General features: G+C 37.2%; 1 protein-coding gene across 15 annotated transcripts; it reads left to right on the plus strand.

Moving 5' to 3' along the window:
* The first annotated feature begins 3,865 nt into the window (after positions 1 to 3,865).
* Positions 3,866 to 118,454, plus strand: LOC131832697 (butyrophilin subfamily 1 member A1-like). 15 transcript variants are annotated; one of them, XM_059176044.1, is made up of 16 exons: positions 3,866 to 4,083; positions 49,597 to 49,944; positions 54,523 to 54,804; positions 58,974 to 59,087; positions 78,536 to 78,556; positions 89,035 to 89,055; positions 92,906 to 92,926; positions 94,292 to 94,312; positions 103,422 to 103,442; positions 104,809 to 104,829; positions 107,329 to 107,349; positions 108,730 to 108,750; positions 111,239 to 111,259; positions 112,629 to 112,649; positions 116,665 to 116,684; positions 118,086 to 118,454. In XM_059176044.1, coding segments are annotated over exons 1-15 (1,071 nt in total). In that variant the 5' UTR covers positions 3,866 to 3,968; the 3' UTR covers positions 116,667 to 116,684; positions 118,086 to 118,454. The 15 variants fall into 15 exon arrangements, with proteins under 15 accessions (XP_059032027.1, XP_059032029.1, XP_059032028.1 ...); XM_059176046.1 differs by lacking the exon at positions 78,536 to 78,556; XM_059176045.1 differs by lacking the exons at positions 116,665 to 116,684; positions 118,086 to 118,454 and adding an exon at positions 113,359 to 116,654.
* The last annotated feature ends 25,725 nt before the right edge of the window (positions 118,455 to 144,179 follow it).

A 144,179-nucleotide genomic window follows, 5' to 3' on the forward strand; every position in this document is an offset into this window, starting at 1 on the left:
GCCAGAACAGCTCCACCCCAGCTGAACTGCCATTTTGTTGTAAAACTTAAATTGACTTTGCCCCCACCACCAGGGGAACTTAAAAAACAAGTCATGGAAACCAGTCCCACATAACAAAGTCCAAATACAAGGGTGGGTCAGGCCAGGTGGAGGTATTCAATCAGTGGGTGTGCATACTGTCTCCTAGCTACCAAGGTGATGGGCTAGTTTCCATGGCTACTGTGGGATGAATTTTAATTCAATAAGCCACCTGTGTGTGGCCAGGGCCACCCACATGGCCTTTGCTCTATAACAGTTAGTATGGAAAGCAGTTAGTATGGAAAGTCCGCTCTGTAAGGGGTGGCCCCAACCGATCTGTTTAATGGTTGGTTTGATTCTTGATGCTTGGTGCGAAATAAAGTTTTGCTTGACTTTCGCTTTGTATCAGTCTCATTCCTTTAATCACTGACCCATTATTGGGGTACCCATTTTTGGGGGGACCCAACAATATTTTCTTTATTTATGTAAATTCATTAGATAATACATCATTGGTTTCAGAAATAGTGTTCAGTGATTCACCATTTGCATATAAAACCCAGTGCTTAAAACATCACTTGCCCTCCTTAATGTTCATTACTCAGTTATGCAATTCTCCCACCCACCTTCCATTGTGCTACACTGTTTGTTTTCCAGAGTCAATAGGCTCTCATGGTTTATCCCCCTCTCTGATTTCTTTCCATTTAGTTTCACTCCCTTCCCCTATGATTCTTGCACTATTTCCTTTACTCCACATATGAGTGAAATCATATGATAACTGACCTTCTTTGCTTGATTATTTCACTTAGCATTGTACCCTACTGTTGCATCCAGGTTGATGCAAGTGTTAGGTATACATGCTTTCTGATGGCAGAGTAATACAGCATTGCATGTATAAAAACATCTTCTTTATCTATTCATCTGTTGAAAGCCATCTCAGCTCCTTCCAGAGTGAGGCTACTGTGGATATTACTGCTATGAATATTGGGGAGCAGGTGTCCTTTTTTTTTTTCACTGCATCCATATCTTGGGGGTAAATACCCAGAAGGCAATTTCTGGGTCATAGGGTACCTCTATTTTTAACTTCTTGAGGAACATCCATACTGTTTTCCTGAATGGCTGTATAAGCTTGCAATTCCACCAACAGGTTAAGAGGGTTCCCTCTTCTCCAAATCCTTGCCAACATTTGTTTCTCGTCTTGTTAATTTTGGCCATTCTAACTGGTGTAAAGTGGTATCTCATTATAGTTTTGAGTTTTATTTCTCTGATGACAGGTGATATGGAGCATTTTTAAATATTCTTTGGCCATTGTATATTTTCCTATTTTATTGATAACTTTTATTTTGCTTTTCATGTATTAAATAATTCAATTAAAAAAAATAATGCAGTGACAAACCATAAGTGACTCTTAATCTCACAAAACAAACTGAGGGTTGCTGGGGGGAGGGGGTTAGGGAGAAGGGGTTGGGATTATGGACATTGGGGAGGGTATGTGCTTTGGTGAGTGCTGTGAAGTGTGTAAACCTGGTGATTCACAGACCTGTACCCCTGGGGATAAAAATATATGTTTATAAAAAATAAAAAAAAAAAAGAATCAGTTTTATCATGGACAAAAGTCAAAAAAAATAATGCAGTGTTTCACACCATATATTACACTGTATCAAATTCTGGAACAATTATTTCCATATATAAATTTAACATATTATCACTATATAATTAACATATTATTAATTAAGTATATTGATTAATACATAACAACATATTATCATTTGATATCACTGATTTTCCTATGACCTTGACTTTCTTAATTTTACATTCTTTTAAAGATTTGATTTATTTGCTTGAGGGAGTTACTGAAGAATAGCTTCTGCAAAGGGAGAGGGGGAGAAGGAGAGGACGAAGTAAACTCCCTGCTGAGCAGGGAGCAAGACAAAGGCCTCAATCCCAGGATCACAAGATCATGATTTGAGCTGAAGGCAGACACTTAACTGATTGAGCTAACCAGGTTTCTCTATTTTACATTTTAAATAAATAAATAAGTGTATTTATATATATAGAGAGAGGGTATAGAATATATATATATATATATATATATATATATATATATATATATATAGTTTGAGATGATTATAGATTTGTGAATAGTAGCAGATTTGGTACAGTGAAGTCCTTTCCCCAGTTTCTTTCAGTGGTGATATTTTGTATAAATTTTGTATAACCCAATATAATGCCACAACCAGGAAACTGAATTGACTACAATCCACAGAACTTGTTCAGAAGTTGCTACTTTGCTCATTTAGTGTGTGTATTTGTGTGTAGAGGAGTAGTTTATGTAATTCTATGCCATGGTAAATGTGGGTAACAAGGTCAACAAAAAATAGAAAAATAAAATCACCATAAAGATCGTTTATGTTATCCCTTTTTAGTCACATTTGCATCCATATTTCATTTTGACTCCATTGCCAGTCCCTAACTTCTGTTAAACCAATTTATCTATTGAAATTTTGTACTTTAAAGAACATTTTAGGAACAGACTCAGGTAACATATAATCTTTGTCATTGCTTTATTCACACTTTATTCACATTGCTTAATTCAACTGAGATCCATAGAAGTTGATTTGTGTACCAACATTATCTTTTTTATTCATTAAGAGTATACTATATTATGGATGTGCCACAATTTAATTACTCACCCACTGGAGGACATTTGGATTACTCCAAAATTTTGACTATTGCAACTTAAGGCATTATGAACATTTATGTATATTATGAATACACACTCTGAATATTGCCAACAATTGCAATTTTAGTGTCATGTGGCATTTAGATATTTACTTTTATTAGAAAATACAAATTTTTATGAATGTCTGTGGCATTTTACATTTTTAATAGCAATGTATGGTTGATCCAGTTTACCTGTGTCTTTCCCAGCATTGGTATTTTCACTTAGAAAAAAGAATATTTATTGTTTACAGCAGATGTTTATTGATATTTCATAATGTTTTCATTTCATATCTTCTTTATGGCTAAAGGTGTTGTGTATATTTCATATAAGTATTTTAATAACTATGCATACTCTATAGCTACCACAGAGTAACATAAACAATGCCTATTATGTTGTTTGGCCCATTTTTATAGTTAGTGTATTTCTTTTCATTTTTACTATTGATTTGCAATATTTCCTTATATATTATAGCTAAATTATTCAGCACGGCTGATTACCTGCTTGCTCCCAAAATGTGGGATTAGGGAAGGAAATGACTCCTTCTATTAAAACAATTCATTTTTTCACACCATACATTGAATTATTTGGTGAATTATCTTTTTAAATTGAATTATTTTATATAGTAAGAACAAAATAGAAGTTATCAATAAAATAAGAAAACATACACATGGTCAACAGACTCATGAAAAAATGGTCTACATCACTTGCTGACGAAGAAATACAAATCAAAACCTCTATTAAATTGTTCTAATTGTAATCGAGATCTTTACTAAAATTGGAGGACTAGGCAATCTTTCCAACCTCTGTACTTCTGCACAGGAAATTCCATCTACATTGCATAACACAATTTGTGTTTGCTTTGTGCCAAATAAGAAAACTTAATTTTCACTCATTTCATTTTCAAAAGAGTGGTTTTGAATTTTAATTCACAAAACCGATCTTGATGCTAAACTGATGATAGAATCAAAATTCTTTTTTTTCTTTTCATTATGAAAAGTTTTTATTTCATCCTGTGATCACTAACTCTGCTTTAACAATCTTCCTTATTGGGCCCTTTAATATATAACGGCATGAGTCAGTTTGTTCAGAGTCCAACTTGTGCTTTCACTTTCCCATATGTGAGTTTCCTAACAAGCCAGTTTTCTGTTTGAGAATCATGTTCACAGTGTTTAAGAAACTATGTGAATATAAGTGAACCAGATTTCAGGACTGGGACCTATGACAGCTTATGGGAGAGCAGAGGTCTGATATTCCACCCTTGGGACCACCAGCTGGGATGCAGCCTCTATGTGTCAACTTCAGGACCCTTCTTCTCTTGGCTCTGCTTCCCTGGCCAGGTGCAGGTGAGTAAGATGAAAGGACAGCTGGGTTTTTCTTTACCCTGGAATTTAACTCAAAAATAATTTTGCTATACAGTACATTGTCAGGTCTCTGCTCTTCCTAATACCTGGACTTCCGAATTGTTCTCCTTTCAGTATTTTCCCAACACTGTCTTTATGTTTCCCTTTCCTTTTCTATAATTTTTAGTATAATATAATATAACTATGCAAAGTTATTTTGTAAACTGTAAATAATAAAAGAAGAATATCTCAAAACATTCTCATTTATTCAGTCTAGTTGATGAAAACACATTTTCTAACCTGAACCAGAAAAGAAAAGTCAATGTGCGTCCTTGGGGAATGCTTTCTGCACACTGCTGTCAGATCCTCAAGTCAGAAACTTTGGGATCTCATGGCCATGTTGCACTTAACAAGTTGCATGACCCTTGGCAGGGTATTGTATATTCTTGGCTTTAATAAGTTCCCTTTTGTTCATATGAGTGCAGTTGAACTTAGATTGAATATCACTTCAAGTATGGAAATGTTACATGTCCACAGGGATGTAATGAAATTGGTCAAAGGAAAAGACATGCAGATTAATTGAAAGAAGTATGATATATTCTATTTCATTGCAAAAATTAAAACTGAAATTTCAATACATTTTAAAATTTATTTTTATTTGTTTTCAGTGTAACAGTATTCATTATTTTTGCACCACACCCAGTGCTCCATGCAATCCGTGCCCTCTCTAATACCCACCACCTGGTACCCCAACCTCCCACCCCCCGCCCATTCAAAACCCTCAGATTGTTTTTCAGAGTCCATAGACTTTCATAGTTCACTTCCCCTTCCAATTTCCCCGAATTCCCATCCCCTTCCTATCTCCCCATGTCGTCCATGCTATTTGTTATGCTCCACAATTAAGTGAAACCATATGATACATGACTCTCTCAGCTTGACTTATTTCATTTAGCATCTCTTCCAGTCCCATCCATGTTGCTACAAAAGTTGGGTATTCATCCTTTCTGATGGAGGCATAATACTCCATAGTGTATATGGACCACATCTTCCTTATCTATTTGTCCATTGAAGGGCATCTCGCTTCTCTCCACAGTTTGGCAACCGTGGCCATTGCTGCTATAAACATTGGGGTACAGATGGCCCTTCTTTTCACTACATCTTTGGGGTAAATACCAAGGAGTGCAATTGCAGGGTCATAGGGAAGCTCTATTTTTAATTTCTTGAGGAATCTCCACGCTGTTCTCCAAAGTGGCTGCACCAACTTGCATTCCCACCAACAGTGGAAGAGGGTTCTCCTTTCTCCACATCCCCTCCAACACAGGTTGTTTCCTGTCTTGTTAATTTTGGACATTCTAACTGGTGTGGTTTTAATTTGAATCTTCCTGAGGGCTAGTGATGATGAACATTTTTTCATGTGTCTGATAGCCATTTGTATGTCTTCATTGGAGAAGTGTCTGTTCATATCTTCTGCCCATTTTTTGATATGACTGTCTGTTTTGTGTGTGTTGAGTTTGAGGAGTTCTTTATAGATCCTGGATATCAACCTTTTGTCTGTGCTGTCCTTTGCAAATATCTTCTCCCATTCTGTGGATTGCCTCTTTGTTTTGTTGGCTGTTTCCTTGGATATGCAGAAGCTTTTGATTTTGATGAAGTCCCAAAAGTTCAACTTCATTTTTGTTTCCTTTGCCTTTGGAGACATATCTTGAAAGAAGTTGCTGTGGCTGATATCGAAGAGATTACTGCCTATGTTCTCCTCTAGGATTCGGATGGATTCTGGCCTCACATTGAGGTCTTTTATACATTTTGAGTTGATTTTTGTGTGCTGTGTAAGAGAATGGTCGAGTTTCATTCTTCTACATGTAGCTGCCCATTTTTCCCAACACCATTTATTGAAGAGACTGTCTTTTTTCCACTGTAAATTTTTTTCCTGTTTCGTTGAAGATTATTTGACCATAGAGTTGAGGGTCGATATCTGGGCTCTCTTCTCTGTTCCACTGGTCTGTGTGTCTGTTCTTATGTCTTGGTGATCACAGCTTTGTAGCAAAGCTTGAAATTAGGTAACATGACGCCCCCATTTTATTTTTGCTTTTCAACATTTCCTTAGTGATTTGGGGTCTCTTCTGATTCCATACAAATTTTAGGATTATTTGCTACAGCTCCTTGAGAAATACCAGTGGAATTTTAATCGGAATGACATTAAAAGTACAGATTGCTCTAGGCAGTAGAGACATCTTAGCAATGTTTATTATTCTAATCCAAGAGCATGGAATCATCTTCCATCTTTTTGTGTCTTTTTCAATTTCTTTCATGAGTGTTCTGTAGTTCCTCGTGTACAGATCCTTTACCTCTTTTGTTAGGTTTGTTCCCAGGTATTTTATGTTTCTTGATGTGCTAGTGAATGGAATTGATATTCTAATTTCCCTTTTTGTTTTTTCATTGTTAGTGTATAAGAAAGCCACTGATTTCTGTACATTGACTTTGTATCCTGCCTTGTTTCTGAATTGCTGTATGAGTTCTAGTAGTTTCGGGGTGGAGTCTTTTGGATTTTCCATATAAAGAATCATGTCATCTTTGAAGAGAGAGAGTTTAACATATTCATTGCCAATGTGGATACATTTTATTTCTCTTTGTTATCTGATTGCTGTTGCTAGGACTTCTAATACTATGTCGAACAAGAATGGTGAAAGTGGGCATCCTTGTCTTGTTCCTGATCTCAATGGGAAGACTACAAGCTTTTTCCCATTGAGGATGATATTTGCTGTGGGTCTTTCCTAGATAGATTTGATAAAGATCAGGAATGTTCCCTGTATCCCTATACTTTGAAGTGTCTTAATCAGGAAGGGATGCTGGATTTTGTCAAATGCATTTTCTGCATCAATTGAGCATGTGGTTCTTCTCTCTTCTCTTATTGATTTGTTCTATCACATTGATTGATTTGAGAATGTTGAACCATCCTTGTAGCCCAGGCATGAATCCCACCTGATCATGGTGGATAATCTTTTTAATGTGCTGTTGGATACTATTGGCTAGGATCTTGTTGAGAATCTTAGCATCCATATTCATCAGTCATATTGGTCTGAAGTTCTCCTTTTTGTTCGGGTCTTTGCCTGGTTTGGGAATGAGGTTAATGCTGGCTTCATAGAAAGAGTCTGGAAGTTTTCCTTCTGCTTCAATTTTTTGAAACAGCTTCACGAGAATAGGTGTTATTTCTGCTTTTAAAGTTTGGTAGAATTCCCCAGAGAATCCGACAGGTCCTGGGCTCTTGTTTTTTGTGAGGTTTTAGATCACTGTTTCAATTTTGTTACTAGATATCAGTCTCTTCAGGTTGTTGATTTCTTCCTGGTTCAATTTTGGGAGTTTATAGTTTTCCAGGAATGCATCCATTTCATCTAGGTTGCTAAGCTTATTCGCATATAACTGTTGATAATAACTTTTGATGATTTTTTCTACTTCCTTGGTGTTGTTGTGATCACTCCCTTTTCATTCATACTTTTATTAATTTGGGCTTTCTCTCTTTTCTTTTGGATTAGTGTGGCCAATGCTTCATCGATCTTATTTATTCTTTCAAAAACCAGCTTCTAGTTTCATTGATATGTTCTTCTGTATCTCTGGTTTCTACCTCATTGATCTCAGTCTATTCTTGATGATTTCCCTTCTTATGTGTGGAGTTGGTTTGATTTGTTGTTGATTCTCCAGTTCTTTAAGGTGTAGAGACAGCTGGTGTGTTCTGGATTTTCCATTTTTTTGAGCGAGGCTTGGATGGCTATGTATTTCCCCCTTAGGACTGCCTTTGCTGTATCCCATAAGTTTTTCACCGAAATGTCTTCATTCTCATTGGTTTCCATGAATTGTTTAATTTCTTCTTTGATCTCCTGGTTGATCCAAGCATTCTTAGCAAGGTGATTTTTAGCTTCCAGGTGTTTGAGTTCCTTCTGAACTTTTCCTTGTGACTGAGCTCCTGTTTCAAAGCATTGTTATCTGAGATTATGCAATGAATCATCTCAGTCTTTAGGTATCGGTTGAGTCCTGATTTGTGACCCAGGATGTGGTCTATCCTGGAGAAGGTTCCGTGTGCACTTGAGAAGAATGAGTATTCTGTTGTTTTAGGGTGGAATGTTCTGTATATATCTATGAGGTCCATCTGGTCCAATGTGTCATTCAATGCTCTTGTTTCTTTATTGATTTTCTGCTTTGATGATCTGTCTATTTCTGAGAGAGGCATGTTAAGATCTCCTACTATTAGGGTATTCATATTAATATGACTCTTTATCTTGATTAACCACTTTCTTATGTAATTGCCTGCTCTCATTTGGGGCATAGATATTTACAAGTATTAGATCATCTTGGTGGATAGTACTTTTAAGAATGATGTAGTGTCCTTCTGTATCTCTGAATACAGTCTTTAGTTTAAAATATAATTTGTCTGATATGAGAATCGCATCCCCGGACATTTTTTGAGGCCCATTGGCATGAAAGATGCTTCTACATCCCTTCACTTTCAGTCTGGGTGTATCTTTAGTTACAAAATGGGTCTCTTATAGACAACATATGGATGGGTCCTGTTGTTTTATCCAATCTGCAACCCTGTGCCGTTTTATGGGCGCATTTAGGTCATTCACATTGAGAGTGGTTATTAATAGATACGTTTTTATTGACATCATGTTATCTTTGAAGTCTCTCTTTCTGTAAATTGTCTCTGTATTTCTCTTCAATGCTATTCTTAGGATTTTTCCTCTTTTATAGAACCCCCCTTAATATTTCCTGCAGTGTTGACTTGGTGGTTGCATAGTCTTAAGCCTTGCAAGTCTTGGAAACTCTTTATCTCTCCATCCAATTTGAATGTCAGTATTGCTGGATAAAGTATTCTTGGCTGCATATTCTTCTCATTTAGTGCCCTGAGTATATCTTGCCAGCCCTTTCTGGCTTGCCTCGTCTCTGTGGATATCAGTCCGGCCATTCCCACATTGCTTTACCTGCCCACTGGCGTCTTCTGCCCCTGTAGAGATCCAGACGTGAATAATTCTGATCTCAGGCTGATTTCATGCGTGATAAGAGTTCTTTGGTAGGTAATCAGCTCACTTTGGGGTACAGGTTGAAAAGGCGCCTCCTCCTACTTCCCCACCATCTGGTCCTCCCTGTTGAAGGGCATTTTTGTATTTTTCCACACTTTGGCTATTGAGGACATGGCTACTATGAGTATTGGGTGTATGTGCCCCTTTTTTCCCAATACATTTGGATCTTTGGGGTAAATACCAAGTAGAGAAATTGCAGGGACATAAGACAGCTCTATTTTTAATGTCTTGAGGAACCTCCATAATGTTTTTCAGTGTTTATATATCAGATTGCATTTCCACCAACAGTGTAAGAAAGTTACACTTTCTCCAAATCCTTGCCTACCCTTGTCCTTCCCTGTATCGTTATTTTTGTTAACTTTGGCTGATCTAAAAACTAGTGTAAAATGGTATCTCATTGTGACTTTGATTTGTATTTCCCTGATAGCTAATGATGTTGAACATTTTTTCCTATGTTAATTGGCCCCTGTATGTCTTCCGTCTAGAAGTTTCTTTTCATGTGTTCTGCCCATTTCTTGACTGTTTTGTATGTTTTTTTTTTTTTATTTTTGGGGAGTGTTGAGTTTGATCACTTCCTTATAGATCTTGGATACCAGGGCTTTAAATGAAGTATCATTTGCAAATATATTCTTCCATTCTATGAATTACCTTTCAGTTTTGTTGACTGATTTTTCTTTTTGCTGTGAAAAAGACTTTTATCTTGATGAAATCCCAAAAGTTCATTTTTATTTTGTTTCCCTTGTTTCTCTGTAGAAAGCTTATATTGATTAAGTTTAAATGCAGCTTTCCCATTAGTTTTGGAGATTCTTACCCATGTTTGTTTTATTAATATGTACCTTGCTTTTGCCAAACATCCTTTCTATGAATCTCCTTGAATTCAAAACACATTTTGCAAAAGAATAAAAAAAAATAAGAATAAATGACAAAAATATTTCATAAATGGTTATGGTTAAATATCAATACGTGAGTCTCTTATGATATAATTGAAGAGGAAATGTGACTATTTCTGTGGCACACAATATTCTAATAATTCAAATAATTACCTTTGACCAGGACATATTATAACTACAGAAAATTCAGATTTTTTTTAAAGAGTTACAGTATTTTCCCATAAAATGCAACCAAAGTTTATCACTATTGTTCTGATAATGCTGTCCAAAAAATTCAGATACAAAATAAACAAATATAATTAGTAAAAAACACTTTACCTGGGGATACCAGGGTGGTTCAGTTGGTTAAGTGTCTGCCTTAAGCTCAGGTCATGATCCTGGGGTCCTAAAATTGAGTCCCACATTCTCCCTCTCCACCTCACTCATGTGCTCTCTCTCATTATCTCTGTCATTCTCTCAAATAAATATATAAAAATATTAAAAAAAAAAAAACTTCACCTACCATGTAATTTTGTAAAGTTTGTTAAAAATCTCAGAATGTTTAAAGCACATGCTTAGGGGTGCCTGGGTAGCTCAGTGGGTTAAAGCTGCTGCCTATGGCTCAGGTCATGACACCAGGGTTCTGGGATCGAGCCCCACATTGGGCTCTCCGCTCCACAGGGAGCCTGCTTCCTCCCCTCTCTCTCTCTGCCTGCCTCTCTGCCTACTTGTGATTTCTCTCTCTGTTAAATAAATAAAATCTTTTAAAAAAATTTTAAAGCACATGTTTAAAAACTATTACATTATTATAAATCTAATATTTATACTTAACGAATGTGACAATAAGAGATTATATAGGAAAACATATAATTGTTAACAGCACTTACCTCCTTCGACATAGCAGTTTGTATTTATTTATTTATTTGTTTATTAATTTATTATGTAGGCTTTATACCCAATATGGGATTTGAATTCACAACCCGGAGATCAAGAATTGTATGTTTTACAACTGACCCAGCTTGGTGCTCTGAGGAGTTTTATTTCTCTTTAGTAATAAAAGACCTGATAAAGAGGAGACATAGAAGCCTTCCCCCACCCTGGTATAGATAAAGAAAGAAAAAAGAAACCACAAAGGAACAAGAAAAAACAAAACAAAACAAAACAAAAAAAGATGTTTTACTGGGTAGAAAAAGAAAAATTAAAACTTTCTTTACATTTTCTTATCTAGAGCAGACTAGTGATTGAAAGAAACATTTTTTTTTTTTTGTAAACGGTGAAAAGCAGAATGTTAGTCTTATACCAATGTGCATTAAAATTCATCCATTGAAACCAAACTCTTAAGCACAGATAACAATGTTTTCTAAAGTTTTACTTTACAAAACTTATACAACCTTCCTTTTTTTTTTCTTTTTGTTTTTCAGAGTGATATTGTAGGACGTTTTATTGAAAGTTATTCAGTTAAGATTGAGCAGTTTGCATGTGTCTGTGTGGTGCTCTACAATTAATATATTGCACATAGTTCTCTTTTTCACTCAAAATTTATCTGAAGTATTTTGTCACCAAAGAAACAGTCTCATTTGAGGGCAAGATTACTTTTTTTAAATATCACCCTTCAACAATGTATTCTTATTTGAAAAAGACTTTATTATCTAATGAATTCAATCTAATTGATCATTTAACTTAGCAAAACTTCAAAGATTCAGAATACCAAATATTTGGAAATCTATTAAGTTATATATATATATATATATATATATATATATATATATATATATTTCATTTATTTAACCTACTTGTTTTTTTATCTATTATCCATGAAAATTTTGAGACAGACAAAATTAACCATTATTCTCATTTATCGTCATAATGAAAAATTGCAATATAGTCCCATGAGCTTGTTTGATCTTTAGCAAAGTTTGGCAGAATATAAGTTTTGTATTTAATGTTTATAACTCTAAAGATATGTCTACCTTAATTAAGCTAACAATCTTAAATTAATTAAAGTACAATCATGTTGCACCTGGGTCCACTTAAATGTTAATCAATTTGTTCCCAAGTATTGGTTTTTACCTGGCATACCTATCAGTTTTTACATGGAAGTTTATGTCTAAAGGAACCCTTGGGATACAACAACTTGATTAAGTATGTCCTCCAGGTGAACATCATAAAGAGGTGGCCCAATTACTTTGGGTGCTCTTTATTCCTTGATAAAAAGCATATTAGGAGCAGCCAATGACATTGGAGACATGGAATATGGTATAGGGGATAGTTATGCAAGCTTCACACATAATGATGCAGAAACAGGAAGGGAAGATGGAGGCAAAAGTTGTGAGGTGCCACCAGTAAGCCTGTAGGAGGATGAAAGTCCCTGAGGGTTAAGGAGGTGGACTGTGTGTCTTAAAGCTGGTCAGCTCAAACAAAGGAACAGACACACATTTTATCTCAACAGCAACAACAACAACAACAACAACAAAACTGAATATTGGCAGCCCATATTGGGCTGAGAAGATAGGAAACCTCCCTGGAACAAAAGGAGTTTCAGCAGCTGCTTGGAAATATTTCTTAAGGTCCCTGTCTTGAGGTAGATTAACCAGATATTTGACTCTATTTAACATGGCCATTAAATCTAGAAATGAACAAGGGAGAAAACCCCAAATACAACAAGAGTCAGGTAACATTCACTCACTTCTCTCAAAACATATTCAATACCTGGCACATAAAAGGAGAAGCAAACAAAGAGGAGATAAGTGATTCAGGAAGATAGAGGGAGGCAGGTACAGTATCTTGGCAGCAACCACTTTACAAGAAATACAAGGTGGGGACACATAGAAAACATAACAAATCACAGGTGACATGGTGGATAAACAGAACTAGAAGTGTTGATGCACCTGAACTGATGGTGGCTTGAGAGGTAGATTGTAAGGAGAGCAGTCTCTTTAGGCCACCTCAACTAGGATGGGCAGATCAGCATTTTGGTACTGGACCAATTGTTCCTGACCATATGGGATTTTGGTCGATTTCCCCTGCCATCTACAAAAATAGTCTACCTTATAAGCAGTATTGAAATTTAAAAACCCTCTAATTGGTCACGTTTAATCATCCTAGTAAAGCTAGGCATTGTTCTTTAAATCCTGCTGTCCAAATTGACTCCAGTGTGTTAGGAGACAGCCCCAAAGGGATTCGTTTGGGACAGAGTGAATTGATCCTATAGTCAATCCCTGCAAAATAAGGACATTACACTAAAAACCTAGGAGTCATTTACCAAAATACTCCTCAGCTTCCAAAGGGCATCACATCAAGAATATTGATGAAGAGTCCTGTGGTTTAGAGAGCTGGTATGCACCCCTCTTGAGCACTGTGACACCTTTGCTTTTGCTGAGAAGGAATATCAATTTCCCTTCACTTCCCTATTGCATCCTAGGCTCCAACATTTGCTGGTGAATGGAATGACTTCCCAAATATTGGAGCATTCTTTTTATTTTGAGGGAGTCAATATATTTGCTAACTAATAATGATACTATTTATGAGCCTCAGTGGGTAATGGTCCTGTTTTTTTAATTATATTTAAATTATTTTAAGCATAACAGTATTCCTTATTTTTGCACCACACCCAGGGCTCCATGCAATCCATGCCCTCTATAATAACCACCACCTGGTAACCCCAACCACCCACCACCGCCCCTTCAAAACCCTCAGATTGTTTTTCTGAGTCCATAGTCTCTCATGGTTCACCTCCCCTTCCAATTTCCCCCACCTCCCTTCTCCTCTCTAACTCCCCATGTCCTCCATGCTATTTCTTATGCTCCACAAATAAGTGAAACCATATCATAATTGACTCTCTCTGCTTGACTGATTTCACTCAGCATAATCTCTTCCAGTCCTGTCCATGTTGCTACAAATGTTGGATATTCATCCTTTCTGATGGAGGCATAATATTCCATAGTGTATATGGACCACATCTTCCTTATCCATTCGTCCGTTGAAGGGCTTCTTGGTTCTTTCTACAGTTTGGTGACGATGGCCATTGCTGCTATAAACATTGGGGTACAGATGGCCCTTCTTTTCACAACATCTGTATCTTTAGGGTAAATACCCAGGAGTGCAATAGCAGGGTTGTTGGGAAGCTCTATTTTTAATTTCTTGAGGAATCTCCACACTGTTCTCCAAAGAGGCTGCACCAACTTGCATTCCCACCAAGAGTGGAAGAGGGTTCCCCTTTCTCCACATCCTCTCCAACACATGTTGTTTCCTGTCTTGCTAATTTTGGCCTTTCTAACTTGTTTAAGGTGATATCTCAATGTAGTTTTAATTTGAATCTCCCTGATGGCTAGTGATGATGAACATTTTTCCATGTGTCTGATAGCCATTTGTATGTCTTGATTGGAGAAGTGTCTGTTCATATCTTCTGCCCATTTTTTGATATGATTGTCTGTTTTGTGTATGTTGAGTTTGAGGAGTTCATTATAGATCCTGGATATCAACCTTTTGTCTGTACTGTCCTTTGCAAATATCTTCTCCCATTCCGTGGGTTGCCTCTTTGTTTTCTTGACTGTGTCCTTTGCTGTGCAGAAGTTTTTTCATGCCTTTTGTTATGCTCCACAAATAAGTGAAACCATAAGATAATTGACTCTCTCTGCTTGATGTATTTCACTCAGCATAATCTCTTCCAGTCCCATCCATGTTGATACAAAAGTTGGCTGTTCATCATTTCTGGTGGAGGCAAAATATCCCATTATTCTTTTTGATGTAATTGCAAATGCAATTGTTTTTTGTTTGCTCTTTGTTTATTTTTCATCTGAGGTCTCAGTACCATTATGTATAAACACACCAGGTTTTTTTTACAGAAAACTTTGTATCCTAAAAATTTATCATCTATGCATTAGTTCTAATAGTTTCTTGGTGCCGTCTTGAAGGTTTTGCAAATATAATATTTTGTCATCTGCAAATAGTGACAGTTTTGCATTATCTTTTATAATATGGATGCCTTTTTTCTTTCTTCTTCATGCTCAGTTCCTCAACTAAAATCTCTAATAAAATGTTGAATAAAAGTGGCAACACTGGGGAATATGATCGTGTTCTTGTCTCAGGAAATGCTTGTAGATTCCATGTTAAGTACAATGTATTGGGGGGCTTCCATAAATGGACTTTATGGTGTTGAGGTACATTACATATATGTCTGCTTTTTTGAGATTTTTTATCATGAATGAATGTTGAATTTTGCCAAATGTGCTTTTTTTATATCCAATAAATTTTCACATGATTTTTTTTAACTTTTAATTTTTTATTTTTTATAAACATATATTTTTTCCCCAGGGGTACAGGTCTGTGAATCACCAGGTTTACACACTTCACAGCACTCACCAAAGCACATAACCTCCCCAATGTCCATAATCCCACCCCCTTCTCCCAAACCCTCTCCCCCCAGCAACGCTCAGTTTGTTTTGTGAGATTAAGAGTCACTTATGGTTTGTCTCCCTCCCAATCCCATCTTGTTTCATTGATTCTTCTCATACCCACTTAAGCCCCCATGTTGCATCACCACTTCCTCATATCTGGGAGATCATATGATAGTTGTCTTTATCTGCTTGACTTATTTTGCTAAGCATGATACGCTCTAGTTCCATCCATGTTGTCGCGAATGGCAAGATTTCATTTCTTTTGCTGGCTGCATAGTATTCCATTGTGTATATATACCACTTCTTCTTGATCCATTCATCTGTTGATGGGCATCTAGGTTCTTTCCATAGTTTGGCTATTGTGGACATTGCTGCTATAAACATTCGGGTGCATGTGCCCCTTTGGATCACTCCGTTTGTATCTTTAGGGTAAATACCCAATAGTGCAATTGCTGGGTCATAGGGCAGTTCTATTTTCAACATTTTGAGGAACCTCCATGCTGTTTTCCAGAGTGGCTGCACCAGCTTGCATTCCCACCAACAGTGTAGGAGGGTTCCCCTTTCTCCGCATCCTCGCCAGCATCTGTCATTTCCTGACTTGTTCATCTTAGCCATTCTGACTGGTGTGAGATGATATCGCATTGTGGTTTTGATTTGTATTTCCCTGATGCCGAGTGATATGGAGCACTTTTTCATGTGTCTGTTGGCCATCTGGATGTCTTCCTTGCAGAAATGTCTGTTCATGTCCTCTGCCCATTTCTTGATTGGATTCTTCAATAAATGGTGCTGGGAAAATTGGACAGCCACATGCAGAAAAATGAAATTGGACCATTTCCTTACACCACACACAAAAATAGACTCAAAATGGATGAAAGACCTCAATGTGAGAAAGGAATCCATCAAAATCCTTGAGTAGAACACAGGCAGCAACCTCTTCGACCTCAGCTGCAGCAACATCTTTCTAGGAACAACGCCAAAGGCAAGGGAAGCAAGGGCAAAAATGAACTATTGGGATTTCATCAAGATCAAAAGCTTTTGCACAGCAAAGGAAACAGTTAACATAATCAAAAGACAACTGACAGAATGGGAGAAGATATTTGCAAACGACATATCAGATAAAGGACTAGTGTCCAGAATCTATAAAGAACTTATCAAACTCAACACGCAAAGAACAAATAATCACATGATTTTTTATCATCAATTTATTAACATGTTAACAATTTATTAACATGTATTACCTTGTTTGATTTGTTGACGTTATTATCATTGAGTCATTGAAATAAAACCAACTTGATTATGATGTATAATCCTTTTTAGATATTGTTCAATTTATTTTGATAATTTTCAGGGATTTTTACATTTATGTGTTTATTAGAGATATTGGCCTCTAATTTTATTTTCTTTCTTGAGATCCATGTCTGGTATTGCTATAATGGGAATGCTGTTCTCATGAAATGAATTTACAAGCATTTTGACCTTTCCTGCTCTTTGTAAGGCTTTGAGAAATATTATTGTAAATTCTTCTTTCATTTTTAGAAGAATTCACCAATGAAGCGATCTGGTCCTACAATTTTGTTTGTTGAAAGTTTCATTTCTTGCTGATTTAATTTCTTTGCTGTTAAACACTGCATTCAGATTTTCTATTTGTGTGTGTGTGTGTGTGTGTGTGTGTGTCTTTTGTTTTGTTTTGTTTTAATTAATTAATTAATTAATTTTTTCAGCATAACAGTATTCATGGTTTTTGCACCACACCCAGTGCTCCACGCAATCTGTACCCTCCCCAATAGCCACCATCTGGTTCCCCCAACATACCACATCCCGCATCTTCAAAACCCTCAGATTGTTTTTCAGAGTCTAGAGTTTCTCATGGTTCACCTCCCCTTCCAATTTCCATCAACTCCCTTCTCCTCTCCATTTCCCCTTGTACTCCATGCTATTTGTTATGCTCCACAAATAAGTGAAACCATATGATAATTGGCTCTCTCTGCTTGACTGATTTCACTCACCATAATCTCTTCCAGTCCTGTCCATACTGCTACAAACGTTGGGTATTCGTCCTTTCTGATGGAGGCACAATACTCCATAGTGTATATGGACCACATCTTCCTTATCCATTCATCCGTTGAAGGGCATCTTGGTTCTTTCCACAGTTTGGTAACCATGGCCATTACTGCTATAAACATTGGGGTACAGATGGCCCTCCTTTTCACTACAACTGTATCTTCGGGGTATATACCCTAGACTGCAATGGCAGGGTCATAGGGAATCTTTATTTTTAATTTCTTGAGGAATTTCCACACTGTTCTCCAAAGTGGCTGCACCAACTTGCATTCCCACCAACAGTGGAAGAGTGTTCCCCTTTCTCCACATCTTCTCCAACACACGTAGTTTTCTTTCTAATTTTGGCCATTCTAACTGGTGTAAGGTGGTATCTCAATGTGGTTTTAATTTGCAACTCGCTGATGGCTAGTGATGATGAACATTTTTCATGTGTCTGACAGTCATTTTATGTCTTTATTGGAGAAGTGTCTGTTCATATCTTAACCCCCCCCTTTTTTTTTTATAAGATTGTCGTTTTGTGTGTGTTGAGTTTGAGAGTTCTTTATAGATCCTGGATATCATCCTTTTGTCTGTGCTGTCATTAGCAAATATCTTCTACCATTCTGTGGGTTGTCTCATTGTTTTGTTGACTGTTTCCTTTGCTGTGAGAAAGCTTTTAATCCTGATGAAATCCCAAAAGCTCATCTTCAATTTTGTTTTCTTTGCCTTTGGAGACATATCTTGAAAGAAGTTGCTGTGGATGATATTGAAGATGTTACTGCCTATGTTCTCCTCTAGGATTCTGATGGATTCCTGTTTCACATTGAGGTTTTTTTTTATCCATTTTGACTTTATCTCTGTGTATGGTGTAAGAGAATGGTCAAGTTTCATTCTTCTGCATAGAGCTGTACAGTTTTCCCAGCACCATATATTGAAGAGACTGTCTTTTTTCCACTGTATATTTTTTTCATGTTTTGTCGAAGATTATTTGACCATAGAGTTGAGGGTTTATACCTGGGCTCTCTACTGTGTTCCACTAGTCTATGTATCTGTTTTTATACCAGTACCATGCTGTCTTGGTGATCACAGCTTTGTAGTAAAGCTTGAAATCTGGTAATGTGATGCACCCAGTTTTATTTTTGTTTTCAACATTTCTTTAGCGATTCGGGGTCTCTTCTGATTCCATACAAATTTTTCGATTATTTGCTCCAAGTCTTTGAAAAATACTGGTGTAATTTTGATCAGAATGGTATTAAAAGTATAGATTGCTCTAGGCAGTAAAGACATTTTAAAAATGTTTATTCTTCTGATCCAAGAGCATGGAATGGTCTTCCATCTTTTTGTGTCTTCTTCAATTTCCTTGATGAGTGTTATGTAGTTCCTCAAGTGCAGTTCCTGTAACTCTTTGGTTAGGTTGCTCCAAAGTACCTTATGGTTCTTGGTGCTATAATAAATCAAATCGATTCTCTAATTTCTCTTTCTGTATTTTCATTGTTAGTGTATAAGAAAGCCACTGATTTCTGTACATTGACTTTGTATCCTGCGACATTGCTGAATTGCTGTATGAGTTCTAGGAGGTTGGGGGTGTAGTCTTTTGGGTTTTCCATATAAAGAATCATGTCATCTGCAAAGAGAGAGAGTTTGACATCTTCATTGCCAATTTGGATACCTTTTATTTCTCTTTGTTTTCTTATTGCTATTGCTAGGACTTCTAATCCTATGTTGAAAAAGAGTGGTGAGAGTGGACATCTTTGTCATGTTCCTGAATTCAATGGGAAGGCTCTGAGCTTTTTCCCATTGAGGATATTTGCTGTGGGTCTGTTATAGACAGATTTGATGAAGTTGTGGAATGTTCTTTCTATCCCTATACTTTGAAGCGTTTTAATCAGGAACGGATGCTGGATTTTGTCAAATGTTTTTTCTGCATCAATTGAGAGGACCATGTGGTTCTTCTATCTTCTCTTATTGATTTGTTGTATCACATTGATTGATTTGCGAATGTTGAACCATCCTTGCAGTCATGGTGGATAATCTTTTTAATGTGCTGTTGGATCCTGTTGCTTGGATCTCGTTGATAATCTTAGCATCCATATTCATTAGAGATACTGGTCTGAAATTCTCCTTTTGTGTAGGGTCTTTGCCTGGTTTGCGGATCAGGGTAATGCTGGCTTCATAGAAAGAGTCTGGACGTTTTCCTTCTGTTTCAATTTTTTAAACAGCTTCAGGAGTAGAAGTATTATTTCTTCTTTGAAAGTTTGGTAGAATTCCCCAGGGAATCTGTCAGGTCTTGGGCTCTTGGGAGGTTTTTGATCACTGCTTCAATCTCATTACTAGATATTGGTCTCTTCAGGTTATCAGTTTCTTCCTGGTTCAATTTAGGGAGTTTATAGTTTTCCAGAAATGCATTCATTTAATCTAGGTTGCTAAGCTTATTGGCATATAACTGTTGATAATAACTTCTAATGATCGTTTCTACTTCCTTGATGCTGGTTGTGATATCTCCTTTTTCATTAATAATTTTATGAATTTGGGCTTTCTCTCTTTTCTTTGGGTTAGTTTTAACAATGGTTTATTGATCTTATTGATTTTTTCAAAAAACCAACTTCTAGTTTCATTTTTACGTTATAATGTATTTCTAGTTTCTACCTCATTGATATCTGCTCTAATCTTGATTATTTACCTTCTTATGTGTGGAGTTGGTTTGATTTTTCAATTTTTTTTTTTTTTTGAGGGAGGCTTGGATGGCTATGTATTTTCCCCTTAGTACCGCCTAGGCTGTATCCCATTGTTTGGAACCTGTTTTCATTCTCATTGGTTTCCATGTATTGTTTCAGCTCTTCTTTGACCTCCTGGTTGATCCAAGCATTCCTAAGCCAGGGGGTCTTTATCTTCTAGGTGTTTGAGTTCCTTGGGAACTTTTCCTTGTGATTGAGCTCCAGTTTCAAAGCATTGTGATCTGAAAATATGCAGGGAGTCATCTCAGTATTTTGCTATCAGTTGAGTCCTGTTTTGTGACTCAATATGTGGTCTAATCTGGAGAAGGTTCCATGTGCACTTGAGAGGAATGAGTATTCTGCTGTTTTAGGGTGGAATGATCTGCATATATCTATGAGGTCCATCTGGTCCAATGTGTCCTTCAATGCTCTTGTTTCTTTATTGATTTTCTGCTTCAATGATCTATTTCTGAGAGAGGCATGTTAATATCTTTTACTATTAATGTATTCATATCAATATGACTCTTTATCTTGATTAACAGTCTTCTTATGTAATTGGATGCTCCCATATAGGGGGCATAGATAATTACAATTGTTAGATCATCTTGGTGGATGATCATCTTTAAGAATGATGTAGTGTCCTTCTGTATCTCTGACTACAGTCTTTAGTTTAAAATGTAAATTTATCTGATATGAGAGTAGCTACCTCGGTTTTCTTTTGAGGCCCATTGGCATGGAAGATGCTTCTCCATCTCTTCACTTTCAGTCTGGGTGTATCTTTAGGTTCAAAGTTGGTCTCTTATAGACAACATATGGATGGGTCCTGTCGTTTTATCCAATATGCAATCCTTGGCCATTTTATGGTGCATTTAGGCCATTCACATTGAGAGTGATTATTGATTGATACATTTTTATTGACATCATGTTACCTTTGAAGTCTTTCTTTCTGTACACTGTCTCTATATTTTTGTTCAATTCTATTCTTGGGATTTTTCACCTTTTATAGTACCCCCCTTAATATCTCCTGCAGTGTTGACGTGGTGATTCCATAGTCTCTTAAGCCTTGCCGTTCTTGGAAACTCTTTATGTCTCCATCGATATTGAATGTCAGTCTTGTTGGATAAATTATTCTTGGCTGTATGTTCTTCTTATTTAGTGCCCTGAATATATCTTGCCAGCCCTTTCTGGCATGCCAGGTCTCTGTGGATAGGTCTGACGTTATTCTGATGGGGTTTCCTCTGTAAGTAAGGAGCCTCTTTGTCCTACAGGCTTTCAAGAATTTATAGATACATTTATGATTCCTCAATTTGACTATGAGGTGCCTTGATGTTTTTCTGGAATATATAATCTTGGGTGGAGACCGTTCAGCCTTTAGTACATGAAAACTGGTTCCATTTGCAAGATTAGGAAAATTTTCATGAAGAACTTGTTCCACTGTATCTTATAGACTTCTTTTTTTCTCCTCCCCTTCAGGGATTCCAATAATTCTGATGTTGGAACATTTCGTGGCTTCATTTATTTCTCTTATTTTGTTTTTGTGGCTTCTAAGCTGTTTGTTCCAGGTTTCTTCCTGATCCTTTCTGTTTGTCCATCAGATCACTAATTCTTTCTTCTGTGTGAGTTACCCTAGCTTTGAGAGATTTTAGATTAGATTGGAACTCATTGAGAGCATTGTGAACATCATCCCTGGTAGCTTTCAGCTGTGCCCTAACATTGGGAACATCATGTCTGGTCGCTTTCAGTTTGGCCCTAATCAACTATGTTTGGTCATCCATGGCTTTCTCCAACCTAGCTATTGCCTGGATAAATGTTACCCTGAATTCTCTTTCCGACATATTGTCTATGTTGATAGCTGTTAGCTCTGTTGTAGAAGGCCCAACCTCTGTATTTTTCTTCTGTTGGGCATTCCTCCTCCTAGTCACTTTGGTGAGAGATGACTGAACAAATGTAGCTGGATATATCGACCATCGTGCAGTCAAGGTGCAACCTGGAATGCTTCTGAGCAATCAGGGTTCCCCACTCAAACGAGAAAAAAAAAAATAGAAAAAGAAAAAAAAGAGAGAGAGAGAGAGGAAGACAGGAATAAAAGGGAAGATAAAAGAAAAGGTTCAGCCCAAATGGGCCCCAAGGTAAGATTGATGAGGTATACAAACAGAAACAGACAAACAAAAAGACTGATAAAAGTATATGACAGAGAAAATATATATATATGCAAAGAAAGGAAGAAACTCATCAAAAAGAACCCTGAGTATAAGATTTCTATACTATCAGGACAAAAACAAAAATACAGAAACACTGGGGGAAGAAAAAGATGGGAGAGTGGTTATAAATTCTCAGTGTCAGTGAGAAAAATGGTTTTAATTCTTCTTGGATGTATCTTGATATTTTTGTAAAAGGACTCAACTTTCCTAAGATAAAGGTGGATTAAAAATTGGTTTTCCAATAGGGGTAGCATTGATTGAGGACAGGGGATTACCTTGAAGTTTAACTCTATATGAATTTTGGAAAATACAATAAAGAAGGAATAAACTAGACTGAACTAAACTAAATTTAGAAAAAAAATTAAAAAAAATAAAAATGCAAAAGAAAAACACAGGTATATGTATCAAAAATTTCAGGTTAGAAGTTTATTATGTAATTTGATGTACTGGACATCTCACTGTAATGGTAAATAGGTTAAAAATTATCTGTATTAAAAAAATACGAGTCTGAATAGTGGGAACGAGTTAAAAATAAACGTTGTCCTATGAAATAGTGGTGGTTGTTCTCTTGTCGTCTTTTTTTTTTTCCTGGTTGGTTTTCTGGAGAAGGGGCCTGCCACGTGGGTTTTCAGTCAATGATGTTCCCTGAGTTAAGTCCTCCCGCCCCCCTTAAGGGGTTGGGCTCTGAGGAAACCTGTTTCATCAGGCTTTTGTTCTCTGGAGGTTTTTATATTTGTTCACTTTTTTTTTTTCTTTTGCCTTGACCGCCGAGCAGAGAGCCCGATGTGGGGATCAATCCCAGGACCCTGAGATCATGACCTGAGCCGAAGCCAGCGGCTCAACCCACTGAGCCACCCAGGCGCCCCATCCTTGACCACTTTTGATGGTTTTTGTAGGTTTTGTAGGTTTTGTAGGTTTTTGTAGGTTTAGAGGAAAGCAAACTGCACCCTGACCTCCCTCTCAGAGAGAAGCCTCAGTCTGGGACCCTGTGGGTGTTACAGAGTGCATATAAATTCCCCCTTGGCTGCTGGCAGAGCAGGTTCTGAGTCGCAGTCACAGGGGGCAAAGGGTCTTCTGCTTGTACCCAAAACCATGGCAGCGGTGGCTGTCTCAGCAGCTCCAGACTCCCACAGTGGTTCCAAGGAGCAATTGCACACTGAGATTTTCCCACTGGTCCGGGCTAGGAATGCCTGGTCTTTCTGGGTCTAAGAGCACCTAGCTTGCATGCACATCTCTCAGGGGAGGCTGTGGGTGGTGCAAGCGTCTCAGGCTCTGAAAGCCTGGCGTGGTCCAAAAGCACCAGGCTGGGCCTTCATGCACCTGTCTCAGAGGAGGGTGAGGGGCGTGCGCATCTCAGGCTCTGTAGCAGGGCTTGGCATTTTGCAGGCTGGTGAAGCTCCCAGCCTCTCTTAGGAGCCAGAACCCAGGCATTCTCTGGCATGCTGGTGGCTCAGGGAGCAAGACCTGGTTTCTCTGTCGCACTCTCTCTGGCTCAGCAACAGTGGAGGCTTTCCTGGGACCTGGGACTTAAGGCCCTGTCTCTAGCTGTCCCGATTCCCACAATTTCCTCCCATACACACACCCTGCTATCCTTTGCTCTTTCGCACTGCTTTCAACCAGTCTCCAATTAATGCTGGTCCCCTGATGCAGGGCACTCTCGTATTAGGGGTATTACTTTCCAATCAGCCACTCTGGTGGCTCCCTCCCGCTTTTGTTTATCTTCTGATATCAGTCTGGCGTTCCCATTCCACTTTAACTGCTCATTGGCGTCTTCTGCCCCTGTAGTGATCCAGACATGTAAAATTCTGATCTCAGGCTGATTTCATGGGTGATCGGAGTTCTTTGGTAGGTAATCAGCTCACTTTAGAGTACAGGTTTAAAAGGCGCCTCCTCCTACTTCCCCGCCATCTTATCTCCCCATATTTTCTATTTATTTAATTATTTAGTCTCAATGTTTTTCTAACATTGTCCCTTTCTTCTAAATTTTCCAATGTGTTGACGTATAATTGATTACAGTGGATATTGTTATCCTTTGTGTCTCTGTGGTAAGAGATGTAACATCTAGCTCTTTATTTCTTGTTTTATTCATTTGAATTCACTTTTTTTTAAGTGAGATGAGCTAAAGATTTGTCAACTTCAATTGCTTTTTCAAAGAATCAAATCTTTACTGATCTTTTCTATTGTCTTTTTAGTTTCTATTATATTTAATTCTGGTTTGATCTTTGCCGTTTCCTTCTTAACACATGCTTTGGGCTCCTTTAATTCTTTTTCTAGTTCTTTAAGTGTAAATTAAGGATTTTTAGGTTTTCCCAGATTTTTTGATTATGCACTTATTACTATGAACATGTGTTTGATCCATAGTGAAATCTATAATCAATAATTGCACTAATAGTAAAATATCTGTGCAAAATAAAGTGCAACTGGTGTAAAGGTGAAGTCTGCCTTTCTTCCAGAGTATGTGAGTTTGATTAAATGTAAGACCAATAGCCAGAGCACTGTGCATTTAAATAGTTTTTCAAGCATCTTTTCATGATTTAATCTTCTGTTTCATTTTTCCAGATTTTCAAAGTAACGTGAGGAAGGGGATACCTGGGTGGCTCAGTCAGCTTAGTGTCTGAATCTTAATTTAAGGTCATGAGATAGATCCCAACCCTAGGCTCCATCCTCAGCGTGTAGTCTGGGATTTTAACTCCCTCTGCCTCTCCCGCTGTGCTGTCTCACTTGATCTCAAATTAACAAATAAAATATTTTTTTAAGTAACATTATTTTTTATTTATTTTCAACATAACAGAATTCATTGATTTTGCACTGCACCCAGAGCTCCATGCAACCTATAATACCCACCACCAGCTCCCCCAACCTCCCACCGCCCACCCCTTCAAACCCCTTAGATTGTTTTTCAGAGTCCATAGTCTCTCATGGTTTACCTCCCCTTCCAATTTCCCTCAAGTCCCATCTCCTCTCCATCTCCCTAGGTCCTTCATGTTATTTTTTATTATCCACAAATAAGTGAAACCATATGATACTTGATTCTCTCTGCTTGATTTATTTTACTCAGCATAATCTCTTCCAGTCCCGTCCATGTTGCTACAAAAGTTGGGTATTCATCCTTTCTGATGGAGGCATAATACTACATAGTGTATATGGACCACATCTTCCTTATCCATTTGTCCATTGAAGGGCATCTCACTTCTCTCCACAGTTTGACAACTGTGGCCATTGCTGCTATAAACATTGGGTTACAGATGGCCCTTCTTTTTGCTACATATGTATCTTTGTGGTAAATAACCAGTAGTTCAATTGCAGAGTTATAGGGAAGCTCTATTTTTAATTTCTTGAGGAATTTCCACACTGTTCTCCAAAGAGGCTGCACCAACTTGCATCCCCACCAACAGTGGAAGAGGGTTCCCCTTTCTCCACATCCCCTACAACACATGTTGTTTCCTGTCTTGCTAATTTTGGCCATTCTAAATTGTGTAAGGTGGTATCTCAATGTGGTTTTAATTTGAATCTCCCTGATGACTAGTGATGATGAACATTTTTTCATGTGTCTGATAGCCATTTGTATGTCTTCATTGGAGAAGTGTCTGTTCATATCTTCTGCCCATTTTTGGATATGATTATCTGTTTTGTTTGTGTTGAGTTTGAGAAGTTCTTAATAGATCCTGAATCTCAACCTTTTGTCTGTACTTTCATTAGCAAATATCTTCTCCCATTCTGTGGGTTGCCTCTTTGTTTTTTTGACTGTTTCCTTGGCTGTGCAGAAGCTTTTGATCTTGATGAAGTCCCAAAAGTTCATCTTCACTTTTGTTTCCTTTGCCTTTGGAGACATATCTTGAAAGAAGTTGCTGTGGCTGATATTGAGGAGATTACTGCCTATGTTCTCCTCTAGTATTCTGATTGATTCCTGTCTCATTCAATGGTACTTGGTATCTTCTACATAATGTGACTTAATTACAAAGTCTCTTTGTATGATATAGATTGTTCATTCTTTAAGTAAAGGTTAAATAATGTTATCTTAGAAAAGTTATGTTTAAGTCATATTATAAAAACTAGATAAGCAATCTGGTACATTAGACAAAAATCACATTTGCATAAAAATATCTTTTTAAGTTTTATATAGCATCATAAGAACTACTACTATAAAATGTGGTTGGCAGAAGCCAATTATTCCTCTTAGAGCTACTCTTGCTGTAACCCCTGTGTTTTGGTATGTTTTCATTAGCCTCACAGTACTTTTCTTTTAATTTCTCTTTTGATTTCATTTTCTAACGATTGATTTTTCAGTAACATGTTGTTTAATCTTCACATATTGGTAAGTTTTCTTTTTTTTCTTCTTGTAATTAGCTATGATTTTTATACCATTGAAGTTTGAAAACATGTTTGATAAGTTTCAAATCTTTTTAAACTTACCAAGTATTTTTTTGTGTGTTTACGCAGCACAATAAATCTTGGAACACTAAAAAAAATAAAATTTAATTTAAAAAAGACTACTTAAAAAAAGGAATTTTTTTGACTTAACATATGCTCCATTTCAGATAATTTCCTATGTGCATTCAAGAACACTGTGTATTCTGTTGCCTTTCTAAGGAATGCTCTGTATATATCCATTAAGTCCTTCCAGTCTCAAGTGTCATTTAAGGCTAATGGTCCCTTATTGATTTTCTGTTTGGATTATCTTTTCAAAGATGAATTTGCAGTATTGATGTCCTCTACTATTACTGCATGCTGTCTATTTCTTTCATTTTCTGCTAATATTTTCTGTATATATCAGGTAGTCTTATACTAAGGATGTAAAAATTAAAAATATTATATTGTCTTATTACTTTGAGCTATTAATCATTATATAATGACATATTTGTTTCTTATTGCAGTATTGTCTTAAAGTAATGTTTTTGTTTGTTTTGTTTTCTTTAGATACCATTGCAACACCTCCCCCAACATTCTTTCGATTTCTATTTTTATGGAGTATATTTTCCCTTTAATCTTTTTTCCCCCCTTTCAGTATTGACTATGGGGTGGATGGACTGTTGTGAAGCATTTAAGAACTATTTATCAGTTTCCTATAGGCTAGGGGTCTTGTGGATGCACACGCCATTGGATCCCAAATATAGATTTTTTTTTAAAGATTTTATTTATTTATTTGACAGGCAGAGATCACAAGTGGGCAGAGAGGCAGGAAGAGAGAGAGGAGGAAGTAGGCTCTATGCTGAGCAGAGTGTCTGATGTGGGGCTCGATCCCATAACCCTGGGATCATGACCTGAGCAGAAGGCAGAGGCTTTAACCCACTGAGCCACCCAGGCGCCCCCCAAATATAGATGTTTTTGAGGGCTTATCCCTCAGGTATAGTTTTTAGTATTTGGGTGGCCAGATGTAAAGTTCACATCCTTTGCTCATTAAGCAAAAGTTTATCATTGTAAGTTCCCTCCCAATTATGGCTTATTATTCTGGTTTTGGGGTTTATAGGGAGATTATGTCTCAGCCTCACCTTTTTACTTCAGTGTGAATTTTTTCCTCACTCACTTGATATATAGGAGCTGCTCAGTTATTTTTTCCCTAGAGAATATTCTTCCATGTGTAGCTGTAGACTCATTTTTTCTTCTATGGGGAGTGACTTTAACATTCGCCTACATCACTATCTTAAACTAAACCCCTCTAAACTAGTATTTTCCATTAATTCTGTTTAGTTTAACATGACTCTTCTTCTAAAATTGGGCCTAGAAAAATTTTTCTGTGGCCCTACGAAGCTTGCTCACTGCTCACTGCTGTCAAGACATGATTTAGAACTCTGGTATTCTAGGGCCCTGCTGTATCCAACCACCAGGAGGACCTTTGGAAAGGTGTTTAAAATATTTTGTTTTTAATAAAATTACTTATGTTTCACATAAGTGTGTGAAGTGTTTAAATTAAATGTCATTTCCAATATGAAAATCCAGATTTGTATGAATATTAATCCAATTGAGGATTCATGTGATCATGTGATTGTCAGCTGCTGGGTTAATAGAAAAAAATACTAAATATGCTATTTAAATGAAAAATTTCAGATGGAAGAGTTAATCAGTGAATCTTCATAGAGATGATACTTATTTTATGAAAGACATGCTGTTGAATATTAAGGTAAATATATATATATATATATATATATATATATATATATATAGCCAAAAAAGAGAGAAAATAAAAAGAAAAAAGAAAGAAAGAAAGAAAGAAAGAAAGAAAGAAAGAAAGAAAGAAAGAACCTCTTGCCTGTACCGTCCTTTGGAAATATCTTCTCCCATGCCGTGGGCTGCCTATTTGTTTTCTTGATTGTTTCCTTTGCTGTGCAGAAGCTTTTGATTTTCATTAAGTCCCAAAAGTTCATCTTAGTTTTTGTATCATTTGCCTTTGGAGACATATCTTGAAAGAAGTTGCTGTGGCTGATATCAAAGAGATTACTGCCTATGTTCTCCTCTAGGATTTTGATGTACTCCTGTCTCACATTGAGGTCTTTTATCCATTTTGAGTTTATCTTCATGTATGGTGTAAGAGAATGGTCGAGTTTCATTCTTTTACATATAGCTGCCCAGTTTTCCCGGCACCATTTATTGAAGAAACTGTCTTTTTTCCACTGTATATTTTTTCCTGTTTTGTCGAAGACTATTTGCCCATATAGTTGAGGGTCCATATCTGGGCTCTCTACTCTGTTCCACTGGTCTATGTGTCTGTTTTTATGCCAGTACCATGCTGTCTTGGTGATCACAGCTTTGTAGTAAAGCTTGAAATCAGGTAACATGATGCCCCCAGTTTTATTTTTGTTTTTCAACATTTCCTTAGTGATTCAGGGTCTCTTCTGATTCCATACAAATTTTTGGATTATTTGCTCCAGCTTTTTGAAGAATGCCGGTGGAATTTTGATCAGAATGGCATTAAAAGTATAGATTGCTCTAGGCAGTATAGACATTTTAACAATGTTTATTCTTCCGATTCAAGAGCATGGAATGGTCTTCCATCTTTTTGTGTCTTCTTCAATTTCTTTTATGAATGTTCTATAGTTCCTCGAGTACAGATCCTTTACCTCTTTGGTTAGGTTTATTTTCAGGCATCTTATGGTTCTTGGTGCTATAGTAAATGGAATCAATTCTCTAATTTCCCTTTCTCTATTCAGCAACATGGCTGGATACATTGTACATTGACTTTGTATCCTTCCACGTTGCTGAATTGTTGTATGAGTTCTAGTAGTTTGGAGGTGGAGTCTTTTGGGTTTTCCATATAAAGAATCATGTCATATGTGAAGAGATAGAGTTTGACTTCTTCATTGCCAATTTGGATACCTTTTATTTCTCTTTGTTGTCTGATTGCTGTTGCTGGGACTTCTAATACTATGTTGAACAAGAGTGGTGAGAGTGGGCATCCTTGCCATGTTCCTGATCTCAACGGGAACAACAGAACAACTACCACTTCATTGGACAATTTTTATTATTAATTCAATCCCACTATTCTGGCTCATTTATTTATATCGACAATTTTTTATTATTATATAGATAATTTTTAACCTATTTACCATCACAGTGAGATGCCCAGTACATCAAATTCCATAATAAGCTTCTAACATGAACTTTTTGATACATACACCTGTGTTTTACTTTCACATTTATATTTTTTAAATTTCTTTTTTTTTAATTTTAGTTTAGTCTTGTTTATTCTTTTTTTATTTTTTATTTTCTAATATTCATATAGTGTCAAACTTTAAGGTAATCCTTTTTCATTATTATTTTTAATATATTTCATTTAAAACAAAATTTGAGAGAGAGCACAGGCAGAGGGGAAGGTGTGAAGACGGAGAGAAAGAACTTTAAGCCGACTTCGTGCTCACCTTGGAACCTGATGCAGGGCTCTATCTCAGGATCCTGAGATCATGCCCTGAATCACAACCAAGATATGGACAATTAATTGACTGAGCCATCCAGGCACCCCAAGTTCCCTTTTATACCTAAATTCTTGTACTAATTGCTTTTGATTTTTCTCACTCATTGCCTCTGATGTTACTGCATTCTTAAATATGTATTCTCTTATTTCATTATTTATCAGTTCTCCAGCATGATCTTTCGAGCTTGAAAGATTATTACTTAGCCCACACTGTACTCTTCTCAACTCCTTTCTTCATAATGCTAACAGAGTCCTATTAAATTTTTTGTTCAAACTCATGTTAAGTAATTGTGTCAGCGTGACAATGCAAATGCCCTTACTGCTCTTTCTGTAGTAAATTTTATCATGCATTACCTTTCATTTTTCCCGAAGTTGGCATTAACCTCCATCTACTCATTCGTATGTTTTTAATTATCTGTTCTTCTAGAAGTCTCCTCTATGTTCTCTTTATAAGTAATATATTTTCCATATACTTAAAATCAATAATTTCATTGTATTCAAAGACATTTGCTTTGGCTAAATCTTCATCCCAGGCATAAATCTGGAATTTCTGTTTCTTGGTCTTGTGTTGAGCTCTCTATACTCTGCTTCTTTCTCTTGGCCTTCTGTGGTGTTTTAGTCAATCACATCTCCCTATAAGTTTCAAAAATGAATATAGCTGAGTAATATTCCATTTTATATGTGAACTGAGATGTCCTTGAACATATGACTAGATAAAGAATATGTGGTTCATATATGCATAGGAAGATTACTTAGCAATCAGACAGGATGAATACCTACCATTTGCATCAACATGAATGGAACCAAGGGTTATGTCAAGTGAAATAAGTCAAGAAAAGAAGACAGTTATCATATGGTTTCACTCATATATGGAATATAAGGAAAGTGCAGAGGATAATAGGGGAAGGGAGGGAAAAGTTAATGAGAATAAATCAGAGACAGAGATAAACCATGAGAGACTCTGGACTTCAGGAAAGAAACTGAGGGTTGTGGAATGGGTATGTGGAATAATGGGGATGTGTGATGGGCATTAAGGAGGGCACATGATGTTATGAACACTGGGTGTTATATAAAACTAATGAATCATTGAAAACTGCACCAAAAACTAATGATATGCTATATATTGGCTAATTGAACTTACAAATACTAAATTCATTATAAAATATATATAGCAATGGTATATGTTTTCTCTAATTTTTTAAATAAGACTTAGGTTGTTATGGCCTTCCCTCTTGGACCACCTTTGCAGTATCCCAGAGGTTTTGAACTGATATGTTTTCATATTCATTAGATTTAATGAATTTTTTAAGTTCTTCTTTGATTTCACATTTGAACCATTCATTCTTTAGCAGGATCCTCTTTAATTTCCAAGTGTTTGAGTTCCTTCCAGATTTCTTCTTGTGATTGAGATCCAGTTTCAAAGCACTGGTGTCTGAAAATATACAGGGATTAATCTCAGTCTTGGTATCAGTTGAAACCTGGTTTGTGACCTAGTATGTTATCTATTCTGCAGGAAGTTTCTTGCACACTCCAAAAGAATGAGTATTCTGTTGTTTCAGAGTGGAACATTCTGTATATAACTGTGACATCCATCTGGTCCAGTGTGTCATTGAAAGCTCTTCTTTCTTTACTGATCTTCTGCTTAGATGATCGGTTTGTTGCTGTGAGTGTGGTGTTAATATCCCCTACTATTCATATATATTTATCAATATGCTTTTTACTTTAGTTTTTAATAGGCTTAAGTAATTGATTGCCCTCATGTTGCAACATAGATATTTTTAATTATTAGACCTTCTTGTTGAATAGACCCCTTACATAAAATGTAGTGTCCCTCTACATCTCTTACCACAGTCTTTGGTTTAAAATCTAGTGTCTCTGATAGGAGGATTGTTTACTCAGCACTTTTGAGGTCCATTAGTATGGTAAATGATAATCCACCCCTTCACTTTCATTCTGGAGGTGTCTCCAGGTCTAAAATGAGTCTCCTGTAGATAGCATATGGATGGGTCTTGCTTTTTTTTTAAAGATTTTATTTATTTGACAGAGGTAACAGGTAGGCAGAGCAGCAGGCAAAAGGATAGGGAGAAGCAGGTTCCCTGAGGAGCAGAGAGAGCCTAAAGTAGGGCTCGATCCCAGAGCCCTGGGCCTGAGCTGAAGGCAGATGGTAACAAACTGAGCTGCCCAAGTGCTCCTGGTTCTTGTTGTTTTTTGTTTGTTTGTTTGATTGTTTTTTGTTTGTTTGTTTGTTTGTTTTGTTTTTTTTCCAATCTAGTGCCCTATGTCTTTGGTCAGAGCATCATGTACACCCAGAGTAATTACTAAAAGATATGCATTTAGTGTGATTGTATTGCTTGTTAATTCCCCGTTTCTGAAGTTTTTCTCTGTTTCTACCAGTATATGCTATTCTTGGGGTCTCTCTTCAATTACAGAATCACCTTTAATATTTCTTGCAGAAGTGGCATGGTGGCCATATATTCTTTGTTTCTGCCTGTCCTGGAAGATCTTTAACTCTCCTTCAATTCTGAATGATAGCCTTGCTGGATAAAGTAATTTTAGCTGCATGTTCTCCTCATTTAGCTCCCTGAATATATATTGCAAGCCCCTTCTACCCTGCCAGGTTTCTTTGGATAGGTCTTTTGTTTTCTGTTGTTCCACCCTCCATACTTAAGGAATCCCCTCTCCCTAGTTGTTCTCAGGATAGTTTCTTTGGCTATAAGATTTTCAAGCTTCATTATTATATGTTGGGGTGTTGATCTGTTTTTATTGATTTTTGGAGGGGTCCTCTATGCCTCTTGGATAAGAATGTTTCTTTCCCAAGATTAGGGAAATGCTCAACCATGATTCACTGAAATAAACCTTATAGCCCTTTCTCTCCATCCACTTGGGAATCCCAATAATTCTGACATAAGTTCATTTCAAAGCATCATTAAATTATTGAAGATTTTCCTCATGGGCTACTAGTTGTCTCTTTTTTCTTCAACTTCATTTCTATCAGCTTCCCCTTTAGATCATTTATTCCTTATTTAGCCTTGTTGACCTTAGTGTTGGAACATCCAATTTAAACTGCATCTCATTCATAGCATTTTTATATTTGATCTCATTTCCTCCCTTAGTGATTCTGAGTTATCATATATTTTTTTCCAAGCCTAGCTATAAACTTTATAATTGCTATCCTGAATACCATCTCTAACACCATACCTATATCCATATTGATTCACTCTGTGTCAGAGAATGTTGCCTCTGGTTCCTTCTTTGTTGTGAGTTCCTCCTTGCCCTTGGAAGGATGGGTGTAAATGTACCCAGACCAAAATATCAACCAAAACTCAAGCAAACTGCATTCTAGGAAAAATCCAAGGTGGTCAGAAGTCACCACACAAAAGCACACAAAGCCCAAATGCAACAAAGATATATATATATATATATATATATATATATATATATATATATATATATATATATTATGGTCTGGGAGGAAAGACTATAATCTTCCAGGATAGGAAAAAAAAAAAAAACAGGTGATCCACTTGTTCTTGATTGAGTTTTTTTCTGTGTGTTAGACAGTACATCCCAAAATTGCAAAAATAGTAATGTTTATATTTATATAAAAATGAAATTGAATATATAGAAAAAATATCTTGAAGCATATATATTTTATATGTAGATGTGAAAATATAAAATTTAAAAGGAGACTTAAAAACATAAGCTAGCAAGTAAGAACCTAGTTGAAATGGGGAAAATGAAAAAAAAAAAGCAAAATTATTTTTACTGCAGGATAAAGGAGTAATGAGGAATCACCTGTATCTCAATGTGTTATTTTCCACTGGTGCTGGATAGTTACAGTCTCGTGGGATCCATAAGTTTGTCATTCACCTGTTCTTCCAGTCTGTCTTCGTGGGTGGAGTTGGGGTTTTGCTGCTCTACTTTTTCTGATATTTGTGCCTGGGAGGAGTTGCTGCACCCCTTGTAAAGGAGAGGGGCTTAATGTAAGTTGGGCCTTTATGTGGCTTTTGTTATCTGGTGGCTTTCTGTCCTTTTTCAGAGAGTTAGAGCAAAAATGGTAATGACTGGATTCCCAGACTGCAAGATTATTCTCTCCCCTTTTCAATAAACTCTACCAGTCAAACCAACCCCACTTCTGTGTGCACCATGATTCACAGAAACCTAAGGACCAGGCCCACAGAAATGCTCCTGGGGGATTAGCAGGGGTCCATGTATGTCTCTGCACTTTGTTTCCTTGGGAATTTGAAGGTTTGTGGGTTTGCACAAGAATTCTACTCTGCTGATGCCAGGTGATGGATGGATGCCACTCTTACTATTCTATCCAGGGCCACTATGACCCTGAGAGCTTTTTCACAGTCAGAGGCACAGTCATTATTCCCTACCAGAGGATGGTAAGTGACCTGCACATTCTAGACCTTTTCTGGGTGCTCAGGCAAAGAGCAGTCTCCCTATCAGTCTGGCATGGTTTATGGCAACACAAGTCTCTCCTGGGACTGCTGAGTGTTAACTAGTTTCCCCACTTTGCTATTTGGGAACTCTATCAATTTAGGCACCCAGTTCTTTCCATGATTCCTGGGATCCTGAGACCACAGTGACCCACCTGGAATCCTGCCTTTTGCATCCCCTGAGCTGCTTTCAGAAAGGGATGTCTCACTGGGGTAGATTTCTAAGGTTTCCTACTTTGCTATGTGGTGTTATATGACTTTCCAGTACCCAGCTTATGGAGGCTCCCTACCCCCTATTTATCTTTGGATGTTTTCCTGCTGATTCATGATTCCATACCTTCAACCTTGAAAAATCTGTCATTTGTTTTGCTTGTAGATTTCTGCATATATTTCCTTACATCTCAGGCTGAGTGTGTGGATATTCAGAATAGTTATATAGGTATCAAACTAGATTCCAGAGACCAGATGAAGTGAGGTCCCCTACTCTTCTTCCTTCTTGCCTCCCTCCCCCTTGATATGATTCTTAATCACATTTTTGGATACAAGTACTCAACTTTGGATAACAAAATAAAAATGCATACATGTATGCATATATGCATACATACACAAGACCACACTATGTTAAAAAGTTTTTGCACAGGAAATGAAACATCCAATATATGAAAGAGGCAACCTACTGAATTAGAGAAGATATTCTCAAATGATATATCCGATAACAGATCCATATACATCCACATATTTGAAAAACTTATACTCCTCAGTGCATAGGAAAAATATGAATCAGAATGAGGTGCAGAGAACCTAGGTAGACATGTTCCAAAGAAGATATACAGATGGCCCAAAGGCAAATGAAAATTCGCTAAGTTTTTCTCTCAAAGAAATGCAAATCAAAACCATGTCATACCATATTACACCTATCAGAATACTCATATCAAAAAGTGAAGGAATACCTAGTGTTGGGAGGATGTTGAGTAAAAGAAATCCTTATGCACTGTAGGTGGAAATGCAAATTGTGGCATGTTCTATGGAAAAGAGTATGAATATTTCTCAAAAAAATAGAACTACTATATGATTCAGTAGTCTATTTTTAATACTTAAAAAATGAAAACACTAATTTGAAAAGACACATACAATCCAAATTAATTGAAGCAATTTTTTTTTTTACTATTGACAGGATATAAAGAAAATCTAATCTGTGAATAGGTAAATAGATAAAAAATATGTTACACACACACACAATTAAATAATACTCAGACATAAGAAAGAATAAACTCTTGCCATTTGTGAAAACATTAATGGACTTAGATGGTCTTATGCTAAAAGATATAATTGAAGACAGAAAAACACAAATACCATAAAATCTCATTTATATGTGGAATCTCAAAACAAAATATATGAAGAAGGAACCCAGAAACAAAGTCATAGTTACAGAGAATAGACTGATATTTGACAGAAGTCAGGGAATGAGTATACAGATGAGAAATTAGGGGGATTAAGACGTACTATCTGCCAGTTTTTAAATAACACATGGGGATGTAATGTAATGTAGATAGTTAATAAATTTTTCAGTGTTTATTTTTTTTCATTTATTTATTTTCAGCATAACAGTATCATTATTTTTTCACCACGCCCAGTGCTCCATGCAAACTGTGCCCTCTATAATACCCACCACCTGGTACCCCGACCTCCCACACCCCCGCCACTTCAAACCCCTCATATTGTTTTTCAGAGTCCATAGTCTCTCATGATTCACCTCCCCTTCCAATTTACCCCAACCCCCTTCTCTCTAACTCCCCATGTCCTCCATGCTTTTTGTTATGCTCCACAAATAAGTGAAACCATATGATAATTGACTCTTTCTGCTTGACTTACTTCACTCAGCACAATCTCTTCCAGTCCCGTCCATGTTGCTACAAAAGCTGGGTATTCATCCTTTCTGATGTAGGCATAATACTCCACAGTGTATATGGACCATATCTTCTTTATCCATTCGTCCATTGAAGGGCATCTTGGTTATTTCCACAGTGTGGCGACCATGGCCATTGCTGCTATAAACATTGGGGTACAGATGGCCCTTATTTTCATGACATCTGTATCTTTGGGGTAAATACCCAGGAGTGCAATGGCAGGTTCATAGGGAAGTTCTATTTTTAATTTCTTGAGGAATCTCCACACTGTTCTCCAAAAAGGCTGCACCAACTTGCATTCCCACCAACAGTGGAAGAGGGTTCCCCTTTCTCCACATCCTCTCCAACACATGTTGTTTCCTGTCTTGCAAATTTTTGCCATTCTAACTGGTGTAGGTGATATCTCAATGTAGTTTTAATTTGAATCTCCCTGATGGCTAGTAGTGATGAACATTTTTTCATGTGTCTGATAGCCATTTGTATGTCTTGATTGGAGAACTCTCTGTTTCTATCTTCTGCCCATTTTTTGATATGCTTGTCTGTTTTGTGTGTGTTGAGTTTGAGGAGATCTTTATAGATCCTGGATATGAACCTTTTGTCTGTACTATCATTTGTAAATATCTTCTCCCATTCCATGGGTTGCCTTTTTGTTTTCTTGATTGTTTCCTTGGCTGTGCTGAAACTTTTGATTTTGTTGAAATCCCAAAAGATCATCTTAGCTTTTGTTTCCTTTGCCTTTGGAGACATATCTTGAAAGAAGTTGCTGTGGCAGATATCAAAGAGATTAATGCCTATGTTCTCCTCTAGGATTCTGAGGGATTCCTGTCTCACGTTGAGGTCTTTTTATCCATTTTGAGTTTATCTTTGTGTACGGTGTAAGAGAATGGTCGAGATTCATTCTTCTACATATAGCTGCCCAGTTTTCCCGGCACCATTTATTGAAGAGACTGTCTTTTTTCCACTGTATATTTTTTCCTGTTTTGTCGAAGACTATTTGCCCATAGAGTTGAGGGTCCATATCTGGGCTCTCTACTCTGTTCCACTGGTCTATGTGTCTGTTTTTATGCCAGTACCATGCTGTCTTGGTGATTACAGCTTTGTAGTAAAGCTTGAAATCAGGTAACGTGATAACAGTTTTTATTTTTGTTTTTCAAAATTTACTTAGTGATTCGGGGTTTCTTCTGGTTCCATACAAATTTTAGGATTATTTGCTCCAGCTCTTTGAAGAGTACCGGTGGAATTTTGATCGGAATAGCATTAAAAGTATAGATTGCTCTAGGCAGTATAGACATTTTAACAATGTTTATTTTTCAGATCCAAGAGCATAGAATGGTCCTCCATATTTTTGTGTCTTCTTCAATTTCTTTCATGAGTGTTCTGTAGTTCCTTCAGTACAGATCCTTTACCTCTTTGGTTAGGTTTATTCCCAGGTATCTTATGGTTCTTGGTGCTATTGTAAATGGAATCGATTCTCTAATTTCCCTTTCTGTATTTTCATTGTTAGTGTATAAGAAAGCCACTGATTTCTGTACATTGACTTTGTATCCTGCCAGGTTGCTGAATTGCTGTATGAGTTCTAGTAGTTTGGAGGTGGAGTCAATAATATTTTAACAATATTGCATTGTAATGTTAACCAGAGATGTTGGTGACCATTTTTAAATGTATAATTAGGGTGTACATCTAAAATTAAAACAAAATGATGTGTCAATTATTATTCAATAAAAAAGAAATGAATTGTTTCATGAATAATAAATACCAAGCCACACTGTAATGCACATGGTAAACAATCTGCCAATGAAAATGATCGTGTAACACTTAATCAGTGAGACTGTAAGAGAGAAAGAAATCTCACCCACTTTTCCAAACAATTGGTTCAATCCATTACATGCAAGTCTCAAAATATACAATAAAAACTTTGTCTTAACTAAAACAATTTGATATTACTTTATGCTACACATTTTAAATTCATATAGTTATTAAGGGATTAACTGTGCTAATCATTTGCTTCTATCCAAAAGAAAAATAGAGCTTTCTTTACATGTATGAGAAGCAAGAAGTTAGATCTTGGAGCTATATGGTTCTAGGTTTAACATACACAGGGAAGGGGAAATATGGCAGAGAAGTAGGGATGCTGCTTCAACCAGTCCCCTAAAGTGAACTAAATATCTACCTGAACACTCTGAACACCCATGAAATCAGCCTGAGGTATAGGATTATACACTCCTGGATCTCCTCCAGGGCAGAGGACATCAGTGGAGATGTAACGTGGAGTGGGAAGGCTTTAACTGAGATAGGAGGATAAGCAGAAGAGGGAGGAACCACCAGAAGCGATGCATTAGAAAGCAATACCCCAATAAATGCCCTGTGGTTGGAGACCAGGATTAACTTGGATTCTGTTTTAAAATCACTAAAAAAGAGCAAAAGATCTTAAGGGGCAAACACCTGAGCCAGAAAGAGTGCAGCAGCACCTTCAGTTCCTGGTCCTGAGCCCCAGGCTGTGTGCTGCTTGGACCATCACTCAACTGGTCGTACTCCCGCTTACCCATGAGGGAGTCTGGTGGGCTAACTAGAACCACACACTTTTTTTTAAATTATTTTTTTATTTCCAGTGTGACAGTTTTTATTATTTTTGCACCACACCCAGTGTTCCATGCAATCCGTGCCCTCTATAATACCCACCACCTGGTACCCCGACCTCCCAACCCCTGCCCCTTCAAAACCCTCAGATTGTTTTTCAGACTCCATACTATCTCATGGTTCACCTCCTCTTCCAATTTCCCCCAACTCTCTTCTCATCTCAATCACACTTTTGCACTCTGCAAGCACTGTGTGACCAGGGTCTGACTGCACCCCACCTACACCAAAGAAAACACTCTTGCCCTGGCGAGAGGGCACTCGGCTGCAGTCTCTAGGACCGCTGAGGGTCTGGACCCTCCCAGCCAGCACCTGAATGAACTTGGCACAATCTCAGGATTTATCAGCAGCCTGAGTTGCTTGACTGAACGCACCCTGCAGTGTGGGCCTGGTCCTCAGACAGCAGTCCCAGCAAAGGTAGCCACCAGAAGTGGGATCCCTGGACAAATATTGCTCATGGTTTTACTTGCACTGGGGTGCAGAGACAAGCAGGTGTTTCAGGCAATTCCTGAGACAGTGGCTGGAGGCCCACATATGGTCTGTGGGAGGTTGTGGTGTTCAGTGGAGTTTGCAGAGTGGGAGTCTGAGTGTTCTGGACAACCCAGGGGGAGAAGAATGAGGCTTCTTTTTGAGGTGGAGGTTTGGGTAGAGTTGGATTACCATTAAACCTCCAAAATGCTGCAAAAAGCTGCCAACACCCCCCCCCACAAAAGCCTGAAAAACTGGTTTCCACAGAGTCCAGCTGTTTTATAGGGGGCATGGTGACTCAGCCTTAGGAAGACTTACTGAAAAAAAATGTATCAAGCCCCTTCTCCAGGAGGCAAGCCAAAAGAATGAGACAACAACCACCAAAGGGACCCCATAAAATTGTAAAACTCCAACATTAGGAGAAAACATATATTAAGCTCCTGGTATTGCCCTAAAACCTGTATATTTCATACATTCATTTTTTTACAAATTCATTTTCATGATTCTTGTTTTTTTTAATTTCTTTAACCTACCTAATATTACAACTAAAGGTTTAATACGACACACTCCATAATAACCTTTTAAGTTGAACTTTTTCATAAACATACCTGTGTTCCTCTTTTTCTTTTCTTTTTTCTTATTTTCTTAATACAAATAGATATATGCTTCAAGGCAATCATTTTCCTCTATTCAATACTACCCCTACATATAAACCAGGTTTAGTATCCCTTTATCTCTGGAAAGTTTAATCCTTTAACAAAGATAACAAGAGGAAGAACCAAAATAACTTTCCTCACCTACATAACGATTTATAACTACCTTTTCCTTCTGTCTGTGTTTCTGTGTATTTGTTTTTGTTCTGGTATTATATGAATCTTGGGTTTACTTCGGCTGTGCTCTTTGTGTTCTTTTTTGTTTTTTCCTCGACATTTACTTTTGTCAGTCTTTTTTTTTTTTCCTTTCCATTTTTGTTTATATTCCTTATAAATTTTATTTTTGGTGCTCACTTTGCCTGGGTTTTCTTTTTTTCTCTCTCTCATCCCCTTTCTTTCTCTCTTTTTCATTTTCCTTTCTTTTTGGTAGTGACTTCTGATTGCTCTGAAGTTTTCCAGGGAACAACTCACCTGGATCATGGTTGGCATATTCAGCTACAGATTCCCTCAACCACTTCTCATCAAAATGATTAGGATGAGGAACACCCAACAGAGTAAAATTTCAGAGGCTGTGCCTTCTCCATCAGAACTGTTGGATGTGGATGTGAACAGTATGTTGCAAAAAGAATTCAGGGTAACAATGATCTAGGCAATGACAATGTTGGAGAAAATCATTAGTGACAACATGGATTCTCTAAAGGCAGAAGTGAAAGCCACCAAGGCTGAAGTTAAAAATCCTATGAATGAGATCCAATCTAATCTAAATACTGCAATGGTATTAGTATTAATATTAGTTTTAGTATTAGTATTATAGTAGAGTAACCGAATCAGAAGATAGAAATAGTGATCTAGAGGACAAAATGAAAAATAAAAAAGATGAGGAGGAGGCATGGTTCAAACAGCTTAAAAGTCATGAAAACAGAATTAGGGAAATAAATGATGTGATTAAATATTTCAACATCAGAATTATTGGGATACCTGAGAGGACAGAAAAAGACAGAAGACTATAAGATATAGTTGAACAAATTCTGGATGAAAATTTTCCCAGTCTGGGGGATAGCACAAGCATTCATGTCCTAAAGATAGAAAGAAAACCCCCCAAGATCAAGGAATCTAGAAAAACCTAAAGACATTTGATTGTAAGACTCATGAACCACAATTTTAGACAAGAGGTTCTGAGGACAGCTAGGGGGAAGAGATTCCTTAAGTACAGAGGAAGATCTGTGAGAATAACCTCACATCTGTCCACTGAAATCTGGAAATCCAGAAAGAGCTAGCAAGACATATTCAGGGCACTAAATGAGAAGTACATGCAGCAGGAATACGTTATCCTGCAAGGCTCACATTCAAAATGGATGAGGAGATACAGATCTTTCAAGACTGGAAAGATTTAAAAGTGTATGTGTCTATCAAGCCAGCACTATAAGAAATATCAGTGTAGTTTGATTAAAGAAGAATGAATCCAAGAGTGAAACAGAACAGAAATTTACAGACAAACTATAGAAACAAGGATTTCACAGGCAACATGATGTCAATAAAAATGTATCTTTCAATAATCACTATCAATGTGAATAGCCTAAATTCTGCCATAAAACAGGAAAGTTTTGTATGTTGGATAAAATGACAGGGCCTGCCCATATGCTGTCTACAAAAGACCAATTTAGAACTTAACGATATATCCAGACTGAAAGTGAAGGGATGGAAAAGTAAATTCCATGACAACAGGCCTCAAAAGAAAGATGGGGCAATGATTCACATATCAGATAAATTAGATTTTAAACTGAAAACTCTAGTCAGAGCCACTACATCAATGAAAGGATATATCCACCAATAAGGTCTAACAATTGTAAATATCTATGTCCTCCAATATGAGAACAGCCAACTACATAAGCCAAATGTTAATCAAAATAGACAGTCATATTGATATAAATACATTAATAGTAAGGGATCTTAACCCACCACTCTTAGTAATAAATCACCCAAGAAGAAAATCAACAAAGAAACCAGAGCTTTGAATGACTCATTGGATCAGATGGACTTCATAGATATATACAGAACATTCCACCCTAAAACAACAGAATATTCATTCTTCTAGAGCACACATGGAACTTTATCCAGAAGAGACCCCATACTGGTTCACAAATGAGGGCTCAACCAATGCTGAAAGATTGAGATTACCCCCTGCATATTTTTAGACCACAGTGTTTTGGAACTGTAATTCAATGACAAGAAAAAGTTTGAAAGTGATTCAAATATTTGGAAGCTAAAGAACACCCTGCTTAAGAATGTTTGGATCAACCAGAAAATCAAAAAAGAACTTAAAGAATTCATGTAAACCAATGAGAATGAAGACTCATTGGTCCAAAACCCTTGAGATATGGCAAAGGTGGTCCTAAGGGGGGGAAAATAGCCATTTATGCCTTACTTAAAAAAAAAATACAGAATACACGAACTCTCTTTAAAAATAGAGTTCTCTGGGGCACCTGGGTGGCTCAGTGGGTTAAGCCTCTGCATTCGGCTCGGGTCGTGATCTTAGGGTCCTGGGATCGAGCCCCACATCGGGCTCTCTGCTCAGCAGGGAGCCTGCTTCCCCCCTCTCTCTCTGCCTGTCTCTTTGCCTACTTGTGATCTCTCTCTCTCTGTCAAATAAATAAATTTTAAAAATAGAGTTCTCCTTAAAGAAATAGAAAGTCAACAACAAATTAAGCCAACCCCATGCATAAGAAGGGAAATAATTAAGATTAGAGTTAAGATCAATGAGTTAGAACTAGAGATACAGTACAACACATCAATGAAACTGGAAGCTGGTTTATTGAACGAATCAATAAGATTGATAAACCACTGGCCAAACTGATCCAAAAGAAAGGAGAGAGGACCTAAATTAATAAAATAATGAAGGAAAAGGGAGAGATCATGACTAATACCGAGGAAAAAAATATAATCATCAGAAGTTACTATTAACAGTTATATGCCAACAAGTTAAGCAATCTAGATGAAATGGATGTGTTCCTGGAAACCTATAAACTTTAAAAACTGAATCAGGAATAAATTGACAACCTGAATAGACCAATGTCTAGTAACAATATTGAAGCAGTGATCAAAACCTCCCAGAAAACAAGAGCCCAGGACCTCATGGATGCCCTGGAGAATTCAGAGAAGAAATAATACCTATTCTCCTGAAGCTGTTTCAAAAAATATAAGCAGAAGGAAAGCTTCCAGACTCTTTCTATGAAGCCAGCATTACCCTGATCCCCAAACCAGGCAAAGACCCCATCAAAAAGGAAAATTTCAGACCAATATCCCTGATAAATATGGAAGCCAAGATTCTCAACAAGGTCCTAGCTAATAGGACTCAACAGTACATTAAAAAGTTTATACACTATGACCAGGTGTGTTTTATCCCTGGGTTGCAAGGGTGGTTCAACATTTTAAAATCAATCAATGTGATAGAACAAATCAGTGAGAGAAGAGAGAAGAACCACATGGTCCCTTCAAATGTTACAGAAAAAAAAATTGACAAGATACAGTATCCAGGGCACCTGGGTGGCTCAGTGGGTTAAGCCACTGCCTTCGGCTCGGGTCATGATCTCAGGGTCCTGGGATCGAGTCCCGCATCGGGCTCTCTGCTCAGCAATGAGCCTGCTTCCTCCTATCTCTCTCTGCCTGCCTCTCTGCCTACTTGGGATCTCTCTCTGTAAAATAAATAAATAAAATCTTTAAAAAAAAAAGATACAGTATCAATTCCTGATTAAAATGCTTCAAAGTATAGGGATAGAGGAAATATTCCTCAACTTTATAAATTCTGTGAAAAACCCACAGCAAATATCATCCTCAATGATGAAAAGCTGACAGTCTTCCCTTTGGGATCAGGAACACGACAAGGATTTCCACTTTCACCATTGTTGTTCAACACAGGGCCAGACGTCGTAGCAACAGTAATCAGACAATAAAGAGAAATAAAAGGTATTGAAATTGGCAAAGAAGCAGTCCAACTCTCTCTCTTCACAGATGACATGACACTTTATATGGAAAACCCAAAAGAGTCTACTCCCAAACTACTAGAACACATACAGGAATTCAGTGATTTCAGGATACAACATCAATGTACAGAAATCAGTTCCTTTCTTATACACTAACAATGAAAATATGGAAAGGGAAATTAGAGAATTGATTCCATTTACTATAGCACCAGAATCATGAGATACCTGGGGATAAACCTAACCAAAGAGGGAAAGGATCTGTACTTGAGGAACTACAGAACACTCATGAAAGAAACTGAAGAAGACAAAAAAAAAAAGATGGAAAAGCATTCCATGCTCATCAATTGGAAGAATTAACATTGATAAAATGTCTATACGGCCCAAAGCAATCTATATCTTCAATGCCATCCCGATAAAAATTCCACTTTCATTTTTCAAAGCGCTGAAACAAACAATCCTAAAATATGTATGAAACCAGAAGAGACCCTGAATTACTAAAGAAATGTTGAAAAAGAAACACAGAACTGGGAGCATCATGTTGCATGATTTTTTTTTTTTTTTTTTTTTTTTTTTTTTTATAAAGATTTTATTTATTTATTTGACAGAGAGAAATCACAAGCAGGCAGAGAGGCAGGCAGAGAGAGAGGAGGAAGCAGGCTCCCTGCTGAGCAGAGAGCCCGATGCGGGCCTCGATCCCAGGACCCTGAGATCATGACCTGAGCTGAAGGCAGCGGCCTAACCCACTGAGCCACCCAGGCGCCCGCATGATTTCAATCTTTACTGCAATGCTGTGTTCCCCAAGGCAGACATAGTGTTGGCACAAAAAACAGACACATAAAACAGTGGAACAGAGTAGAGAGCACAGGTATGGACCAACAAGTCTATGGTCAACTGATCTTTGACAAAGCAGGAGAAATATACAGAGGAAAATGTCTCTTCAATAAATGGTGCTGGGAAAATTGGACAGCTATGTGTAGAAAAATGAAACTTGACCATTCTCTTACACTATAAACTAAGATAAACTCGAAATGGATAAAAGACCTCAACATGAGGAAGGAATCTATCAAAATCCTAGTGATGTACATAGACAGAAACCTCTCTGACATCGGCAACAGCAACTTCTTTCAAGATATGTCTCCAAAGGTAAAGAAAACAAAAGCAAAAGTGAACATTTGGGACTTCATCAAGATCAAAAGCTTCTTCACAGCAAAGGAAACCATCAACAATACAAAGAGAAAGCCCAAAGAATGGGTGAATATATTCTCAAATGACAATACAGACAAAGAGTTAATATCCAGGAACTATAAAGAACTCCTCAAACTCAACACACACACACACACACACAAAAACAGATAATCACATCATAAAATGTGCAGAAGACATGAACAGACACTTCTCCAAAGAAGATATACAAAAGGCTAACAGTTACATGAAAAAATGTGCATAATCATTAGCCATCAGGGAGATTCAAATCAAAACCACATTAAGATACCACCCTCACCAGTTAGAAGGGCCAGACTTAACAAGACAGGAAATGACAAGTGTTGGAGAGGATGTGGAGAAAGAGGAGCCTTTTAAACTGTTGGTTGGGATGCAAGTTGGTGCAGCCACTTTGGATAACAGTGTGGAGCTTCCTTATGAAATTAAAAATAGAGCTTCCCTATGACGCTGCAATTGCACTACTGGGTATTTAACCCTAAAGACACAGATGTAGTGAAAAGAAAGACCATCTGTAACGCAATGTTCAAAGCATCAGTGGCAACTGACACCAAACTGGAAAAAAAAAAAAAAAACAAGATATCATTCAACAGATGAATGGATAAGGAAGATGTGGTCCATATACACTATGGAGTACTATGCCTCCATCAGAAAGGATAAATACCCAACTTTTGTATCGACATGGATGGGAATGAAGGAGATTCATGATGATAATGATGATGATGATGATGATTTACTGACTTGAAATAAGCAAAGTAGAGTGAGTCAATTATCATGTGCTTTTACTTACTTGTGGAGCATAAGGTATAACATGGAGGACATTAGTAGATGCAGAGAAGTCAGTTGGGAAATCATGTGAGACTGTGGACTCTGAGAAACTGAGGATTTTGGTGAGCCTGCTGGTAGGTATTAAGGAGGGCATGTGTTGCAGGGAGCACTGGGTGTGGTGCCTAAATAATGAATCTTGTAACAATTTATTTAAAAGTAAATTTAAATTTAAAAACATTAAAGAATTTTGGATTATTTGCTCCAGCTCTTTGAACAATACTGGTGGAATTTTGATCGGAATAGCATTAAAATTATAGATTGCTCTAGGCAGTATAGACATTTTAACAAAGTTTATTCTTCCGATCCAAGAACACGGAATGATCTTTCATCTTTTTGTGTCTTGTTCAATTTCCTTCATGAGTGTTCTGTAGTTTCTCAAATACAGGTCCTTTACCTCTTTGGTTAGGTTTATTCCCGGGTATCTTATGATTCTTGGTGCTATAGACAATGGAATCAATTCTCTAATTTCCCTTCCTGTATTTTCATTATTAGTGTATAAGAAAGCCACTGATTTCTGTACATTGACTTTGTATCCTGCCATGCTGCTGAATTGTTGTATGAATTCTAGTAGTTTGGGGGTGGAGTCTTTTGGGTTTTCCATATAAAGAATCATGTCATCTGCAAAGAGAGAGAGTTTGACTTCTTCACTACCAATTTGGATACCTTTTATTTCTCTTTGTTGTCTGCTTGCTGTTGCTAGGACTTCTAATACTATGTTGAACAAGAGTGGTGGCATAAATACAGACACATAGACCAGTGGAACAGAGTAGAGAACCCAGATATGGACCGTCAACTCTATGGTCAAACAATCTTCGACAAAACAGGAAAAAATATACAGTTGGAAAAAGACAGTCTCTTCAATAAATGGTGCTGGGAAAAATGGGCAGCTATATGTAGAAGAATGAAACTTGACCATTCTCTTACACTGTACACAAAGATAAACTCAAAATGGATAAAAGACCTCAATGTGAGACAGGAATCCATCAGAATACTAGAGGAGAACATAGGCAGTAATCTCTTCGATATCAGCCACAGCAACTTCTTTCAAGATATATCTCCAAAGGCAAAGGAAAGAAAAGCGAAAATGAAATTTTGTGACTTCATCAAAATCAAAAGCTTCTCCACTGCAAAGGAACCAGTCAAGAAAACAAAGAGGCAGCCCACAGAATGGGTGAAGATATTTGCAAATGACAGTACAAAAGGTTGATATCCAGGATCTATAAAGAACTCCTCAAATTCAATACACACAAAACAGACAAGCATATCAAAAAATGGGCAGAAGATATGAACAGACACTTCTCTAATGAAGACATACAAATGGCAATCAGAGACAGGAAAAAATGTTCATCATCACTAGCCATTAGGGAGATTCAAATTAAAACCACATTGAGATATCACCTTACACCAATTAGAATTGCTGAAATTAGCAAGACAGAAAACAGCATGTATTGGAAGGGATGTGGAGAAAGGGGAACCCTCTTCCACTGTTGGTGGGAATGCAAGTTGGTACAGCCTCTTTGGAAAACAGGGTGGAGATTCCTCAAGAAATTAAAAATAGAACTTCCCTATGACCCTGCAATTGCACTCCTGGGTATTTACTCCAAAGATACAGATGTAGTAAAATGAAGGGCCATCTCTACCCCAATGTTTATAGCCACAGTCGCCAAACTGTGGAAAGAACCAAGATGCCCTTTAACGGATGAATGGATAAGGAATATGTGGTCCATATACACTATGGAGTATTATGCCTCCATCAGAAAGGATGAATACCCAACTTTTGTAGCAACATGGATGGGAATGGAAGAGATTATGCAGAGTGAAATAAGTCAAGCAGAGAGAGTCAATTATCACATGGTTTTACTTATTTGTGGAACATAACAAATAGCATGGAGGACATGGGGATATAGAGAGGTGAAGGGAGTTGGGGCAAATTGGAATGGGAGGTGAACCATGAGAGACTATAAACTCTGAAATACAATCTGAGGGTTTAGAAGTGGCAGGGAGTGGAAGGTCAGGGTACCAGGTGGTGGGTATTATAGAGGGCACGGATTGCATGGGGTACTGGGGTGGTGCAAAAATAATGAATACTGTTATGCTGAAAATAAATAAAAAATAAATTTAAAAAAATAAAATAATAAAAACGTTAAAAAATACACAAAGAGATAAGAATATTATCATTCTTTATGTTTATATTTTAAAGTGATAACCCTAGATCCTTATGAAAGAAGTATTTGAACATGAATACTTGAAGAAAAGAACTTTGAATGATTTAAACCAGGAAAAAATTATTTTTTTTAAGATTTGTATTTAATCTATGGTTGTTCATTATGTGTATATCATTGTAAAACATTAGAAAATTTATGTTGTATACAGGGTCTTACACTTATATTCTAAATTAGGAAAATATATAAATAGTCCATTTTTTAACAGAAAAACTGCATTTCTAAAAGTTTCTCATTATATTTCATTATTAGTTATATAAGATTTGATAACATGTTTTAAAGCTTGGAAATGTTTGTTTGTTGCTTTTAGAATTCTCAGTTCATTTTCATCAGTAAGTATTTATTTTTTTAAAGATTTTGTATATTTATTTATTTGTCAGAGAGAGAGAGAGATTAAGAGAGAGAGAGAGCACACCAGCTGGCAGAGTGGCAGGCAGAGGTGGAGAGAGAAGCAAGCTCCCTGCAGAACTGGATCCCAGGACTCTGGGATAAGGACCTTAGCTGATGGCAGCAGCTTAACTGACTGAGCCACACACGTGTCCCCGTCATTAAGCATTTAAGGAGAATTTACTATTCACTCAATTTATTAATCACTGACCCAATAAATAATTATTGACTGATTCAATATTCCCATTTTTAAATGAAAATAATAATTTATATCACATAGAATGAATATAAAGCATAAAGAATGAGATTGATATAATTCCAACCATAGGCAAAGGGAAAACCCAATTAAGTTTTTATTAAGATTATATGACTATTGTACATTGACATCATGTCCTCTACTATCTGGCTACACTTAAAGTGTATTGTGTATCCTTATTTTAGATCTGTTCATTAAATGGCTTACTGTCATATAGTTTACTGTCAGTTAGCCTGGTTTACTTGGTAACTGATCAGATGGTCACAATGATGCCTGTCACAGTCTCAGTGATGATCCATTGTTTTTGAAATTATTTCCAGGACAATTCTATGTGATAGGACCCAGAGCACCAGTCATTGGTTTGGTTGGGGAAGAGGCTGTGTTGTCCTGCCAGCTCAGCCCATCAATGGATGCTCAGAACATGGAAGTGAAATGGTACCGTAATGATCCTTTTGGCCTGGTGCATCATTATAGTACTTCCCAGGTTGACATGGAGCAGCAGATGCCAGAATACCAAGGGAGAACAGAGTTCCTGAAGGAGAATATTACCAAAGGCCATGTTGCCTTAAGGATACGTCCCATCCAACTTTCAGATGGAGGGGAGTATGCATGTTTCTTTGAAAGCTCCACATATTACAATGATGCAACATTCCAAGTGTTGGTCACAGGTAAGTTTCTGCAAATTAAAACTCATACACAATTATTATTATTATTATTATTATTAGTGCTATTGTTATTTATTTTTGATCAGGAGTCTAAAGTATCCTTTAGATGGTTAAAGTTGGCTAAATCTATACATACACTATGATGGAATATCAAGAAATTTAAATAAGTAAAATCATTCTAATCAGTCCATCCCAGCATTCTTTGGCTCTAGTAAAAATATATTTTCATCTTTTCTATGCCAACATCTTTACTTTGAAGGAAAGAAAGAACAGGGGTTATAGTAGGTATGATCCCAGAAGATTCAGTCCCAGAAATGTATCTTAGTCTCTATTCAGAAACACAGAATGAACTAAACAGAGGCAGAAAGAATCTCACCAGCCTGCTATCAAGCTAGGTTTTTTGAAACTTGCTGCTGCCCATTCTGATAATAGTCCAATCAAATGTAGTGTTTCTGACTCCCAGTATGACATCCATATTTATTCAGATCCTTTCATAATTTGTCCCCTTAGATCTCACTCCTCTCAGATATTTTCCAAACAAACAAGACAAAATAAAACAAAACAATGTAACTGTACTGCCAGAATGAAAGTTAAGCATTCCAATTCAATCATGCAATGAGCGATAATCAGCATTTTCTCTATAAACATTGTGAGACCTTATATTGAGCTCAGATGATAAGTTTCTCTATCCTCTCCTTTATAATGGACATTATGAGACATAAACCCAATTCATCAGATGGAGGCAATAATATTGCCTTCTTCCCAAAGACTGGGAAATTTTTCTCCTCCTCCCTTACCTGTTTCTAAATATTCCTACCTCCTATTTAGTAAAAATTCTGATTATGAACTAAGTAGTCATAATCCATATTTACATACTAAAGGGTGGATGCTTATATAATTTTCATAAATTAAAAGAAGTTGTTGTGAAGAGATTTCTTTGCAAGTTTTAAACACCTTTTTGAGTCAGAGTTTTTTGTTACCAGACACTTTGATTCACACATCCCCTAATAGTTTTTCTGCAGAGTAAAGGAGCAAATAGTTGCCTCCTTCTGTGATTCCTTCCTGGGTTTAGAGTAAATCTGCATCTTTAGGTAAGTAGACTGGGATTCCTCAGTGGAAGTCTCTATTGCATGCAAATGAGTGTCACTCCCATGGAGGCATTTAGCCAGGCACTAGGAATGAATGAGATCAATTATGTTTACCTATTCACTGAGTTTTGCCTTTAGAGCAGGGATCAGTCACTCTACTGTGGTAACTTCCAAAGCAATCCAGGTGTTAGACATCCACTTCATGAATTCCTACAGACATTTCCTAAACCTTAGGTAAACCCATATTAGGAGGTCTGAATTAGAGAGCCAATTGTTACTGTTGCTTCTTGAATAAACAACATGCCACTTCTCAAGATCATATCAATTTTATCTCAGACTTGTTATTTGTACAGTTATCCTATCACTAAATAGAAAACAACTTTCCAGTAGTCTTCCATTTTACCCCAGTTTCTTTAGAAGAATGCATTTCCTATCTTGAAGTTATTACCACTCAACTCTGGCATTGTGTTTCAGAATGAGTTTGTCATTAGCTGCAAAAATTGTCAGTTGACACACATCCTAGAATTTACTTTACAATCTCCTATATCTTATAAATGAGGTTATCTGATACATCATTTTGTTGATTTTTCCAAATCATATGGAAGGGAAGTTGTATTTGCTACCCAAGCACAATTTTTTTAAATAAAACTAAGATATGTATATACGTACTGTATAGAATCTAATATAACAATAAAATTTTTAAAAAAGTAAAGATAAAAATAAACAAAAAATTCAGACATAAAAATAAATAAATAAAACTAAGATAAATCCTATGGTGATCTTAATTTGTACTATGGATATATATTACAAAAAAATAGTGATAAATTCCACCCACCTATTTTACTAGGCCTAGAACATCCAAAGAAATTTTAACTAAACTTAACAAAAAATATGTCCTAAAAGCTAAGAAAGAAAATTGAAAGTTCTGATATAAGATGACATAACCTTATAATGATGATAAACACTATAGGTTTTCTCTCCTTGCCATGGTCATAAGACAATGAAAATCCAAGAGATTCAAAATGGGTAAAGAATGGTATTTAAGTCAGCCTGTGCTGTGTCAGAAGCCATCCTGGCCTCACGTATGCCAGTCAGAAACCCACATTAGTAAGAGAACCATGGTGACTTGATTTCCTCTCTTATTAGCTAACTTTTTTTTTTTTTCCACTTCAGCCCCTCAGTCTTGACTTGATAACTCAAGTTACATCACGAATGGCTAAGGCAACATTTGGAATACATGTTTCAATCCTCTAAAAATATCCATTCCCTCACCCATATTTCCCACTGCTATTTTTAATTGAGGCTTAACCCACACAATGCATTTTACCAACAGACCACAAATTTAAAGAGGTAAAGAGAATGGTATAACTTGAAGTACAACATTACTTTTCTCTCTCCAAAAAATCAGATACTAATGAAACATTTATTGTGTTTCTACCAAAAAATAAAAAAATAGTTATTGAATTTTGTCTTCAGAAAATCCCCACCCATAATTGCATTTCTCTTCAAGTCCTAGAAGGTAGCCTGAATATGTGAAATGTAATGTGATGGCCTTTCAAATGTAAAGATCCTGGAAAATGAAAAACATAATTTCTTTGTATTCTTAATTGATGAACTCTTTAAGGTGAATAATATTTATTACAACCCAGTAAGCAGTTTAATAGAGTAATTTTTATACCCATTACATGGGTTGAGACAATTTTTATCGTCATTTCACAAACAGGGAATGGAGGTATAGAGAGGTTGGTCCATTGGTGTTGCCAGCCAGTACAAATGTAACTTTTGAATCTAGAACTTCTCCTCATAATCATGATTCTCCATTGATTCTCAAAGCTATTATATTCTGAAAATACTGTTTATCAGTACCAGCACTGGGAGACACCACTGTGCCAATGAAGTCATCCTTGGTGTAACATGTTATTTACTAACTCCTGGTGATTTGTCAGGGTCTGGCCTTCCATGCAGTATCAGATAACATTAGATCATTTTCTTTCACCAACTTAATAGAAGGACTGCCATAACAAATTACTGTAAATAAGATGGCCCAAAACAACAGAAGTGTACCTTCTCACAATTCTGGAGGACAAAGTCCACAATCAAGATATCATCAGCATTATGGTCTCAGGGAAGCATCTGAGAAGAATGATTCCTTGCCTCTTCCAGGTTCTTGTAGCCCCAGGCATGACTTGTCTTATGCTGGAATCTCTACATTCTCTGCTGCAAACTTCACAGGGCCATTTTCCTGTGTCTCTGTGTCCAAATTTCTTTCTTATATAGACCACATTCACTTTGGATTATAAGCCACCCCAATCCTGGATAAATTCCTCTTTACTAATTACTTGTACAAAATGGTATCCAAATAAGTGCCAGGTATTGAAGGTTAGAACTAGAACATATCCTTTCAGAAGACACATTTCAACTCACAATAGGGCTAATTTGATCCCAGTAAATTTGATTTTTGTTGTTTTTGTTGTTACCACTGTATCTACATAATACTGTGTGGAATGCTGCACTAATATCCACTGAACTACAGAAGACAGTAGCTTAAACCAGAGCTTCTTTATTCTGTGATAAAAGCACAAAGGAGCACAGAATCAGAAGAGTTGGCTAGACACTGTGCGATTCGCACATTTCTTATCAGGATGTTTTCGCCACATCCATACAATCCACTGTTGAAGATGACTCACACTCTGAATTCTCCAGCCCTTGAGAAGGGAGAAAAAATGTAGAAAAGGAGTATCTCTTTACTTTGAGGGAAAGCACATACATCATTTTCATTTGAAACACACCATTGATATCTCAAAGTCACTTCTAATTTTAAGTCTGGAGTGTTGGAACATGCATTCTTAACCAGGGCTGATATATACACAGTTAAAATTTATATTGTTTCCCAAAGGGTTCTATCCAAAATGGTGGCTACTAACCACGTGTTAAATTGAAATTTAAATGTTTTTGATATACATTTGATTGATGTAAATATAAAATTCAGTTCCTAACAATATTTCAGGTACGTAGTAGTTACCTGTATCTAGTTTATCTGGACCACATTGATGTCAGTAACATTCCCAACATTATAAGTTCTTATAAAAAAATAACATCTTTAGAATTAGACATTAATAGATATTTGAGAATGACTAGTAACTTGCCTCAGAAAACCACCAACTAATGTGTGCCTTTAGCTTTGAGGTTCCAAGTGATTTGATGGATGTTTTTCTTCCCAACTTTAAGAATCATTGAATAAAATTACTCAGTGATGTTTCAAAGTAGGGAAGGTAAAAAGTAAACAATTAATTCAGGCATGCTGGGCATTTGGGTACTTTATTAAATGTTGATACAGCTGGTTTCTTTTTTTCCAAAATTTTCTGTGACTAGTTTATTTTCTTAACTCCACTTTTATAAATAAGAAAATTGAGTTTCATAGAAGTTAGTTAAAATGTAAAATGGCAAGAAAACATTTGGAGATGTGTAATTTCTCTGTCTTTGGCTATTCTAGTCTCGGGTAGGGCCCCTCATATCCACATTGAACCTGGAAATAAAAAGGACTTTAAAGTGACCTGCATGTCCACGGGGTGGTATCCAGAGCCTGAGGTTCAATGGAGGAACCATCAAGGACTGCATCTGGCACCAGGCTCTGAGACAAAGACAATGGAAGGAAGTGGATTGTTTCATGTGGAATCATCTCTCACAGTGGACAAAAGTTCAAGAGCAGATGTGTCCTGTGTTGTAAGGAACACAATACTCAATGTTGAGAAGGAAGTGCATGTTTCCTTGGCAGGTCAGTTATCATTAGCAATATCATTGCTAATTAAGATTTATTTTTTATCATTATGTTAGTCACCATACAGTACGTCATTAGTTTTTGATGTAGTGTTTCATGATTCATTGTTTGTGTATAACACCCAGTGTTCCATGCAGTCTGTGCCCTCCTTAATAGGGATCACCAGGCTCACCCATCCACCCATTCCCCTCCATTCTAAACTCCTCAGTTTGTTTTCTGGAGTCCTTGGTTTTTCATGGTTCATCTCCCCATCTTGTTCCCCCCTTCATTTTTCCCTTCCTCTCCTAATGTCCTTCATGCCATTCCTTATATGCTGCAAATAAGGGAAATCATATGATAATTGACTTTCTCTGCTTGACTTATTTCACTTAGCATAATCTCCTCTAGTCCCATCCATGTCAGTGCAAATGGTGGATACTCATCCTTTCTGATGGTTGAAGAATATTCCATTGTGTGTATGGACCATTCTTTATTCATTCATCTGCTGAAGGGCATCTTGGCTCCTTCCACAGTGTGGCCATTGTGGACATTGCTGCTATGAACGTCAGGGTGCATATGGCCCTCCTTTTCACTATATCTGTATCATTGGGATAATTAAGATCTTGCTGACAAAGATCCATGACTGACACACCAAGAAGAATATTCTAGTTTATCCATTTGTGATTCTTAATGTGGAAGACTTGTAAAAAATCACATTTGGTCTTGTTTTGTATTCCTTTTTATGTTAGAAATGTCATTGTTCTACTTTATAAAAATAAATATATGAGTTCACAAAGGCATTCAAAGTGAGAAAAAGAATTTTGAGGAATATTTCAAAGTTCCTCCTAAATGTCTGATCCCACTGTCTAGGGAAAGCTACTTTTTCACTACTTGGTGTTTTCTCCCATCTGTCAAATAGAATTTGAATTCTGGCAGAGCCATTTACTAGCTTCATGATCTTGGGTAACTATTGAGCTCTCTGTGCTCAGTTTCCATCTGTTATATATGGGTAATATTACTGTCTACCTCATGAATTTTTTACAGTAACAAAAATAATATCACAGGCAAAGAAGAGCTCAGACTTCTGCCTGTTCTTTATACCTACCAAAAGTGATCTTTCAAAGAAAGAGATTGTCCAAACTATCTCACTACTTACTGTATATGCAAATACCTTTATTTGAAGTATTTCACCCTATCAACAGCAACCCTGTCTCTCTCTCGTCCTTCCTATTTCTTCAGCTTCATTTTTCATCCCTGTCTTCCATGTATCTAATTCTCCATATCCCACATAATTCTCTGAACATATTCAAACATGCAATACCCCTTGTAGCTTGTCATTGACACATTTGCTCTGCTTTTCTGTAACTGAGAGTTTCCTTCTCGTCCCTCAATACTTTATCTTATCTTCCCATGAAATGGTTATCAACTTTTCTGTGTTCAGTGACCTCTTTACTCATATATTTTTGTGATTATATGTTTCACTATTTCCCCAGATAGAATAATAAACTCCTGAGGACATTTCACCATATTTCTATTATGTTTCCATTTCTTAGAAAAATACTGAGCCATAATATGGTTTCCTACAGTAGATAAATATTTGTTTCACCTCCTATCAACAAGCAAAGTGTCATTTCTTTTTTTATTGTTTTCTTACTATTTTTAATTTAATTTTATTTTTCCAGTGTTCTAAGATTCATTGTTTATGCACTACACCCAGTGCTCCATGCAATACGTGCCCTCTATAATGCTTTTAGTTTGGGAAGTCACATTATTTTAAGATAATAAAGAAAATGAAGGACTGATATCTGAGATTTATAAAGAACTCCTCAAACTCAACACTCAAAAGACAGATAATCACGCCAAGAAATGGGCAGAGGCCATGAAGAGACACATTCAAAGAAGACATACAAATGGCTAATAGACACATGAGAAAATGTTTATCATCATTAGCCATCAGGGAGATTCAAATCAAAAGTACATTGAGAGGAGGCAGCTGGGTGGCTCAGTGGGTTAAGGCTCTCCCTTTGGCTCAGTTCAGGATCTCACGGTCCTGAGATCAAGCCCCACATCAGGCTGTCTGCTCGGTGGGGACCCTGCTTCCCCCTTTCTGCCTGCCTCTCTGCCTACTTGTGATCTCTCTCTCTCTCTCTCTGTCAAATAAATAAATAAAATCTTTTAAAAAAAGCACATTGAGATACCACCTTACACCAGTTACAATGGCCATAACTACAGTAAACAATACGTGTTGGGGAGGATGTGGATTAAGGAGAACCCTCTTCCACTGTTTGTGGGAAGGCAAGTTGGTGCAGCCACTTTGGAGAGCAGTGTGGAGGTTGCTTAAGAAATTAAATATAGAGCTGCCCTATGACTCTGCAATTGCACTACTGGTTATTTATCCCAAAGATAGAGATGTAGTGAAAAGAAGGGCCATCTGTACCCCAATGTCTATAGCAACAATGACAACAATTGCCAAACTGTGGAAAGAGCCAAGATGACCTACAACAGACAAAGGATAAAGAAGACATGGTCCATATATACAATGGAGTACTATGCCTCCACCAGAAAGATCAATACCCAAATTTTGTATCAACATGGACAGGACTGGAGGATATTATGCTGAGAGAAATAAGTCAATTATCCTATGGTTTTTACTTACTTGTGGAGCATAATAAATAATATGGTGGACATTAGGACAAGGAAAGGAAAAGAGAATGGGGGAAAATGGAGGGGAGATGAACCATGAGAGACTGTGGACCCTGAGAAACAGAGTTTTGGAAGGGAGGGGGTTAGGGGGATGGGTAAGTCTGGTGGTGGGTACTAAGGAAAGCATGTATTGCATGGAACACTGGGTGTGGTGTATAAAAAATGAACCTTGAAACACTGAAAAAATAAAATAAAATTTAAAGAAATAAAAAATTAAATTTAAAAAAAAAAGCACACACACACACACACACACACACAAACACAGATAATGAGGAAGAGAACTTGAGTTTGGGAATGTGAAAAAAGCAAACACACATACAAAATAGAGGATTTTTGTTCAACAACTTTAGTATTACAAAGAATAGAGGAATTTAGGAGTTTCTTACTGAGATTTTTATACCGAAGAAATGAGTTGAAACATATAATAAGGTATTATGAGTTGGGACAATATTATAATGCTCTTGAAAGTCTGAATGTAGGAGATATATTTTTTTTTTAATATACTAATGGGTTTGAGATCACCAAATAAAAATTCTAGAGACATCTTGTTGAAATCTTAAATGAGGGTAGTCTCTGAAGGAATGTGTCCTTGACACCTCTTTTAAAATAAGTATTCATTAGAAAAATAAGAAAACAATAGTTTTTAATTTATTGATTAAAGTTGCCAGTTGGCAGATATCCCATAAGAAACCTTAAATTGAATTAAACATTTGTTTCTAAAACCTAGACTGTGAATCCCATTTGGCTTATTATCCAAGATGTCACAGTTTCTCCTTTAATCTTTAGAGAAGCTCCACATGCCTCTCATTCATTGACATATTTTCAAGATCACATATATATTTATGTAGAAAATAATTGGATAGAAAGAACACATGACAAAGACAGTTTGGGGAACCAAAGGTGAAAAATTGGAAACAAATATGAAAAGAAATACCTTATTGCATTTGTAGGTTTTTATTAATTATGACAGAATTATTTGTTACATAGAGTAATATTAATGTTGCTAAATCTTGATTGTAGGTACATAGATGTCTGAAGCATTACTTGTATGTTTTCAATGTATTAAAACATTATGATTTATAAAATAAAATTTCTGCATCTCCATACATTAGGAACAACAAAGGGAATGGAAGCCACTTTAGCATTCCTGAATTCTGTAGAATTCCAGGGAAGGATAGGTGAGGCTTAGAATCTGGGAGTGCCTGGGTGGCTTGGTGGTTAAGTATTTGTCTTCAGCTCAGGTCATGATCCCAGTGTCCTGGGATTGAAACCTGCATTAGGCTCCTTGCTCCCACTCTCTCTGCTTCTATTCTCTTTCTCACTGCGTTGCTGTCACATAAATAAATAAAATCTTTAGGGAAAAAAAAAAGAATCTGTGTCATTTCTAGCAACGTCTCCTAAAAGAAAACTCTTGGGATCTGTTCACAGAAGCCAAGTCACTGTTACCAAGCTAGATACTTAATGAGACAATCTCTATTTTTCAGATTCCTTATTTCTTGAGGACTTTACCTGGATAGTGTGGTTGGTTGTTCTCCTGGTTCTCCTGGTCATCAGTGTAACCATCTGTGTTCTATTTCTGCGTGTTAGAAAAGCCAAAGGTAAATGAAACAACAAGAACAACAACAAACAACTCAAAGGAACCCAAGACAACAACAGCAAAAACTGTGGAGATTGGGTTCATTTGTGGAAGAAGTACATTGTAATATTAACACCAAATTCATAATTGGTTTGTAGGGGGCCTTTAGCATTTCAAATTGGGAACAAGAAAAACTAATCAGAAAAAATATGTAAGTACATATTCAAAACTCTGAGCGTTTTTCAGAAAATAGAGGTTGTCTGGTTAAGGTCAATTATTTTCACGTAGTTTTGGGATCTAGATGAGGTGCAGTGGAGTGGAATCTAGAGACAAAGACCAAGAAAGAATTCTTGAAACATCTTTGGTGCAAAATGGTGGTTTATTAAAGCACAGGAGCAAGACCCATGGGCAGAAAAAGCTGCTTCTCTGGGGTTTGTGAGGTGTGGCTGATTATATCTCATGGGATTTGGGGAGTTAAGGAAAAAGAGTGGTCTAAAAGAACTTTCATGTATTAAAGAAGACACACAGGATACTGGTATTTTGCCATTTGTTAAGGTTGTTTTCCTTTAAGTAAGTCATTAATAGTAAGATAGTTGGGAAATTCTTGCAAGAATGTCACACTCCTCCTATCATACATCCTTGTCAATGAACTTTAGGCTTAGAAGAAATTCAAATTTATTTACATTTTGCTCTGCCTCAGCCTCCCTCAATTTTATGGAGGATGATATTAGGGTTTCAGGAATGGAGTTATGGACCTCTGAAAGTTAGGCTATTGATAAGAAAGCTTTTTCCTTGTAAATAACTGGGACATTTGTAGACTTAGAGAGACTCAGGTCTTTCAGGATTGTGATCTCTACCAATTAAATGTTTGGTTTTTTTTTTTTTTTTCTCTAGGGCAGCCTGGAGTGCCTAAGGAATATCACATATATCTCATAGGGGGAAGTGTGGGGTGTCAGCTTCTGCCTTGTCCTCAGCTAGCCTTCTGCTTCTTATCAATTTCATCAAGAAAAAAATGCACTTCATTTCTGATCTACACTTAAATTTGAGGGTTTAGAAACCAGATTATATCTCTGTTTGATTATGTGCTTGTTTATGTATCCAGAGGTAATACAATTCTCTGTGACATCATTTGTTAATTGAAGTTAGTTTTGCATCAGGATGGCATTTTCTGGTTTCAGAATGCATGTGTTCTTTCATGTATTTGGGGGGAATGTAATCTAGAGCAGTATTCAGAACATTTCTTCATGAGCATAAGCAAGAAGACATTAAGAAGTTAAAGTTTTTACTAAGGCCATGACTCCCCATGATGGCCTTTCTCTGCAGGGGGTGAAATGTCTCATAGAAAGCCTGTTTCTCTGTCCTTTAAATTGATAATTTTTATCTAAGCAGGACTGACTACCATAGCCTGTGACACTTCCATGCCTCACTTTTCAATGTGTCTGATGAGATCTTTAAGCAAATGCTCTCCTTGGAACTAATAGAAGTATTCTAGAGGCATTACATTAGTTATTCCTATAGAGCTAAGATGTATATTGTTCTTCATTGATTGAATTTCCAGTATCTTAAGCATTACCTTCCTCCCAACTTTACCTCAATTTGTGTTGAAAAGAATCAGGACAGTAATCAAAGGTAAAACTAAACAAGGAAACAAACAGTAATAGCAATTATAAAAATTCCCAGAGTGTGAAGAGATGTATAGTGGGGTGTTAAAGTTCTACTCTCATCACCTACCAGTTCACACAAATGATTATACTTCATATCCCTAAATTAATGTACAATGTAGACTTTTCTCAAAATGTCCAATACTGAGGACATCTGTGTGGCTTAGTGGGTTAAGCCTCTGCCTTTGGCTCTAGTCTGATCTCAGAATCCAGGGATGGAGCCTGCAACAGGCTCTCTGCTCAGCAGGGAGTCTGCTTCTCTCTCTCTCTTTCTCTCTCCCTGCCTCTCTGCCTACTTGTGGTTTCTGTCTCTGTCAAACAAATAAATACAATCTTAAAAAAATGTCCAATATTGTTTACTCGGTCAATATGAAAAAAAAATTGTTTTTTTCTAAAACCATTTGAAACACATTTTTCAAGGTAGAAAAAGAGGATTTATTAACTAGAGGGTCATAAATCAAAACTTAAGGACATTATTGGGTATTCTTTGAAAAAATTGACTAAGTGGCTAATTATTTGAAAGATTTACATAATTTACAACTCAGCTGTCATTGCTTATTATCAATACACTAATTCAGTCAATAATTGCTTTGTTTAATCAAAAAGATTAAAACAAATTTTAATTTGAAAAATAATTGCTGATTATACTAGAATTAAAATGAAAAACAATAAAAAGTATAGTTGACGAACAATATATTACTTTCAGGTATACAACATAGTGATTCAATAAACTCCATACGTTATACTTGGTTCACAAAGTGTAGCTATCATCTTTCACTATGCAATTATTCTAATACCAGAGATTATATTCTCTATGTTGCATCTATCATCCACATGATTTATTCATTTCATAGTGGGAAGCCTGTACCTCCCACTTCCTTTCACCCTTTCACCCCAATCCCTGCAACCACCAGTGTGTTCACTGTATTTATGGATCTGGTTCCATTTTATTTATTTTGTTTTTTAACATTCTGCATAAAAGTGCAACCATAGGCTTTGTTTTGTCTGACATCTCACTTATCTTAACATCCTCTAAACTTATCCATGTTGTTGCAAATATCAAGATCACATTCTTTCTCTGGCTGAATAAATACAAAACCATTGTCATATATATACATATATATGTATATGTATATATTTGTGAGACAGATATCTAGATATTAGATATCTATCTCATATCTATGTATATAGATATATCTATATATAAATGATACAGATCTATATATATAAGATACATAGATATAGATATAGATCTATATATAAAAACATAGATAAATATATAGATATCTAGATAACTATCTCACATATAGATATCTATATAACTCACATAACTAGATATAGATATAGATATAGATATAGATATAGATATCTATGTATCTATCTCACATATTATTTGTTCTTTCATCTGTGAAGGACACTTCTTAGGTCACTTCCAGATCTTGGGTATTGTAAATAATACTGCAATAAACTTAAGGGAACCCTTATGTTTCTGAACTAATGTTTCCATTTCTGGAGGTTAAATACCCAGTAGTGGAACTACTGAATTGTCAAGGATTTCTCTTTTTAATTTCCTTTTTAAAAATTAAATTTTATTTTTTCAGTGTCCCAAGATTCATGATTTATGCACCACACCCAGTGCTCCATGCAATATATGCCACCACCTTTTTAATTTACTAAATAAATCCCCTGCTCTTTTCCACATTGTCTGCAATAGCTTAGATTCCCATCGCAGTATGTGAGAATTCCCTTTTCTCCACATCCTTGCTAACACTTAGTATTTATTATATTTTTGATAATAGTCATTGTGACAGGTATCAGATGATATCTCTTGGTTTTGACTCACATTTCACTGGTAATAAGCTATGTTGACCATTTTCACCTGTATCTGTTGGCTATCTATATAGATTTTTGAAAATCATCTAATCAGGTCCTTTGCACATTTTCAAATGAATTACAGTTGGGTTTTGTTTTGTTTTGTTTATTTTTTATTTATTTTCAGCATAACAGCATTCATTATTTTTGCACCACAACCCAGTGCCCCATGAAATCCATGCCCTCTATCATACCCACCACCTGGTACCCCGACCTCCCACCCCCCCCTTCAAAACCCCCAGATTGTTTTTCAGAGTCCATAGTCTCTCATGGTTCACCTCCCCTTCCCATTTTCCCCAACTCCCTTCTCTTCTCTATATCCCCATGTCCTCCATGCTATTTGTTATGCTCCACAAATAAGTGAAACCATATGATAATTGACTATCTCTGCTTGACTTATTTCACTCAGCATTATCTCTTCCAGCCCCGTCCATGTTGCTACAAAAGTTGGATATTCGTCATTTCTGATGGAGGCATAATACTCCATAGTGTATATGGACCACATCTTCCTTATCCATTCGTCCATTGAAGGGCATTTTTGTTTGTTTGTTTTGCTTTTCTTCTGGTTTTGGTTTTGAGTTGTATATGTTTTATATATTTTGGATGTTAAAGTCTTACCAGATATCAATACAAGACTCTTTTCCCATTAAGTAGTTTGTGTTTTTGTTTTGCTTTGTTGATATTTTCCTTCACTGCATAAAGGCTTTTCTTTAAGGATTTAAGGGTGTTTATTTTTGTTTGTTTGTTTGTTTTTTTAAGATTTCATTTACCTATCTGAGAAAGAGAGAAAGAGAGAGAGACAGTGAGCTGAAGGGAGAGGGATAGAAAATCTGAAGCAGACCCCATGCTGAACACAGAGTCTGTGGTAGTAACTGATCTCACTACCACAAAATTATGATTTGAACCAAAACCAAAAGACTGATGCTTAACAGACTGAACTTAGCCACAATTGTGTAAGGTTTTTAAGTTGGTCCAGTCCCAGTAGTTTGGTTTTTGTTTGCTTCCCTTGCCAGCACAGACATATACATACAGATGTTGCTAAGAACAATGTCATAGAGTGGCACCTAGCACCTTGTGTCAGCCTCTGTGCTTAGGAAAGAATCTGCTTGAAATTCTCTCGATTTCTCTCCTTCTGCCCCTCCCCTGCTCATGCTCTCTCTCTCTCTCTCTGACTTTAGTTCTCTCTCATTGAACAAATAAAACTAATAATCATATATATATATATATATATATATATGTATATATATATACATATATATAAATGTACATATGTCAAAAAGACTTGCCTTCTTCCTATAGCTTTATGAGTTCAGATCTCAGTCCTTAAACCGTTTTTGTTTCTGTGTAGGGTTTAATGAAGTGTATCAGTTTTATTATTTTGCATGTAGTTATCTAGTTTACATAGGACCATTAATTAATTTATTTATTTTTAAGATTTTTACGTATTTATTTGACAGACAGATCACAAGTAGGCAGAGAGGCAGTTAGAGAGAGAGAGAGAGGAGGAAGCAGGCTCCCCACTGAGCAGAGACCCCAGTGCAGGGCTCGATCCCAGGATCCTGGGATCATGACCTGAGCCGAGGGCAGAGGCTTTAACCCACTGAGTCACCCAGGCACCCCAACATGGGACCATTTATTGAAGAGAATTTATCTTCCCCGTGTACATGCTTGCCTTCTTTAATTGACCATATAAGCATGGGTTTATATTTGGTATCCCTATTTAATTCCATTTACTGTGTGTCTATTTTCTGTGCCAGTGACATACTGCTTTAATTATAATAGATTTGTGGTATATTTTGAAATCTGGGATTATTAGATATCCAGCTTTATTTTTCTTTCTCACCATTGCTTTGGATATTCAAGGCCTTTTGTGTTTCTATACACATTGGACAATTATTTGTTTTAGTTATGAGAAAACTGTTTTTGGTATTTTGATAAGGATTACCTTGAATCTGTAGCTTTATTGGGGTAGTTTGGATGTTTTAACATTATAAATTCTTCCAGTCTATCTGCATGGAATATCTTTCTATTCGTCTTTGTCATCTAATTCCTTTAGTTGATATTTTATAATTTTCAGAGTATAGGTCATTTAACTTCTTGTAGAAATTGAAACCCAGATATTTTGTTTTTCTCATGAAATTTTAAATAAGATTTTTAATTTTTTTTCTTCTGTTTCATTTTTAGTGTATATAAAATAAAATTATTTCTTTATAGTAATTTTGTATCATGCAAATTTACTGAATTTATTAATTCTAAGAGCTTCTCAGTGGAGTCCTTAGAGTTTTCTATGTATAATACTATGTCTCTCTCAAGTTGTTATAGCTTTCTTTATTCCTTATGGATTCAGATGCATTTGTTTCTTTGCACAGGATTATACAGTGATAGGATTATGATTTCCAGTACTATTTAGAATAAATGTGGCAGAGTAGACATTCTTCTCTTGTTGCTGTTTTTGGAGGAAAAGCTCTCAACTTGTCACCATTAAGTATGATGTTAACTGTGGGTTTGTCATATATGATATTAATTGCCTAGGGGTATATTCCCTCTAAAAGCATTTTGTTGAAAATTTTTAAGGATGAAAAACTTGAAATTATGTCAACTTGTATTTTCTGCATCTATGAAGATGATTATATATTTTTTATCCTTTATTCTATTAATGTGGTATTTCACACTGGCTTGTGGATACTGAACCATCTTTGCATTACCCAAGGAAACACATTTGATGATGATGAATGATCATTTCAAAGTATTGTTGAATGTGGTGTTCTAATATTTTGTTGAGAACTTTTATCTATGTTCATCAGAAATACTGACCTGCTTTTGTTTTGTTTTTTTTTTTTTTTTTGGATTTACTTTAGTGTCTTTGGTTTTAGTATCAAGGAAAAGTTGGCCTCAAGGAATGTATTTAGAAAGTTTCCTTCCTCTTATATTTCTTGGAATAGCTTGAGGAGAATCAGTATTAATTTAAATTTTGGGTGGAATTCATTTGTGACTCCATCTGGTCCTTAATTTTGTATTGTTTTAGTTAAATTTTTACATATGTATGTGTGTATGCTTGTATGCATGTATCTTTAAATTTTATTTCTTCAGTGTTCCAAGATTGATTTTTTTACACCACAACCAGTACTCCATGCAATATATGTCCTTCTTAATAAACCCACTACCAATCTCACCCACACCCCACCCCCATTCACTCTAAAACTCTCACTTTGTTTCTCAGACTCCAGTCTCTCATGATTTGTCTCCCCCCTTTGATTTCCCCACCTCACTTCTCATCCCCATCTCCCAATGTCCTCCTTGTTATTCCTTATGCAGAACAAGTAAGTGAAACCGTATGATAATTGACTCTTTCTCTTTGATTTATTTAACTTAGCAAAATCTCTTCCATTCCAGTCCATGTTGATACAAAAGTTGAGTATTCATCCTTTCTGATGGAGGTATAATACTCCAGAGTCTATATGGACCATGCCTCCTTTATCCATTCATCTGTTAAAGGGCATCTTGATTCTTTCCACAGTTTGGTGACTGTGGCCATTGATGCTATGAACATTGGGGTACAGAAGGCCCTTATTTTCACTTCATCTGTATCTTTGGGGGTAAATCCCCAATAGTGCAAGTTCAGGGTCATTAGATAACTCTATTTTTAATTTCTAAAGGTATCTCCACATTGTTTTCCAAAGTGACTGCACCAACTTGCATTGCCACCAACAGTGTAAGAGAGTTGCCCTTTTCCCAAATCCTCTACAACATATGTTGTTTACTGTCTTGTTAATTTTGGCCATTCTAACTGGTGTAAGGTGGCATATCAATGTGGTTTTTATTTGAATCTCCCTTATGGCTAATGATGATGAACAATTTTCATGTTTCTCTCAGGTATTTGTACGTCTTCTTTGGAAAAGTGTCTGTTCATGTCTTCTGCCCATTTTTATGAAATGATTATCTGTTTTGTGTGTAGTTTGAGTTGGAGGGGTTCTTTATAGATTTTGGATATCAGCCCTTTGCCTGTAGTGTGATTTGCAAATATTTTCTCTGATTCCATGGATTACCTCTTTGTTTTGTTGACAGTTTCCTCTGCTGTGGCAAAATCTTTTATCTTGATAAAGTCCCAAAAGTTCATTTTTGCTTTTGTTTTATTTGCCTTTGGAAGCATATCTTGAAAGAAGTTGCTGTGGCCAATGTCGGAGAGGTTACTGCCTATGTTCTCCTCTAGGATTTTGATAGATTACTGTCTCACATTGAGGTATTTTATGCATTTAGGGTTTATCTTTGTCTATGGTGTAAGACAATGTTTGAGTTTCCTTCTTCTACACATTGCTTTTCAATTTTCACAGCAGCAATTATTGAAGAGACTTTTTTCCACTATATATTTTTTCCTTTTATGTCAAAGATTATTTGACCATAGAGTAGAAGATCCCTTTTGGACTCTCTAATCTGTTACACTGGTTTATGTGTCTGTTTTTTGCACCAGTACCATGTTGTCTTGGTGATCACAGCTTTGTAGTAATTATTGAAATCAGGCAATGTGATGTTCCCAGCTTTGTGTTTCTTTTTCAGCATTTATTTAGGAATTCAGAGTCTTTTCTGTTTCCATACAAATTTTAGAACTGTTTGTTCCAGTTCTTTGAAAAATGATGGAGGAACTTTGATTAAGATGGCATAGAAAGCATAGATGGTTCTAGGCAGTATAAACATTTTATCAATGTTTATTCTTCTGATCCCTGAGCATGGAATACTTTTCCATTTTTTTGTGTATTCAATTTCTTTCATGATTCTTCTGTAGTTCCTCAAGTATAGATCCTTTACTTCTTTGGTTAAGTGTATTCCCAGGTATTTTATGGGTCTTGGTGCTATAATAATTTGAATCAATTCTCCAATTTCCCTTTCTATATTTTCATTGTTAGTGTGTAAGTAAGCAATGGATTTCTGTACATTGATTTTGTATGTTGCCACATTACTGAATTGCTCTATGAGTTCTAGTACTTGAGGGGTGGAATCTTTTGGGTATTCTATAAAAAGTCTCAATTCATCTGTGAAGTGAGAGAGTTTGACTTCTTCATTGCCAATTTGAATACCTTTTACTTCTTTTTGTTGCCTGATTGCTGATGCTAGGGCTTCTAGTACTATATTGAACAACAGAGGCATGAGCTGATATCCTTGTTGTGTTCCTGATCTCAAAGGGAAGGCTGTTTTGTTTTTTTGTTTTTTGTTTTTTTTTTTTTTTTTTTTTTTTTTTTTTTACATTGAGGATGATATTTGCTGTGGGTTTTTCGTAGATAGCTTGTATGAAGTTGAGGAATGTTCCTTCTATACCTATACTTTGAAGCATTTTAATCAGGATGGATGTTGTATCCTGTCAAATGCTTTTTCTGCATCAACTGAGAGGACAATGTCATTTTCTCTCTTCCCTTATTGATCTGTTCTATCACATTAATTGATTTGTGAGTGTTGAACCACTCTTGCATATAGGGGATAAATTCCAACTGGTCAGAGTGTATAATCTTTTTAATGTACTGTTAGATTGTATTAGTTAGGATCTTGTTGAGAATCTTAGTATCCATATTAATCAGGCATATTGATCTGAAGTTCTCTTTTTTGGTTGTTTCTTTGCCTGTTTGGGGGATTAGGGAAATTCTGGCTTCATAAAAAGAGTCTGGAAGTTTTCCTTTTGCTTCTATTTTTCGAAACAGCTTCAGGAGAATAAGAATTATTTCTTCTTTGAATTTTAGACAGAATTCCCCAGGGAATCCATCAGGTCCTGTGCTCTTGTTTTGGGGAGGTTTTTGATCACTGCTTCTATCTTGTTATAGATATTGGTATGTGAGGTTTCAATTCCTTCCTGATTCAGTTTTGAAAGTTTATAGGTTTCCAGGAATGATTCCATTTCATCTAGGTTGCTTATTTGTATATAAATGTTGATAATTTCTGATGGTCATTTCTTTTTCCTTGGTGTTAGTTGTGATCTCTCCCTTTTCATTCATAGTTGGATTAATTTGTGTCCTTTCTTTTTTATTCAGATTAGTTTGGCCCATGTTTTATTGATCTTATTGATTCTTTCATAGAACAACTTCTGTTTTTTTGATGTGTCCTACTGTATCTCTAGTTTCTATCTTATTGATCTCTGCTCTAATCTTTATTATTTCCCATCTTGTGTGTTGGGTTGACTTAATTTGATGTTGATTCTCCAGTTTTTTAATGTGTAAAGAGAGTTGGTGTATTCTGGATTTTTTTTTTTTTTTTTTTTTTTTTTTTTTTTTTTTTTTTTTTAGTGAGCCTTGGATGGCTTTGTATTTCTCCCTTAGGACTGCCTTTGTTGTATCCCATAGGCTTTGGGGCCAGAGTGTCTTCATTCTCATTGGTTTCCATGCATTTGTAAAGTTATTCTTTGATTTCCTTATTGATCCAAACATTCTTAAGCAGGGTTGTTTTTACATTCCAAGTGTTTGAATTCCTCCCAAACTTGTTCTTGTGCTTGAGTTCCAGTTTCAAAGCATTGTGGTCTGAGAATATGCAGAGAATAACTCAGTCTTTTCATATTGGTTGAACCCTGATTTGTGACCCAGTACATGTTCTATTCTGGAGAAAATTCCATGTGCGCTGGAAAAGAATGAGTATTTTGTTGTTTTAGGATGATATGTTATGTATATCTAAGAGGTCCATCTGGTTCAATGTGTCATTCAATGCTCCTGTTTATTTATTTTCTGTTTGGATGATCTGTGTGTTTCTGTGAATGACATGTTAACATCCCCTTCTATTAATATATTACTCACAATATGACTTTTTATTTTGATTAACATTTGTCTTATGTAGTTGGTGGTTCCCCTTTGGGGGGCATAAATATTTACAATTGTTAGATCTTCTTGGTGGCTAGACCATTTCAGAATAATGTATTTTACTTCTTTCTTTCTGACTACATTCTTTAGTTTAAAATCTAATTTCTCTGGGTGAGAGTCACTACCCCAGCTTTCTTTTCATGTCCATTGACATGAAAGATTCTTCTCCATCCCTTCACATTCAGTCTGAATGTCTCCTTAGGTTCAAAATGGGTCTCTTGTAGACAATATTTGGATAGGTCCTGTCGTTTTATCCAATCTGTAACCCTGTGCTGTTTTATTTGAGCATTTAGGCCATTCACATTGAGAGTGATTATTGAAATATATGTTTTTATTGACATCATGTTGCCTTTGAAGACCTTGTTTCTATAGAGAATTTCTACAGAAATTCTGTAAATTTCTGTTCTATGTCACTCTTGGGTTCTTTTTATTTTTTTTTTATAGAACCCCTTAATATTTCTTAGAGTGCCAGATTCATGGTCATATACTCTTTTAAACATTTCCATTCTTGAAAGCTCTTTATCTTTCCATCCATTTTGAATGTCAACCTTGTTGGATAAAGTATTCTTGGCTGCATGTTCTTTTCATCTAATGCCCTGAATACATCTTGTCAGCTCTTTCTGGCATTCCAGCTTTCTGTGAATAGGTCTGATGTTATTATGATGGACCTTCCTCTGTATGTAAGGAATCTCTTCACCCTAGCTGCTCTCTAAAACTGTTGTCTCAAATTTTGATTCATCAGTCTCACAATCAAGTGTCTCGTGGTCTTTCTATATTTGTTGATCTTGAGGGGTGATCTTTCAGCCTCTAGGAAACAAAGGTTGGTTCCATTCCCCAGACTGGTAAGATTTTCATGGAGAATTTGTTCAAATATATTTTCTAGTCTTCTTTTTTTCTCCTCCCCCTCGGGGGGGGGGATAATAATTATTCCTAATAATTCTGATGTTAGAATGTTTCCTGGTGTCATTTATTTCCCTAATTCTGCTTTCATGCCTTCTTAGCTGTTTGTTCCAGGCCTCCTCCTGTTCTCTATGATTTTGCGCTCTAGATCACTAATTCTATATTATGCCTCAGTTACCCTAGCTGTTTGAATATTTAGATTACATTGGAACTCATTGATAACATTTTTAACTTCTTTCCGGGCTGCTCTCACTCTGCCCTTAGAGATTCTATATTGTCACTAATGGTTTTTTCCAACCTAGCCATTGCCTGGGTAATTTTTACCCTGAATTCCCTTTCTGACACACTGTTTATGTCTATATCCAATAACTCCGAAGGAAAGGGCACAGTCTCTGAATTCTTCCTCTTTTGGGTGTTTCTCTTCCTAGTCATTTTGGTAAGAGGTACTTGAGGGGATTTATAGCTGAATATATCAATTGCCATCGAGGCAAGGTGCACACTGGAATACTTCTGAGCAATCAAAATTCACCACCAAAAAAAAAAAAAAAGAAGAAGAAGAAAAAAAGAAAAAGCAAGAAAAAAAAAAAAAAAGACAGAATGGGCCCCCAAATTAAGATTCATAAGGTATACAAACAAAAATGGGTAAACAAAAAGATAGACAAAAGTAAATGACAAGATAAAAGAAAAAAGAAAAATGAACCCAGCCGATATGAACCCCAAGGATAAGAGTTTTATAATGCCAAAACAAAAACCAAATACACAGAAATACTGACAGAAGAAAAAAGGTGGGAGTGTGGTTATAAATCCTCCAATTGGGTGAGAAAGGTTATTTTGATTCTTTCTGTGTGTTTTGATAACCTTGGTAAAAGACTCAAATTTCCAGAGATAAAGGGAGATTAAAACTTGTTTATATTATAGGGGTAGTATTGATGAGGGAGCAGGAGGCTGGCTGAGGACAGAGCAAAAGCTGGCGCCTTGCACCCCCTCTTCACCCGCTCCCCTCCATATGTGTAGCATTCCTCAGGCACCCCTGACTGCCATAAAACGATAAATAGTTAACTTGCAGGGATCACAATCCTGCAGAACAGGAATCTCCCTTGCCCTACAAGATGTCCTAGAGACCTAAACAGGGAGGTTACCTTATCAATAGCACAAATTTCCAGAGGCAAATAACTCTTGGTTCCTGAAGCCCTAATGTCCCCCTCCCACCATAAACTGGAGGAGACTGGGGTAGAAGGGAATGTAAATGATAGCCGGATCATAATGCCCCACCAAGAATCTCCCAATTATCTTGATGTTAATGCCTGACCTAAAGACGACATTGATCAGGCCATAAGGGCAAAGACTCCCCCCACCCCCCGGCACCTTGTAGGCCCTCCCTAACATGTGAGAACTCTGTCGAAATCTCCCATTCCTTCACCACCTCCCCCCAACATGGGGTATATAACATGCCCACCTTCACAACCCAGGGCAGCAGCTCTTCCTGCCCACGGGTCCTGTCCCCGTGCTTTAATAAACCACCATTTTGCACCAACGATGTCTTAAGAATTCTTTCTTTAGTCGTCGGCTCTGAACCTCCTCACCCCACCGAACCTGACTTAGGTTCTGGGACTTCATCAGTATTAGTTAGCAAATAGGATTACTTTGAAGCTCATATCTATGTGTATATTAAAAAAAATAAAGGGAAAATAAAAACACACGTATATGTATGAAAAAAAATCAAGTTAAAAGGTTATTATGGAATATGCTATATTAAACCTCTAGTTGTAATGGTTAAAAAAAAAAAAAACTAAGTAGGTTTAAAAAAAGTAGGTCTAAAAAACTAAGTAGGCTCAGAAATTAAAAGGAACAAGAATAGTGAGAATGAATTAAAAATAAAAGTTCTATCTATGAATTATACTGATTTTAGGACAATAACCAGAGCTTAATATATTGTTTTTCCCTGATATTGAGGTTTTACAGCTGTATGGTGACCCTGAGGTGGTTGTCCTCTCCTTCTTTTGGCTGACTTTCTGGGGGAGGGGCTTCCCGGGTTGTTTTTCAGTTAGTCTTGCTTGGGTTTAGTCCTCTTGCCCTCTATCAAGGGGCTGGGCTCTCTGGAAACCAGTTTTTCAGGCTTTTGTTCTCTGGAGGTTTTGTGTTTTTCTTCCCTCCCCGCCCCCTTTAGTTGTTTACTATGGCTTTTCAGAAGTTTAGTGGAAAGCAAACTGGACCCAGACCTCTGTCTCAGAGAGAACCTTCAGTATGCTCCCCTCTGGGTGGTCCAGAATACACCGACTCCCCTCTGCAAACTCTGCTGAGCTATGCAACCTCCCACAGGCAGAGGAGGTCCCCAGCGACCATCTCAGGGGATGCCAGAAGTGTCTACTTGTCTCTGCACCCCCATACTACTAAAACTGTGAGTGATATTTGTCCAAGGAGCATTTTTCAGATGGCTGCCTTTGCTGGGACTGCTGGGGTCTAGACATGAGGTTGCCACCATGGGTGATTGCACTGGCCCCAGCTAGGAGAGTCCAGACCCTTGATTGGTCCTATCTCAAGGGTAGAGCTTTCTCAGGCACTGGCAGGAAGTGGGTAAGACCCTGGTCATGCAGTACACAGAAGTTCAAGGGAAAACAGGCTGGTTTTGTCACCAGACTTGCTCCTGGAGGGGCAGCAGTGTTCCCAGCTGAGTTGTGGTGCAAGCCACGCAACCCCACAGGCTCCATCACACTCTCTCTGGGACAGGTGGTCATAGGTGATGGCTGTTCTGGGACCATGTGTTTAGGCCTATGCCTATTACCCCCTGATTCCACCAATGGCCACTTAAGATCTTTTGCTCTTTTTGAGTGCTTTTAACCAGAATCCAAGTTAATTCTGGTTATCAGGGCACTCTCATATTGGGTTATTACTTTCCAGTGGGATGCTTCTGGTGACTCCCTCCCTCTTCTATTTATGCTCTGATATCAATCCAATCGTGCCCACTCTGTTCTATTGCTCGACTGGAGTCTTCTGCCCCAATAGAGACCTAGAACTATATAATCCTACATTTCAGGATGATTTCATGGGTGTTCAGAGTGTTTTGGTAGATAACTAGCTCTTTTTAGGGGAAGATTGAAACAGGGTCTCCTACTTCTCTGCCATCTTGCCCCTACTCAGCATATAGGTTTTCATAATATTTTCTTATAATTGCATTTCTGTAGTGTCCTTCATTATTTCTCCTCTCATTTGTGATTTCATTTATCTGTGTTATTTCTGTTATATTTTTGATAAGTCTGAATTCTCAATTTCATTTATTTTTCTTTTTTTTCAAAGAACCAGTTTCTCTTTCATTGTTCTGTTCCACTGTTTTGTTTGTGTGTGTGCGTTTGTGTGTGTGTGTGTGTGTGTGTGTGTATAATTTATTTTTGATACTAATTGCAATTATTTACTTACTACAGGACTTAGGCTTTGCTTTCTGTTATTTTCCAAGTTAATTTCAATAAATGGTTAAGTTTTTTTATTTGAGTTTTTTTTTTTTTTTGGTTCTTTTGTTAATTCTTGCTTTATATTTCCTCTTGTGATCAATTTTGTTGTATTCTAAAGGTTTTGAAATTCTGCATGTTCATTTTTATTTGCATTTATTTATTTATTTATTTATTTTTGATTTCTTCTTTGATCTGCTTGACCCATTCATTCTTTACTAACATGTAGTTTACATTCATGTGTTTGTGGTCTTTCGATCCCCCCCCCCCCGTGGTTAACGTCAACTTCCATACCTCTATGGTCAGAAAAGATGCATGGTATGATGTCTCTCTTTTTATACCTGTTGAGCTCTGATTTGTGATCTAGTACGTGATCTAGTATGGGAGAACGTCCCATATGTATTTGAGTAGAATGTGTACTCTGCTGCCTTAAGATATGTGCATTAAGTCCATGTAGTCCAGTTGTCATCCCAAGCCATTATTTCTTTGTTGATATTCTGCTTGGATGATTTGTCCATTGATAGAAGAAGTGTGTCGAAATCCCCTACTATTACGATATTATAAATGAGTTCTGTTGTGTTTATTATTAATTGTTTTATATGTTTGGGGCTTCCATGTTGGTAGTATCAATGTTTATAATTGTTTGATTTTCTTGTTTAATAGTCCAGTTTATTATAGTATAATTCCCTTCTTCATCTTTTATCACAGTCTTTGGTTTAAAATCCACTTTATCTATTACAAATATTCCTACTCTGGTTTTCTTTTGACATCTGTTTACATGATATAAGTTTCTCTATATACATACTTACAATCGCAGGTGTCTTGAGATCTTAAATGAGCATTTAGGCAGCATATAGTTGAGTTTTGGTTTTTTTTATGTTTGTTTTTCTTTATTTTTTGTGACACCTTATTTCTTTTGATTAGGGTGTTTAGTCCACTTACCTTCAGAGAAATTATTAGTAGATATGTATTCAGTGTCCTTTTATTATTTTTTCTTTCATTGTTTCTGCACATTTTCCTTCTGGTTTTTGTCATGTTTGAGCTTTCCCTCCCACTCAGAGTCCCCTTTAACATTTCTTGCAGGGCTGGTGTAGTGATCACAAACCCCTTTAGTTTTTATTTGTCTATGAAACTCTTTTTTCTCCTTCTCTTCTTTGTGATAACCTTGCTTGACAGACTATTCTTGGCTATATATTGTTCCCTTTCAGTGTGTTGATTATATCATGCTTTCTATTCTGTCTTGACAAGTTTCTTTGGAGAGAACTGCAGCTAGACTTATGTCTTCCCTTGTAATTTAGTGACTGTTTTTGTCTTGGTGCTTACTAGATTTTTTACTTAATAACCATATTTTGCAAGGTTAACCACAATATTTTTTTGTGTGTTGAACTGTTTTTATTTATTTTGAAGGGAGTTGTCTATGCCTTTTATATTTGGAGGCATTCCTTAGATTAGGGAATTTTTCAGTTATTATTAACTCAAATAAGTCTGGCTCCTTTTTTTTCTCTTCTGTTATTCCTATGATACAAATATTATGTTGGATGGAGTTCCTGAGTTGCCTATGTCTATTCTCTTGATGCATAATTCTTCTTTCTCTCTTTAGTTTAGCCTTATTGTTTTCCATTATTCTATCTTCTTTGTCACCAATTCATTTTTCTGCTTCTTTCATCCTGCCATTGCATTGAATCTGTTTTAAATCTAAGTTATTTCATTTTTTTTTTCTTACAGATTGTTTTTTTAACTTTTTTATCTCTGCAGTAAGGACCTCCCTAAGTCTTTTATTCTTTTGGTCAATCCCACCTAGAATATTATGATGGTTGCTTTAAATTCCCCATTAGGCATATTAATTATATCTGTTTTGCTTAGATCTCTGCTGAGACCTTATATTTTTGTTTGATTTCAGAGGATTTCCTCAGTCCTGACATTTTTTCTGTCACTGTCTTCTCTGTGTTAGGAAAGCATGTTTTGTTTCCTGATCCTGAGAGGAATGACTTTATGAAAATAAGAATTCATATGGTATCCAGAGACTGATGCTTTAGGGACTGTCTCTGTTGTATTCTGCATATATTTTTCTGCTGTGTTTTGGTTGTGCTGTCTTTCAAGATGGTCATCTTCTGAGGCTCTCCTTGCCTGCTGTGGACAGTGTTTGAAACTGTGTAATAGTGCGGCAACTTTTAACTAGGTGTGCTCTTATCTGGTTATTAAATGAGGTCTGATTTTAGTTCCACTAGAACTGAATCCTTGCAGAACTCTCTGGTTGGGAGACAAGCTGTGGATAACCATTCTGTTGGTCCTCTGAGGAAGAGGCCTACTGTCTTGGGACTGAGGCAGGCTTGACAGAGAAAAGCAGTGGAAGCAGAGCGCTGGTATGTGAAGTCTGGTGTAAGAATGTTAGGCAGCCAATCTCAGCATCATGGTGTTTACTGAAGGTAAGTCTGTGTTTATGTTGAGGAGTTTAGGAGGAAAATGGCACTAGTCAATTCCCTTTTCTCCAGAGAGGGGGTATCCATCCCTGCTGTTCTCAAGGAAGCACTCCCAGTACCATGATTAATCTTCCCAATGTTCCCTGGGTATTTCCCAGACCCTCATTTTCATGTAGTGTTCCTCGGGGTTGTTTACCTGTCTTCTTCTTTCAGGAGTAAGATAGTTCCCTCAGGGCTATATTCCAGTGGAGTCCTTTGATCTTTAAAACTCCAGTCTTTAAAGCCTGCTTTAAAAAAAAAAAAAGGCAATAATAACAACAACAACAACAACAACTAAACAGCCAACCAAACAAACATACAAAGAACAACAAGAACAACAACACACACACAAACACAAATCAGCTTGTCTCTTTCCACACAATGGCTTTGGGGAAGTGTCCTTCTTGTGTCTTCCCTGGTGTGTTTCTCTCTCTCTCTCTCTCTCTCTCACACCTTTCTCTGCAACCAGGACTCCCCTCCTTCCACAGAAGCTGTGATCTATTTCTTTCTAAAACCATGTCTCTGAACTTCCTACCTACCTCAATGTGACCCTTTCTCTCCCTTTAATTGTGGATTTGTTCTGTATTCCTCATGTTTATTTACCAGGAATACAGAATAATTTGATATCTAATTGTGTTTGAAGAGTGAAAGAAGCCTGACAATGTTGCCATCGTAGCTCAGAAGCAGGAAATCTTGATAAGGAGGAAAAATCTGGAAGTATCAGCCTTCTGGATTTCATGGTTTAACATATATAGCTATAGTACTCAAAACAGTGATTTACTAGCACAAAGTAGATACATACATAGATCAGTACAACAGAACAGAAAGCCTACAAAGAACTCCACACTTATATGGTGAATTATTCTATGACAAAAGAGGCAAGAAAACACAATGGGAAAAATTTCCCTTCTATAAATGGTGTTGAGAAAACTAAGAAGATAATTGCAAAAGAATAAAATTTGATTAAATGTAATCTCTAAACCATAAAACTCTTAGAGGAAATATAGGCACTGAGTTCTTGACATCAGTCTTAGCAAATTCACTTGAATTTGTTAAATCAGGCAAGGACAAGAAAAACAAAAATAAACTAATAGGACTACCTCAAAGTAAAAAACTTAAGCACAATGCAGGAAACTATTAACAAAATGAAAGGGTAACCTGTTGAATGGGACTAGATATCTTCATATGATATATCTGATAAGGGATTAATAAAAAATATATAACAAACTCAAATAAATCAATATCAGAAATTCAAACAATCCAATTAAATATGGGCATAACCAGACTAATGTCAAAAAAGACATACAGTTAGCCAACATTTACAGGAAAAGATGTTACATATCACTAACCACTAGGGAAACATCTACTATCAAAACCACAATAAGATATAATATCATGCACATCACAATGACTGTTATCAGAAGGAAGGGTATAACAAATGTTGCTGAAGATGTAGAAAGGGAGTAGAGTGAGCTCCTGGTGGGAATATAAATTGGTGCATGCAATATTGAAATAAAACTTTCATGCTTCTCAAAAGAATAAAAATGGAATTACCATATTATTCTGTAATTCAAAAACAAAATATTTATCAGGACAAAATAAGAACAGTACTGCAAAAAGCTGTATGCTGTTCCCTATGTATATCAGAGAATTTTATATAGTGAAGCAAGACATGGAGGTAATGTAAATGTCCAAAGATAGATATATGATAAAGAAGATATGGATATAGATATGTATATAGAGATAAATATATTACAGATACAGATATAGGTATACTTATAGACAAATTATATATATATATAATTTGTATATATCCAGATATATCCAAGTGTCCTGGGCAGTGATGGAATATATATATTATATATATTATATATATATATTATTTATTTAATAATTATTAATTATTTAATAATATATAATATATATTTTTATATATTATAAATTGTATATATGCAATATATACACCTATATATTGCACTTATATATATTGTGTATATATATATATTTATAAATATAAATAATATATAATATAATATATACATAACATATTATATATAATAACATATTATATATAATATATTAATATATATATTCCAACACTGCCCAGGGATATGGGCAGAATCTCTATGTAGTTGAAACTTGTGCTTTTCTCTTATGTAGCTGCACAACACTTGGCTCTCACACACAAAATTTATAATTTATTATTCCCAGTCCTATCTATAATGAGATTCACTGCCTTCAAAGAGCAATGAACTGTCAGAAGTTTTACTTTCATTCTCTAACTTTCTGTATTATTATTTTTAAGGTAAACTTCAGGTAGAACATGGTAAGTCATCCATTACTTCCTTGTACTGACAGTCTCTAAAAATATAAGGAAATAAATAGCAATTTGGGTTTTGGAATTGTGTATTTACTCCTTTTTTTATGAATTTGGTTGTCCAAGTGTCCATGAGCTCTGTTATATCATTGCATCTATAATTCCTTGAAGTTTGCAATTATAGCCTGGATTCTACAGAGAGGTGACCTGGTTAAAATATGGGCAATGTAGTAAATGAAGGTATGCAGTAAACGCCCCAGAAATCATGAGAAGGCTCATGGTGCTCCATTTCAATGCAGAGGACAGCCTGTTCCACCATTAAATGTCTATTAATGTGAGCTATTTTCAAAGTTTTTATTAATTTTCATGTATCTTTTCCTTGCTAACCCACTTCTTTGGAAATTGAGAAATTGAAGCTTGTATATAATGCACTTGGAAAACCTACTTCCTCTTCTGCATTTTTGAAATTTCCCCATGTATGGGATTTCTTCTCACTTACATTTATGCACTCAATTTTTAAAAATCTTTCATAACCTGCTTCAATCCTGTGTCCAAGGTATGAATTGATATATGTGTTATCATCAGATTAAGTATGAACTTTACAAAATGTCCATGGACAATTTTGCCTTAGAATAACCACAGATTTTCTTGGGATGAGCAATGAAGCCTGCTTGACTTTTTGGGTTACTGACTCTGGATGTCACCATGTTCTAAAGTCTTAAAGATCCAATCCCCGTCAGTTTCAGTTCAGACTCCATGGGTAATCTGCATGAACTTTGAGGCTTGTCCTTGGATGAGTGCTACATAATCAGCAGATGGATATCCATGCACTGGCTTAATTAATGAGTAAAGGAGACAATAAATGATGTAATTATAGCATATTTCATAATATTTTGGAATGTCAGAGACCTTCTCTTTCAAATGATGAATACAATACCTGCTTTACTTTCTCTCTTTTCTATCTCGTATTTTCACCCTCATGGATAAGTACTGACTACTTCTCTAGCCATTTTTCCATACATACACTATTGAATTATTTATTATATCTTTTGTTTATATACAGAACTTAAAAAAAAACATGATTAGTCTTTTTTTTTTTTATATTTCGGAGGGGAAGTTATCTTGGAAAAAATGTATTTGATCTATGAAAATCACATTAGTAAATGGTTTCCACATCACAAATTATCAGTTGTTGTTTTTTTTTTGTATTTTGATTTTTTATTTTTTTTATAAACATATATTTTTATCCCCAGGGGTAGAGGTCTGTGAATCACCAGGTTTACACACTTCACAGCACTCACCAAAGCACACACCCTCCCCAATGTCCATAATCCCACCCCCTTCTCCCAAACACCCTCCCCCAGCAACCCTCAGTTTGTTTTGTGAGATTAAGAGTCACTTATGGTTTGTTTCCCTCCCAATCCGATCTTGTTTCATTTATTCTTCTCGTACCAACTTAAGCCCCCATGTTGCATCACCAATTCCTCATATCAGGGAGATCATATGATAGTTGTCTTTCTCTGCTTGACTTATTTCGCTAAGCATGATACGCTCTAGTTCCATCCATGTTGTCGTAAATGGAAAGAATTCATTTCTTTTGATGGCTGCATAGTATTCCATTGTGTATATATACCACATCTTCTTGATCCATTCATCTGTTGATGGACATCTAGGTTCTTTCCATAGTTTGGCTATTGTGGACATTGCCGCTATAAACATTCGGGTGCATGTGCCCCTTTGGATCACTCCGTTTGTATCTTTAGGGTAAATACCCAATAGTGCAATTGCTGGGTCATAGGGCAGTTCTATTTTCAACATTTTGAGGAACCTCCATGCTGTTTTCCAGAGTGGCTGCACCAGCTTGCATTCCCACCAACAGTGTAGGAGGGTTCCCCTTTCTCCGCATCCTCGCCAGCATCTGTCATTTCCTGACTTGTTTATTTTAGCCATTCTGACTGGTGTGAGGTGATATTGCATTGTGGTTTTGATTTGTATTTCCCTGATGCCGAGTGATATGGAGCACTTTTTCATGTGTCTGTTGGCCATCTGGATGTCTTCTTTGCAGAAATGTCTGTTCATGTCCTCTGCCCATTTCTTGATTGGATTATTTGTTCTTTGGGTGTTGATTTTGCTAAGTTCTTTATAGATTCTGGACACTAGTCCTTTATCCTATATGTCATTTGCAAATATCTTCTCCCATTCTGTCAGTTCTCTTTTGATTTTGTTAACTGTTTCCTTTGCTATGCAAAAGCTTTTGATCTTGATGAAATCCCAATAGTTCATTTTTGCCCTTGCTTCCCTTGCCTTTGGCGTTGTTCCTAGGAAGATGGTGATGCGGCAGAGGTCGAAGAGCTTGCTGCCTGTGTTCTCCTCAAGGATTTTGATGGATTCCTTTCACACATTGAGGTCCTTCATCCATTTTGAGTCTATTTTTGTGTGTGGTGTAAGGAAATGGTCCAATTTCATTTTTCTGCATGTGGCTGTCCAATTTTCCCAGCACCATTTATTGAAGAGGCTGTCTTTTTTCCATTGGACATTCTTTCCTGCTTTGTCGAAGATTAGTTGACCATAGAGTTGAGGGTCTATTTCTGGGCTCTCTATTCTGTTCCATTGATCTATGTGTCTGTTTTTGTGCCAGTACCATGCTGTCTTCATGATGACAGCTTTGTGAAAGAGCTTGATGTCCAGAATTGTGATGCCACCAACGTTGGCTTTCTTTTTCAATATCCCTTTAGCTATTCGAGGTCTTTTCTGGTTCCATATAAATTTTAGCATTATTTGTTCCATTTCTTTGAAAAAGAAGGATGGTACTTTGATAGGAATTGCATTATATGTGTAGATTGCTTTAGGTACCCGAGACATTTTCACAATATTTATTCTTCCAATCCAGGAGCATGGAACATTTTTCCATTTCTTTGTGTCTTCCTCAATTTCTATCATGAGTACATTATAGTTTTCTGAGTATAGGTTCTGTGTCTCTTAGGTTAGGTTTATTCCTAGGTATCTTATGGTTTTGGATGCAATTGTAAATGGGATTGACTCCTTAATTTCTCTTTCTTCTGTCTTGCTGTTGGTGTAGAGAAATGCAACTGATTTCTGTGCATTGATTTTATATCCTGACACTTTACTGAATTCCTGTATAAGTTCTAGCAGTTTTGGAGTGGAGTCTTTTGGGTTTTCCACATATAGTATCATATCATCTGCGAAGAGTGATAATTTGACTTCTTCTTTGCCGATTTGGAGGCCTTTAATTTCCTTTTGTTGTCTGATTGCTGAGGCTAGGACCTCTAGTACTATGTTGAATAGCAGTGGTGATAATGGACATTGCTGCCATGTTCCTGACAGTGGAAAAGCTTTCAGTTTTTCTCCATTGAGAATGATATTTGCGGTGGGTTTTTCATAGATGGCTTTGATGATATTGAGGTATGTGCCCTCTATCCCTACACTTTGAAGAGTTTTGATCAGGAAGGGATGCTGTACTTTGTCAAATGCATTTTCAGCATCTATTGAGAGTATCATATAGTTCTTGTTCTTTCTTTTATTGATGTGTTGTATCACATTGACTGATTTGCAGATGTTGAACCAACCTTGCAGCCCTGGAATAAATCCCACTTGGTCGTGGTGAATAATCCTTTTGATGTACTGTTGAAACCTACTGGCTAGTGTTTTGTTGAGTATTTTCGCATCTGTGTTCATCAAGGATATTGGTCTATATCTCTCTTTTTTGGTGGGATTCCTGTCTGGTTTTGGGATCAAGGTGATGCTGGCCTCATAAAATGAGTTTGGAAGTTTTCCTTCCATATCTATTTTTTGGAACAGTTTCAGGAGAATAGGAATTAGTTCTTTAAATGTTTGGTAGAATTCCCCCGGGAAGCCGTCTGGCCCTGGGCTTTTGTTAGTTTGGAGATTTTTAATGACTGTTTCAATCTCCTTACTGGTTATGGGTCTGTTCGGGCTTTCTATTTCTTCCTGGTTCAGTTCTGGTAGTTTATATGTTTCTAGGAATGCATCCATTTCTTCCAGATTGTCAAATTTATTGCCGTAGGGTTGCTCATAGTATGTTCTTATAATAGTTTGTATTTCTTTGGTATTAGTTGTGATCTCTCCTCTTTCATTCATGATTTTATTTATTTGGGTCCTTTCTCTTTTCTTTTTGATAATTTGGGCCAGGGGTTTATCAATTTTATTAATTCTTTCAAAGAACCAGCTCCTACTTTCGTTGATTTGTTCTATTGTTTTTTTGGTTTCTATTTCATTGATTTCTGCTCTGATCTTTATGATTTCTCTTCTCGTGCTGGGTTAGGGTTTCTTTCTTGTTCTTTCTCCAGCTCCTTTAGGTGTAGGGTTAGGTTGTGTACCTGAGACCTTTCTTGTTTGTTGAGGAAGGCTTGTACCGCTATATATTTTCCTCTCAGCACTGCCTTTGTTGTGTCCCACAGATTTTGAACCGTTGTATTTTCATTATCATTTGTTTCCATGATTTTTTTCAATTCTACTTTAATTTCCCGGTTGACCCATTCATTCTTTAGAAGGATACTGTTTATTCTCCATGTATTTGGGTTCTTTCCAAACTTCCTTTTGTGGTTGAGTTCTAGCTTTACAGCATTGTGGTCTGAAAATATGCAGGGAATGATCCCAATCTTTTGATACCGGTTGAGTCCTGATTTAGGACCGAGGATGTGATCTATTCTGGAGAATGTTCCATGTGCACTAGAGAAGAATGTGTATTCTGTTGCTTTGGGATGAAATGTTCTGAATATATCTGTGATGTCCATCTGGTCCAGTGTGTCGTTTAAGGCCTTTATTTCCTTGCTGATCTTTTGCTTGGATGACCTGTCCATTTCAGTGAGGGGAGTGTTAAAGTCCCCTACTATTATTGTATTATTGTTAATGTGTTTCTTTGATTTTGTTATTAATTGGTTTATATAGTTGGCTGCTCCCACGTTGGGGGCATAGATATTTAAAATTGTTAAATCTTCTTGTTGGACAGACCCTTTGAGTATGATATAGTGTCCTCCTCATCTCTTATTATAGTCTTTGGCTTAAAATCTTATTGATCTGATATAAGGATTGCCACTCCTGCTTTCTTCTGATGTCCATTAGCATGGTAAATTCTTTTCCACCCCCTCACTTTAAATCTGGAGGTGTCTTCGGGCTTAAAATGAGCTTCTTGGAGGCAACATATAGATGGGTTTTGTTTTTTTATCCATTCTGATACCCTGTGTCTTTTGACAGGGGCATTTAATCCATTAACATTCAGGGTAACTATTGAGAGATTTGAATTTAGGGCCATTGTATTGCCTGTAAAGTGACAGTTACTGTATATGGTCTCTGTTCCTTTCTGATCTACCACTTGTAGGCTCTCTCTTTGCTTAGAGGACCCCTTTCAAGATTTCCTGTAGGGCTGGTTTGGTGTTTGCAAATTCTTTCAGTTTTTGTTTGTCCTGGAAGCTTTTAATCTCTCCTTCTATTTTCAATGATAGCCTAGGTGGATATAGTATTCTTGGCTGCATGTTTTTCTCATTTAGTGCTCTGAAAATATCATGCCAGCTCTTTCTGGCCTGCCAGGTCTCTGTGGATAAGTCAGCTGCCAATCTAATATTTTTACCATTGTATGTTACTGACTTCTTTTCCCGGGCTGCTTTCAGGATTTTCTCTTTGTCACTGAGACTTGTAAATTTTACTATTACGTGACGGGGTGTGGGCCTATTCTTATTGATTTTGAGGGGCATTCTCTGAACCTCCTGAATTTTGATGCTCGTTCCCTTTGCCATATTGGGGTAATTCTCCCCACTAATTCTCTCCAGTATATCTTCTGCTCCCCTCTCTCTTTCTTCTTCTTCTGGAATCCCAATTATTCTAATGTTGTTTTGTCTTATGGTGTCATTTATCTCCCGAATTCTCCCCTCATGGTCCAGTAGCTGTTTGTCCCTCTTTTGCTCAGCTTCTTTATTCTCTGTAATTTGGTCTTCTATATCACTAATTCTATCTTCTGCCTCATTTATCCTAGCATGAGAGCCTCCATTTTTGATTGCACCTCATTAATAGCTTTTTTTATTTCAACTTGGTTAGATTTTAGTTCTTTTATTTCTCCAGAAAGGGCTTTTATATCTCTCGAGAGGGTTTCTCTAATATCTTCCATGCCTTTTTCGAGCCTGGCTAGAACCTTGAGAATTGTCATTCTGAACTCTAGATCTGACATATAACCAATGTCTGTATTGATTACGTCCCTAGCCTTCGGTACTGCCTCTTGTTCTTTTTTTTTTTGTGTTGAATTTTTACGTCTTGTCTTTTTGTCCAGAGAAGAGTATATGAAGGGGCAAGTAAAATACCAAAAGGGTGGCAACAACCCCAGGAAAATATGCTTTAACCAAATTAGAAGAGATCCAAACTCTTGAGGGGGGAGAAAGGGGATAAAAAGAGGTTCAAAAAGGAAAAAAGAAAAAAGAAAAAAAAAGAGAAGAATTTAAAAAAAAGAAAACACCTAAGAAAAATATAAAAAAGAAAAAATATATATATTAGATAAACTAGTAAAAAATTGTTAAAAAAGAAAAAGGTAACAGTTAAAAAAAAATTTTACCGAAGGCGAGAAAAAAAAAATGAAAAAGAAAAAAATTAAATTAACTGCAAGACTAAAAAAAAAATCACAGGGAAAAAGCCATGAGTTCCGTGCTTGGCTTTCTCCTCCTCTGGAATTCTGCTGCTCTCTTTGGTATTGAAACCGCACTCCTTTGTAGTTGAACTTGGTATCAGCTGGATTTCTTGTTGATCTTCTGGGGGAGGGGCCTGTTGTAGTGATTCTCAAGTGTCTTTGCCCCAGGTGGAATTACACAGCCCTTACCTGGGGCCTGGGTGAGTAATCCGCTCTGGTTTGCTCTCAGGAGCTTTTGTTCCCTGAGCGCTTTCCGTAGAGTTCCAGAGGACAGGGAATACAAATGGCAGCCTCCTGGTCTCTGGTCTGGAGGAGCCGAGAGCCCAGGGCCGCACTCCTCAGTGCGCCTTCAGAGAAGAGCACCCAGTTACTCCCGTCTGCCTGACCTCCGGCCGTGCTCTGAGCTCACTGAGCCTGCAACCGGTTCAAGGTCACCCCGAGCTGCGAGCTTACTGTCGGCTCTGTGTCTGTATCCGGCTTTCCCGTTCCAATAGCCGCAAGCTCTGCGACACTCAGACACCCCCGATCCTTCTGTGACCCTGCGGGACCTGAGGCCACGCTGACCCCACGTGGGCTTCGCCCCGGGTAGCCTCTGGAGCGATGTCCCTCAGTGGAACAGACTTTTAAAAGTCCTGATTTTGTGCGCGGTTGCTCCGCTGCTTGCCGGGAGCCGGCCCCGCCCCCCGGGGTCTATCTTCCTGTCGCCTTGGAATCACTTCTCTGCCAGTCCTACCTTTCGGAAAGTGGTTGTTTTTCTGTTTCCAGAATTGCTGTTCTTCTTCTCTTCGATCTGCCGATGGATTTTCAGGTGTTTGCAATCTTTAGATAATCTATCTAGCTGATCTCCAGCTAGCTGAAGTAGTCTCAGCCTGCTACTTCTCCGCCATCTTGACTCCTCCTCCCTATCAGTTGTTTAAATGGACTTCTTTATCTGTTGACATATAAGCTGAAAGAAAGCTGTCCTTTTGTAGCATTATAAATTGTAGGTTGTACAGTAGCATCTTTGTTCAATTATATCCCATGTTATTAACTGCTCTTACATTTTAAAAGGTTTCCATTACTTAGTTTAGAGAGATAGAAAGAGAGACAGAGCATGAGAGAGGGTAGAAGCTGAGGGAGAGGTACATGTAGACTACAAACTGATCAATGCGCCCCAAGAGGGCCTGGAACACATGAGTCAGTGGTCAGTCCATGAGACAAAACCAAATGTCACCACTAAGAAGCCAAGACAACCAGGTAACCCTAGGGTTTTTGTTTTTGTTGTTGTTTTAATTTTTAAAGGCCCAATAAATATTCAGTTATCCCTTGAGGATTATTTTCTATTATCACTTCTAAAATAAAATTCCATATGTGAACTTTAGCATTGACCTTGGTTTTGTCTAATCCCTTAGTTATTTATTATTAGATGATAATTAGTGCTAATTTGTATTTTTTATGATAAGAGTCCAAATCAATGCATCAACAACCTTATTGGGCTATTTTTTTTAAAGACGTATTTATGTACATAGGAAATTCAGTGTGAGTGAGAGTGAGGGAAGGGAGAGAGGGAGAAAAAATAATGAGGAGACTTTGTTCTGTGCATGGAGCATGATGTGGGGCTTGAGCTCCTGATTTTGAGAACATGACCTGAGCCAAAAGCAAGAGTTGCTGGCTTAAACAGCTGGACCACCCATGTGTCCCAATAGTTGGCTCCTTTAAGGCTTTACATTTTTCACTATGTTTGTTGACATAAAAGATGCATAAGTTTCATATACTTTATTCATGTATTTTATTATTTGTTTTGATTTTGTTTTTAACTCTTCACCAGGTTATTTAGGTTATTTTCAAAGTTATTTGATCTATATGCATTAGCATTTGTTCCCTATTCCTGAAATATCTCTTTTCTGTGGTCATTTCCTAATTTCTTTTGATTTCCATTTAGAAACGGAGAACCCTCAAAATTTCAGAGAAGGATCTAAGTACTCTCTGGGACCCCACAGGATTACATACCCACTTCATTGCTTTGGATGGTGCTCTGAACATGGGACTGGTCAGCGCTATGTGATCTTCTTCACTGAGAGTCAGTGGCCTGATCAGTGCAGAATTGAGTGTGACTAGTCCACCATTACACTTTGGGTGGAAAAAAACTGATTTTTTATGACTTTTTCCTTGTTTGTTTTGCCCCCTCTTTTTCTGGATTATGAAGGAAAGAGAACATAATCTCTGGTTTCTTCTCTGGCCTAGGTATAAAAAAAAACCCAATATAGTTAATTTTCACAGAATCACTTATGTGAAAATGAAACACTTTGATTGACTTCAACTTGTTTTTTTCCAGTGGTGATATGTTTATTAATAAATATTATCATCTAGACATTTTTAAAATTAGTATTAATTTGGACTGACTTCATCTTATTTTAGTCTGAACATTATGTATTTGGACATACTCCACTGAGCCAAAAGTAAGACATTTATAAGAGTCTTGATTAGGAGCTGCTTAGAAATAGACATGTATCACACTTCGCACTAGGCTCTATGAGACCTCAGACGGATCATGCAAAGGGAGATGTCCTTAAGAGACTTACTAAATATTCATACCCCATGAAAGGATATAAATGGGATTTGAATTCTAAGGTAGGATGTTGAGGAATCTACCAGAATCATCCCCAAAGGAAAGAGTCAGTGTTTCATCCTCTGAACACATAGATGAAAAAATACCTGGCACAATGTTTTTTATAAAACAGAGAGGCAACTTTGGTGAAGGTGTAGAGAGGGAACATGATGACCTACTGATGAGAATATAAATTTGTGCAGCCAATATTGGAAAAAATATTTTCATGTTTCTCAACAGAACAAAAATGGAATTAATCGAATCATGCAGTAAATCAAGTACTAGGTATTTATCAGGAGAAATTAAAAACACTACTGCTAAAAAGTGCATGCTCTCCCCAATGTTTATTAGAGGATTTTTCATATAGCCATGCAAGAAAAGCAAGTAATATAAATGTCCACAGATGATACATATATGATAAAGATGATACATATATGATAATGATATGATGCATTCTTAGGAGACTTATTATATATTGATTTATGAAAGGATATAGATGGGTTGGGAAAAGAGGTAGAACATTGAGGAAACTACCAGAATCATCTCCAAAGGAAAGAGTGAGCATTTCATTCTGTAAGAACACAGACGTAAACATCGAACATAATGTTTTAATCAGAAAGAGAAGGAACTTTGGTACAAAGTTGTAGAAAGGGAACACTGGAAAGCCCTGGTGTGGATATCAGACAGTACAGCAAATATCGAAACATGCCTCACATTTCTCAGAAGAAAAAAAAAGGAATTAGCATATTATGCAGTAATTGAAGTACAGGTGTTCATCTGTATAAAACATAAACCCTACTGCAAAAAGGCGGTTGCTCTACCCTATGTATATTAGAGAAATTATATATAGCCAAGCAAGAAATGGAACTAATGTATATAACCTCATGTACATATGTAATAAGGAAGATAGGTATATGATATATAGAGCAAGAACTACAGATAATGTAGACATAGGTATGTTTTTGGACATAGATAAACTTATAGATACTGAATATCTCTCTGGGCAGTTTTGGAAGGTCACGTATAGAACTCTGTGAATCCTGGTGTGGTACATCAAAAGTCAGGTAGAAATCTCTATGTGGTTGAAACATCTGCATTTCTTTTAAGTAGCTGCAAAACACTTGGCTCTCTCAGTCAAACTTTATAGTTTCTAGACCTATATAAAGAATTTCATGGCCTTCATAGAGCCATGAAAGGTCAGAAGTCTTAGTTCCATTCAATAACTTATTTCTGTATTTCTTTTTAAAGGCAAACTTCAGGAAGAATATGGTAAGTCATTCATTCTCTGTGTTGAATGGATTGTTCAGAAATTAAAGGTTGGGCATTATAAAAGGAAAGATTTAAGACAAAACAGTCTCTCCAGACATAAGGAAGTAAATAGCAATTTGGGCTTTGGAATTGTGCATTTCCTTCCCCATTTTATGAATTAGGCTGTCCAAGGTTCCCAGAGTTCTGCTGGATTGTTACATGTATAATTCCTCAAATTTCTCATTCATAACTTGGATTCTGTGGAGAGGAGAGGCCCATCAACCTTGGGAAGTGCAGTAAATGAAGGTCTGTAGTAAATGCCCAAGAAAAACTGAGAAGGCTAATCGTGTTCCATTTCTATGGGGATCACAGCCTGGTCCACCAACAGTTCTCTACCTATGCCACCTAGTTTCACATTTTGCTGTTAGTTGGCAGGTAGATATTCTTTGTTAATCCACTTCTTTGGAAATTGAGAAAAGGAACCTTGGATACAATGTCCTTGGAGAACCTTTTCTTCTTTTGCACTTCTGACTACCCCCCCCCCCCCATACACACTGTCTTGAGGAATCTTCTGCACCTACTCTGACCACTTCCAATTTAGAAATACTTCATAACCTGCTGCATCCCTTTTCCCACGGTATCAGGTGATATACATATTCTCAGCAGATTATGTAAGATCTTTTTCAAGCATCTAGGCATCATTTTGTCTTCAAATGCCCCATGTTCTCCTTAGGATGAGCAGTGAAACTTGCCGGCTGTTTCAGCGTACTACTGATTCTGAATGTTGTACTTTTTCAAAGGTTCAATGATCCATTCCCAGTTTCCTGCAGCTCAGACCCCATGGGTATTCTGCACAGAATTTGGGAATGCTGTTGAAAGAGCTCAACACAGTCAGCAGATGGATCTGAATGGACTGACTGAATTAATGATCAAAGGAGACAGTGGATGATAGAATTACAGCCATCTTTCATGACACTTAGAAATGCTTCGACACCAACTATTTCACAAATGCACATATTGCCTGCCTCCTTATCTATCTTATATGTCTCTTATTTTCATGAACTTGCCTAACATATGACCAAGTCACAGCTTGAAAATTTTGAGTTGAGAATACTTCTCTAGAAATTTTTCTACACATACATAGTTGAATTAGTTATTATATATTTTGGGGTTTTTTTTACAGAAAAATTAACCGCAGAGAACTGTGAGTAGTCATGGTTTATATATTGGAGGGGAAGTTAATTTAAAAAAATGCATTTGATCTAGGACAATCACATTAGCAAATGGATTCCACATCATTAGTTATCAGATTTTAAAATTGTCTCCCATTCAGTGTTCATATATCAGTTGAAACAATGCTGTCCTTCTGAAGCATTGAAATTGCAAGTGGTATAACTAAATTTCTTTTTAAAATGGTGACACTGTTGAATCTCTCTTAATTATTTTCCATATTGTTAAATGCCCTCATTTTTTTTAAAGATTTTATATATTTATTTGACAGATAGACATCACAAGTAGGCAGAGAATCAGGCAGAGAGAGAGGAGGAAGCAGGCTTCCCGCTGAGCTGAGAGCCTAATGTGGGGCTCGATCCCAGGACCCTGGGATCATGAACTGAGCCGAAGGCAGAGGCTTTAACCTACTGAGCCAACCAGGTGCCCCTGCCCTCATGTTTTAAAAGATTTCATTTTCTTGTTGAGAGAGAGAGAGAAAGGTTGTAGTAGCACAGGGAAAATGACAAGTGGACTCAACACTGAGCGAGGAGGTCAATGAGTTGATGCGACACCAATGTCTGAGATCAGCCAAAGAGACAATAGCAAAAGTCAATGCTAACTGACAAAGCCACCCAGACACTGCTAGGTGACTTCATTTTAATACCCCCAAAATGTACAGATACCCTTGAGGAATGTTCCTGTTACTTCTAAAATAGAATCCCATAACCGAACTTTGTCTTTAAACTTGGTATGGAAAATTATGTCTAACATCAGTTTTATATGATAAGATGCCAAGCCAATTCATCAACATCCACATTTGCCTCTTATTTAAAGAGAGATTTCTTTACTTTGCAGGATCAGTGTGAGACACATGGTGGGGCGTTGATGGACTGAGAGGAAATCACAAGAAGACTCTGTGCTGGCCACAGAGCATAACATGGGGCTTGAGCTCCTTATCTTGAGATCATGACCTGAGCCAAAAGCAAGAGTCGCTCATTTATGTGGCTGTACCACCCATGTGTCCCGATATTTGGCCAAATTAAGCTTTAGGTGTTTCATTATAATTCCCGTGTTCACATATCTGATGCCTAAGTTTCATGTCCCCTTTCCATATATTTTTGGATCATTTGTTTTCTATTGATTTGTTCACTTGCCCTCGTTCCTTTGGAGAATACGGTCAGAGTACTTTGATCGCTATGCATTTGGCCTTGTTTGTCCGTATTTTCTAAACTATTTCATTGCTGTGATCAATTCCCAATTTTCTAAAATTTCCCTGGGAACCTGCTGAACCCTCACTAGATCAGAGGGCGATCCTAGTACTCTTTGGGACCCGAGAGTCTCACATCCCCCTCTTTATTGTTTTGCATGGAGCTGTGCCTACGGGCCTGGACAGGGCTAGGAGTCCTTCTTCACTGAGAGCCAGGAGCGTGATCAGTGCAGGATTAACTTTGGCCAGTCACCAGGACTTTTGGCGAAGAGAAACTTCTTGAGATGTATTTTTTTTTCCATTTTTTGTTTGGATCCTTCCTTTTCTGGATTAAGAGGGAAAGACAATGTGAGCTCCATTTCCATCCCTGGTCCAGCTTTTAATGGCCACCCAACAATGCCTTTTCACAAAATCGCTCATGTCCAAAGTCAACCTGCTGATGGATTCCATCCTGCTTAGGTCTTAACCTCATGTCTTTGGACGAACTCGTCACAGGAAAACAAAAGCACCTCGCAGTAACTTGGTCAGGAGTTGCTGAGAAATAGACTTGAAGGAGACTATGGGCTAGGCTGTATGAGATTCCAGAGGGAAAGTGCAAAGGGATGTGTTCTTATGAGACTTACTATATATTCAACCTTATGAAAGGATATAAGTGGTTTTGGAATAAATGTAGACTATCAAGGAACCTACCGTACTTATCTCCAAAGGAAAGAGGGAGCATTCTGTTATGTGAGCACACAGAAGAAAAATAACTGACCTAAAATTTTTTATCATAAAGCGAGGAAATTTTGGTCAAGTTCTAAAAAGGGAACACCAAAATCCTTGGTGTGAATATCAAAAGCACATCAAATATTGTAACATGTCTCACATTCCTAGGAGAAAAAAAAAGTAATTAGTAAATTATGCAGTAATTGAAGTACAGGTGTTCAACTATACAAAACATGATTCCTACTGAAAAAGGCAGTTGCTCTACCTTATGTATATTAGAGAAATTATATATCGCCAAGAAGTAAAGAATGAATGTATATCCCCTTGTGTATATATCTATAGACACACACACACACACACACACACACACACACACACACACACGTGATAAGTAAGATAGGTGTATGATATAAAAGCAGGAAATACAGATAATGTAGTCATAGGTATGCTTTTAGCCATAGATGAACGAATAGATATAGATACGGAATATCACACGGGGCAGTTTTGGAAGGTCACATAAAGAGCTCTGTGAATCAAGGTGTGGTTTACTAAAAGTCAGGTCGAAATATCTACATAATTGAAAATTTTGCCTATGTTTTAATAGCTGCAAATCACTTGGCTCTCTCTGACAAAGTTAATAGTTTCTAGTCCTATATATAAAGAGATACACGGCCTTCACAGAGAAATGAATGGTCAGAAGTCTTAGTTCCATTCTATAACTTATTTCTGTCTTTCTTTTTAAAGGCAAACCTCAGGAAGAAAATGGTAAGTCACCCATTACTTCTGTGTTAAAAGGATTTTTCACAAATTAAAGCGCCGGCTTTTTTTTTGAAGGAATGATTTAAGACAAAACAGTCTCTCCAGATATAAGGAAGAAAATAGCAATTTGGGCTTGGGAATTGTGCATTAACTTTTCTGTGTTATGAATTAGATTGTCCACGGTTTGCTGAGTTCAGTTGGATCATTACTTGTATATTCCCTCAAATTTCTCACTCAAAACTTGAATTCTATGGAGAAGAGAGCCCTGTAAACCGTGGGTAGTGCAGTAAATGAAGATCTGCAGTAAATGCCCCAGGAATCTGAGAAGGCTTGTGGTGCTCCAATTCCAAGGGGAGCACACGCTGGTCCCCACCAGTTTTCTACCAATGTCACCTTGTTTCACGTTTTGCCATCAGTTAGACATCCCTTGCTAACGTACTTCTTTGGAAATTGAGAAAAGGAACCTTGGGTAGGATGTCTTTGGAGAATATTGCTGTGTTCCACACTTTGCAAACTCCCTACCCACACACACGCCATCTCCAGGAAACTTTTGCACCTACTCTGGCCCCTTCCCCTTTAAAAATCTCTCATAACCTGCTGCATCCCTTTGTCCACGATATCAGTTGATGTATGTACTCTCAGCAGATTATGTATTACTTTTGTCAAGCGACTAGGCAACAATTTGTCTTCGAATGTCCCAATGTTCTCCTTGGGTCAGCAGAGGATCTTGCTGCCTGCTTCAGCCTACTACTGAATTTGAAGGTTGCACTTTTCCAAACATTCAATAATCCATTTCCAGTCTCTTGCAGCTCAGATCCCATGGGTATTCTTTTATTTTTTTAAGATATTATTTATTTATTTGACAGAGATAGACACAGTAAGGAAGGGAACAGAAGCAGGGGGAATGGGAGAGGGAGAAACAGGCTTCCTGCAGGGCAGGGAGCCCGATGTGGGGCATGATCCCAGGACTCTGGGACCCTGACCTGAGCCGAAGGCAGATGCTTAATGACTGAGCCACCTAGGTGGCCCTCCTATGGGTATTCTGCATGGATTTTGGGGAATACTCTTGGAAGAGCTCAGTACAGTCAGCAATGGATCTGCATGGACTCACTGAATTAGTGATCAAAGGAGACCGTGGATGATGGAATTACAGCCGTTTTTCCCGACACTATAGAAACTCTTAGACAACAACAATTTTCCAAAAGGACAGATTGCCTGCCTCCTTATCTCCCTTATGAATCACGTATTCATGAACTTGCTAACATATGAAAAAGTCACAGGTTGAAAAATTTCTGTAGAGTCTACTTCTCTAGACATTTTTCCACACATACACTGTTGAATCATTTATTGTATCATATGTTTTTTTTACAGAAAAATTAACTGCAGTGGAATGTGAGTAGTCTTGGTTTATATTTTGGAAGGGATGTTAATTTGAAAAATATGCACTTGATCTAGGACAATCACATTACCAAATGGGTTCCACATTATCAGTTATCAGTTTTGAAAACGGTCTCTTATTAAGTGTTTGCATATCAGTTGAAATAATGCTGTCCTTCTGAAGCATTGTAAATTGCAAGGAGTATAACTAAGTTTCTTTTTTAAATCGTCACACTGTTGCATTTTTCTTAGTTATTTTCCATATTATTAACTGCTCTTATGGTTTTTTTTTAATAACTTATTTTTTTTTTTATTTCCTCCTCATTATATGACAAACTTTGAAGGGCAAAGATTTTAGTCTGTTCTTTTTTGTTTTCTTTTACTTTGTTTTGTTTTTTACAGGTTATCATAGCACCTGAAAATATTTCTGATGTATATTAGCTGCTCCATGAATATTTGTTCAATAAAGAGATATGGAGACAGAAGCCTATGCAAATCTTTTTTTTTTAATTTTTTATTTTTTATAAACATATATTTTTATCCCCAGGGGTACAGGTCTGTGAATTACAAGGTTTACACACTTCACAGCACTCACCAAAGCACATACCCTCCCCAATGTCCATAATCCCACCCCGTTCTCCCAAACCCCCTCCCCCCAGCAACCCTCAGTTTGTTTTGTGAGATTAAGAGTCACTTATGGTTTGTCTACCTCCCAATCCCATCTTCTTTCATTTATTCTTCTCCTACCCACTTAAGCCCCCATGTTGCATCACCACTTCCTCATATCAGGGAGATCATATGATAGTTGTCTTTCTCTGCTTGACTTATTTCGCTAAGCATGATACGCTCTAGTTCCATCCATGTTGTCGCAAATGGCAAGATTTCATTTCTTTTGATGGCTGCATAGTATTCCATTGTGTGTATATATACTAACTCTTCTCTATCCATTCATCTGTTGATGGGCATCTAGGTTTTTTCCATAGTTTGGCTCTTGTGGACATTGCTGCTATAAACATTCGGGTGCATGTGCCCCTTTGGATCACTCCGTTTGTATCTTTAGGGTAAATACCCAATAGTGCAATTGCTGGGTCATAGGCAGTTCTATTTTCAACATTTTGAGGAACCTCCATGCTGTTTTCCAGAGTGGCTGCACCAGCTTGCATTCCCACCAACAGTGTAGGAGGGTTCCCCTTTCTCCGCATCCTCGCCAGCATCTGTCATTTCCTGACTTGTTGATTTTAGCCATTCTGATTGGTGTGAGGTGATATCTCATTGTGGTTTTGATTTGTATTTCCCTGATGCCGAGTGATATGGAGCACTTTTTCATGTGTCTGTTGGCCATCTGGATGTCTTCTTTGCAGAAATGTCTGTTCATGTCCTCTGCCCATTTCTTGATTGGATTATTTGTTCTTTGGGTGTTGATTTTGCTAAGTTCTTTATAGATTCTGGACACTAGTCCTTTATCCTATATGTCATTTGCAAATATCTTCTCCCATTCTGTCAGTTGTCTTTTGATTTTGTTAACTGTTTCCTTTGCTATTCAAAAGCTTTTGATCTTGATGAAATCCCAATAGTTCATTTTTCCCTTGCTTCCCTTGCCTTTTGCATTGTTCCTAGGAAGATGTTGCTGCGGCAGAGGTCGAAGAGGTTGCTGCCCGTGTTCTCCTCAAGGATTTTGATGGATTCCTTTCGCACATTGAGGTCCTTCATCCATTTTGAGTCTATTTTTGTGTGTGGTGTAAGGAAATGGTCCAATTTCATTTTTCTGCATGTGGCTGTCCAATTTTCCCAGTACCATTTATTGAAGAGGCTGTCTTTTTTCCATTGGACATTCTTTCCTGCTTTGTCGAAGATTAGTTGACCATAGAGTTGAGGGTCTATTTCTGGGCTCTCTATTCTGTTCCATTGATCTATGTGTCTGTTTTTGTGCCAGTACCATGCTGTCTTGATGATGACAGCTTTGTAATAGAGCTTGAAGTCCGGAATTGTGATGCCACCAACGTTGGCCTTCTTTTTCAATATCCCTTTGGCTATTCGAGGTCTTTTCTGGTTCCATATAAATTTTAGCATTATTTGTTCCATTTCTTTGAAAAAGATGGATGGTACTTTGATAGGAATTGCATTAAATGTGTAGATTGCCTTAGGTAGCATAGACATTTTCACAATATTTATTCTTCCAATCCAGTAGCATGGAACATTTTTCCATTTTTTTGTGTCTTCCTCAATTTCTTTCATGAGTACTTTATAGTTTTCTGAGTATAGATTCTGTGTCTCTTTGGTTATGTTTATTCCTAGGTATCTTATGGTTTTGGGTGCAATTGTAAATGGGATTGACTCCTTAATTTCTCTTTCTTCTGTCTTGCTGTTGGTGTAGAGAAATGCAACTGATTTCTGCGCATTGATTTTATATCCTGACACTTTACTGAATTCCTGTATAAGTTCTAGCAGTTTTGGAGTGGAGTCTTTTGGGTTTTCCACATATAGTATCATATCATCTGCGAAGAGTGATAATTTGACTTCTTCTTTGCCGATTTGGATGCCTTTAATTTCCTTTTGTTGTCTGATTGCTGAGGCTAGGACCTCTAGTACTATGTTGAATAGCAGTGGTGATAATGGACATCCCTGCCGTGTTCCTGACCTTAGCGGAAAAGCTTTCAGTTTTTCTCCATTGAGAATGATATTTGCGGTGGGTTTTTCATAGATGACTTTGATGATATTGAGGTATGTGCCCTCTATCCCTACACTTTGAAGAGTTTTGATCAGGAAGGGATGCTGTACTTTGTCAAATGCATTTTCTGCATCTATGGAGAGTATCATATGGTTCTTGTTCTTTCTTTTATTGATGTGTTGTATCCCATTGACTGATTTGCGGATGTTGAACCAAACTTGCAGCCCTGGAATAAATCCCACTTGGTCGTGGTGAATAATCTTTTTAATGTACTGTTGAATCCTATTGGCTAGTGTTTTGTTGAGTATTTTCGCATCTGTGTTCATCAAGGATATCGGTCTATAGCTCTCTTTTTTGGTGGGATCCTTGTCTGGTTTTGGGATCAAGGTGATGCTGGCCTCATAAAATGAGTTTGGAAGTTTTCCTTCCATTTCTATTTTATGGAACAGTTTCAGGAGAATAGGGATTAGTTCTTCTTTAAATGTTTGGTAGAATTCCCCTGGGAAGCTGTCTGGCCCTGGGCTCTTGTTTCTTTGGAGATTTTTAATGACTGTTTCAATCTCCTTACTGGTTATGGGTCTGTTCAGGCTTTCTATTTCTTCCTGGTTCAGTTGTGGTAGTTTATATGTTTCTAGGAATGCATCCATTTTTTCCAGATTGTCAAATTTATTGCCATAGAGTTGCTCATAGTATGTTCTTATAATAGTTTGTATTTCTTTGGTATTAGTTGTGATCTCTCCTCTTTCATCCATGATTTTATTTATTTGGGTCCTTTCTTTTTTCTTTTTGATAAGTCGGGCCAGGGGTTTATCAATTTTATTAATTCTTTCAAAGAACCAGCTCCTAGTTTCGTTGATTTATTCTATTGTTTTTTTGGTTTCTATTTCATTGATTTCTGCTCTGATCTTTATGATTTCTCTTCTCCTGCTGGGCTTAGGGTTTCTTTCTTGTTCTTTCTCCAGCTCCTTTAGGTGTAGGTTAGGTTGTGTACCTGAGACCTTTCTTGTTTCTTGAGAAAGGATTGTACCACTATATATTTTCCTCTCAGCACTGCCTTTGTTGTGTCCCACAGATTTTGAACCGTTGTATTTTCATTATCATTTGTTTCCATGATTTTTTTCAATTCTACTTTAATTTCCCGGTTGACCCATTCATTCTTTAGAAGGATGTTGTTTAGTCTCCATGTATTTGGGTTCTTTCCAAACTTCCTTTTGTGGTTGAGTTCTAGCTTTACAGCATTGTGGTCTGAAAATATGCAGGGAATGATGCCAATCTTTTGATACCTCTTGAGTCCTGATTTAGGACCGAGGATGTGATCTATTCTGGAGAATGTTCTATGTGCACTAGAGAAGAATGTGTATTCTGTTGCTTTGGGATGAAATATTCTGAATATATCTGGGATGTCCATCTGGTCCAGTGTGTCGTTTAAGGCCTTTATTTCCTTGCTGATCTTTTGCTTGGATGACCTGTCCATTTCAGTGAGGGGAGTGTTAAAGTCCCCTACTATTATTGTATTATTGTTGATGTGTTTCTTTGATTTTGTTATTAATTGGTTTATATTGTTGGCTGCTCCCACGTTGGGGGCATAGATATTTAAAATTGTTAAATCTTCTTGTTGGACAGACCCTTTGAGTATGATATAGTGTCCTTTCTCATCTCTTATTATACTCTTTGGCTTAAAATATAATTGATCTGATATAAGGATTGCCACTCCTGCTTTCTTCTGATGTCCATTAGCATGGTAAATTCTTTTCCACCCCCTCACTTTAAATCTGGAGGTGTCTTCGGGCTTAAAATGAGTTTCTTGGAGGCAACATATAGATGGGTTTTGTTTTTTTATCCATTCTGATACCCTGTGTCTTTTGACAGGGGCATTTAGCCCATTCACATTCAGGGTAACTATTGAGAGATATGAATTTAGTGCCATTGTATTGCCTGTAAGGTGACTGTTACTGTATATGGTCTCTGTTCCTTTCTGATCTACCACTTGTAGGCTCCCTCTTTGCTTATAGGACCCCTTTCAAGATTTCCTGTAGAGCTGGTTTTGTATTTGCAAATTCTTTCAGTTTTTGTTTGTCCTGGAAGCTTTTAATCTCTCCTTCTATTTTCAATGATAGCCTAGCTGGATATAGTATTCTTGGCTGCATGTTTTTCTCGTTTAGTGCTCTGAAAATATCATGCCAGCTCTTTCTGGCCTGCCAGGTCTCTGTGGATAAGTCAGCGGCCAATCTAATATTTTTACCATTGTATGTTACAGACTTCTTTTCCCGGGCTGCTTTCAGGATTTTCTCTTTGTCAATGAGACCTGTAAATTTTACTATTAGGTGACAGGGTGTGGGCCTATTCTTATTGATTTTGAGGAGCGTTCTCTGAACCTCCTGAATTTTGATGCTCCTTCCCTTTGCCATATTGGGGAAATTCTCCCCAATAATTCTCTCCAGTATACCTTCTGCTCCCCTCTCTCTTTCTTCTTCTTCTGGAATCCCAATTATTCTAATGTTGTTTTGTCTTATGGTGTCACTTATCTCTCGAATTCTCCCCTCGTGGTCCAGTAGCTGTTTGTCCCTCTTTTGCTCAGCTTCTTTATTTTCGGTCATTTGGTCTTCTATATCACTAATTCTTTCTTCTGCCTCATTTATCCTAGCAGTTAGAGCCTCCATTTTTTATTGCACCTCATTAATACCTTTTTTGATTTCAACTTGGTTAGATTTTAGTTCTTTTATTTCTCCAGAAAGGGCTTTTATATCTCTCGAGAGGGTTTCTCTAATATCTTCCATGCCTTTTTCGAGCCCGGCTAGAACCTTGAGAATTGTCATTCTGAACTCTAGATCTGACATATTACCAATGTCTGTATTGATTAGGTCCCTAGCCTTCGGTACTGCCTCTTGTTCGTTTTTTTTGTGTTGAATTTTTACGTCTTGTCATTTTGTCCAGAGAAGAGTATATGAGGGGCAAGTAAAATACTAAAAGGGTGGCAACAACCCCAGGAAAATATGCTTTAACCAAATTATAAGAGATCCAAAATCGTGAGTGGGGAGAAAGGGGATAAAAAGAGGTTCAAAAAGGAAGAAAGAAAAAAAAAAAGAAAAAGGAAAAAAAAAAGAAAAGAAAAGAATATTTTAAAAAAGAAAACACCTAAGAAAAATGTAAAAAAGAAAAAATATATATATTCGATAAACTAGTAAAAAATCGTTAAAAAAGAAAAAGGTAACCGTTAAAAAAAAAAAAAAAAATTTACCCGAAGGCGAGAATAAAAAAAAAAAAAAATGAAAAAGAAAAAATTAAGTTAACTGCAAGACTAAAAGAAAATCACAGGAAAAAAGCCATGAGTTCCGTGCTTCGCTTTCTCCTCCTCTGGAATTCTGCTGCTCTCCTTGGTATTGAAACCGCAATCCTTGGTAGGTGAACTTGGTCTCGGCTAAATTTCTTGTTGATCTTCTTGGGGAGGGGCCTGTTGTAGTGATTCTCAAGTGTCTTTGCCCCAGGCGGAATTACACCGCCCTTACCCGGGGCTGGGGTGAGTAATCTGCTCGGGTTTGCTTTCAGGAGCTTTTGTTCCCTGAGCGCTTTCCGTAGACTTCCGGAGGACGGGAATACAAATGGCGGCCTCCTGGTCTCCAGCCCGGAGGAGCCGAGAGCCCAGGGCCCCACTCCTCAGTGCGCCCTCAGAGAACAGCGCCCAGTTACTCCCGTCTGCCTGACCTCCTGCCGCGCTCCGAGCTCACCGAACCTGCGACCGGTTCAAGGTAACACCGAGCTGTGAGCTTACTGTCGGCTCTGTCTCTGTAGCCGGCTTTCCCGTTCCAATAGCCGCAAGCTCTGCGACACTCAGACACCCCCGATCCTTCTGTGACCCTGCAGGGACCTGAGGCCATGCTGACCCCACGTGGGCTTTGCCCCGGTTTAGCATCTGGAGTGATGTCCCTCAGCAGAACAGACTTTTAAAAGTCCTGATTTTGTGTGCTGTTGCTCCGCCGCTTGCGGGGAGCCGCCCCCCGCCCCCCGGTGTATATCTTCCCGTCGCTTTGGATTCACTTCTCCGCCGGTCCTACCTTTAAGAAAGTGGTTGTTTTTCTGTTTCCAGAATTGCTGTTCTTGCCGATGGATTTTCAGGTGTTTGCAATCTTTAGATAAGCTATCTAGCTGATCTCCGTCTAGCTGAAGCAGTCTCAGCTTGCTACTTCTCCGCCATCTTGACTCCTCCCCTCTAACTGCTCTTATGATTTAAAAGACTTCATTTTCTTAGTTGAGACAGACAGAGAGAGAGAGAGAGGCTGGTTGTAGAAGCCCAGGGAAAATGACAAGTAGACCCCCCACTGAGCAAGGCGGTCCATGAGTTGATGGGACACCAATATCTGAGATCAGCCAATGAGCAAAAAGGAAGGGTCAACACTAACTGACAAAGCCACCCAGACACTGCCAGGTGACTTTATTTTAATACCCCCAAATATAAAGGTAACCCTTGAGTAAATTTTTCTGTTACTTCTAAAATAGAATTCCATAACCGAACTTTGTCTTTAACCTCGGTTTCCTTCTAGTTCCCCAATTCTTTATTATGTAAGGATGATTATGTCTAACTTCTGTTTTATATGATAAGAGGCCAAGCCGATTCATCAACATCCACATTTGCCACTTTATTGACAGAGAGATTTCTTTACTTTGCAGGATCAGTGTGAGACACAGGGTGGGGGGTGGATGGACTGAGAGGAAATCACAAGAAGACACTGTGCTAGCCACAGAGCATAACATGGGGCTTGAACTCCTTATCTTGAGATCATGACCTGAGCAAAAAGCAAGAGTCGCTCATTTATGTGGCTGTACCACCCATGTGTCCCGATATATGGCCAAATTAAGCTTTAGGTGTTTCACTATAATTCCCGTGTTCACATATCCCATGCCTAAGTTTCATGTTTCCTTTCCATATATTTTTGGATCATTTGTTTTCCATTGATTTGTTCACTTGCACTCGTTCCTTTGGAGAATATGATCAGAGTACTTTGATCGCTATGCATTTGGCCTTGTTTGTCCGTATTTTCTGAACTATTTCATTGCTGTGATCAATTCCCAATTTTCTAAAATTTCTCTGGGAACCTGCTGAACCCTCACTAGATCAGAGGGTGATCCGAGTATTCTTTGGGATCCCAGAGTCTCACATCCACCTCTTTATTGTTTTGCATGGAGCTGTGCATATGGGCCTGGACAGGGCTAGGTGTCCTTCTTCACTGAAAGCCAGGAGTGTGATCAGTGCAGGATTAACTTTGGCCAGTCACCAGGACTTTTGGCGAAGAGAAACTTCTTGAGATGTATTTTTTTTTCCATTTTTTGTTTGGATCCTTCCTTTTCTGGATTAAGAGGGAAAGACAATGTGAGCTCCATTTCCATCCCTGGTCCAGCTTTTAATGGCCACACAACAATGCCTTTTCACAGAATCGCTCATGTCCAAAGTCAACCTGCTGATGGATTCCATCCTGCTTAGGTCTTAACCTCATGTCTTTGGACGTACTCATCACAGGAAAACAAAAGCACCTCGCAGAAACTTGTTCAGGAGTTGCTGAGAAATAGACTTGAAGGAGACTATGTGCTAGGCTGTTTGGGATTCCAGAGGGAAAGTGCAAAGGGATGTGTTCTTATGAGACTTACTATATATTCAACCTTATGAAAGGATATAAGTGGGTTTGAAATAAATGTAGACTATTGAGGAACCTACCATAATTATCTCCAAAGGAAGAGGGAGCATTCTGTTATGTGAGCACACAGAAGAAAAATAACTGACCTAAATTTTTATCATAAAACGAGGAAATTTTGGTCAAGTTCTAAAAAGGGAACACCAAAATCCTTGGTGTGAATATCAGAAGCACATCAAATATTGTTACATGTCTCACATTCCTAGGAGAAAAAAAAATTAATTAGGAAATTACAGTAATTGAAGTACAGGTGTTCATCTATACAAAACATAATTCCTACTGCAAAAAGGCAGTTGCTCTACCTTATGTATATTAGAGAAATTATATATCGCCAAGAAGTAAGGAATGAATGTATATGCCCTTGTGTATATATCTATAGACACACACACACACACACACACACACACACACGTGATAAGTAAGATAGGTGTATGATATATAAGCAGGAAATACAGATAATGTAGACATAGGTTTGCTTTTAGCCATAGATGAACGAATAGATATTGTTACGGAATATCACCCAGGGCAATTTGGAAGGTCACATATAGAGCTCTGTGAATCAAGGTGCGGTTTACTAAAAGTTAGGTCGAAATCTCTATGTCATTGAAAATTCTGCCTATGTTTTAATAGCTGCAAATCACTTGGCTCTCTCAGACAAAGTTAATAGTTTCTAGTCCTATATATAAAGAGATACACGGCCTTCACAGAGAAATGAATGGTCAGAAGTCTTAGTTCCATTCTATAACTTATTTCTGTCTTTTTTTTTTTAAAGGCAAACCTCAGGAAGAAAATGGTAAGTCACCCATTACTTCTGTGTTAAAAGGATTTTTCACAAATTAAAGCTCGGGCTTTTTTTGATGGAATGATTTAAGACAAAACAGTCTCTCCAGATATAAGGAAGAAAATAGCAATTTGGGCTTGGGAATTGTGCGTTAACTTTGCTGTGTTATAAATTAGGTTGTCCAAGGTTTGCTGAGTTCAGTTGAATCATTACTTGTATAATCCCTCAAATGTCTCACTCATAACTTGAATTCTATGGAGAGGAGAGCCCTGTAAACCATGGGCAGTGCAGTAAATGAATATCTTCAGTAAATGCCCCCGAAAATCTGAAATGGCTCGTGGTGCTCCATTTCCACGGGGAGCACAGGCTGGTCCACCACCAGTTCTCTACCAATGTCACCTTGTTTCACTTTCTACCATCAGTTAGACATCCCTTGCTAATGCACTACTTTGGAAATTGAGAAATGGAACCTTGGATAGGATGTCTTTGGAGAATATTGCTGTCTTCCCCACTTTGCAAACTCCCTACCCACACACACGCCATCTCCAGGAATCTTTTGCACCTACTCTGGCCCCTTCCCCTTTAAAAATCTTTCATAACCTGCTGCATCCCTTTGTCCACGATATCAGTTGATGTATGTACTCTCAGCAGATTATGTATTAATTTTGTCAAGCGTCTAGGCAACAATTTGTCTTCGAATGCCCCAATGTTCTCCTTGGGTCAGCAGTGGATCTTGCTGCTTGCTTCAGCCTACTACTGAATTTGAAGGTTGCACTTTTCCAAACATTCAATAATCCATTTCCAGTCTTTTGCAGCTCAGATATCATGGGTATTCTTTTTTTTTTATGATATTATTTATTTATTTGACAGAGGTAGACACAGTAATGGAGGGAAAAGAAGCAGGAGGAATAGGAGAATAAGAAACAGGCTTCCTGTGGGGCAGGGAGCACGATTCGGGGCTTGATCCCAGGACACGGGGACCATGACCTTAGCCGAAGGTAGAAGTTTAATGACTGAGCCATCCAGGTGCCCCTCCCATGGGTATTCTGGATGGATTTGGGGGAATGCCCTTGGAAGAGCTCAGTACAGTCAGCAGATGGATCCGCATGGACTGACTGAATTAGTGATCAAAGGAGACCTTGGATGATGGAATTACAGCCATTTTTCATGACACTTTAGAAACTCTTAGACAACAACAATTTCCCACATGGACAGATTGCCTGCCTCCTTATCCCTCTTATGTATCACGTATTTTCATGAACTTGGCTAACATATAAAAAGGTCACAGGTTGAAAAAATTCTGTAGAGTCTACTTCTCTAGACATTTTTCCACACATACACTGTTGAATCATTTATTGTATCATATGTTTTTTTACAGAAAAATTAACTGCAGTGGAATGTGAGTAGTCTTGGTTTATATTTTGGAGGGGATGTTAATTTGAAAAATATGCACTTGATCTAGGACAATCACATTACCAAATGGGTTCCACATTATCAGTTATCAGTTTTGAAAACGGTCTCCTATTAAGTGTTTGCATATCAGTTGAAATAATGCTGTCCTTCTGAAGCATTGTAAATTGCAAGGAGTATAACTAAGTTTCTTTTTTAAATCGTCACACTGTTGCATCTTTCTTAATTATTTTCCATATTATTAACTGCTCTTATGTTTTAAAAGACTTCCTTTTCTTAGTTGAGACAGACAGAGAGAGAGAGAGAGAGAGAGAGAGAGGGAGAGGCTGGTTTTAGAAGCCCAGGGAAAATGACAAGTGGACCCCCCAATGAGCAAGGTGGTCCTTGAGTTGATGGGACACCAATATCTGAGATTAGCCAATGAGCAAAAAGGAAGGGTCAACACTAACTGACAGAGCCACCCAGACACTGCTAGGTGACTTTATTTTAATACCCCCAAATATACAGGTAACCCTTGAGGAAACATTTCTGTTATATCTAAAATAGAATTCCATAACCGAACTTTGTCTTTAACCTCAGTTTCCTTCTAGTTCCCCAATTCATTATTATATAAGGATGATTATGTCTAACTTCTGTTTTATATGATAAGAGGCCAAGCCTATTCATCAACATCCACATTTGCCTCTTTATTTACAAAGAGATTTCTTTACTTTGCAGGATCAGTGTGAGACACAGGTTGGGGTTGGATGGACTGAGAGGAAATCACAAGAAGACTCTGTGCTGGCCACAGAGCATAACATGGGGCTTGAGCTCCTTAACCTGAGATCATGACCTGAGCCCAAACCAAGAGTCGCTCATTTATGTGGCTGTACCACCCATGTGTCCCGATATTTGTCCAAATTAAGCTTTAGGTGTTTCACTATAATTCCCGTGTTCACATATCCGATGCCTAAGTTTCATGTTCCCTTTCCATATATTTTTGGATCATTTGTTTTCCATTAATTTGTTCACTTGCCCTCGTTCCTTTGGAGAATACGGTCAGAGATCTTTGATCGCTATGCATTTGGCCTTGTTTGTCCGTATTTTCTAATCTATTTCATTGCTGTGATCAATTCCCAATTTCCTAAAATTTCCCTGTGAACCTGCTGAACCCTCACTAGATCAGAGGGCGATCCGAGTACTCTTTGGGACCCCAGAGTCTCACATCCCCCTCTTTATTGTTTTGCATGGAGCTGTGCATATGGGCCTGGACAGGGCTAGGTGTCCTTCTTCACTGAGAGCCAGGAGCGTGATCAGTGCAGGATTAACTTTGGCCAGTCACCAGGACTTTTGGCGAAGAGAAACTTCTTGAGATGTATTTTTTTTTTCCATTTTTTGTTTGGATCCTTCCTTTTCTGGATTAAGAGGGAAAGAAAATGTGAGCTCCATTTCCATCCCTGGTCCAGCTTTTAATGGCCACCCAACAATGCCTTTTCAAAGAATCGCTCATGTCCAAAGTCAACCCGCTGATGGATTCCATCCTGCTTAGGTCTTAACCTCATGTCTTTGGACGTACTCGTCACAGGAAAACAAAAGCACCTCACAGAAACTTGGTCAGGAGTTGCTGAGAAATAGACTTGAAGGAGACTATGGGCTAGGCTGTATGAGATTCCAGAGGGAAAGTGCAAAGGGATGTGTTCTTATGAGACTTACTATATATTCAATCTTATGAAAGGATATAAGTGGTTTTGGAATAAACGTAGACTATCGAGGAACCTACTGTAATTATCTCCAAAGGAAAGAGGGAGCATTCTGTTATGTGAGCACACAGAAGAAAAATAACTGACCTAAAATTTTTAATCATAAAGCGAGGAAATTTTGGTCAAGTTCTAAAAAGGGAACACCAAATTCCTTGGTGTGAATATCAAAAGCACATCAAATATTGTAACATGTCTCACATTCCTAGGAGAAAAAAAAAGTAATTAGTAAATTATGCAGTAATTGAAGTACAGGTGTTCATCTATACAAAACATAATTCCTACTGAAAAAGGCAGTTGCTCTACCTTATGTATATTAGAGAAATTATATATCGCCAAGAAGTAAAGAATGAATGTATATGCCCTTGTGTATATATCTATAGACACAGACACACACACACACGTGATAAGTAAGATAGGTGTATGATATATACAGATAATGTAGACATAGTTATGCTTTTAGCCATAGATGAACGAATAGATATAGATACGGAATATCACCCGGGGCAGTTTTGGAAGGTCACATATAGAGCTCTGTGAATCAAGGTGCGGTTTACTAAAAGTCAGCTCGAAATCTCTATGTCATTGAAAATTTTGCCTATGTTTTAATAGCTGCAAATCACTTGGCTCTCTCAGACAAAGTTAATAGTTTCTAGTCCTATATATAAAGAGATACACGGCCTTCACAGAGAAATGAATGGTCAGAAGTCTTAGTTCCATTCTATAACTTATTTCTGTCTTTCTTTTTAAAGGCAAACCTCAGGAAAAGAATGGTAAGTCACCCATTACTTCTGTGTTAAAAGGATTTTTCACAAATTAAAGCTCCGGGCTTTTTTTGATGGAATGATTTAAGACAAAACAGTCTCTCCAGATATAAGGAAGAAAATAGCAATTTGAGCTTGGGGATTGTGCATTAACTTTGCTGTGTTATGAATTAGGTTGTCCGAGGTTTGTTGAGTTCATTTGGAATATTACTTGTGTAATCCCTCAAATTTCTCACTCATAAATTGAATTCTATGGAACGGAGAGCCCTGTAAACCGTGGGCAGTGCAGTAAATGAAGATCTTCAGTAAATGCCCCTGATAATCTGAAAAAGCTCGTGGTGCTCCATTTCCACGGGGAGCACAGGCTGGTCCACAACCAGTTCTCTACCAATGTCACCTTGTTTCACTTTTTGCCATCAGTTAGACATCCCTTGCTAACGCACTACTTTGGAAATTGAGAAAAGGAACCTTGGATAGGATGTCTTTGGAGAATATTGCTGTCTTCCCCACTTTGCAAACTCCCTACCCACACACACGCCATCTCCAGGAATCTTTTGCACCTACTCTGGCCCCTTCCCCTTTAAAAATCTTTCATAACCTGCTGCATCCCTTTGTCCACGATATCAGTTGATGTATGTACTCTCAGCAGATTATGTATTAATTTTGTCAAGCGTCTAGGCAACAATTTGTCTTCGAATGTCCCAATGTTCTCCTTGGGTCAGCAGAGGATCTTGCTGCCTGCTTCACCCTACTACTGAATTTGAAGGTTGTACTTTTCCAAACATTCAATAATCCATTTCCAGTCTCTTACAGCTCAGATCCCATGGGTATTCTTTTTTTTTTTTTTTTAAGATATTATTTATTTATTTGACAGAGAGAGACACAGTAAGGGAGGGAAAAGAAGCAGAGGGAATGGGAGAGGGAGAAACAGGCTTCCTGCAGGGCAGGGAACCCGATGTGGGGCTTGACCCCAGGACCCTGGGACCCTGACCTGAGCCAAAGGCAGATGCTTAATGACTGAGCCACCCAGGTGGCCCTCCTATGGGTATTCTGCATGGATTTGGGGTAATGCCCTTGGAAGAGCTCAGTACAGTCAGCAGATGGATCTGCATGGACTGACTGAATTAATGATCAAAGGAGACCTTGGATGATGGAATTACAGCCGTTTTTCATGACACTTTAGAAACTCTTAGACAACAGCTATTTCCCAAATGGACGATTACCTGCCTCCTTATCTCTCTTATGTATCACGTATTTTCATGAACTTGGATAACATATGAAAAAGTCACAGGTTGAAAAATTTCTGTAGAATCTACATCTCTACACATTTTCCACACATACACTGTTGAATCATTTATTGTATCATATGTTTTTTTTTTTCTTTTTCAGAAAAATTAACTGCAGTGGAATGTGAGTAGTCTTGGTTTATATTTTGGAGGGGATGTTAATTTGAAAAATATGCACTTGATCTAGGACAATCACATTACCAAATGGGTTCCACATTATCAGCTATCAGTTTTGAAAACGGTCTCCTATTAAGTGTTTGCATATCAGTTGAAATAATGCTGTCGTTCTGAAGCATTGTAAATTGCAAGGAGTATAACTAAGTTTCTTTTTTAAATCGTCACACTGTTGCATCTTTCTTAACTATTTTCCATATTATTAACTGCTCTTATGTTTTAAAAGACTTCATTTTCTTAGTTGAGACAGACAGACAGAGAGAGAGAGAGAGAGAGAGAGAGAAAGAGAGAGGCTGGTTTTAGAAGCCCAGGGAAAATGACAAGTGGACCCCCCACTGAGCAAGGTGGTCCTTGAGTTGATGGGACACCAATATCTGAGATCAGCCAATGAGCAAAAAGGAAGGGTCAACACTAACTGACAAAGCCACCCAGACACTGCTAGGTGACTTTATTTTAATACCCCCAAATATATATCCCTTGAGTAAATTTTTCTGTTACTTCTATAATAGAATTCCATAACCGAACTTTGTCTTTAACCTCGGTTTCTTTCTAGTTTCCCAATTCTTTATTATGTAAGGATGATTATGTCTAACTTCTGTTTTATATGATAAGAGGCCAAGCCGATTCATCAACATCCACATTTGCCTCTTTAATTACAGAGAGATTTCTTTACTTTGTAGGATCAGTGTGAGACACCGGCTGGGGGGTGGATGGACTGAGAGGAAATCACAAGAAGACTCTGTGCTGGCCAGAGGGCTTGAGCTCCTTATCTTGAGATCATGACCTGAGCAAAAAGCAAGAGTCGCTCATTTATATGGCTGTACCACCCATGTGTCCTGATATTTGGCCAAATTAAGCTTTAGGTGCTTCACTATAATTCCCGTGTTCACATATCCGATGCCTAAGTTTCATGTTCCCTTTCCATATATTTTTGGATCATTTGTTTTCTATTGATTTGTTCACTTGCCCTCGTTCCTTTGGAGAATACGGTCAGAGTACTTTGATCGCTATGCATTTGGCCTTGTTTGTCCGTATTTTCTAATCTATTTCATTGCTGTGATCAATTTCCAATTTCCTAAAATTTCCCTGTGAACCTGCTGAACCCTCACTAGATCAGAGGGCGATCCGAGTACTCTTTGGGACCCCAGAGTCTCACATCCCCCTCTTTATTGTTTTGCATGGAGCTGTGCATATGGGCCTGGACAGGGCTAGGTGTCCTTCTTCACTGAGAGCCAGGAGCGTGATCAGTGCAGGATTAACTTTGGCCAGTCACCAGGACTTTTGGCGAAGAGAAACTTCTTGAGATGTATTTTTTTTCCATTTTTTGTTTGGATCCTTCCTTTTCTGGATTAAGAGGGTAAGAAAATGTGAGCTCCATTTCCATCCCTGGTCCAGCTTTTAATGGCCACCCAACAATGCCTTTTCAAAGAATCGCTCATGTCCAAAGTCAACCTGCTGATGGATTCCATCCTGCTTAGGTCTTAACCTCATGTCTTTGGACGTACTCGTCACAGGAAAACAAAAGCACCTCACAGAAACTTGGTCAGGAGTTGCTGAGAAATAGACTTGAAGGAGACTATGTGCTAGGCTGTTTGGGATTCCAGAGGGAAAGTGCAAAGGGATGTGTTCTTATGAGACTTACTATATATTCAATCTTATGAAAGGATATAAGTGGTTTTGGAATAAACGTAGACTATCGAGGAACCTACTGTAATTATCTCCAAAGGAAAGAGGGAGCATTCTGTTATGTGAGCACACAGAAGAAAAATAACTGACCTAAAATTTTTAATCATAAAGCGAGGAAATTTTGGTCAAGTTCTAAAAAGGGAACACCAAATTCCTTGGTGTGAATATCAAAAGCACATCAAATATTGTAACATGTCTCACATTCCTAGGAGAAAAAAAAAGTAATTAGTAAATTATGCAGTAATTGAAGTACAGGTGTTCATCTATACAAAACATAATTCCTACTGAAAAAGGCAGTTGCTCTACCTTATGTATATTAGAGAAATTATATATCGCCAAGAAGTAAAGAATGAATGTATATGCCCTTGTGTATATATCTATAGACACAGACACACACACACACGTGATAAGTAAGATAGGTGTATGATATATACAGATAATGTAGACATAGTTATGCTTTTAGCCATAGATGAACGAATAGATATAGATACGGAATATCACCCGGGGCAGTTTTGGAAGGTCACATATAGAGCTCTGTGAATCAAGGTGCGGTTTACTAAAAGTCAGCTCGAAATCTCTATGTCATTGAAAATTTTGCCTATGTTTTAATAGCTGCAAATCACTTGGCTCTCTCAGACAAAGTTAATAGTTTCTAGTCCTATATATAAAGAGATACACGGCCTTCACAGAGAAATGAATGGTCAGAAGTCTTAGTTCCATTCTATAACTTATTTCTGTCTTTCTTTTTAAAGGCAAACCTCAGGAAAAGAATGGTAAGTCACCCATTACTTCTGTGTTAAAAGGATTTTTCACAAATTAAAGCTCCGGGCTTTTTTTGATGGAATGATTTAAGACAAAACAGTCTCTCCAGATATAAGGAAGAAAATAGCAATTTGAGCTTGGGGATTGTGCATTAACTTTGCTGTGTTATGAATTAGGTTGTCCGAGGTTTGTTGAGTTCATTTGGAATATTACTTGTGTAATCCCTCAAATTTCTCACTCATAAATTGAATTCTATGGAACGGAGAGCCCTGTAAACCGTGGGCAGTGCAGTAAATGAAGATCTTCAGTAAATGCCCCTGATAATCTGAAAAAGCTCGTGGTGCTCCATTTCCACGGGGAGCACAGGCTGGTCCACAACCAGTTCTCTACCAATGTCACCTTGTTTCACTTTTTGCCATCAGTTAGACATCCCTTGCTAACGCACTACTTTGGAAATTGAGAAAAGGAACCTTGGATAGGATGTCTTTGGAGAATATTGCTGTCTTCCCCACTTTGCAAACTCCCTACCCACACACACGCCATCTCCAGGAATCTTTTGCACCTACTCTGGCCCCTTCCCCTTTAAAAATCTTTCATAACCTGCTGCATCCCTTTGTCCACGATATCAGTTGATGTATGTATTCTCAGTAGATTATGTATTAATTTTGTCAAGCGTCTAGGCAACAATTTGTCTTTGAATGTCCCAATGTTCTCCTTGGGTCAGCAGAGGATCTTGCTGCCTGCTTCAGCCTACTACTGAATTTGAAGGTTGCACTTTTCCAAACATTCAATAATCCATTTCCAGTCTCTTGCAGCTCAGATCTCATGGGTATTCTTTTTTTTTTTTAAGATATTATTTATTTATTTGACAGAGATAGACACAGTAAGAGAGGGAACAGAAGCAGAGGGAATGGGAGAGGGAGAAACAGGCTTCTTGCAGGGCAGGGAGCCCGATGTGGGGCTTGATCCCAGGACCCTGGGACCCTGACCTGAGCCAAAGGCAGATGCTTAATGACTGAGCCACCCAAGTGGCCCTCCTATGGGTATTCTGCATGGATTTTGGGGAATGCCCTTGGAAGAGCTCAGTACAGTCAACAGATGGATCTGCATGGACTGACTGAATTAGTGATCAAAGGAGACCGTGGATGATGGAATTACAGCCGTTTTTCATGACACTTTAGAAACTCTTAGACAACAACTATTTCCCAAATGGACAGATTGCCTGCCTCCTTATCTCTCTTATGAATCACGTATTTTCATGAACTTTGCTAACATATGAAAAAGTCACAGGTTGAAAAAATTCTGTAGAGTCTACTTCTCTAGACATTTTTCCACACATACACTGTTGAATCATTTATTGTATCATGTGTTTTTTTACAGAAAAATTAACTGCAGTGGAATGTGAGTAGTCTTGGTTTATATTTTGGAGGGGATGTTAATTTGAAAAATATGCACTTGATCTAGGACAGTCACATTACCAAATGGGTTCCACATTATCATTTACCAGTTTTTAAAATGGTCTCCTATAAATGTTGGCTTATCAGTTGGAATAATGCTGTCCTCTGAAGCATTGTAAATTGCAAGTAGTATTACTAAGTTTCTTTTTTAATCTTCACACTGTTGCATCTTTCTTAATTATTTTCCATATTATTAACTGCTCTTATGTTTTAAGAGATTTCATTTTCTTAGTTGAGACAGACAGAGAAAGAGAGAGAGATGCTGGTTGTAGAAGCCCAGGGTAAATGACAAGTGGACCTCCCACTGTGCAAGGCGGTCCATGAGTTGATGTGACACCAATATCTGAGATCAGCCAATGAGCAAAAAGGAAAGGTCATCACTAACTGACAAAGCCACCCAGACACTGCTAGGTGACTTTATTTTAATTCCCCCAAATATACAGGTAACCCTTGAGGAAATTTTTCTGTTACTTCTAAAATAGAATTCCATATCCGAACTTTGTCTTTAACCTCGGTTTCCTTCTAGTTCCCCAATTCTTTATTATGTAAGGATAATTATGCCTAACTTCTGTTTTATATGATAAGAGGCCAAGCCGATTCGTCAACATCCACATTTGCCTCTTTAGTTACAGTGATATTTCTTTACTTTACAGGATCAGTGTGAGACAGTGTGGGGAATGGATGGACTGAGAGGAATCATGAGAGGACTCTGTGCTGGCCACAGCACATATCATGGGGCTTGATCTACTTGAGATCATGACCTGAGACAAAATCAAGAGTTGCTCACTTACATGGCTTTACCACCCACGTGTCCCAATATTTGGCCAAATTAAGATTTAGGTGTTTCACTATAATTCCCGTGTTCACATATCCGATGCCTAAGTTTCATGTTCTCTTTCCATATATTTTTGGATCACTTGTTTTCTATTGATTTGTTCACTTGCCCTCGTTCCTTTGGAGAACACTTTCATAGTAATTGGATTGCTATGCATTTGGTCTTGTTTGTCTGTATTTTCTGAACTATTTCATTGCTGTTATCATTTCTCAATTTCCTAAGATTTCCCTGTGGGAACCTTCTGAACCCTCACTAGATCTGAGTGCTATTCGAGTACTCTTTGGGACCCCAGTGTCTCACATCCTCCTCTTTATTGCTTTGCATGGAGCTTTGCACATGGGCCTGGACAGTGCTACTTGTCCTTCTTCACTGAGAGTCAGGAGCATGATCAGTGCAGGATTAACTTTGGCCAGTCACCAGGACATTTGGCGAAGAGAAACTTCTTTGCATGTATTTATTTTCCCATTTTTTTGTTTGGATCCTTCCTTTTCTGGATTAAGAAGGAAAGACATTGTGAGCTCCATTTCCATCCCTGGTCCAGCTTTTAATGGCCTCCCAACAGTGCCTTTTCACAGAATCGCTCATGTCCAAAGTCAACCCGCTGACGGATCCATCCTGTTTAGCTATGAACCTCATGTCTTTGGACATACTCATCTCGGGAAAACGAAAGCACCTCACAGAAACTTGGTCAGGAGCTCCTGAGAAATAGATTTGAAGGAGACTATGGGCTAGGCTGTATGAGATTCCTGAGTGAAAGTGCTAAGGGATGTGTTCTTATGAGACTTACTATATATTCATACCTTATGAAAGGATATAACTGGGTTTGAAATAAACGTAGACTATCGAGGAATCTACCAGAATCATCTCCTAAGGAAATAGGGAACATTCCGTTATGTGAGCACACAGAAGAAAAATATCTGACCTAAAGATTTTTATCAGAAACTGAAGAAATTTTGTTCAAGTTCTAGAAAGGAAACACCGAAATCCGTGTTGTGAACATCAAATATTGTAACGTGTCTCACATTCTTTAAAAGAAAAAAAAAATAGGGAATTAGCAAATTATGCAGTAATGGAATTACAGGTGTTCATCTATAGAAAACATAAATCCTACTGCAAAAAGGCGATTGCTCTACCCTATGTATATTAGAGGAATTATATATAGCCAACAAGGAAAAATGTATGTTTATGACTATGTATACATATATATATATATATATATATATATATATATATATATATATATACACACACACACACACCCATATGTGATAAGGAAGATATGTGTACGATATATAAGCAGGAAATACAGAAAATGTTGACATAGGCATGCGTTTAGACATAGATGAATGTACAGATATAGATACAGAATATCTCCCTGGGAAATTTGGAAGGTCACAAATAGACCTCTGTGAATCACGTTGTGGTTTACCATAAGTAAGGTAGAATTGCCTATGTCATTGAAACTTCAGCATAACTTTTAAGTGGCTGCAAAACACTTGGCTCTCTCAGACACACTTTAAAATTTCTAGTCCTATATATAGATTCACTGTGTTCCAAGAGCCATGAACTGTCAGGAGTATTATTTCCATTCTATAACTTAGTTCTGTATTTCTTTTTAAAAGTACACATCAGTAAGAATGTGGTAAGTCAACTTTTACTTCTTTGTGTTGAATGGATTGTTCACAAATTAAAGGTCAGGCATTTTTTTTGAAAGTTTTAAGAGAAAACAGTCTCTCTAGCTATAAAGAAGTAAATAGCAGTTTGGGTTTTGAATTTGTGCATTTCCTTCCCTGTTTTATGAATGAGGTTGTCCCAGGTTCCTTGAGCTCTGTTGGATTGTTATATCTAGAATTCCTCAAATTTATCATTCATAACTTGGATTCTATGGAGAGGAGAGCCACTAAAAATTTGGGCAGTGCAGTAAATGAAGTTCTGTGGTAAAGGTCTCATAAATTCTTAGAAGTCTCATGGTGCTCCATTTCCAAGCAGAGCACAGCCTAGTCCACCATCAAATCTCTACCAATTTCACCATAAGTCTCACCTTTTGTCATTAATTTGCAGGTAGGCTTTCCTTGCTAACCCACTTCTTTGTAATTTGAGAAAATAAAGCTTAGATAAAATGTCTTTGGAAAACCTTTTTCCTCCTCTGCATCTTTGAAATTCTCCACCTGTCTGGAGGATCATTTTTGCCTACTCTGACCACCCCCCCCATTTAAAAAAATGCTTCTTGATATTTTCGAAATTCCTATAAATCAACTCTTTCATATGATGCATGACATGTCTGCTTCATTTTCTCTGTTTTCTCTCTCTTATTTTCACCTCGTCGGCTGACCTTTGAGCACATCACCGTTGGAATAATTTGACTTGAGTCTACTTCACTAGACACTCTTCCCCACACTTTCTTGATTTCTGTATATCTTTTTGTTTTATACAGATCATAAATACAAAGAAAGAGGAGTGGTCTTGTGTATACTTTTTGGAATGGAAGATATCATTAAAAAACCTATTTGATCAGTGAAAATCACATTGGGAGATGGTTTCCCCATCATAAGCTATCAATATTTAATGTGGTCTCCCAATATATTTTGCATATCAGTTGAAACATTGCTGTCCTTCTGAAGGATTTAAATTACAATTTGTGTAACCAAATTTCATTTAAAATAGTCACACTGTAGCATCTCTTTTAATTATTTTTTATATTATTAACTTCATTTCCTGACTCTGCATGCCTCCTCCTTATAGAGGCTCAGTCATTCCATCCCAGTTTCTTGCAGCTCAGACTGTCAGGGTGATCTGGGTGAACTTTGGGAGAGATCCTAGGAGGAACTCTGCAGAACCATTAGATAATTTTGCATGGAGCAGCTTACTTCTTGAAGAAAGGAGACTGTGGATGATGGAGTTGTGAGCATAGTTGATGATACTGTAGAATGCCATCAAAATCATCCATTCAGGATGAGTTACACCAGTCCTGTGTCTCTGTTTCCTTTCTCTTTATGAATTTTCAACCTTTCAGTAATAGTATACCAATTCAGAGCTTGAATAATTTATAGAAATTCTGCTTCTCAAAACATTCACTCACACATTCATTGTTCACTTGTTTATTATATTTCTGTGTTTTACACAGGAGACCAACAGCTGATCAAGGTTAGTGGTATTTGTGTCACTTTTAGAGTAATCATTCTCCTAGAAAAGTATATTGGACCTATGAAAAAGTTATTCACAATTGATCTCCGCATCCTAATCTATCATTTCCTTTATCTTGTCTCCCAATATATGATTAGTTATAAGTTTAAACAAGGTTATAATTTTGTGAAATTATAAAGTATGTGTTGTGTAACCAGTATACATTTTAAAGGGTCACAGTGGAGCATGCCTGTTCCATTATTTCCAAAATTATGAGTTCCTTTATATTTTGAAAAAGGGTTCATTTCTTAGTTGGTATTAGGGTGATTATTTTCTACTCTTTGGTCTAAAGTACAATGTGTAAGTGAACATTAATCTTCCTCTCAGTTTTGATCTAAATCCCAAGTTCATTAGTATTAGATTATAATGAATGGGAATTTGTGTTTTCTTGTTAAGATACTCAGAAGTACCTAAATAACAGTATTTGACATTTTAAAAAATGATTTATATTGTGATTTTGATAGAGAGTTTTTCAAGCAAGTATTTTGAAAGTGGCAGAGAAGAAGGGAGGAGCAGACTCCCACTGACCAAGAAACCAACCTCATGGCTTGATTCCAGGACTCCAAGACCATGATCTGAGGTGAAGGCAGATGCTTAACCAACTGAGCCACTCAGATCCCCCCATTTGGTTGACCTCTACCTCAGAGGAGCTAATTCTTTCATTTAGAGAAAAAGTCAGAGATTCAAGGTGGGCCTAAACATACAAGGGTCAAGTAGAGAAAATTGCAGGAAATGTGCACACATGGAAAATTCCAGTTGAACTACCATTGCACATGTTTCAAATAGATACATTGAGGTAAGAACTTAAGAAAAAGTTAGTGAACCATCCTTTATACTCTGGAATCTCTTTAAAATCATCCATTTGAGAAAAGGTACACGAGGCCTATGTCTTTGTCTCCCTTTTCTATCTCTAATTTTCACCTAGTTGGTAATAGCATAACAAACCAGAGTTTGATTATGCAGAGTCTGAAATTTTTGAGTAAAGTCAGCTTTTCAAGGCACTCATCCTTTTATTCTGGGTTGAATAATCTATTACATATTTTGTTTTTACACAGAAGATCCCACTGCAAAAAAGGCAACTCATATTTGTATATAATTTAGAGGGGAACTTTCTTGTCAAGTATATTTCATCTGTGAAGATCATATTCATAATTGATTTCAGATCATAACTATCCATTCGTTTTTCTGGTCTCCCTATATATGATTAGTAAAGATTTGAAAAAATGATTTTCCTTTTGTAACAGTATAAATTTCAGATTATATAACAAATAAACATTTTTAAATACTCCCAGCGTAGAAACTTTGTATAATTATTTACTTTTTTATATATTTTTAACATTTTATTTGTTTATTTTTATATAGGAAGAGCATGCTTGGGAGGAGGAGCATTGTGAAAGAGACATTTATAGCCCACACTTAGCATGGAGTCCAATGTGGGCCTGGAATGCATGACTCTCAGATGTGGACCTAAGTGAACCAAGAGTCCTATACTTTAACTGGCTGAGTTACACAGGTTCTCTTAGATGTTTAGTTTTTAAAGGCCCATTAATGATTTCAGATATTCCTTTATTATTTTTGCCAGTATTGCTTCTCTTTTTTATGTTATTTTAGTCACCATAAAATACATCATTATCTAATACCTCCAAAATACAAATGATTACCTGAACTTTGATCTTCATCTTGCTTTTCTTTAAATACTGAATGCATTATTATTAAATGATAATTAAAATATTTTTGCATTTTATTTGATAAGATGTCTACTAAAAAAATCATCATCAATAACTGGCTCTTTTTTAAATGACTTGTGTACTTATTTTAGAGGGATAGTTTGAGAGAGTGAGTTGATCAATGCAGAGAGCCAGAAGCAGACCGCCTGCTAAGCAGGTATCTGGTTTCAGAGCTTGATCCCTGGACTCCAGGATTAATACCTGAGCTGAAGGCATATGCTCATCCAACTGAGTAATCCCTGGCACAGAGTTGTTTGACTTCTAACTCAGAGAAACTCATGTTCCCATTTAGAGTAGAAGGTCACAGTTTCAAGGTGTGCCCCAACGTACACCAAAGAGAGAATATTCAGGTATTGTTAATACTTTAAAAAATTCCCATAAAACTAATTTTTTATTTATTTCTTTTCAGCATAACAGTATCATTATTTTTTTACCACACCCAGTGCTCCATGCAATCCGCGCCCTCTATAATACCCACTACCTGGTACCCCAACCTCCCACCCCCCCGCCACTTCAAATCCCTCAGATTGTTTTTCAGAGTCCATAGTCTCTCATGATTCACTTCCCCTTCCAATTTACCACAACTCCCTTCTCCTCTCTAACACCCCTTGTCCTCCAAGATATTTGTTATGCTCCACAAATAAGTGAAACCATATGATAATTGACTCTCTAGGCTTGACTTATTTCACTCAGCATAATCTCTTCCAGTCCCGTCCATGTTGCTACAAAAGTTGGGTATTCATCCTTTCTGATGGAGGCATAATACTCCATAGTGTATATGGACCACATCTCCCTTATCCATTCGTCCGTTGAAGGGCATCTTTGTTCTTTCCAAAGTTTGGCGACCATGGCCATTGCTGCTATAAACATTGGAGTACAGATGGCCCTTATTTTCATGACATCTATATCTTTGGGGTAAATACCCAGGAGTGCAATGGCAGGGTCATAGGGAAGTTCTATTTTTAATTTCTCGAGGAATCTCCACACTGTTCTCCAAAGAGGCTGCACCAACTTGCATTCCCACCAACAGTGGAAGAGGGTTCCCCTTTCTCCACATCCCCTCCAACACATGTTGTTTCCTGTAGTGCTAATTTTAGCCATTATAACTGGTGTAAGGTGATATCTCAATGTGGTTTTAATTTGAATCTCCCTGATGGCTAGTGATGATGAACCTTTTTTCATGTGTCTGAGAGCCATTTGTCTGTTTTTATTGGAGAAGTGTCTGTCCATATCTTCTGCCCATTTTTTGATATGCTTGTCTGTTTTGTGTGTATTGAGTTTGAGGAGTTCATTATAGATCCTGGATATTACCTTTGTCTGTACTATCATTTGCAAATATCTTCTCCCATTCCGTGGGTTGCCTCTTTGCTTTCTTGACTGTTTCCTTGGCTGTGCAGAAGCTGTTGATTTTGATGAAGTGCCAAAAGTTCATATTCGCTTTTGTTTCCTTTGCCTTTGGAGACATATCTTGAAAGAAGTTTCTGTGGCTGATATCGAAGAGATTACTGCCTATGTTCTCCTCTAGTATTCTGATAGATTCCTGTCTCACGTTGAGGTATTTTCTTCATTTTGAGTTTATCTTTGTGTACAGTATAAGAGAATGGTCGAGTTTCATTCTTCTACATATAGCTGCCCAGTTTTCCTGACACCATTTATTGAAGAGACTGTCTTTTTTCCACTGTATATTTTTTCCTGATTTGTCAAAGATTATTTAACCATAGAGTTGAAGGTCCATATCTGGGCTCTCTACTCTGTTGCAATGGTCTATGTGTCTGTTTTTATGCCAGTACTATGCTGTCTTGGTGATCGCAGCTTTGTAGTAAAGCTTGAAATCAGGTAACGTGATGCCCTCAGTTTTATTTTTGTTTTTCATCATTTCCTTAGTGATTCGGGGTCTCTTTTGATTCCATACTAATTTTACAATTATTTGCTCCAGCTCTTTGAAGAATACCGGTGGAATTTTGATCGGAATAGCATTAAAAATATAGATTGCTCTATGCAGTATATAGACATTTTAACAATGTTTATTCTTCCGATCCAAGAGCATGGAATGGTCTTCAATATTTTTGTGTTTTCTTCAATTCCTTTCATGAATGTTCTGTAGTTCCTTGAGTACAGATCCTTTACCTCTTTGGTTAGGTTTATTCTCAGGTATCTTATGGTTTTTGGTGTTATAGTAAAAGGAATCGATTCTTTAATTTCCCTTTCTGTATTTTCATTGTTAGTGTAAAAGAAAGCCACTGATTTCTGTACATTGACTTAGTATCCTGCCATGTTGCTGAATTGCTGTATGAGTTCTAGTAGTTTCGGGGTGGAGTCTTTTGGGTTTTCCATATAAAGAATCATGTCATCTGCGAAGAGAGAGAGTTTGACTTCTTCATTACCAATTTGAATACCTTTTATGTCCCTCTGTTGTCTGATTGCTGTTGCTAGGACTTTTAAAACTATGTTGAACAAGAGTGGTGAGAGTGGGCATCCTTGTCGTGTTCCTGATCTCAACGGGAAAGACGCAAGCTTTTTCCCATTGAGGATCATATTTGCCTTGGGTCTTTCATAGATAGATATGATGAAGTTCAAGAATTTTCCCTCTATCCCATAAAACTAATTTTATCCATTTCTTAGTCTTAGGAGAGAACTTAATTAATGGCTAGTGGACTGCTTTTTTTAAACATATGAACACTGTTTTAGCCATGTCCTCATGGAGTAACTGTGTCTTGTCATTTTCAAAGATCTAGGGCAGAGACACTCTACCATTCTGTTCAATAGTTTATTTGTATGCGCCTAATTGACCAAATGTTCTCAAATCTGCAAATGCATGAGAATCTCATGGAAGGCATATATTGCTGATACACACAACTCAGAATTTCTGATTCAGCAGTTCTGAGTAAGACTCTACTATTCGTATTTCTAACATGGTCCCACTTGAGAAATGCTGATGCTACTGTGCCAGGAGTCATACGATGAAGAATGCTGCTCTATCAAGTTTTCACTTATGGTTTAGTAACATATTAGGAACCACTACCCTTTAGGATTTAAATTTATTGGGTTGAGGAGTGACGCCTTACTGGCTGTTCCAGGTTATTCCTGATTCTGGATGCCTCTCCCTTCCAAAGGCTCAGTGATCCTGTCCCAGGGTCTTGCAGCTCAGACCCCCTTTGTAATCTTGCTGAAGTTTGGGGAATATTCTAGGGTGAGTTCCACACAATCACCAGATGGGTTTTCATGGATGTAATTAGATGATGGACTTATAAACACATCTCAGGATACCATGGATTCTTATAGCCCTCACCCATTTTAAATTATGTACACAGTACCTATTTCCTTATTTCTCTTCTGGATCACTTGTTTTCACATAGGTGACTAATATTTTACCACATCAGTGTTTCAAAGAAATGTTTAATGTCTTCTTCTCTAGAAATTCTTCCACAAATACTTTATTGAATTGTTTATTCTATATATATATATATTTTTTTTTTTTACACAGAAATATTAGTTATAGAGAAAGGTAGGTGGCATTTGTTTATATTATAGAGGGAAAGTTACTATATAAACATACTTTATTGATTTAAATTAAATTAGGAATTGATTTCCACATTATCAAGTATCAGCTCATTTAACTGATCTCTCTATATATGATTAGTTATGAGTTGAAGCAAGGTTGCCCTTTTACCACATTATAAATTATAGGTCGTATAACCAATATGCATCTTAAAATAGTCACAGTGTAGCATCATTGTTCAATTATTTCCTCCAGTATCAGATGGTTGAATTAAAAAATATTGTATTTATTCATCTATTTATTTATTTATTGAACAATTTATTTATTTTTCTGACTTTGGTCATAAAACTCTTGACTAGACATTTCACCAGAGGCAAGATATGTAAAAGGTAAAATTAACTCTTGGGAGTTTACCAAAATACAAGCCTCTGCACAATGAAGGAAATAATTAACAAAGTTACAAGGCTGGCTACTCAATGGGAGAAGACTTTTGCAAATAACATATCTGATAAAGAAATAGTATCCACAATCTATAAAGAACTTATCATACTCAAAACCGAAAAACCAAATAATCCAGTTAAGACATGAGTATAAGACATTAATAGACCTTTCCAAACAAGACATGGAGATGGCTAACAGGTACATGAAAAGATGCTCCACATCACTTGTCATCAACCAAGTTGAGACACCACCTGACGCTTGTCAGAATGGCAATAATTAACAACACAGGAAGAATCAGATGTTGGTGAAGATTTGACTAAATAAGAACATTCTTATGCTGTTGGTGGTAATGCAGACTAGTGCAGCCATTCAAAAAAACATTGTGGAGGTTCCTCAAAATTTTAAAAGTAGAACAACCCTCTTATCCAGGTCTGTATTTCTTGGTATCTATCCAAAGGATACAAAAATTCTGATTCAAAGGGATATACACACCTCAAAGATTATGGCAGAATGATCAACAATACCTAAAATTGAAAGAACCCAAATGTCCATAGACTGATGATTGGATTAAAAATAAGCATCAGCAGTGTGTGTGTGTGTGTGTATTCTCCCATAGAATACACATATGTATTAAATTTATATTTCATATAATGTATAAATATATATTTACATATATGCATAATATATATTTATATTTAACATATATGTACATATGAAATGTAATAGAACTCACCCATGATAATGAAATATTGTTATTTGCAAGGGTGTGGATGGATTTAGAGTGTATTATGCTAAGAGAAATAAGTCAGTCAGAGAAAAATAAATACCATAGGATTTCACTCATATGTGGAATTTAATAAAACAGAAACATATGGAAATGTGAAAAAAATAGAGAAACAAACTGAGTGTTTTGGGGGGGGGGGGAGAGGAGTGGCGTGTTGAGTGAGCCTGGTGGTGGGTATTATGGAGGGCACATACTGAATGGAACACTGGGTGTGGTGAATAAACAATGAATCTTCAAACACTGAAAAAAAATTAAATTAAAAAAAAAAGAGAGAGAAGGAAACAAACACTAAGTGACCCTTAATGATAGAAAACAAACTAGAGTGTTTATATAGTGGGATGGAGATGCTAAATGATTGATGGATATTAAGGAAGGCATTTGTTGTGATGAGCATTGAGTGTTTTATGTAAATGATGAGTCGCTATATACTACCCCTTAAGCTAATATTACACTATATGTGAACTGACTAGAATTTAAATGAAATTTGGGGAAAAAATTAAACAAAATGCAGAAACTCAAAATCAGAAGGTGAACCTCTGGAATTAGGGACTCAGGGGAACTATGGTGAAGACATTTCTAGTAAAGACTGTGGAGATTCGGAAGGCATTGAAAAGGAAGATGAAAAAAACTTAGTCTTTAGGTATGACTAATGCCTACATTTATGTTGCTACAATTGGTAGAGAAAGTGTTGTGGATTAGAGCTCTGCTTTCTTGAAACAGTTTTAGTAGTCACCATGCAGAAATTTTTTTTTTTTTTGACTACGTCATTAATCAAGATTGCCAAAATGGAACAATACTTTCTCAAAAACATATTATTTTTCCCCAAAGTAAATGCGTCCTATATTTGCCTTTGTGTGGGGGTAACATTAAAGTCAGAGAAGCAACTCTAAAATAAGGGACATGAATGTGGATTTTGTTGAATGAAAGTCCTGATGTCATCCATGTTAAATCCTGTGCATGGACGATGGTTTTGCTTTTATAGTAAAATAAGAACTCTGAAAAGCAGCTCTATCTTGATGTGTTTTTCTAAACTCTGAGACAGCTCAAAACCATTGGCAATATTGATATAGAATGTTTATCAGAAGAATTTATGAGTTGTGGGTTCTGGGATCAATTCCCTGGATTTTTTTTTTCCCCAGAAATATGCTGGAGGACATTTTTCATTCTCTTGTTATAGACAAATAGCACAGAAGCTTTCATTTCAGGTGAGAGCACCCCCCCCCCCCAATTCAGTGGTTGACCATCAGTCACTGAGGCTGACTCCTGATGTTGAATTCTGGAGGTCATTTTCCCCAGGATTGTGCCAGCAATCACTTCTCTGGGAAGTAAAGAACTTTCCAGATATTGAGGGCAGCTGAAGTTGCTGGGCAGATGAGTGGATGAGGTAAGCTGATGGGCTCAAGCATATATGCATGTTGGGTTTCAGAACATAGCCTGAGAAAGATACACATTATGAAGAAAGGGGAAAAATAGGGGAAGTAAAGCTATAGACAGCTTTCAAGGACTGAGAGTCATCAAGAGGTTAAATGATGAGGAAGGGAAGTTTCAGAAAGTTATCATGTGAAGAGACCTTGGAGAAGGGTTTGCCACCCCTGTGGAAAGCCTTGATGGCTCATCCTGTCTGTCTGCCCAACATGTCTGCTATAGGGCAGTAAATTTGTCTCTTCCCAATGGAAAGGAGATTTACACAATTCTTTCAGTCTCTGAAGGGCCCCTCTGTCCTTCTGTGGACCCATCCCACCTCCTCTCCCATAAAAGTAATTACAATCAAAAGTTGTGGAACACAAATATTTTGAGGTGTCAGGGAATTGGAACATTTACACCTGGTTTACCTACTTGAACAGAAAATGTAGCCCATGGGGAGCCTGGCTGGCTCAGTGGGTTAAAGCCTCTGCCTTAAGCTCAGGTCATGATTTCAGGGTCCTGGGATCAAGCCCCACATCAGGATCTCTGCTTGCAGGGAGCCTACTTCCTCCGCTCCCTCTGCCTGCCTCTCTGCCTATTTGTGATCTCCGTCTGTCAAATAAATAAGTAAAATCTTAAAAAAAGAAAGAAAGAAAATATAACCTTTTAAGGTATAGCACAAAATGTACCTCATAGTAAGAGGGCTTGTTCAATGCAACTCCTGCTAATGGCTTTCATAAGAATATGTAATGTTCATTGCAGGACTAATGCTGCCTGGAGCTCAATGAGGATGAAGTGTTGGCTCTCACCCCTTCTGCCATAGAAAGACTTAGAGACATGCAGGGACCAAGGGAAAAAGCAAAGCAGCAGGTGAAATAGAACACATTTTAATAAATTATGATCAGGGAAGTATGTATTCATCTTGAACAATCGCTAATGCATGTTTACATCATATCAGAGACAAGTGTCAAATTTAAGTGGAATTCAGTTCTAAATATAAGCCGAAGAATATACAGCTCTTAGAAAATCATGTAGGCCATTGTCCTTATACTCTAAAGAAAATATTTCAAATAAGACACACAATCTATTGACACTAAAACAAGTGGCTGATACTATATTAAAATAAGCAAGTTCTATTAATGAAAAGAAATCATAAAGGGGATCAAAAAAAGCATCCAAATGAAAAAGAGTGTTTCCAACTTGTCTGAATAGAAAATATTTAAAAATAGCCAAAGCCAAAAAACACTTCAAGGAAGAATTAATCTAGATATCTAATAAACCAATGAATAAATCCTCAGCTTCCTGTCAATTAGGAAAATAGATATTAAAACCATAATAAAATAGCTGTCATTGTAGCTATCATTTTTGTGTAATAGCTGTCATTTTTGTGTAGTAAGTACATGTCTTTATAAAATTCTTTGTCACTTTATGTACTATTGTACTTTTAATAACATTTTAAAAAGGGCCAATATCACTGAAAACAAAAGAAAATAATGTGGACAGTTTTAGGTTGTCTAGGTTAGGAAGTCTTGGAAGATAGCAGAGTAGGAAGATCCTATTCTCACCTTCTTCCATGGACACACTGAGATAATAACCACATCACTGCAGGTACCTCAGTAATGACTCAAATACTGGAAGGTCTGGCATTCTACAGTTAATCACAGAGAAGCTGCATTGAAAAAAATAGGGGATGTCATGATATGGCAGGGAACCAAACCCTTGACTAGACTAACCAAGAATCCATTCTTGTAGAGGCACTACAAGCATGGAGAATTGAGAGGATCAGACTCCACACGATGCATCCCAGTCATGGGTAGCCCACACTGGGATGATGAATCATTGTCGTGCTTGACTTTGAAAGTCAGTGAAGCTTAATTTTGTGGGTTTTTTACAATGAGCAGAGCTTAAGTCTGGGTACATTAAAATCAGTAGGTTTAGTTATGGGTGAGATGGAAGGCAATAGGAAACTGAGTCCATGCCTTTAAGGAGATAGCATGACAAATAAGCCTGCTAGAATATAACATAGAGGCAGTAGTTGGATAAAAGCCTGGGGTATTCATAAGGAGATTTATTTATAAATCTCGGAATATTTGCCAGAGATACAGGGAATTTTAGAACAACTCTCTAATAAAAAAAGACCTGGAAAGTTCCATTTACCTTGCTCTTCCTCCAGCTTAATGAGCCAGACACTTGTAGGGATCAGCATAAACATCCTCCACTTATCTTGATAAAAACATGTGCCTCACACCTTTACTTCTGTGGACCCATGCCATTCAAACTGCACCACTGAACAGGCCTCCCTTCAAAGAAACCCTTTTTAAAAAAAAAAAAATATTTATTTTCAGAAAAACAGTATTCATTATTCACTACACCCAGTGCTCCATGCAATCCGTGCCCTCTATAATACCCACCACCTGGTACCCCAACCTCCCACACCCCCGCTACGTCAAACCCCTCAGATTGTTTTCCAGAGTCCATAGTCTCTCATGATACTCTTTTAAAAAAACATATATATTTGTTTTCAGCGGAACAGTATTCATTGTTTTTTGCACCACACCCAGTGCTCCATGCAATCCATGACCTCTCCAATATCCACCACCTAGTTCTCACAGCCTCCCACACCCCACCCCTTCAAAACCTTCAGATTGATTTTCAGAGTCCATAGTCTCTCGTGGTTCACTTGCCCTTCCAATTTTCCTCAACTCCCTGTTCCGCTCTAACTCCCCTTGTCCTTCATGCTTTTTGTTATACTCCACAAATAAGTGAAGCCATAAGATAATTGACTCTCTGCTTGACTTATTTCACTCAGCATAATCTCCTCCAGTCCCGTCCAAGTTACTACAAAAGTTGGGTATTCATCCTTTCTGATGGAGGCGTAATACTCCATAGTGTATATGGACCACATCTTCTTTATCCATTCGTCCGTTGAAGGGCATCTTGGTTCTTTCCACAGTTTGGCAACCAAGGCCAATACCGCTATAAACATCAGAGATGGCCCTTCTTTTCACGACATCTCTATCTTTGGGGTAAATACCCAGGAGTGCAATGGCACGGTCATAAGGAAGTTCTATTTTTAATTTCTTGAGGAATCTCCACACTGTTCTCCAAAGTGGCTACACCAACTTGCATTCCCACCAACAGCGGAAGAGTGTTCCCTTTTCTCCACATTCTCTCCAACACATGTTGTTTCCAGTCCTGCTAAAATTGACCATTCTAACTGGTGTAAGGTGGTATCTCAATGTGGTTTTAATTTGAATCTCCTTGAGGGCTAGTGATGATGAACATTTTTTCATGTGTCTGATAGCCATTTGTATGTCTTCGCTGGAGAATTGTCTGTTCTTATCTTATGCCCATTTTTTAATATGATTGTCTGGTTTGTGTGTGTTGAGTTTGAGGAGTTCTTTATAGACACTGGATATCAACCTTTTGTCTGTAATGACATTTGAAAATATCTTCTCCCATTCCGTGGGTTGCGTTTTGGTTTTGTTGACTATTTCCTTTGCTGTGCAGAAGCTTTTGATCTTGAGGAAGTCCCAAAAGTTCATCTTCACTTTTGTTTCCTTTGCCTTTGGACACATATCTTGAACAAAGTTGCTGTGGATGATATCGAAGAGGTTACTGCCTATATTCTCCTCTAGGATTCTGACGGATTCCTGTCTCATGTTGAGTTCTTTTATCCATTTTGAGTTTACCTTTGTGTATAGTGTAAGAGAATGGTCGAGATTCATTCTTCTACATATAGCTGCCCAATTTTCCCAGCACCATTTATTGAAGAGACTGTCTTTTTTCCACTGTATATTTTTTCCTATTTTGTCAAAGATTATTTAACCATAGAGTTGAGGGTCCATATCTGGGCTCTCTACTGTGTTGCAATGGTCTATGTGTCTGTTTTTATGCCAGTACAATGCTGTCTTGGTGATCACAGCTTTGTAGTAAAGCTTGAAATCAGGTAACGTCATGCCCCCAGTTTTATTTTTGTTTGTCAACATTTCGTTAGCGATTTGGGGTCTCTTCTGATTCCGTACAAATTTTTGGATTATTTGCTCCAGCTCTTTAAAAATACCGGTAGAATGTTCATCGGAATAGCATTAAAAGTACAGATTGCTCTCTGCAGTATAGAGATTTTAACAACGTTTATTCTTCCAATCCAAAAGCATGGAATGGTCTTCAATATTTTTGTGTCTTCTTCAATTTCTTTCATGAGTGTTCTGTAGTTCCTCACGTACATTTGCATTACCTCTTTGCTTAATTTTATTCCCAGGTATCCTATGTTTCTTGGTGCTATAGTAAATGGAATCGATTCTCTAATTTCCCTTTCTGTATTTTCATTGTTAGTGTAAAAGAACGCCACTGATTTCTGTACATTGACTTAGTATCCTGCCACGTTACTGAATTGTTGTATGAGTCCTAGTAGTTTGGGGATGAAGTCTTTTTGGGATTTCCATATAAGAATCAAATCATCTGCGAAGAGAGAGTTTGACTTCTTCATTACCAATTTGTATATTTTATTTCTCTTTGTTGTCTGATTGATGTTGCTAGGACTTCTAATACTACGTTGAACAAGAGTGGTGACAGTGGGCATCCTTTTCTTGTTCCTGATCTCAACAGGAAGGCTGCAAGCTTTTTCCATTGACGATATTTGCTGTGGGTCTCTCATAGATAGATTTTATGAAGTGCATTCTTAAGCAATGTGATCTTTAGCTTCCAGTTGTTTGAGTTCCTTCTGAAATTTTCCTTGTGATTGAGCTCCAGTTTCAAAGAATTGTGATCTGAGAATATCCAGGGAATAATCTCAGTCCTTTGGTATCAGTTGTGTCCTGATTTGTGACCCAGTATGTGGTCTATTCTTTTTTTTTTTTTAATATTTTATTTATTTATTTGACAGAGAGAGATCATAAGTAGGCAGAGAGGCAGGCAGAGAGAGAGAGGAGGAAGCAGGCTCCCCGCTGAGCAGAGAGCCTGATGCGGGACTCGATCCCAGGATCCTGAGATCATGACCTGAGCCGAAGGCAGCGGCTTAACCCACTGAGCCACCCAGGCGCCCCTATGTGGTCTATTCTTGAGAAGGTTCCATGTGCACTTGAGAAGAATGTGTATTCTGTTGTTTTACGGTGGAATGTTCTGTATATATCTATGAGGTCCATCTGGTCCAATGTGTCATTCAATGCTCTTGTTTCTTTATTGATTTTCTGCTTCAATGATCTGTCTATTTCTGAGAGAGTTTTGTTAAGATCTCCTACTATTAATGTATTCATATCAATATGGCTTTTATCTTGATTAACAGTTTTCTTATGTAATTGGCTGCTCCCATATTGGGGGCATAGATATTTACAATTGTTAGATCATTTTGGTGGATAGTACCTTTAAGAATGTTGTAGTGTCCTTCTGTATCTCTGACTACAGTATTTAGTTTAAAATTGAATTTATCTGATATGAGAATCACTACCCCAGCTTTCTTTTGAAGCCCATTGGCATGGAAGATGCTTCTCCATCTCTTCACTTTCAGTCTGGGTGTACTTTAGGTTCAAAATGGGTCTCTTGTAGACGACATATGGATGGGTCCTGTCATTTTTTCCAATCTGCAACCCTGTGCTGTTTTAAGGGCACATTTAGGCTATTCACATTGAGAGTGATTATTGGTAGATACATTTTTATTGACACTGTGTTACCTTTGAAGTCTTTCTTTCTGTAGATTGTCTCTATATTTCTGTTCAATGATATTCTTAGGATTTTTCCACTTTTATAGTATGCCCCTTAATATCTCCTGCAGCGTCAGCTTGGTGGTTGCGTAGTCTTTAAGCCTTGCCGGTCTTGGAAACTCTTTATCTCTCCATCCATTTTGAATGTCAGTCTTGCTGGATAAAGTATTCTTGGCTGCATGTTCTTCTCATTCAGTTCCCTGAATATATCTTGCCAGTCCTTTCTGGGCTTTCCAGGTCTCTGTGGACAGGTCTGATGTTATTCTGATGGGCTTTTCTCTGTAAGTAAGGAGCCTCTTTGTCCTAGTGGATTTCAAGAGATTATATCTACCATTATGATTCCTCAATTTGACTATCAAGTGCCTTGATTTTTTTTTTTTTTGAATCTATAATCTTGGGTGGAGACCATTCGGCCTCTAGTACATGAACACTTGTTCCATTCATGAGATTGGGAAAATTTCCATGAAGAACTTTTTTCCACTTTATCTTCTAGACTTCTTTCTTTCTCCTCCCATTCAGGGATTCCAATAATTCTGACGTTGGAACATCATGGCATCATTTATTTCCCTGATTCTGTTTTCGTGGCTTCTAAGGTATTTCCTCCAGGCTTCCTCCTGATCCGTTCTGTCTGTTTGTCCTTCAGATCACTAATTCTATCTTCTGTCTCAGTTACCCTAGCTTTGAGAGAATTTATATTAGATTGGAGTTCATTGAGAGCATTGTAAAGTTCATCCCTGGTAGCTTTCAGCTCTGCCCTAACATTGTGTACATCATCTGTGGTCCCTTTAAGTTTGGCCCTAATTAATTTCATTTTGTCATCAATATTTTCCTCCAACCTAGCTATTCCCTGGATAATTGTTAGCCTGAATTATCTTTCCGACATGTTGTCTATGTTGATAGCTATTAGCTCTGTTGCAGAAGGCCCATTCTCTGTGTTTTTCTTCTGTTGGGAATTCCTCCTTGTACTCATTTGGTGAGAGATGACTGAACAGATGTAGCTGGATGTATCAACCACGGTGCAGTCAAAGTGCACCCTGGAATGCTTCTGAGCAATCAGGATTCCCCACCCAAGTGAGAGAAAAAAAAAGAAAAAGACATAAAAAGAGAGAGAGAGAGAGAGGAAAGAAAGGGAAGATAAAAGAGAAGTTTCAGCCCAAATAGGACCCAAGGTAAGATTTATGAAGTACACAAACAAAAACAGACAAACTAAAAGACTGATAAAAATATATGACAAAAGAATATATATATATATATATATATATATATATATATATATGCAAATAAAGGAAGAACCTCCTCAAAAAGAACCCCAGTGTAAGATTTATATACTATCAGTACAAACACAAAAACACAGAAACACTGGTGGAGGAAAAAGATGGGAGAGTGATTATAAATTCTCAGTGTGGGCGAGGAAGTTTGTTTTGATTCTTCCTGGATGTATCTTGATATCTTTGTGAAAGGACTCAACTTTCTTAAGATAGAGGGCGATTAAAAATTGGTTTACCTTTAGGGGTAGAATTGATTGGGGAAAGGGGATTACTTTGATGTTTAACTCTATATGGATATTAGAAAGTAAAAATAAAAAAGGAATAAATTAGATTAAACTAAACTAAAATGAAAAAAAAAAGAAATGTAAAAATTAGAAATGCAAAAGAAAACCACAGGTGTATGTATCAAAAAGTTCAGGTTAGAAGGTTATTATGATATTTGATGTACTGGACATCTCACTGTGATGGTAAATACATTAAAAAATATCTATCTATCTATATATCTATAAGAGCCATAGTAGTGGGAACCAATTAAAAGTAAAAGTTTCCTATGAAGTAGTGGTGGTTGTTCTCTTGTAGTTTTGTTGTTGTTGTTGTTTTCTTTCCTGGCTGGTTTTCTTGGGAAGGGGCTGCCACGTGGGTTTTCAGTCAATGATGTTCCCTGAGTTAAGTCCTTTCGCCCTACCTCAAGGTTTTGGGCTCTGAGGAAACCGGATTTTTTAGGCTTTTGTTCTCTGGAGGTATTTTTATTTCTACAATTTTTTTTTCTCTCTCCTTGACCGCTTTTGGTGGTTTTTGTAGGTTTAGAGGAAAAAAAAAACTGTACCCTGACCTCACTCTCAGAGAAAAGCCTCAGTCTGGTCTCCTGTGGGTGTTGCAAGCCAATATAAATTCCCTCTTGGCTGCTGTCAGAGCATGTTCAGAGTCACAGTCCCTGGGGACTCAGGATCTTCTGCTTGTACCTAAAACCATGGCATCAGCAGCTGTCTGGGCAGCTCCAGACCACCAGACAGGTTCCAAGCAGTGATCACACACTGAGATTTTCCCGCTGTCCCAGGCTGGGAGTGCCTGGTCTTTCTGGGTCTGAGACCATCGGGCTTGCATTCACCTCTCTCAGGGGAGGCTGTGGGTCACGTGTGCACACATCTCAGTCTTTGCGAACAGTGTGTGGGTCCGAGAGCACCAGGCTGGGCCTTCATGCACCTCTCTCAGGGAAGAGTTTGGGGTACACGCGTGTCTCGGGCTCTGAAACAATGGCACGGGTCTAAAAGCCCCAGGTGCGTCTTTACACACCTCTCTCAGGGAAGGGTGAGGGGCATGCGTGTCTTGGGCTCTGTAGCAAGGCTCAGCATTCTGCCATCTGGTGAGGCTCTCAGCCCCTCACAGGAGCCAGACCCCTTGTGTTCTTGGGTGCGCTGGTGGCTCAGGGACCAAGACCTGTTTTCTCCACTGCACTCTCTCTGTCTCAGCACCAGGGGAGGCTTTCCTGGGTCCAGGGACTTAAGCCCCTGTCCATAGCCACCACGATTCCCACAACTTTTCCCCATTCCTTTGCTCTTTTTGAGTGTTTTCAACAAGACTCCAAGTTAATGCTGGTCCCCAGATGTAGGGCACTCTCGTATTAGGGGTATTACTTTCCAATCAGTCACCTCTTGTGGCTCCCTCCCACTTTTGTTTATCTCCTGATATCATTCCAATGTTTCCACTCTGCTTTATGTGCCCACTGGCGTCTTCTGCCCCTGTAGAGATCCTGACGTGTGTAATCCTTATCTCCGGCTGATTTCATGGGTGATCGGAGTTCTTTGGTAGGTAATCAGCTCACTTTAGGGTACAGGTTGAAAAAGTGCCTCCTCCTACTTCCCTCTCATCTTGTCTCCCCCGCAAAGAAACTCTTGCTCTGACACATCCTGCAAGCAACACTGGCAAGGACCATCAAAAACTGAATTAGAAAGAAATGGAAAATTTGAGTACAATGATTATTGTTGATAAGATTGAATCAATAATCAAAAAGTTCACAGCAAACAAAATTCCAGGACCAAATTGTTTCACAGGTACATTCATTCTACCAAACATTTCAAGATAGTAGTGTTCTTCTCAAACTATTCCACCAAAAGATGAGGGAGCGGAACTTCCACTCTTATTCAACAACGCCCCTTATATCCTGACTCAAAACCAGATAAAAACACTATAGAAAAAGAAAATTATAGGCCAAAATCCCTGATGAAGATAGATATAAAAATCTTCAAGATTATAGGAAAATAAATCTAAAAATATGCTTCAAGAATCATCCATTATGATCAAGTGAGATTTATTCCAGTTATGCAGGGATGATTCAATATTAACAGATCAATCAACATGATACATCACATTAATGATAAAAAATGGAAAATATACAATTATCTCAGAAGATGCAAAAAAACTTTTAACATTATACAACATCCATTCATGTTAAAAACTCAACAAAGGAGGTTCAGACAAAACACACCACAACATAAAGTACATATGTGAAAAACCCAGAACTAACATCAACTCAATGATGAAAAATTTAGAAGTTTTCCTCTAAGTTAAGGGAAAAATCACAGATGTCCATTCTCACTTTTATTCAACATAATACTGGAATTCTTAGCCCCAACAGGGAGACAAGAAAGAGAAAGAATGAAAACAAATTTATAATGAAGAGATTAAACTGTCATTATTTGCAGATGACATGATGCTACATATAGAAAGCCCTTAAGATGTTATCAAATAACTACTGGAATGGATAAATACATATATTAAAGTCACAAGATATCAAATTAATACACAGAAATCTTCTCCATTACTGTACACTAAGAATGACTCAACAGAAAGATAAATTAAGAAAATAGTATTAATCTATGCACCAAACAGAATTAACTACTTAGAAATAAACTTAACCAAGTAGACAAAAGACCTGTACTCTGAAAACTGTAAATTATTGATGAAAAATTGAAGATGACATAAATTAATGGAAAAATACTCCATGGTCATGGACTGGGAGAATCAATATTTTTAAAATGTTCATACTACTCAAAGCCATCTACAGATTTCATTAAATAGCTGTCATAGTAAAAACATTTTCCACAAAATCAGAACATATAATACTAATAATTTTATGAAACCAGGAAAGAATAGCGACAACCACCCTGAGAAAGAACAACAAACTTTAGGTATCACAATTAAAAACTTCGAGATACACTAATGTGCTATAATGATGAAAACAGTAATGGTACTAGCACAAATATTTACCCATAGATCAACAGAACAGAATGGAGAGTCCAGAAATGAACCCATATTGATATGGTTAATTGATCTATGATAAAATAAGGAATAATAAATAATAGAAAACAGTGTCTTGGGGCGCCTGGGTGGCTCAGTGGGTTAAGCCGCTGCCTTCGGCTCAGGTCATGATCTCAGGGTCCTGGGATCGAGTCCCGCATCGGGCTCTCTGCTTGGCAGGGAGCCTGCTTCCTCCTCTCTCTCTCTGCCTGCCTCTGTGCCTCTATGCCTACTTGTGATCTCTGTCAAATAAATAAATAAAATCTTTAAAAAAAAAAAAAAAAAAAAAGAAAACAGTGTCTTCAATAAATGGTGTTAGGAAAACTAAATAGCACCATCCAAAAGAATAAAGTTGGACTACATTCTTACACACACAAAAATAAACACAAAATGGATTAAAGATCTTCATGTGAAACTTGTAGAATGAAACAGGCATAGTAATATCTTTGGCATTGGCAGTAGATGCATTTTTCTATATATTTGTCCTCAGGCAAGAAAAACAAAAACAAAATCAAACTATTGGATTAAACCATAAAACAAGCTCTGCACAGAAAAAAAAAAAAAAAGCCACCAACAGAACAAAAAGGCAACCTATTAAATGGCAGAAAGATATTTGCAAATAAACATATATCTGATAATGAGTTAATATCCAAAATATATAAAGAATTTATACTGATTTTATAAATTAAAAATGGCAGAGGTCCTGAATGCACATTTTTATAAAGAAGACCTTCAGATGACCAACACATGAAAAGTTGCTCAACATTTCTGATTCCTCTGAAAACGCATATCAAAATCACAATGAGATATCACATTACACCTTCTAGAATGGCTAAAACAAACAAAACAAGCAAACAAACAAATAAAAACAGTAACAAAACAATATAAAAAGAACAAAAGCAAAAACAAAACAAAACAAAAGTCAAGAAATAGCAAGTGTTGGTGAGGATGTGGAGAAAATGGAACACTTTTTTTACTATTAACCGGAATACAAATATGAGGGAAGAGTATGGATGTTGCTAAAAAATTAAAAATAGAATTACCATATGATCCAGTAATTCCATTACATGGTATTTACTCAAGGAAAACAAAAACACAAATTTTAAAAGATACAATCACCCTTATGTTTATTGTAGTTTTAGTACAATAGCCAAGGTTTGGAAGTAGCCCAAATGTCCAGCAACAAATGTATTGATAAAGTTGTGAAATATATGCATACACACACAATGGGACATTACTTAGCCATAAAAAGATGATATCTTTACATTGAAACAACATGGATGGATCTAGAGTGTATAATGCAAAAGAAATGAATCACTCAGAGAAAGACAAATATTGTTAAGATTTTATTCCTTTGCAGAATATATGAAACAAAATAAACAGAAAAGAGACAAGCAATAAACCAGACTCTTAAATACAGAGGAAAAAAAAAAAAGACTTTTGGTTGTTTGAGGGGAGATGGGTAGGTTGATAAGCAAAGTAGATAAAGGGGATTAAGATTACACTTCTCTTGATGAGCACAGATTAATGTATTGATTTGTTGAATCAGTGTAAAGTACATCTGCAATGACTAGAATACTATTATTTATACCTCAATAAAAAATATTTGAGAGACACTCAGAGGCTGTGAAATTAGAGCTTCAGGATAAGTTACTTTATTGTGTGTATTATTGGATATGTGTGATTAGAAAATATCTCCTGATATGATTTTTTAAAGTTTATTAGTTTTTTAGTTATCTCTATGCATAGCATGGCCCAAAAGTCACACACTCTTCCAACTGAGTCACACAGGCCATCCAATATAAAATGGTAATTGATGAGATTTAGTCTTATTGAACCTAGATACTGTATTTAGCTGCATTAAACACTCCCTAAACTGAGCTAGAAGCACCTTTCAATAAGATTCCAAGATCTTAAAGTCTTGTTATTGGTACAATAAATGCTGCTCAAATTAAGGAAATTGTGGAACTAGTCTGAGAACTGAATATCTGTCAGCCTTCGGATATACACACTTCTCAAGACTGGAAGTTCAGAACCAACACCAAAATTTTGAGCACATAGAGTACCTGCTCATAATCGTGACTGTATTCAAGACTATTCCTCTTGGAAACAGGAGATGAAAAACAAGCATTACTGGACATGCAATCATGGGAATTCATAGTGCCTGCCAAGGTAAGAATTAATAAACACATGCCTCCCTTGGTGAGACTACTTGAAAAGCGAAGCAATGTCCAGAAAAATGTACCTCCTTTAAGGTTTCTGGGCTGAAAACAGCCTTATCCTTATTGCAGTTTGATGCATTTATCTGGGGAGTAGATGCTTGTCTTAGAAGAAACATTGATCTTTGGTGGTCTCCTATCCCCTACCTGCACGGACATCAGGAGCACAGCTTGTTCTAATCATTAATACTCCCTATGTCACAGTCTTGATTATTAAAGCTTCACATACTTTTTAAAATTTCTTTGTTGTATTGATAATGTTCACAATAAAACTGGAGATAGAGCTGGGCCCAGGACCTTTAGTCACTAGAGCATCTGGTCCCCTCACCCTCTCCTTCCTCCTACTTAGATATGTCATGTAATCTTCTCATTCACTGCCTTGAAGTTTGCTGACCAAACCCCACATAAAATACTTACTTATGTTCTTGTATTTGAAAAAAGTTGTGTAGGGTTGCTATATGGGATTGACTAAAGTCTCTTACCTATGACAAATTCCCTGGAGCTTAAATACCCAATCTACGGTTCGCTATCTAAATATTGTAAACACTGAGAGAAGGTCATTATTATTAGGAACTTAAAATGTCTTGCAAACTGAAATTCTAGAGACAGGCAGGCAAGACAGGGAACTGTAGATCAAACATGTTACTTAAATGTTTCAATTATATCACCTTTGTAAGAGAAGAAGTGAAGGCAACTTATGGACTGCAAACATAGCCTTGAAGCCACGTTACTTTTAATAGATTGAATATCCAAAGAATCAGCTAATAAGTAGAAGTAAATATGCCCATTAAAGTTTTCTGTTCTAGAACAGAGGGCACGCAAATAAAGATGGTACTATAGATATGATTACTCGTGGTGCTTCTGAAAATATGCCACAATATTTTCTGTCCTCTGCTCCAGATAGACACCTGATTATCACAAGGCATGTTTAACCTCCATTAGAAATTTCAACTCCAAGGACATTGTTAATTTAGTAATATAATACAGATTTCCACAGTTTGGGATCAGGAAAAACGGCACCATTACTTGCATTTCTTGTGTAACCTTAAAGTATGTATGTTTAAAATTTCAAAATAAGCAGTTCAATTTAGAGTGTAACTACTTTATTAATAAGACCTGGATACCACCTTGTCAAATTTCTGTGTTGACAAATGACTAAAACATTATTCAGGGGAAAAAAAAAAACTATTTGATGTTAATATAACAACTTTTATTTCTCAGTGGCATAATGTCATAAAGATTATTTTACTTTTATATGACACATCCATTATTAACTAGATGAGCACTTTGGTCCTACTGGAATTTCATCCTCATTCTTACTGAATAACACCTACCTGGATCTTCCAGGTTGATATGGCAGAGAGAAGAGAATGTGGTCAAATATACACACTGATTACTTGTCCATCATTGACCTTCACTTCCATTTTATTGGCCAATGCAAACTTCATGACCATCCTGATATCATAGTCTATTAGTGAATTCTAATGATCTCCCAGGGAAGGAGATGAATAACTATGAACAAGTCAGCAGTCTCAAAAGCCCCATAGACTGATTCCACACTATAATTTTCCAGTGTTCCACTTTGAACATAGAAATATTCAAATTCAGCTCCTTTGAATACACTGAAGGACAATGCCTTTTTCATGTTTTCAGCTCTGATGGGAAAAGCAATTATATAGACCTGAAGATTATCAGTCTAGGGCCACTAGCCTGCTTAACAGATTATTTTATTTAAGTGTTTTTCTAACTTTACATTTATGGTTATTAACATTATTATAGCAATATTTCCCCCAAAGCACTGGAGCGAATAGAGAAAATGCTTGCCATATAATATTAAGTTGACAGCAAGTTGGAGACAATTAATCAATTCCCTCCACTTCTATCCATGTCTTTATACTATAGATATAAATAATACAAAAGAAATAAGTATGTTTTATAGATTTTTATTTTTATTGCCTTTTAATTATAGTATAGTTAACATACAGCATTATTTGAGTTTCAGGTGTATACATTTTTTGAAGTTTATATTTATTGTTGCCTGCACTACCATGTAAATTTGAAAGCTCTTCCTGTAAGTGTGGTTACTCAATATATGTGTATATGTCTCTCCAAGAGGGAAGCCAGAGCCCTTATCTCCCATAATACTGCTGGCATATTATGATTTCCAATTATATGGATTAATATTAGAATGCACTGTCAAAGTTAGTAACAGAGAGAGCTCCTTTACAATTACCTTGGGAAAGGTGTGGATTTTTTTTTGGGGGGGGGGAGGAGGTTAACTTTCTAGGGTGTTGCAACATGAGGACATGCAAAAGGAACTCTGGAAGGCTCATAAGGTCTGTTTCTTGATATGGCTGGTGATTATAAGATTGTTTCTCCTTTATGAAAAACTCATTGAGCTTTATTTATGATGTATGCATTGGCAATGTGACCCTCCACAAAACGTCCCTAAAAGAAAAACAAACAAAGAAAAACAAACAAAGAAAAACATGATGTGGACATGGAGGTTGACACGGAACTCTCTCTGAAGAGAGTGGTAGAAAAAGTAACGTGTACATACCAGAGTGCCAGCTCCAGCTTCTGCACCATCATGTGGAATACCAGTTGGAGATGGTTACATCATGTTGCAACCAGTTGGAGCAGCCATGATTCACTGGGATAATATCGGCTAAAATGTCTATGTTGACTCCCAAGTGTGACATTCCCTAAGGTTCTAAATTAATTTAGTATGTGCCATTAACTTTTGCTTTCTCTTAAACTAGTGCTATCATTCTCTAAAATCACATAATATTTTCTAATTATTTAATTATTTAAATATATAATTTTCTAATAATTTAATTAGTATATTAATAATTAATTGATATTATTTAATATTTAATATATCTCTAAATCATATATTTTCCTACTTATAGTTAAAGATTGATAAGATGTATCAGTGGCATATGTATAAATACAAGAAAGTTAAAAGATAGTCATAAAATATTTCACAAATTCTGAAATACCTCATATTAGCCTAGGATAGAATTACTTACAATATGGTAAATAAGTGTAAGAACAATGATTATGCCAGGGCCCAGGAGTGGTAAAATTTCCTGCCACATTTTTCTGGTTTTGTTTTGTTTTTGTTGGTTTGTTTTGTTTTGTTTTCATTTTGGTTTTTGTCATTGTTGTTGTTTTTACTTGTAATCTCACCATTTTATAGGATAGAAACCAGAAATGTTGTACAGTTCTGGATAATTTTTTATTGTTCAGGAACATAAAACACAGGGTCAGAATTAAGTTTTTTTCATGAAGGTTCAGTAGGGTTTCTTCCCTTTTTTTCTTGAAATGTTTCCCACTGGAAACATGAATCTCTTACCCCAGAACTTTCAGAAACCATAAAATAGTAGTTTTACATTTCATGAAAAAATGAGCTGTTTTATTTGTGGAGCTCATATTTATATAAATCTTTGTCTTGGTGAGTAAATTTGCATTGTGTTTGGTTTCTACCACAACATTTATATTTTCAATAATTGTTCACTCATGGACTCTTGGCTCATTCATTTGCCTCTATGGAGATATTCCAGCACAGTGTACAGGACCACACTTTTATTTCTCTTCCAAGTTAGTTCTCCAGAAAGTATCTATACAAATGTTTAGTATATATTATATACTAAACAAATCCCAAAATAATAAACTAAGAGTATATTCAGAATATACATCATTAAGGTCATTGAATCACTAAAAAAGTGTAGACAATTTGAGACTGTTTATACAACAAACCAAAATTCATGAGAGATTTTCTTGATGAGGTTGAAGTGTGATAGCAAAATAAATCTCAAATAATACAAAGCTTAGGAATTGTGTGCAGAATAAGCTGCTTTATCCTATTTTCTAATATATTATACTTTATTAGATATATCTCTTATAAAATAGACACATATCCATAGATCACCTTTTTATCATCAAATCCTATATATATTGAGGATAAAAACACTTAATAAATTGGTAGTCCTTAGTCTTAGACCTTGCATAGGTCCCTGCATAGGTTGCACCCTGCCACTCCACATGCTGAGATGCAATAGAGTAACTTTTCAACAAGAATGTTGCATATTTGGGGGTTACCTGGGTGGCTCAGTGGGTTAAAGCCTCTGCCTTCAGCTCAGATTATGATCTCAGGGTCCTGAGATCGAGTCCCACATCAGGCTTTCTGCTCAGTGGGGAGCCTGCTTCCTCCTCTTTCTCTGCCAGCCTCTCTGCCTACTTGTGATCTGTCGGTCAAATAAATAAATCTAAAAAAAAAGTGTGTTGCACATTTTAATATCCTATAACTTCAAATCCCTCTATTCTCGTATATGTGTAAGGAATCAGTGGTGTTGAGTGATGATTTAGAAGGAATAGATGTTAGAATTACATCATTTGTGGTGGTGGTAAGTGTGTGCATGTGTTTCAATTGATGTCATTGTGTACATGCATTAATTTAGAGGATAATTTTATCTTTAAAATGTAAGATTTCTAAAATCATGAGTCATAAAATATCTCTCCAGCTATTCATGTCTTTAAAATAATTTAGTAAAATCTAGAGATATTATACATATAGCTTTTCAAATAATTTTATTTTTTATGTTTTTTACTTTTATAGAGAATAACACTATTATTCTACACTTTTAATAATCTAAATCAATATTGAGGGTTTTTTTAATTAATAAATAATGTGTTATTTGCTTCAGGGGTACAGGTTTGTGAAACATCAGTCTTACACAATTTACGGAACTCACCATAACCATACCCTCCCTAATGTCCATAACCCAGCCACCCTATCCCTGCCCCTGACTCTCAGTAGCCCTCAGTTTATTTCCTGAGATTAAGAGTCTCTTGTGGTTTGTTTCCCTTTCCAGTCATATCCATTGATTTATCCAAACATAAGCTGAAAAAATTATAAATTAAATGGTTATTTATTGTATTAAGGAGGGTACATATTGCATGGAGTATTGGGTGTTATACATAAACAATGAATCTTGGAACATCACGCCAAAAACTAATGACATACTATATGGTGACCAACATAATAAAAATGAGTTTTTAAAAAGGTTACTTATTTTTTAAATTTATTTTAAAATTTTCATGTACAATCCTATCATGTAGTGTTATCAGGTCAGGGAAGGTGTCAGAATAGGACTCTAAGCTTACTTTGTCCCATGAGTACAACTACCTAACACTCAGAAAACAAGCTGAAGAAAGGCAGAACAAACTGCACAACTAGATGTAGAGTAGAGGCCACATCAAGGAGGATAAGTAGAGCAGAGACATGCTAGAGAGATAAACAGAACTATGGGACTGTCCACTTGAGGGATTGTCCATAGATATCAACAGGAGAGAGAAAAACAGATTATCACCTGATGCCCCTGAATAGAGAAAACAAATCCCTATACCATTTTTTTTAAATGAGAGGGGCTAAATATTGTGAGTTCTTATAACCAATAGGACATAAAACCTTGAATTTTAAAAATCAGTAGGCTAAGCTATGGGAGAGTCAATATGATGAGAAGAAAATGAGTTCCTGTCCTTAAAGTGACAGTACAAAAAATAGCCCACAGAAAGACTACATAGAAACAATGGTTTGAAAAACATCACAGTGGGGGGGGGGGGACAAGATGCAGGGAAGTAGGAAGAGGCGCCCTTTCAACCTGTACCCTAGAGTGAGCTGATTACCTTCCAAAGAACTCCAATCAGCAACGATATCAGCCTGAGATCAGAATAAAAAACGTCTGGACCTCTACAGGAGCAGAAGACACCAGTGGGCAGGTAAAGTGGATTGGGAAGGTCAGACTGATATAGGAAGATAAACAAAAGGGGGAGAGTGCCACCAGAGGTTACCCATTGGAAAGTAATATCCCAAAACCAAAGTGCCCTGTGCCTGGGGACCAGCATTAACTCAGGAGTCTGGTACAAAGCAATCAAAAAGAGCAAAGGATCACCAGGGGGAACTTGCAGGAATCGGGGTGTTAGGGTCCAGGCTTAAGTCCCCAGACCCAGGACAGTCACCCCTGGCACAGAGCCAGAGAGAGTGCTGCAGAGAAACCCAGTCTCAGTCCTTGAACCACCAGCACACCTGAGAGTGCAGGGCGCCCAGCTCCCATGAGGGGCTGGGAGCCTCGACAGCCAACAGAAGTAGAGCCTTTTCTCAGTCCCCACATGAGTGCCCTGTTGTGCCTCAGGGTCCTAGTCCTGCCCCATGCCCTCCCCTGAGAGAGGTGCACACAGGCTCCAGCCTGGTGCTCTCAGACCCAGAAAGACCAGGCACTCCTAGCCCTGGCCAGTGAGAAAATCTCAGTGTGCAATCACTGCTTGGAACTTCTCTGGCAGTCTGGAGCTGCCCAGACAGCCACCACTGCCATGGTTATGGTTTACAAGCAAAAAAATCCTAAGTCCCCAGGGACCACAACTGGAAACCTGCTCTGTCATCAGCCAAGTGGGGATTTGTTTGGGCTCTGCAGCCAGACTGAGGCTTCTCTATGAGAGGGAGGTCAGGGTGCAGTTTGTTATCCTCTAAACCGACAAAAACCATCAAAAGCGGTCAAGGCAAGAGAGAAAAACCAAAGTGAACAAATATAAAAACCTCCAGAGAACAAAAGCCGGAAAAAAACAGTTTCCTCAGAGCCCACACCCTTGATGGGGGCAGGAGGAGTTAACTCAGAGAACATCATTGACTGAAAACCCACCTGGCAGGCCCCTCTCCCAGAAAACCAACCAGGAAAGGAGAAAAAAGAAATAGACGACAAGAGAACAACAAGCACTACTTCATAGGACAATTTTTATTATTGATTCATTCCCATTATTCTGGCTCCTTTTTTATTATATAGATAATTTTTTATTATTATATAGATAATTTTTAAGCTATTTACTGTCACAGTGAGATGTCGAACACATTAAATTCCACAATAACCGTCTAACCTGAACTTTTTGATACATACACCTGTGTTTTCCTTTTCCATTTCTATTTTTTAATTTTCTATTTTTAAATTTTAGTTTAGTTTAGTCTAGTTTATTCCTTTTTTAATTTTTATTTTCTAATATTCATATAGAGTTAAACTTCAAGGTAATCCCCTTTCCCCAATCAATGCCACCCCCATAGGTAA

This window comes from Mustela lutreola, chromosome 5 (assembly GCF_030435805.1).
Source record: "Mustela lutreola isolate mMusLut2 chromosome 5, mMusLut2.pri, whole genome shotgun sequence".
NCBI classification, from domain to species: domain Eukaryota; kingdom Metazoa; phylum Chordata; class Mammalia; order Carnivora; family Mustelidae; genus Mustela; species Mustela lutreola.

Coding starts and splice junctions, on each gene's coding strand:
- LOC131832697 (XM_059176044.1), top strand. CDS start 3,969: ATGGGAGAGCAGAGGTCTGATATTCCACCCTTGGGACCACCAGCTGGG. Junction 54,805..58,973: donor AGTGCATGTTTCCTTGGCAG/GTCAGTTATCAT, acceptor TCTATTTTTCAG/ATTCCTTATTTCTTGAGGAC. Junction 107,350..108,729: donor CAAACCTCAGGAAAAGAATG/GTAAGTCACCCA, acceptor TTTCTTTTTCAG/AAAAATTAACTGCAGTGGAA.